General features: G+C 48.1%; 2 protein-coding genes, 1 long non-coding RNA gene and 1 other non-coding gene across 5 annotated transcripts; 3 read left to right on the plus strand and 1 right to left on the minus strand.

Moving 5' to 3' along the window:
* The first annotated feature begins 6,070 nt into the window (after window positions 1-6,070).
* Window positions 6,071-63,614, plus strand: GASK1A (golgi associated kinase 1A). Its single transcript, XM_070360582.1, has 5 exons — window positions 6,071-6,403; window positions 41,277-42,563; window positions 57,567-57,689; window positions 58,799-58,902; window positions 59,467-63,614. Exons 1-5 carry the CDS (start codon window positions 6,401-6,403, stop codon window positions 59,675-59,677), a joined length of 1,728 nt encoding a protein of 575 aa, XP_070216683.1. The 5' UTR covers window positions 6,071-6,400; the 3' UTR covers window positions 59,678-63,614.
* Window positions 63,615-77,851: 14,237 nt separating this feature from the next.
* Window positions 77,852-98,004, plus strand: POMGNT2 (protein O-linked mannose N-acetylglucosaminyltransferase 2 (beta 1,4-)). Of its 2 annotated transcripts, none has more exons than XM_005891082.3 (2): window positions 77,852-78,150; window positions 95,697-98,004. In XM_005891082.3, the coding sequence occupies exon 2, from the start codon at window positions 95,801-95,803 to the stop codon at window positions 97,541-97,543; it is 1,743 nt and encodes a 580-aa protein (XP_005891144.2). In that variant the 5' UTR covers window positions 77,852-78,150; window positions 95,697-95,800; the 3' UTR covers window positions 97,544-98,004. The 2 variants fall into 2 exon arrangements, with proteins under 2 accessions (XP_005891144.2, XP_070215095.1); XM_070358994.1 differs by lacking the exon at window positions 77,852-78,150 and adding an exon at window positions 87,998-94,361.
* On the minus strand, window positions 81,854-81,926 carry TRNAG-CCC (transfer RNA glycine (anticodon CCC)). Its single transcript has one exon. It is a non-coding gene; the product is annotated as a tRNA-Gly (tRNA).
* A 27,442-nt stretch (window positions 98,005-125,446) lies between the features above and the next one.
* On the plus strand, window positions 125,447-136,400 carry LOC138984636 (uncharacterized). Its single transcript, XR_011461878.1, has 3 exons — window positions 125,447-125,789; window positions 131,008-131,151; window positions 132,813-136,400. It is a non-coding gene; the product is annotated as an uncharacterized lncRNA (long non-coding RNA).
* The last annotated feature ends 6,516 nt before the right edge of the window (window positions 136,401-142,916 follow it).

Here is a 142,916-nt window from a genome sequence, read left to right on the forward strand (position 1 = left end):
CCTCCCCCGGCCCCAAGGGAGTGAGCTAGCGGTGTTTCTTGCAGACGTGTCCAGGTGTGGGGCAATAGGAGAGGAGCGGGGAAAGGGGCTGGAGAGCTCTGAGCCATCAAACATCAGTGATGAAGTTGTGTTCTTTATGATAGTATTACTCAGGTCTGTGGTGATGCTGCTGCTGCTGCTAACTCGCTTCAGTTGTGTCCGACTCCGACGGCAGCCCACCAGGCTCCTCTGCCCATGGAATTCTCCAGGCAAGAATACTGTAATAGGTTGCCCTTTCCTTCCCCAACTATGGTGATGAGGAAATAATAAATCTGAAATAGCCAATATTTACGTTGTTGCCTACACCTGGAGAACAGGTAAATAAGTAGGCAAATGAGATGCTGATTATCTTTAACTCCTTGGGCTGGGCCAGGAAATCAGCCTTTACATATGATACGGCCTACTTGGCTGAGCTGTGACTGTTTTACAAGTGAGAACTAGTGATAGAATTTCAGAAAAGAATTCAGTGTTGACACAGTTCTTTTATCCATGGTAGTAAACTAAGTACGGTCCTTGACAACTCAAGTAGTATACACTTAGAGAGTATGTCTTATGTAAATTACTTCTCCTTGGTTCTCATGGAGACCACAGAATAGAGAGGGAAGGCATCTTACAAGTAATGCAACTGTTAAATAGCTTGCCCATAGTTACTGCTTTCTGGAGCAGTAATTTCAGACAACGATTTTGGAATACAGGGTCAGAAACACATTTAAACATTTTAATAATGAGTTAATTCCCTGGTCATATGCCTTGAGTCTAAATTTTCTCTGACCTGCCATTAGAAACGAAGTTGAAGAATGACCACATAAGGGATGCAACTTTGAATAAAACAAAGTCCTAATGTTCCAGAAACTAAAGGAGCCACCTGGAGGGACTGAAGGACCCTGGGACTGGCGGGCCCTAACTCAGCCCTTGATAATTCATTGTCTTTCCCTTAGACTTACCCAATTCTCTCCTCTTTGCCAGTGTGTCTGACCCTTAGTTTACTCAAATATGGTTTCGCTCCAGCCAAGGCAAGGACAAAAATCCATTTCCCAGCTTTCCTCAAGTCCATGAGTGGTGGAGCCTGGATTTTCAGTCTCAGTTTTTCCATCTGTAAAATGGAGACTGTAACTGCTCCTTGTGGGACTATTGTAAATGTTTTTTTAAAAATTGGATGCACATGAAAAGACCTTGGACTATATACCTCATCATGTGGGTGCTCAGTAAGTGTAGCTGATTACTAGCTGAACTCATCCATTCTGGAAGTTGACATACCTGGTACAGACTCTGAGCTTCCTTTAGGCGAAAGGTGACTACCTCCTAGGTTTGCTCAATACTGTCTCAGCTTTAGCACTGGCAGTTTAGCATCCCAGGGAACCCCTCCTCTAGACACAAAAAGTTCCAGTTTTTAGTAATGACTGTAGAAGTTTGGGGGAGAATGTAAGGCTACCTGAAAAATAGGGGCTAAAAGCAACAATGTTTTTAGTGTCAAATGGATCTAGCATAGATTACCTGTCTTCTGTAGTTGCTGTTCATTACTTTTTCCCCCTTACCACTGATGTTGGCAGCCATGATTTACGGTTCACAAAAATGGAGACTTCATTGTGGGTCCACCTTAAGTGAGTTGCAACCTTGAGCAGTAACAGTCTATTTTTCATTTTGCTTGTGGATTAACTATTCGAATTTGTATTGAGATCAGTTCAGTTCAGTTCAGTTGCTCAGTCGTGTCCGACTCTTTGCGACCCCATGAATCGCAGCACGCCAGGCCTCCCTGTCCATCACCAACTCCTGGAGTTCACTCAAACTCACGTCCGTTGAGTCGGTAATGCCATCCAGCCATCTCATCCTCTGTCGTTCCCTTCTCCTCCTGCCCTCAATCCCTCCCAGCATCAGAGTCTTTTCCAATGAGTCAACTCTTCACATGAGGTGGCCAAAGTACTGGAGTTTCAGCTTTAGCATCATTCCTTCCAAAGAAATCCCAGGGCTGATCTCCTTCAGAATGGACTGGTTGGATCTCCTTGCAGTCCAAGGGACTCTCAAAAGTCTTCTCCAACACCACAGTTCCAAAGCATCAGTTCTTCGGCGCTCAGCCTTCTTCACAGTCCAACTCTCACATCCATACATGACCACAGGAAAAACCATAGCCTTGACTAGACAGACCTTTGTTGGCCAAGTAATGTCTCTGCTTTTGAATATGCTATCTAGGTTGGTCATAACTTTCCTTCCAAAGAGTAAGCGTCTTTTAATTTCATGGCTGCAGTCACCATCTGCAGTGATTTTGGAGCCCCCCAAAAATAAAGTCTGACACTATTTCCACTGTTTCCCCATCTGAATTGAGATAGTGCTGGTTTAATTTTTGACATTGTGAATATCATGTTTTCTAAGAGTTCAGATAATAAAAACAAGAATGATTATCCTACCAATGCCGGTATGACTCAGACATCACTGAGAAAGAAGGCTAAAGGATTTTTTTTTTTTTTAATTGAGGTACAGTTGATTTGCAATGTTGTACCAATCTGTGGTGAACAGCAAAGTGATCAGTTACAGCCGTATACACATTGTTTTTCCATTATGGTTTATCCGGGGAGACTGGATGTAGTTCCCTGTGCTGAACAGCAGGACCTTGCTGTGCATCCACTCTACATGTAACGGTTCGCACCTACCAAGTCCAAACTCCCGGCACGCCGCCCCCGGCCCTGCCTTAACTGCAAGTTTGATCTCCGTGTCTGTGAGTCCGTTTCTGCTTCGTCGCTAGGTTCATTTGTGCCATATTTTAGATTTTAGATTCTGTGTATATGTGATATCGTATGGTGTTTGTCTCTTTCTGACTTACTTTTTTAGTATGATCATCTCTAGTTGCATCCTCATTGCTGCAAATGGCATTATTTCATTCTTTTTTATGGCTGAGTAGCATTCCATTGTATATATGTGCTGAATCTTCTTTATCCATTCATGTGTTGATGGACACTTAGATTTCTTCCATGTCTTGGCTATTGTGAACAGTGCTGCTATGATCATAGGGATGCGTGTATCTTTTTAAATTATAGTTTGTCCGGGTATATTAAATTTGTCCGGGTATATGCCCAGGAGAGGGCTTGCTGGATCATATGGTAATTCTGTTTTGAGTTTTCTGAGGAACCTCCATCCTGCTTCCCATAGTGGCTGCACTGAGTTACATCCACACCAAACATGTAGGAAGGTTCCCTTGTCTCCACACTCTCTCCAGCATTTGTGATTTGTAGACTTTTTAATGATGGCCGTTCCGATCAGTGTGAGCCTCTAAAATTCCTTTTCTATATTATAGATATAATAATATATATATTATTGGAAGAAACACAAGGTGGAATCAAGATTGCCAGGAGAAATATCAATAACCTCAGATATGCAGATGACACCACCCTTATGGCAGAAAGTGAAGAGGAACTCAAAAGCCTCTTGATGAAAGTGAAAGTGGAGAGTGAAAAAATTGGCTTAAAGCTCAACATTCAGAAAACAAAGATCATGGCATCTGGTCCCATCACTTCATGGGAAATAGATGGGGAAACAGTGGAAGCAGTGTCAGACTTTATTTTTCTGGGCTCCAAAATCACTGCAGATGGTGACTGCAGCCATGAAATTAAAAGACACTTACTCCTTGGAAGGAAAGTTATGACCAACCTAGATAGCATATTCAAAAGCAGAGACATTATTTTGCCAACAAAGGTTCGTCTAGTCAAGGCTATGGTTTTTCCTGTGGTCATGTATGGATGTGAGAGTTGGACTGTGAAAAAAGCTGAGCACTGAAGAATTGATGCTTTTGAACTGTGGTGTTGGGGAAGACTCTTGAGAGTCCCTTGGACTGCAAGGAGATCCAACCAGTCCATTCTGAAGGAGATCAGCTCTGGGATTTCTTTGGAAGGAATGATGCTAAAGCTGAAACTCCAGTACTTTGGCCACCTCATGTGAAGAGTTGACTCATTGGAAAAGACTCTGATGCTGGAGGGATTGGGGGCAGGAGGAGAAGGGGACGACAGGGGATGAGATGGCTGAATGGCATCACTGACTCAATGGACGTGAGTCTGAGTGAACTCCAGGAGTTGGTGATGGACAGAGAGGCCTGGCGTGCTGCGATTCATGGGGTCGCAAAGAGTCGGACACGACTGAGTGACTGATCTGATCTGATGTTATAGATACACTCTGTAAAAGAACCACCAAACTCTTTGACAGCATTAAAGAAGTGTCTGTTCTACTCCCAAGTACAGTGCTTTTCAAACTGTACTCATTAGTGGACATTGGGGGTATATAGTGATCACTGTGTGTGTTTGTATGGTCAGTTGTGTCCAAGTCTTTGCGACCCCCATGGACTATAGCCCACCAGGCTCCTCTGTTCATGAGATTTTCCCAGCAAGAATTCTGAAGTGGGTTGCCACTTCCTCCTCCAGGGGATCTTCCTGACCCAGGCTTCGAACCTGTGTCTTGTACACTGGCAGGTGGATTCTTCGCCACGGAGGTACCTGGGAAACCGTTTAGTGATGAGAGACCACCATTAAAAATAATTAAGGTGGAATAGAATAGAAAATATTGGCGTGCACCACATGTAATAATGATTTATACAATTTTGTTTTAGTTACATTTGTTTAGTTACATTTAGTTACATATATGTTTGTGTAAAAAGTCAGGACAAAGAATGTACATCTCACATGGGTTACACTTAGGAAAGGAGACTCAAAAGACCACATCATCCCCTCAAACATCTGGACAAAACACAAGAAAATTTATACTGTCTGCCCCACTCCCTCTTCCCCCACATTCCTCAGCCAGCACTCAGATTGTCAGTTCTCCCCATCCTCCCTAGACACAGACTGTGGTTTTCAGCCCCGCATCCAGCATCCTTACTGGCTTATCCATTTCTTCATCTTTCTCGAGAGCTCTCGCAAATAGGCTTTGGTTTGCTAAACTGCTAACTGACTGTCTGGCCTCAGGAAAGTGACTTCAACTGCTTAATCCTCAGTTTCCTTATTTCAAAAAAGGTGGTAATAAATTCTCTCTGTTAGGATTGCTTGTGATGGTGAAATAAAATAACCTCTGGAAAACATCTGGAACATAAGGACTGAAAGAAATACATTCCTTTCCATCTGTCGTATCCCCACCACACACCCCCAATTTAAGGAGACCCTCTTAAGAAGCAGTGTCGTCAGTGACAACCTCAAAGCGTTGTGTAGCGGGGAACTCCTGGGGAGACCCCAGTTTCTGTCAATCTAATGATGACTCTTACCAGCTTGTCTTGGAGAGTAATATTTTAGCCTGGTTCCCAGATTCTCTGAGTCCTACTGCTGACTCCTTCCCCACCTTCCACCTTCGTGCCTGCAGGCTGCGAAGAATCCTGAGATACAAGCGTTGGGTTGCTTAGGAACACTGGACTCAAAGAGGTCCAGACACAGGTAGAAGGTCACTCAGCCGTGAACAGAGGGGCCAGCCCCCAACTCCAGGGCTGAGGGTTCCAGGCCCAGTCTCCTCAGTAGGGAGCACTGGGCTGCGCCGCAGCCGGCCATGGATGGTTCAAGGGACACAAGGCACGGTGTACACCTCTCGCGGAGAGGTGGGTGTCAGTGGCTTGCTGCAGCGACTTAAGCAATGGTTAGTTCTGGAGGAGAAAAACTGTTCCTTAATGACCTGAGGTACTCAAGGAATGCTCCTTCAGCGTTTCCTTCCAAATCAGCCATGGGGACCGGGCCCAAACATGGCTAAGAGATGCCAGTTAAAGTTGTCTTTCTGAGGCTTTGCTGGGGCTATAGTTTGGGCGACCCTGCGCAGGAACCCCCCCAGCCCCCCACCAGGTTGCCTTGGGCTCACTGGGCACCGCACCCCTTGGAGGCGAGATCGAGGCGATGCCCTGAGCCTGGCCTGGCGCAGGGCCCCTCGCCCCTCTCCCATCACCGGCGGCCGGCCGCGGCCGGGTCCTTTCTAGCACCTGGGCTCCCGCTCCAGGCGGCAGCGGCGGCCCGAGCCCCAGGCAGGGCTTTTATTGTGAAAGGCGCCCCGCCTCCCGCGCTTTCGGGGAAGTGGGGAGGCTGGGCCGGACAGCGAGGCACGGACTTCGCAAACTCTGCGGACGTCCGTAGCCGATCCGGGAGGGCTCGAGGCTGCAGGAAGGGTCCCGCAGAATCGCAGATCCCGCGTGTGCATTGGCCCAGACCTCCTGTACCAAGCCTAACCGCAGAGCATCCCGCCGCGCACGCCCGCCCCAGAGTTGGCCGCTAGCGAGCTGTGGCCCCTCGGTCCCGAACCCGCGTCCAGAGCAGCCCCGAGATCCACGGGGCCAGGGGCGGGCCGGGCCGGTGGGATGAGCTGACGAGCGGGCTGAGTGCGCCCCGGAGCCGCTCCAGCCACCGCGGGGGACATGGTAGGAATCGCGGGCGTGGACGCGCGGCCGGGCGGGTGGGAAGGTGGGCACCCAGACAGGTGGCCGCGGGCATTGCACCCTCTCCTGGCTCACGGAGCCGGCGCGGCTTCCTGGGGCCTGAATTGTTCCCTGAAAGTTGCAGGAGGGCGGGGACTTAGGAAGGGGCGATCGGCTTTTCTGCTTCCCTTGGCGGGGAAGACGGTGATCGGGCGGCTTTCCTTTTGGACCTGCACATCCTGGCTGCACCGTAAGCTTCTGGCAGAGGCGCGCTCTCTCCATCCAGTCCCCAGGGCAGCGCGGGGAGAGGATTCCCTGGGGCACCCGAGGCAGCCTCTGAGGGGTGAGACGCCTTTGAAATCACTTTACTCCTCTGAAAGATGCATGTGAATTTTCTGTTAGCTTCTTACTGTGTGAGTCATGTTTTAAGAAGTAGTGCCTTGCACTTACTATCATACGATTAAATTGGCCCTGGTAGAGTTCTGATGCTTGTCTCCTAGAGCCCCACCCAGCTCCACCTCCCAGGACCATAGAACAGATGTGGGTGCCCTGGAGGGCATCATTCATGAAGTCAAGGACCTCATGAACAGCAGCCCTTCCATTGATAAAGCTCACAGACATTAACAAGACCCTAAAGAATATGATTCAGGCAGCTTAGCTAAAGCACAGGTGCAGCCCCAGAAAAGGGGCTTCCCTCAGCACTGGCTGCTCAGCTCTGCTTCCACGTTAGAAGCTACCTGCAGGTTCTCTTCGGTGGCTCAGCGATAAAGAATCTGCCTGCAATGCAAGAGATGAAGGAGACGTGGGTTCGATCCTTGGCTTGGGAAGATCCCCTGGAGGAAGGCATAGTAACCCTCTCCAGTATTCTTGCCTGGGAAATCCCATGGACAGAGGAACCTGGCAGGCTACAGTCCATGAGGTCGCAAAGAGTGGGACACGACTAAAGAGACTGAACACACACACAGAAGCCACCTGCAGCCCCACCCTACCCCTCCTTCAGTTCGCTGTCCTTCCCTGGGGGTGTCAGCTACGAGGATGAGTTTGAACTCCGAGGGAACCCGGAGGGGCTCTCCTGTCTGCTTCCACGCACAGCTTTCCCACGGTATACTCACAGAGGGCAGTTTGGAGCTCAGTGGAGATACTTCTCAAGGAGCTTAGCTGGGGCCTGGAGTTAGAAGGCCCTTAGAAACTCCTCTTCAGGATGGATGGTCTCTGGGAGAATAGCTCCCCGTGGGCCCCAGTGTCCTGGCAGTGACAGGACCAAGGGTAGAGGGCTGGTCACCATGAGCTGGGAGCTCAGGGAACAGGCCTGGGAGGCGGTGTGTGAGTGTGTCTGTGTATTTCACTTTACCTTGCATAACACCTTCTCCCCAATCCTCAGAGATTTCCACTCCCCCTCAAAACTCTAAAAGAGAAATTAATAATGGTGTCTTAAGGTTGGAAAAGGGGAGTGAGTGATCAGAGGTACAGGATGTGAAAAGTGTGGAGATTTCTTTTTTTTTTTACCACAGAATTCCATGTTCAGGGGCCAGAGTGTTTACAGAAGAGAGCAGGGGCCAAGGCCACCCACTCAGGGCTGGTACTGCTGTGGACAGCAGTCTTCTGTCCATGGCAGAGCCTCTGGGGCTTCCTGCGGTGGAGGCTGTGAGGAGGGAGAAGATACTTGGCTTCTGCTCCGGCAGCCTCTGGGCACCCCGATGGTATGATTGCTCCACAGCCAGGGTAGGCTTCCTGTTCCTGTGAGCCAGCGGGCTCCTGGTTTCTCACCCTCAGTTCTGGGGCATGTTGGGACCAGAACTTGAATTGGGATTTGTCTGTATTGGGGTCCACTTGCCAGAGAGGAGCCTAATGGTCAGCCTGTGGTAACAGAATGGCCTTGGAAATCTGAAGGTTTCCTTTGCTTCTCCCTCCAACTGAAGGGTCCTGTGGTCCAGAGGCCTGGGGGGGCCTTGAGAGCAACCTGGCATTGGCAGGAGTCAGTAAAGGAGGGGGCAGGGCTTGAGTCCTTTGGGGGCTTCAGTTTCCTCCTCTGTAAAGTGAGAGATTGAACTGGATGCCCTTTGAGGTGCCATTTAGCTTCCAAAATGGTTGATGCCTGAATAATTCTGAGGCTGGACCCCAGCCCTGGTGTGGACCTCCTGTTAGCATGGGTGGCTTAAAGGTGTGGGGGAGACGTGGTTCTCAGCCCTGACCTTCATGTACTCCTGACTCAGCCCTAACCCTACAAGACCAAATCCAAGGTGGGGCGCAGACCAAAGGATGTTTTAAAATGAAGCCTCCTATATGTGCATGGATTTATCTCTGGGCTTTCTATTTTGTTCCATTGATCTATATTTCTGTCTTTGTGCCAGTACCATACTGTCTTGATAACTGTGGCTTTGTAGTAGAGCCTGAAGTCAGGTAGGTTGATTCCTCCAGTTCCATTCTTCTTTCTCAGGATCGCTTTGGCTATTCGAGGTATTTTGTATTTCCATACAAATTGTGAAATTATTTGTTCTAGCTCTGTGAAGAATACTGTTGGTAGCTTGATAGGGATTGCATTGAATCTATAAATTGCTTTGGGTAGTATACTCATTTTCACTATATTGATTCTTCCAATCCATGAACATGGTATATTTCTCCATCTATTAGTGTCCTCTTTGATTTCTTTCACCAGTGTTTTATAGTTTTCTATATATAGGTCTTTAGTTTCTTTAGGTAGATATATTCCTAAGTATTTTATTCTTTCCGTTGCAATGGTGAATGGAATTGTTTCCTTAATTTCTCTTTCTGTTTTCTCATTATTAGTGTATAGGAATGCAAGGGATTTCTGTGTGTTGATTTTATATCCTGCAACTTTACTATAGTCATTGATTAGTTCTAGTAATTTTCTGGTGGAGTCTTTAGGGTTTTCTATGTAGAGGATCATGTCATCTGCAAATAGTGAGAGTTTTACTTCTTTTTTTCCAATTTGGATTCCCTTTATTTCTTTTTCTGCTCTGATTGCTGTGGCCAAAACTTCCAAAACTATGTTGAATAGTAATGGTGAAAGTGGGCACCCCTGTCTTGTTCCTGACTTTAGAGGAAATGCTTTCAATTTTTCACCATTGAGGATAATGTTTGCTGTGGGTTTGTCATATATAGCTTTTATTATGTTGAGGTATGTTCCTTCTATTCCTGCTTTCTGAAGAGTTTTTATCATAAATGGGTGTTGAATTTTGTCAAAGGCTTTCTCTGCATCTATTGAGATAATCATATGGTTTTTATTTTTCAATTTGTTAATGTGGTGTATTACATTGATTGATTTGCGGATATTGAAGAATCCTTGCATCCCTGGGATAAGCCCACTTGGTCATGGTGTATGATCTTTTTAATGTGTTGTTGGATTCTGATTGCTAGAATTTTGTTAAGGATTTTTGCATCTATGTTCATTAGTGATATTGGCCTGTAGTTTTCTTTTTTTGTGGGATCTTTGTCAGGTTTTGGTATTAGGGTGATGGTGGCCTCATAGAATGAGTTTGGAAGTTTACCTTCCTCTGCAATTTTCTGGAAGAGTCCACGCACATATGGACACCTTATCTTTGACAAAGGAGGCAAGAATATACAATGGATTAAAGACAATCTCTTTAACAAGTGGTGCTGGGAAATCTGGTCAACCACTTGTAAAAGAATGAAACTAGAATACTTTCTAACACCATACACAAAAATAAACTCAAAATGGATTAAAGATCTAAACGTAAGACCAGAAACTATAAAACTCCTAGAGAAGAACATAGGCAAAACACTCTCTGACATACATCACAGCAGGATCCTCTATGATCCACCTCCCAGAATATTGGAAAGAAAAGCAAAAATAAACAAATGGGACCTAATTAACCTTAAAAGCTTCTGCACATCAAAGGAAACTATTAGCAAGGTGAAAAGACAGCCTTCAGAATGGGAGAAAATAATAGCAAATGAAGCAACTGACAAACAACTAATCTCAAAAATATACAAGCAACTCCTACAGCTCAACTCCAGAAAAATAAATGACCCAATCAAAAAATGGGCCAAAGAACTAAATAGACATTTCTCCAAAGAAGACATACAGATGGATAACAAACACATGAAAAGATGCTCAACATCACTCATTATCAGAGAAATGCAAATCAAAACCACTATGAGGTACCATTTCACACCAGTCAGAATGGCTGCGATACAAAAGTCTACAAATAATAAATGCTGGAGAGGGTGTGGAGAAAAGGGAACCCTCTTACACTGTTGGTGGGAATGCAAACTAGTACAGCCATTATGGAGAACAGTGTGGAGATTCCTTAAAAAACTGGAAATAGAACTGCCTTATGATCCAGCAATCCCACTGCTAGGCATACACACTGAGGAAACCAGAAGGGAAAGAGACACGTGTACCCCAATGTTCATCACAGCACTGTTTATAATAGCCAGGACATGGAAGCAACCTAGATGCCCATCAGCAGATGAATGGATAAGAAAGCTGTGGTACATATACACAATGGAGTATTACTCAGCCATTAAAAAGAATACATTTGAATCAGTTCTAATGAGGTGGATGAAACTGGAGCCTATTATACAGAGTGAAGTAAGCCAGAAGGAAAAACACCAATACAGTATACTAACGCATATATATGGAATTTAGAAAGATAGTAACAATAACCCTGTGAACGAGACAGCAAAAGAGACAGTGATGTATAGAACAGTCTTATGGACTCTGTGGGAGAGGGAGAGGGTGGGAAGATTTGGGAGAATGGCATTGAAACTTGTAAAATATCATGTATGAAACGAGATGCCAGTCCAGGTTCGATGCACGATACTGGACGCTTGGGGCTAGTGCACTGGGACGACCCAGAGGGATGGTATGGGGAGGGAGGAGGGAGGAGGGTTCAGGATGGGGAACACATGTATACCCGTGGTGGATTCATTTTGATACTTGGCAAAACTAATACAAATATGTAAAGTTTAAAAATTAAATAAAATAATAAAAAAAAAAAAATTTTTGGAGGCAGATAACCTGAAAAAAATAAAATAAAATAAAATGAAGCCTCCCTGGATGGTCCCACTGTGCACCCACAACTGAGAACCACAGGGCTGGAGGACTGAAGGGAAGAGGAACTTCGCTTACCTAGATGTTCCTGCATCTGTAGAACTGCTGCTCGTACATGCTAACTCGCTTCAGTCGTGTCCGACTCTTTTGGGACCCCATGGACTATAGCCCTCCAGGCTTCTCTGTCCATGGGATTCTCCAGGCAAGAACACTGGAGTGAGTGGCCATGCCTTCCTCCAGGGGATCTTCCTGACCCAGGAATTGAACCTGGGTTTCCCGCATTACAGGCAGATTCTTTACCACCTGAGCCACCAGGGAAGTGCTACTCCTAGAGACAGTCCTAAAACAGAAGGCTTCAGTGAACTTCAGCTAGAAAACGATATATGTTATATGCCCCTCTTGGAGGATCCTCCCACAGAGAAACTTCTTTTAATTCATTAAAGCTGAAATGTGAATTTCCCCAACTTGTTTGTATATTCAGTAATTTTTGAGCACTATCCTATTACTGATTCCCCAAGGTACATAAAATAGGAAGGCTGTGTTAGAAATATAAACTAAATGTCTGGAATCCTTGAATGTCCTTTTTTCAGAAGTGAACACTGAACTGTGGGGCCTGTGAGGGCGTTTTTGATCATCATGAAGGGGCTATGAGTCTCAGCCAGGGCTCTGTGTGTCTATTTCTAAAGCTAAGAGTGTGATACTCGCCACCTTGGCACTTTCCTTACAGTGATGGTGGCAGACTTGATGTATGCTGAAGACTTTGAGCTTGGATGAAAAATATTGATAGGAGGTAATTACTGCAAACTTAAAATTTTTTTTTCTTTTTGATCCTTGGGGATAAAAAATATATATGATAACAACATATGTGAAATACAATACATTCTGTATAACAGTCACCGCCAACTTCTACAGGTAACTATGGTTCTCATTTTGGTGTATCCTCTATTCTTTTTGAGTATTATTTTAAGACTTGTATACAGAACATGCAGTTCTGCAATCTGTCTTACCCCAGTTTCTATCCAAAAAATGTGTTTTTGCGATGTGTACATCTCTAAAAAGGTCTTCATCACCCTACTTTCAATGCTCAGTGCCGTGGTTATTATTTTTGTAATATTTATTTCTTTATTTGGCTGTGTCAAGTCTTAGTTGCAACATGTGGGATCTTTTGTTGCAGTGAGTGGGCTCCAGGGTGCATGAGCTCAGTAGTTGCGGTGTATGGGCTCAGACGTTAAAGAATCCACCTGCAGTGAGGGAGACTTGAGTTCGATCCCTGTGTCAGGAAGTTCCCCTGGAGAAGGGATACGCTACCCACTCCAGTATTCTTGGGCTTCCCTGGTGGCTCAGATGGTAAAGAATCTGCCTGCAATGCAGGAAACCTGGGTTCAATCCCTAGGTCTGGAAGATCCCCTGGAGGAGGGCACGGCCACCCACTCCAGTATTCTTGCCTGAAGAATCCCCATGGACAGAGGAGCCTGGTGGGTTACAGGCCATGGGGCGCAAAGAGTCGGACATGACTGAGGGACTAAGCACAGCACATGGGCCAAATTGCTCTGTGACACGTGGGATCATAGTTCCTCGACCAGGGATACAACCTGTGCCCTCTGCATTGCAAGGTAGGTTCTTAACCACTAGACCGCCAGGGAATTCTCAATACCATAGTTCTGATAATCATCTCCTTGCTTGCGGACTTCAGGTCATTTCCACTTTGGGGTTGTTTTCGATGGCCTGGGGCTCGCTTCTGATCATCCATGGAAATGGGAATCAAGCAGTCGCACAAGATCAAATTGATTCAGACTCTTCATCAAGGATTTTACTGCAGCCGCCCTTGAGGACCTGGAGTGTGGGTGTGGGAGGACTTTCCTCTTGTCTGTCTTTCCTCTACTATGAGCATATCATCAGGCAGCCATGGGGAGAAGGGCATCCCAGGGGAGCCCACACATGGCTCAGTTCTCCTTGGAAGAACCAAGAGCTCCTGTCCCTAGAGGTTAAGACCTGGAAGGGAATCTGTAGGTGAAGGGGCTAAGGCTGGAGAAGGGGTGTGACCTTCTCCAGGTCTCCAGGTCTCCTCGTTCGTCATATCCTTGGGGCCTCTGGTGCAGCTTGGAGTGGCGGGGTGGGGGTGGGGGTGGGGGTGGGAGGCACGTGGTTTGAAATCAGAATGAGGTTTGTGCCAGAGTAGGCTACTGTGTGGCTTTGAGTAAGTACTCCGATGCTTTGAACCTCCCTCATCTATAAAATGGGCTTATACCTAGGGGCTGCTATGAGGACCAAAGGACTCTCAGAGGTGAAACCCCGTGGTACCCCAAAGGTGCTATAAGAATGGGTATAAGGAGCCCACAGAAATAGATTTTCTTTTTGTCAGGGCCTAAAACAGTAAGGAAGTCATTGATGTATTTTATCTAATGCCAACTATTGGATAGGAGGTGCTCTCGGGACTCTAAGTATGGGACAAGTGGAGACAGAGTCTGACCTGCGACAGTTTTCTTGCTCCTTTTAGATCTCTCTTCTCACCAATACCCAGTCCCTGGGAGATGCCTGCCCTGTCTGTGTGCCCTGGGCCTCCTTGCTGGGTGTTGGCTGGGTGAGCAGGCAGCCCCATTCAGCTGCAGCCCCCGAGGTCTGAGGTCCGGGCGCCCTGGCAGATGACCCTGCAGGAGGTCTGGGTGAAGCCTTCAGGTTCTCAGGCTCAGCTGGAGAAGCAGTTAAACCAGTTTTGGAATCAGAACTGGGAATCAGGACGTCCAGCCCTTGGAGCCTGCGGGGAATTCGATACCCTCTCCTGTGGGCACACAGCTCACAGAGCAGCTTCTGCTACATACAGAAGCCAGGCTCTGCAGGGCTGGCCCGGGAAACAGAGGCTTTAAACAATCCTCTGGCCCCAACCAGACCAAGCAGGAGTTGGTCCAAAAGCAGTGGGTTGGAAGGGATAGCGTAGAGGTGGGGTAGGCCTCATGAGACATGACATCCTTCTTAGTGTCAGGGGGAGGGGGAGAAATGTGCCCCAGTTCCTCCCCAAAGATGCTGACGGTCCCCTAGAAGAGGCCTGGGGGGCTAGCCCTCCCTCCCTCCCAAGGTGCTGATGTCGAAGCAGAGTGCATTCCGTTTCCTTGAGGCCTGGGTGCCTGAGCCACCGGGGCTGTCTTTGCTTGGTTTCGTTTTCTGATATGACTGCTAAAGTGTTTCCACCTGGGGCGCTCGGGGTGCAATCCCTGTGTCGTCTGGATGTGCCTCCTACACGGGCTCGTGTCTGATGGGCCGCCTGGCCCAAGGTGAGGATGGAGCCAGGTCTGTGGGTGACCCCCAGGCTGCCTCCCTGTACGCCCCACACACCATGTGCGCATAGCCTTGGAAGTGGCCTGGGGGCTCCACAAGTGCTTGCTGGGAGGCACCAGAAGGGGCTGTAAGGTGGCAGCTGGTGAACTGTGGGGTGAAGGCAGGTCGGAGTGAGAGGCCAGGAGGGGAGGATGCGGAGGATGGGGAAGCAGCAGGGGCCTCCGCTGGCCTCCAGGCCTTGAGTGGTTCTGAAAGAACTCGGGTCTCCAGGGCCAGGGCCTGACTGTCACTCCCCGTGGCTGTGGGATTCTCGAGGGAGGATTTTGCAGTGATGGAACTGTTGTGTCCTGATTGTGGTGGGTGGTGGTCCTATCCACACACTAAGACTCATAGAACTGGATACAGAAGTTTTAATTTTACTGAAAAAATAATTTTAAAAATAGTTAAAAAGTTAATATAACAACAAGAAAAGGAAAAAGCAGTCTAGCAGAAGGAACAGCATACGCAAAGCCCTAAAGGCAAAAGTGAGAGTCCCTTGGACTGCAGGGAGATCCAACCAGTCCATTCTAAAGGAGATCAGTCCTGGGTGTTCACTGGAAGGACTGAGCTAAAGCTGAAACTCCAATACTTTGGCCACCTCTTGCGAAGAGTTGACTCATTGGAAAAGACCCTGATGCTGGGAGGGATTTGGGGCAAGAGGAGAAGGGGACGACAGAGGATGAGATGGCTGGATGGCATCACTGACTCGAAGGACGTGAGTTTGAGTGAACTCCGGGAGTTGGAGATGGACAGGGAGGCCTGGCGTGCTGCGATTCATGGGGTTGCAAAGAGTCGGACATGACTGAGCGACTGAACTGAACTGAAAGGCAAAAGTGAGCTGTCCAAGCTGGCCGGGAGGATGTTGGGGGGAACCTTCTGGAAATGGGGCTGGAGGCAGAGCCTGGAAAGGGGGCACGAGTGGTCCCCCCAGCCAGAGGTGGGATTTGTGCTATCATCCTGAGAAGAGAGGGGGCAACAGGAAGGCTTTTGAGCTTGGAGAGGTGGGATTGTATTTGCATTTTAGAGAGCACTTTCCCAGGGAGGGGAGGCTGCAGGGGGCGGGTGGAGGGGCAGTGTCTGGGAACAGTCGTGACCCCTGACCCTGGTGGACCAGAGGGAGGCGTGGCTGGAGGGAGCAAGTGTGGGGGATATTTGGGCAGGAGAACCTCCAGCCCTTGGCAACCTGAGGGCAAGTAAAGAGTGACTTCCGTTTCTTGCTTGGGCATCTGCGTACAGAGGCTTCTGTGCCTTGCTCCTCTTTCTTCGTCATAAAGATAAGACCCCTTATCTTATGGGGTCTTTTGGCCACCTGATATGAAGAGCTGACTCATTGGAAAAGACCCTGATGCTGGGAAAGATTGAAGGCAAAAGGAGAGGAGAGGGGGGCGGCAGAGGATGAGATGATGAGGTAGCATCACTGACTCTACGGACGTGAATTTGAGCATACTCTGAGAGAGAGTGGAGGACAGGGAAGCCTGGTGTACTGCAGTCCACGGGGTCACAAAAAGAGCTGGACACGACTTAGCGACTGATTGACAACAATGGGGTCCTGGGACTTCCCTGGTGGTCCGGGGCTAAGACTCCGAGCTCCCAATGCAAGGGGCCTGGGTTTAAGTCCTGGTCAGGGAACTAGGTCCCACATGGCTCTGCAGCCAAGTGAACAGGCACATTAAGACAAAAGAACACTGGGTCCTATAACTTGCCGCCCTTAGGAGCAACATGATATAGAAGTAACTTACTTAAAAATGATTCTAATGGTTTCAGTTCTATAAAATAGATCACTATGGTATATTCTTAGAGTAACGGTGAAGTGTTTGACATTTCTCCCTTAATCCTCTGAATTGGTTTTGCCGTTATAATCATAAAACTAGGAGAGATAATTTCAATAAAAACGAGTACAGTGTTACTCATGCCACGCCAGCCACCTTGCCTGCAACGCCCTGGCACCCTCTTGGCTAGTACAGCCACCGGGGTCCCCTTCCTTGTGGCCCCCAGGTCCTGCTGGGGGGTGGGCAGGGCGGTGGCTACTCCATCGCTCTTGGCCCAGCTGCCCCGCCTGCCACGGGCTCGGGCTCGGGCTTGGGTTTCTGCTAAGTGGCCGCAGGAAGGGGCTGAGTCCCATGCTGTTTACTTGCGGGCAGTTTTTGTTTGGCTTTCAAGGGCGTTTGCTTGCAGTGAGCAAACAACCTCTTCCAGAACCATGTGGAAAAATCACATCCTTCCATCTTGGCTTGGGCAGCAGGTTCATGGTTCCATGTTCAGGAGCCAATGGAGGGATTTTTCCAGAAATGCCATCAGTCAAAGAACTGGCCAAAGACAGCTAAGAGGTTAGGACAAAAGGAGAGAAAAAAAGATCAGCGTTAAGAGCCGTTAAGGAGGTTTATGGATGCCACATGAGGAGAGTGGGGTTCAAAGACAAAAGGGACGGCCCCAGGGAGGCTCTTTCACCCCTGCGGACCCGCAGGAGCCCACAGATGCCCCTCCAAGTCTGAGCATGCCAGCCGGGGGACACGGGGCCGGGCTGTGCTGGGCACGGGGCTCCAAGCTGGGTTTCAGCAGCGTGCTGCCCTGCGGCAGAGCGGTGACGCTTCCCCCTGGCCTGGCAGCCGAGGGCTGACGCCGCCGCCTCTCTGCGCTTCCCGTGTCCCACGTCTGCCCGGTGCTCCTGCCGGGGGAACTTTATCAGCAGAACAAGCTTGGCTTGTCCAGCAGCTGCCTTGCTTCTGTCCAGACTGGTTTTGTAGCAGTGCTTTTAGGGGCCTTCCAGTGTACTAGCAGAATTCTCAAGACACTCCGTCTCTTCTGTCTCAGTCTCCATGTGTCCTGAAAGGAGAGGATGCATACGCGTGCACTCCTCCATGCCAAGGTTCCTTCATGTACACATGCCGGCGACTTACACCTCCCGCAGGAACATCTGTTAATACAGCCCAGCTAGTTACTTAGTGGGGAACGTTGTCTGTGGTCATGTTCCCGCCTGGACTGTAGACTAAAGGCAGAGGCCATGCCTTCCTTCTTTGTTCTGGCCATGGTTTAAAACACAGCTTGAGAACCTTTAGATGCTTGGGGCCTCTTATCTAAAGTGGAAAAGGAAGACCCACCTGCAGTCAAACCTGTAACCCTAGAGGGTCAAAATTTCAAAAGTTACAGGACTCACAACCCCCTTCATGCTTTCCTCCAAAGAAAATGGAGGGACCTCAGCCCTGGGGGCCACGTGATGATGGGTTTCCAGCCAGGTGGAAAGGAGGTGGGTGGGAGGGAGTGATGGACTCGCGCTGTCCGAGGTGGGCTGAGCGCCGTGCGTCGCACTTCCCGGGATGTCTGGGCCCCATGGAGGTGGAGGCTGCAGCCCGTTTGAGGGCGGGAGGCTGGGATGGCCCGTGAATGGGCCATTCGGATGTCCATCCCCGTGCAGGGAGGAGGGTGGGCGGGACACACAGGCCTCTTTCTCCAGGACAGAGCGGCTCTGTTGTCTGTTCACACAGAAGCTCAGTGTGTACCTGCGGGGGGACCCGGATCCCGGCTCGGGGGCTGGCCGCCGGCAGTGGTGGCCTCCTGGGCAGCACACCCGGCCACAGTCTGCAGGCCCCGCACAAGCCAGCTCGTCCAGCTCTGTCTCACCCCCGCCCCCTGCTCTCCCCACGGTCCCTGCTGCCCCAGAGATCTTCCTGCAGCTACAAAGATGTTATTGTATTCCTTCCTTTCAGAACAGTCTCCTGAAACTCTAGTTAAAATCCCCTCATTTCCCTTTGGGGAGGGGGTAGGGACGTCCGGGCAATGCCACCCTGTTCCGTCGCTTCTCTGGGTGTCAGGAAAGGCTCCTGCTCACACTCACGCATTCCTTGTTCACACTCATCCATCCCCTGGGCTTAGACTGTCATTGTCACAGGGCCTGTACCAGTGCCTGGTACGAAAGCATGAAGGGTTCAGAGGGGAGTTCTAACTGGAACAACTGAATTCAAAGCCTGCTTACCACCTGGGGCAAGTCAGTGATCCTTTAACCTCTCAGCCTCAGTTTCCCCTAAGAGAACACCATCTCCTTGTGGGATTGTGTGTTAATGCTATCATGAGCATACATCACCTCATACAATAGTCATCAGCACAGAGTAAGTGCTCAGTTAGTGGGAGCTGTGAGTATTACCTTGTCCCTGGACAACAGATAGGGCTGGAGATGCTTGAAGGCCTGGGCCACTAGGACTGTTAGCAGGAGCCTTCAGTGCATCCAGGGAGCGGGTGTTGGGGGGTATCCCTGTTCCCTAGTTCCCACCAGGGAACAGGTACTATAAAGGGCCTGCCTTTGTATCAGCCACGTGGGTCTCTCCCTGTGATGGTGAACTGGAGAAAGGCAGAATCCAGTGGTACCAGTTCAAGGAGTCTTGACGTGTCCATGCCTAGAATTCAAAAGAGCTCTAAACTCGGATAATGAAAAGTTCCGTCTTTATTTTCACTGGTCTCTAACTGAAATTCAGCATTTCTTCAAGAATGAATGTAGGCGCTAACCACCGTAGCATTAACAAGACCTGTGACTTAGTCACCAAGAGGAATCACAGAGATTTTACATCATGAGTTGGAAGCAGATTCTCTGAAATATAGTCTTCACTCTTCACTACTTTGAAACTGCATTTGTTATTAGATGAGTTGATAGATCTCATCATTTAATGCGTTAATGAAGAAGCACATGTATTATTATATCACAGATTTGTTTTTGGGAATATTTTGATGACTATATTTCGTATAATTGATTGCCTTTGTAACTCTCTGCTTTTTATTTGTACGTTAAAGAAAAGCATCCTGAGAAAGCCATGGCTTCACCACATGGCTTAAGTAGCACTAATCTTTGGTGCTAAAAGGATTTGGAAACTCTGCTTCTGTATAGATGGTTGTCTGTGTGATCTGATCTTCAAATATGCCAAGAAGCCCCTTTGTCTAAAAAATGTCTTTCCTCAGCTTCTACTCCAAGGTCATTAAAAAATAACTTCAGCAACTTCTAGTGAGTGCTGGGCTCTGTGCTGGCTGTGAGATCATTTGCCTTAGAACTGATAACAGCAAATGTTTGTCTTGGGCTTTGTAGCTCTCTTATCCATTATCGTGTTGAATCTTCAATCCTTCAAGTGTTAAGGCTGGTCTCATTGGATCCAGTTTAGAGAGTAGTAAATAGAGTAACTTCAGAGAAGGCAATGGCACCCCACTTCAGTGTTCTTGCCTGGAGAATCCCAGGGACGGGGGAGCCTGGTGGGCTGTCGTCTATGGGGTCGCACAGAGTTGAACACGACTGAAGCGACTTAGCAGTAGCAGCAAATAGAGTAACTTAGAGATCAGCAATGCTCTAATTGCCAAGACATACAGTTCAAATGTATGAAGGACTTTAAGGTGGGTCCTACAATGGACTTTAAGTTTGAGCAAACTCTGGGAGATACTGAAGGACAGGGAAGCCTGGCGTGCTGCAGTCCATGGGGTTGCAAAGAGTCAGACATGACTTAGCAACTGAGCAACAACTACAACCACAAATCTGAGTCTCTTTCCATTCGATCAACCTGAAAATTCTCACACTTGGTACGTAGCTGTTTTATTTTGGTAGCATCTGTGGAAATTTTCTGTTATAAGTAAATATTCTTGGAAATGAGTTTCTTGTGTAGCGTGTCACCCGAGGGTGTGGGTCCCAGGAGTGTCTTGTTTAGACTCAGGTGGGGTGGGGAGGGTGAGAGCCCTGGACATGGGCGAGAATGGATTCCGGGAGAGGGTGAAGATGGCTGTGAGGCGATGGGAACAGGACATACAGGCGGCAGGCTGTGTCGGAGCTGGGGCTGGGGGTGGGGAAGGCCAGTGCTGGGGGGAGAAGTCCTGCCAGGGAGCGCCAGCTTGGAGGCCCATCTTGACTCTGTGCTTTGCTTGGGACACCTCCAGAGCTTGCAGCAGACATCAGAGCAGCATCTCCATGAGGGGCTGAAGGAGTCCCCCTTTCTGGAAGCTTCTGAGGAGACTGCCTAGGACTAGAAACATGAGGGCTAGCAGAGCGTTCTCTTTTATCATGAAAACAGACCTGCTCCTCTTCTCTAGCTCTGAGAGGGTCCCCGTGACACTGAGGGGTGCTTCCCCTCATCTCTTGTCCCAGGTGATGGCTTTCTCCCTGTTTCGGTAGTGAAGCTCTGCAAGGCGGCAGCTCCCCAGAGCGCCCAGGGCGGCCCAGGCATAGAACTCAGCAAGTGTCCCCAGAGCCGAGTCCAATAGGACTTTCTGAGAAGATGGACATGTCCTACTCTGCGCCGTCCACCTCGGTGGCCACCACTCCCAGGCGACTGCTGAGTACTTGAAATGGGGTGAGTGCAACCCAGGAATGGAAATGTTAAATTTGAATGAGTTTAAATGTAAATAGCCACCGGTGGTTCATGGCTCTCACATTGGACAGTGCCGATCTGGCCCAGGAAGTATAAACGGAAGTGCCGATGGCGCCCAGCTGGTGGCTTAAGTGAAAGAAGTGGGCTGGGCGTAACGAAGACAGTGCCCATCTATGTTTTGTTTTCTCTGGTTGTACTCAGGAAGGTGTTTGTATTCTTGGAAAAACAGCAAAGCAAGTGAGACTCCAAAGGCAACTGTTTTCCTTCTCGTGGGAGACACGTCAGGGCATGGTGGAGCCTGCGGTGGACGGCAGAGAGCGTGTCACTGAGAGAGGGAGCCATCCTCCGCTCCAGCCGTATGAGAACGTGGGCCCAGGTTGTGGCTCAAACTTCTCCCTTTTCGTAGGAGGCTGGAAATCTAGATTTTTATAGGAAATATCCTGGTTTTTTAAACATTGGCTCAAATTTATTTAAAACCTCTTAGGCCAAACTAAACACATCTGCAGGCCAGATTCAGCCCAAGGATCCCGGTTTACGAACTCTCCTTCAGGCCTGATTCTGGAGAAGTCCATACGACCTGCTGTGACTGGGATGGATTTAAGGCAGAGTCAGGTTGATTTTCCCCTCAGTGGCCCTAGTTGGCTCAGGCCCCCTGTTGCCACGAGCTTGGTTGGAATTGGGGGGAAGTGTGTATGTAGGACACAGGCCTGCCCCCCTCTCCCTCTCTTCTCTGGGGCCGTGTCCCTGGCCTCTGAGCAGCCAGAGAGCAGAAATCTCTGGAAGGCTGGAACAGAATGGCCCAGGGAGAAACTTGCTTTCGTTTTTTCAGCCTCAATTCCCACTGCCAGGCCTGAGAGCAAAACTGTATGGCCGTTAATACCAAGGCAGCCAGAGAAAATTTCCGACAAATGATAGGGTCTCGAAAATTCCATCTGGTCTGCGGTGTTTCCACACTAGTGCTCTTGTGAGCTGGAACAAAATGGTAATTCAGTCATGGGTGTGGAGAAGGCTCCTGGGGCGGCCGGTGGGGCTGGAAAAGCCCCAACATACAATCAACGTAGAGATTGGAGCAGAGCAACCAGCAGCAGGGAGGGAGGGATAAAGGACATGTCGTTTAGCCCCTTGGGAGCAGGTCAGGCAGGCATGTGTTCTCAACGCAGGTGCTAAGAACCCTGCCGTGGAGGTAACCCCGTGGGTCCCGCTGGAAAGCATCATCAGTTATGCGTGTGTGCCAGTGCTCCAGTCGTGTCTGACTCTTTGCGACCCCATGGACAGAGAAGCCTGTCAGGATCCGTGGGATTCTCCAGGCAAGAATGCTGGAGTGAATTGCCATGCCCTTGTCCAGGGGATCTTCCCGACCCAGGGATCGAAACCACGTCTCTTATGTCTCCTGCATTAGCAGGCAGGTTCTTTACCACCAGGGCCACCTGAGAAGCCCCATGATCAGTTATGAGTAAACGTAATTATATTTCAGCTTCTATTTTGCATGTTTTCCCACAATAGCTCATACAACTCTCACAGTACTTAGGAGTACTTAGGAGTGATGTTATTTTTTTAAATAAGTCACTTTCTTTTCCCACCAGAACGTCACCATTGCTCTTCATGTTTCACTCCTGCCTGGAGCAGGGCTTGGCTCAGGAATATCTGCCCAATGCCGTAATGAATGGTCCACCCTCTGAGAGGGGTGCCATTCATAGCCATGGGACAGATGTGGAAGTGGAGGCCTGAGTTCACACAGCCAGGATGCAGTGGAGCTGGGATCAACATCCTTGCAGCCTGGCTCTGAAGCTGTGTGTCACCCAGGGGCTGGTGGTGGGTGAGCCTGGTGAGCTGCTGCCTTGCTCTGGGCCCAGAGACAGTAGCCTCATCTACAAGTTCCTGTATTTCCATTCTGTTTCACGTGTCAGAAGTTGGAAGGTTTAACTTTTTGCATCCTTTTGTGACATTTTTTGGTAACATTCTTCTGTATCATTCTCAGATAGAGGAATAAGAGTACAGTTCAGGGTCTTGCAGTGGGGAGCGGGAGGGACGGGGAGAGAGCGGAATGCAAGCAAGAATTAATACTTTGTAAACACTATGCAGAGTACATCAAGAGAAACGCTGGGCTGGAAGAAGCACAAGCTGGAATCAAGATTGCCCGGAGAAATATCAATAACCTCAGATATGCAGATGACACCACCCTTAAGGCAGAAAGTGAAGAGGAACTAAAAAGCCTCTTGATGAAGGTGAAAGAGGAGAGTGAAAAGGTTGGCTTAAAACTCAACATTCAGAAAACGAAGATCATGGCATCTGGTCCCATCACTTCATGGGAAATAGATGGGGAAACAGTGGAAACAGTGTCAGACTTTATTTTTGGGGCTCCAAAATCACTGTAGATGGTGACTGCAGCCATGAAATTAAAAGACGCTTGCTCCTTGGAAGGAAAGTTATGACCAACCTAGACAGCATATTCAAAAGCAGAGACATTACTTGGCCAACAAAGGTTCATGTAGTCAAGGCTATGGTTTTTCCTGTGGTCATGTATGGATGTGAGAGTTGGACTGTGAAGAAAGCTGAGCGCCAAAGAATTAATGCTTTTGAACTGTGGTGTTGGAGAAGACTCTTGAGAGTCCCTTGGACTGCAAGGAGATCCAACCAGTCCATTCTGAAGGAGATCAGCCCTGGGTGTTCTTTGGAAGGAATGATGCTAAAGCTGAAACTCCAGTACTTTGGCCGCCTCATGCAAAGAGTTGATTCATTGGAAAAGACTCTGATGCTGGGAGGGATTGGGTGCAGGAGGAGAAGGGGACGACAGAGGATGAGATGGCTGGATGGCATCACTGACTCGATGGACGTGGGTCTGAGTGAACTCCGGGAGTTGGTGATGGACAGGGAGGCCTGGCGTGCTGTGATTCATGGGGTCGCAAAGAGTCGGACACGACTGAGCAACTGAACTGAACTGAACTGAAGCACTATCCTTCCTACATTCCTTATTTGAGAGTGCTGGTTCCAAGAGATGAACTGTATAACCATCCAACAAATGGCTGAGGTTACAGACAATCTCATTTTAGATGTATCGGAGGTAGAATGGGGGCATAAGTCCGTCGAAGACTAATTCCTCCTCCTTGCTAGTTTTGCCTTTTAAAGTCTTGCCCTGGACATAGCTCCCTAACTAAAATTTATGCCTCCTTGCACACGGGGGAAATCACATTCTTTCAGACCCCGAGGTGCCATCATACATTGGTGAGAGACCCAGCGGACGCCTGTCCCGTGAGAGAGATGGAGTTGATCCACACTTCCCTGCCTAGGAACGCCCTCTCCTTGGCTCCTCTTCCCATTCCCCATTCCCCACCCCTGCCCCTCGCCCGGTATGTCCATCAGATACACTTCCCAGGTGCCCCAGTGTTGGGAACACCCAGCACCACATCTTTGCCGCAGCAGAACTCTAACAGGGCTCTGGCACTGGGGGCTCGCCCAGAAAGCCTGCCTGCCTGGCGCAGGCACCGTCTGAAGTTCCACGTCAGGATGCAGAGAGGCACGTAGCCCTTCTGGCTGCTTCTCTTGGTGGAACCTGGTGATCTGTGGTCCAGAATAAGGGACCATTTTGGGTGGCGCTCAATGCAAACAGCATGTGGTCACATCCAGCCTGAAAAGGGCTTGGCCAGTCAGAGCCGAGGAAGAGGAGACGGATGTTAGGAAACAGGAGTCTGTGCTGAGCAGCTCACACAGCTGTTAGCAAGTGTGCGGAAGGGGCTGCGGTGTTTGCTTCTTTGTTCATGAACACGAAGCTGCAGATGGGGGAGGCACCAGTTGACTTAATCCCTTCCAAAGAGGAGAGCTGGGATTCAATGTGGGGTCGGGGGCCATGGCTCCTGACTTCCAGAAACACCTGATTTTGCCAGGAGTTTCAGTGAGGAGTTAGGGAGGTGACATAGGTAACCGTAAAGGTGGGGACAGGTGGGGCCCTGGGGTTGTAACGAGAGGGCTGGCACTGGGGGCGTCTGGGGCGATGTTACTCTTTAAAATTTACGTGACCAGTGAGAGGGCAGCCATGCTTGCTTTGGAGACGGAATCTGCGGGCTAGGGAGGCCTCCCGTCAGCTAGACTGTCAGCTCACTTCCTTGTCTTGTCCTGCAGGCTGCCTCCTCTCCTCAGACACCCTTCTCCCACCTGAGGCTATGTCCCCTCAAGGCCCCCAGCTGCCCTTGAGGCAGCTCCCTGACCTTTTTCAAGGTCACACATCACACCCTCCTCTCCTTTTTGGATTCTTCTGATTACCAGAAACTGGGCTTCCCAGGTGGCGCTAGTGGTAAAGAACCCAAATGCCAATGCAGGAGATGTAAGAGACGCAGGTTCAATCCCTAGGTCAGGAAGATCCCCTGGAGGAGGAAATGGCAACCCACTAGCAGTGTTCTTGCCTGGAGAACCCCATGGACAGAGGAGCCTGGCGGGCTGCAGTCCATGAGGTCGCACAGAGTCAGACACGCCTGAGTGCATGGACACACACACAAGGTGGAAACTCTGCTGATTAGAAATCTGGTTAATTATCGCTGCTGCTGCTGCTGCTGCTAAGTCACTTCAGTCATGTGCAACTCTGTGCGACCCCATGGACTACAGCCCACCAGGCTCCTCTGTCCATGGGATTCTCCAGGCAAGAACACTGCAGTGGATTGTCATTTCCTTCTCCAATGCATGAAAGTGAAAAGTGAAAGTGAAGTCACTCAGTCGTGTCCGACTCTTAGCGACCCCCATGGACTGCAGCCCACCAGGCTCCTCCGTCCATGGGGTTTTCCAGGCAAGAGTACTGCAGTGGGGTGCCATTGCCTTCTGCAGGTTAATTATCGCTAGTTCTTCCAAATGCGAATGGAGCTAGGTGGGTCTGTGCTCAGACTGTCTTCTCCTAGAATCCCTTGTGAGATGGTCCAGGTGATTCTCAAGACCAATGGTCTCAGAGGCTGAGTGTGCTATGGGAATTTCCCAACTTTTTGGTTTTATTTGCTGGAGACTAAAGACTCAGCCTCTGTTCTAAGGGTGGAGAAAAATGGATGTGTGTAAATTTCTTTCTTAAGGAATTTTCAAAGGAAATGTTGATGTAGACTTCATTTTTGCCTAATTTGCTCCATCAGAATCTAACTCCCTCGTCAGTCAGACCCCCATTGCACTTCGGTTTTTATGCGTGACTTTGTCTGTGTTGACAGCCACGTTGATCCAAGTGAACAGTTGCTGAGGAGTAAACCATTAAGGAACACTGCATGTCTAAAACTGCTTTTATTTCACCCTCACAATTGATGGATAATGTGACTGTGTGGTTGTTGTTGTTCAGTCGCTCAGTTGTGTCAGACTCTTTGCAACCCCATGGACTGCAGCACTCGAGGCCTTCCTGTCCCTCACGATCTCCGGGAGTTTGCCCAAGTTCCTGTCCACTAAGTTGGTGATGCTATCCAAACATCTTATCCTCTGCCACCCTCTTCTCCTTTGGCTTTCAACTGTTCCCAGCATCAGGATCTTTTCCAATGAGTATGACTGGGTATAAAATTCTAAACCATAATATAAATTTCTAAGCCAGAAACAATTTTCTGTCAGATTTTGAAGGATTTGCTCAATTGTGTTCCAATACTGCAGTACTGAGACCAGAGCCATTCGGATTTGTTGATTACTTTTGATTACTTGTAGAAAACCTGTTTTGGTTTTTTTCCTTTTGCTCTGGGAACTTGTAGGGTATTTCCCCCAGTGTTCTGAAATTTCACAAGGATGTGTCTTGGTTTGTCTTCTCCTGGTTTCCCAGTAGCTGAGCCTGAGGCAGAAGGCTTTTGTGCTGCTGTTTCACTGGGGACGAGTGCCGTCTCAGTGAACACGAAGCAAAGCAGGGAGGAATGTTATGAGGATCCATTACTGATTAAGCTGGCTGCTGCTAGTGAAGTGAAAGTTGCTCAGTTGTGTCCGATTCTTTGCAAGCCCATGGACTGTTACCACCAGGCTCCTCTGTCCAGGGACTTCTCCAAGCCAGAGTACTGGAGTGGGTTGCCATTTCCTTCTCCAGGGGATCTTTCCGACCCAAGGATTCAGCCCAGGTCTCCTGCATTGCAGGCAGACTCTACCGTTTGAGCCACTAGGGAAGCCCAAGTGCTGCTAAGTGCAGCTGATGCAGGATCTTATAGACCTACCAAGATGCTGCACAACTGAATTCAGGATCGCTTGAATTTATGCACTGGATTCAGTCTCCTAGCGATCAAAATTGGCTCCACTCAACCTGAGTTTGCCCTGTATTTCCAGGCTGTGTACTCCTGGGTACCACACACCTGCTAGTCATGGGGCCTGGGGGAGGGGCCCGTGAGCGACAGAGCATCTGAGGTTAGGCTGTCAGGATGTACCTATTGGGCTTAGAGAGCCTCAAGTAACCCTTGCTGTGGAAGCTTCCGCTTTTAATGTCTGCTGCTGCTGCTGCTAAGTCACTTCAGTCGTGCTGGACTCTGTGCGACCCCGTAGACGGCAGCCCACCAGGCTCTCCTGTCCCTGGGATTCTCCAGGCAGGAATACTGGAGTGGGTTGCCATTTCCTTCTCCAGTGCATGAAGGTGAAAAGTGGAAGTGAAGTCGCTCAGTCCTGTCGGACTCTGAGTGACCCCATGGACTGCAGCCCACCAGGCTCCTCCATCCATGGGATTTTCCAGGCAAGAGTACTGGAGTGGGGTGCCCTCGCCTTCTCCGGCTTTTAATGTCTGCAGCCATCCAAATGCAAATGAGTGTCTGTGTCTGGGCGGGGAGGGAATTGCAAGCAATTGAGTTCACCACAGTAGGAGTCCTGCTTTCAGCCACTTCCTTGGCTACTTGGGTAAGGCCTTTGCCACTCACTCACCTGTTTTCTAACTTCCTGAATTTTACCTAATCAGTGCCTCCTGTCCAGTTCTCTTTATCCTTATCAGTTTGTCCCTTGAAGATAAGAGCTTTTTACTGTTGTTTTTTGTGAGGTTTCAGAAGGGTGGAGAGGAATTGGTGTTTCATCCACCAGGTTTAGATGAACAACAGCTTTACTTTTCTAAATTGAATTGTTTGACTCCAAGCCAGCCCCCACCTCAGTTACCCAACATCAGACAGAAAGCCCAGCTTAACCTACCTCTGAAAGCCTTGGCTTTTGAAAGCAGAGGCTTTTTATTCTCTCTTGGGCAGGAAGAGGCCAACTTTCCAGGTTTACTTTCTTGCTTGGAGAATGGTTGTGAAGATGGAAACAACTCTTGTTCTCTGAGGCTTCTATAGTAGCAGGGACAGAAGTCTGGTTCATACACTGATGTGGTCAGCTGGACCCAGGTTTGAATCCCACCTCTGCCACTTAGCTATGAAGCTGTGAGGACGTGACCCGAACTCCCTGGGGCTCAGTTTCCTCGATGCCTGGCATGAACAGTGATGCCTTCCCTACAAGGAGGTTGCTGGGAGTAAACGAGCTGTCATGGTCAACAGCTGGCATGGACCCAGCACAGGAGGTGCTCCATCATGTTGGCTACAGACGACGTCAGGGAGCTTCCTGGAGGGAAGGCCTCTGTGCCTCCAAGACGGTTCCATCCCTGCTGCAGGCTTGGCTGCCCAGCTCCTCCCTCATCCTCTTGAGCCCCAGGCCACCTGCTGGGATGGACTCTCTGCCCCGTGGTCATCGGGAAATGTCCCATGACACCCCCATTCCACCCACCATGGCAAGGTCCCTTTATTTTTTATTCAACCCACAGACTGCCCATCTGATAAACTTGCTAAAGGCAAAATTAAAGATTGAATTTTTCTATTTCAGAGGCCAAGGGTTTATTGTTGTTTAGTTGCTAAGGCATGTATGACTCTTTTATGACCCCATGGAGCTGTAGCCCACGAGGCTCCTCTGTCCATGGGATTTCCCAGGCAAGAATACTGGAGTGGGTTGCCATGCCCTCCTCCAGGGGATCTTCCTGACCCAGAGTCAAACCCGTGTCTCTTGAATTACAAGCAGATTCTTTAGCTGAGAAGCCTGATTCCAAGGGCAGCTTTGTTGTAGGCCTCCCGAGGACTAGTCTTCAAGACATTTTATGGCTGAGCCCTCCTCTCCTCATGGCAAGCATCTCTCCAGTAGTGTTTAACTGTCTCCAGGGCTCCACGGCCGATGTGCAGAAGTCACACTGGGCCCGCAGAACTGGAGCCGGAGACTGCTCTTTGGCCACTTAAGCAAGTGGTGGCTCCAAGGAGGCATCAGTTCCCGAGACCTCGTCACGCTCCTTCCTCTCAACCAGCTGTGAGTTACCAGTCTTCAGAGTGCTATGACCCAACCATTACCGCTGTGCACAGACGGAGCAAGTGAGGTAAAGGATAGTAACCTAAAGAAGGTGCTGGAGACGCAAAGTGCTGCGGGGATTTAATAATCCTGGGGTTAATAATAGTGCTGAGTAATTGCTATCAAAATACATGCAATGCCGTGTTTTTAGCACTTTATTAAAATTCACCACAGCTCTTTGGGGTCAATACCATTGTCATACCCATTTTTCAGGTGAGGAAACTGACTTTATGTAACACACTCATTAGTGGTGGAGCCGGTGTTTGGACCAAGAGAGTCCAGCTCCTCCAGTCCTTCAGGACTCTGCCTTTCTTTGCTAATAGTCACCGAGGGAGTGGAGAAGGCAATGGCACCCCACTCCAGTACTCTTGCCTGGAAAATCCCATGGATGGAGGAACCTGGAAGGCTGCAGTGCACGGGGTTGCTGAGGGTCGGATACGACTGAGCGACTTCACTTTCACTTTTCACTTTCATGCATTGGAGAAGGAAATGGCAACCCACTCCAGTGTTATTGAATGGAGAATCCAAGGGACGGGGGAGCCTGGTGGGCTGCTGTCTATGGGGTCGCACAGAGTCGGACACGACTGAAGTGACTTAGCAGCAGTAGCAGCAGCACTGAGGGAGAAGGAAGCCCATCATCTCCTGTGTCTCACCTGGGATCAGATTCCCAGCTCATATAATGAAGAGACAGATCCAGAAATTCCTCTGGTCTTCTAAAGCCTTTTCCTGGAACTGGCTTCCCCATGTCATCTGGGAGCATCAGGAATGCTTTTGGATAAGCACTGAGGGCCTTAGCTGATCCTTCCGTCCTGTGTTCCCATATTCCCAGGCCTGGCTCCTGTGTGCTGGGAAAGCGCTTGGGATTCCGAAAGGGTTGGAATCCCAACTCTTTTATGAGTTGGTGTGCCATCTGGTGCAAATGACTAAGTCTTTCTGAACCTCAATTTCTTCATCTGTAAAATGGGCATGGTGAGAATTCCTCCTTCCTTTCCAGGGTTGTGAGAATGTCTGGAAACAGCATTCTTCTCGCCATGTAGAGAAAAGCACTAAACAAGTGTGAGATGAGTGATGTGGTGGAGTCCTTGGGGAGTGACAGCCAGCTGCTCATTGGCTTTCCGTACTCTGATGCACCCCTTCAAGCTTAGGGAGATAGATGCCCCAGACTTAGGCAAGGCCAGTTCTGTGGAAGAATTTGGGGTGGCCAAAACTCGTTCAGGGCAAATAATTGTATTATTTGCACAGTGAGACAGTGAGTTGCTTAAGGACAGAGCCAAGCCTTCCTCACGTTCACATCCCTGTTTCCTGGCCCAGTGCCTGGCCTATAGGGGTGGTCAGAGTAAAAGGCTAAGGTTGTGATGCAGCAGATTTTGTCTAGGGAGCAGCACTTTTCCATACCTCAGCCCTACACAGTGCCTTTGGAGGAGGTTGCCTGCCTCGTGCCCTAGGTGCCTTGACGCCCAACACTGGCGCCCTGAGGGTCTCAGAAGAGCCCGACAGCACCTGGCTCTCCCTGCATCCTCTGCTTCACGGTGCTCTAATATCGTGTTGGTTTCCAGGCAGGCAGCTGTAGGTAACTGGCCATTCTGATCAGTGTGAGGTGAACCTCATTACAGTTTTGATTTGCATTTCTCTAATACTAATAAGCAGTGTTGAGCATCTTTTCATGTAATTTTTAGCCATCTGTATATCTTCTTTCCTGGAGGAGAGCACAGCAACCCACTCCAGTATTCTTGCCTGGAGGATTCCATGGACACAGGAGCCTGGAAGGCTACAGTCCATAGCATCACTTAGAGTCGGACACAACTGAAGCGGCTTAGCACAGCACATGACTTCTTTGGAGAAATGTCTGTTTAGATGTTGTGCTCATTTTTTTTTTTTTTTTTGATATTGAGCTGTAGGAGATCTTTGTATATTTTGAAGATTAATCCCTTATCAGTTGTGTCATATGTGAATTTTTTTCTCCCATTCTGTAGGTTATCTTTTCATTTTATTTATGGTTTCCTTTGCTATGCAAAGCTTTTAAGCTTAATTAGGTCCCATTTCTTTATTTTTGTTTTTGTTTCCATTAGTCTAGGAGATGGACTCAAAAAAGATATTGCTACAATTTGTGTCAAAGAGTGTCTGGTCTGTGTTTTCCTCTAAGAGTTTTATAGTGTCTGGTCTTACGTTTAGGTCTTTAATCGATTTTGAGTTCATTTTTGTGTATGGTGTTAGAGAATGTTCTAATTTCATCCTTTTACATGTAACTGTCCCATTTTCCCAGCACCACTTATTGAAGAAACTGTCTTTTCTCCATTACATATTCTTGCCTCCTTTGTCATAGATTAATTGACCACAGATGTGTGGGTTTATTTCTGGGATTTTTATCCGGTTCCATAGATCTGTATTTCTGTTTTTGTGCTGGTATCATACGGTTTTGATTACTGTAGCTTTGTAGTATAGTCTGAAGTCAGGAAGTCTGTAAATCTTAATTTCTGTAGTTTCAAATTCATCCTGTTAGTACATACTTTGTGAGATTCTGAGTGTGCCTGGTATGTGGTCTATGCTTGGTAAGTGGCTGTTGTTTATTCACTTCTCAAGTCAGATATGTTCAATTTCTGGCTACAGTCTTCAGAATGCTTGAGCTAAAAGGCACTCTGGCACCATCTTCTTTTGGAAGGAGCAGGGGAACCACCTGTGTGGCTCTGAGATCAAGCCCTAGACCTAATCTGAGGATAACAGATTATTAGAAACCTGCTTCTGATATTACCTCTCAAATACGCCCAGATTGGAGTGGGTCAAATGCTGGCATTTTCTAACTGATATTCTTCTGTTTATTAAAGTAGCACATGAGACACAACAAAGTTATTTTCATTTTGAAAGAAAAATAAATATAGCAGTTTATTTTCCCTCAATTTAACCAGTGCAAAAAGGCTGCCACCTAGCATTGACCTCACTCAGGCCTCGTTTTACACTTGAGCTGACCAGTCCCAAAGAGCTAAGCCTTTGAGAGCAGGGCCTGCCCCTGGGGCCCTGTGCGGTCCTCTGGAATCAGGGCTGGGGCAGGGGCTGTGGATGGCAGCTCCCTTCCAGGGTGAGCCGGCTACTAGGTCACTGGCTCTGGAGCCAGTCAGTTTGGGTTCACCTCATGGTGCTGCTGTCTGTGAGCGCTGGGTCCCCTCAATTCTCTGTGCCTTGTTTTCCTCACTGTAAAATGGGATAGTAATCCTCATACCTACCTCATAAGACTGGCATACAGATTAAATGAGTTAATAGAAGTCAAGTTCTCCAAATAGTCCCAGGCTCATAGTGAACACTGAATAAATGTTAGTTATCATTCCTTTGGGTTTTCCCCCTCCTGGAGACTGGCCGGGCCAGAAATTACAGGGGCAGAAGTCCTTTCTTATCTTGAAGTTGCTGATGTGGAGGAAAATCACAGCTTGCAAAGGAGCTGAGCCAGGGCCCTGGCAGGGTGGTGGCTTAGGAGCTAGGCAGCCTGGGGTTCTGCCCACAGTGGAACAAATGCTTCCAGCCTCCACGGCCCAGGGATCCCCTGGGAGAGGGGCGCTGTGTGCCTGGAGGGTCCAGTGAGCCCTGCCTGTCGCCTTTGCCCCCAGAGTCTTGTGCCCGCCCAGCTCTCCCTTCCTGGGGTTAGATTCTGAGTTCAGCCAAGGGAAGCAGAATTTGAGCAGGTCCAGCCCGCAGTGATACTCACAGCATCAACATGTGGTTTTAATCCAGTCCTCTGAAAATATGCTTATGTATTCCCTCTCACCCTGGCCATGGTTTTGTTATGAAAATCATTTGGCTGATCTTTAAAAAAATGAAACAGAAATTCCACATTGCAAAATCTCTGCCAGTCTCAGCCAGAGTCTGAGTCGTGGTGAACCAGCGATCAGCCAGGGGGGTTGTGTCGGAGAGGGGAGAAGTCGGCGGACACGACAGAGGGGGCTGTCACTCCTTTGGTGGAGACTAAACCAGAGCCAACTTTGATTTTTATCCGTCCCCTCCCCACATACACGTACATCATGTGGCTTCTCTCCACCCCTTCTCCCACCAGGACACCTCCACCGAGAAGCACTGTACAAGTGCTTTGCGATTCTGTCTGCTGTGAGGGGGAGAGGACCACGCGGTCTCTATATTCTCTCCACTGCCTCTGCCCTGCATGTTATGCCATCCGCCACGGCTGTTCAGCGTAGGTCGGGTTTTTGTCATCTTCTTTTTTTTTTTTTACTTTACAATGTTGTATTGGTTTTGCCATACATCAACATGAATCTGCCACAGGTGTACACGTGTTCCCCATCCTGAACCCCCTCCCACTTCCCTCCCCATACCATCTCTCTGGGTCATCCCAGTGCACCAGCCCCAAGCATCCTGTATCCTGCATCGAACCTGGACTGGCGATTCGTTTCTTATATGGTATTATACGTTTCAATGTCATTCTCCCAAATCATCCCCCTCCTCCCTCTCCCACAGAGTCCAAAAGACTGTCTATACATTTGTGTCTCTTTTGCTGTCTCGCATACAGGGTTGTCATTACCATCTTTCTAAATTCCATATATATACGTTAGTATACTGTATTGGTGTTTTTCTTTCCTGCTTACTTCACTCTGTATAATCGGCTCCAGTTTCATCCACCTCATTAGAACTGATTCAAATGTATTCTTTTTAATGGCTGAGTAATACTCCATTGTGTATATGTACCACAGCTTTCTTATCCATTCATCTGCTGATAGGCCTCTAGGTTGCTTCCATGTCCTGGCTATTATAAACAGTGCTGCGATGAACACTGGGGTACACGTGTCTCTTTCCCTTCTGGTTTCCTCAGTGTGTATGCCCAGCAGTGGGATTGCTGGATCATAAGGCAGTTCTATTTCCAGTTTTTTAAGGAATCTCCACACTGTTCTCCATAATGGCTGTACTAGTTTGCATTCCCACCAACAGTGTAAGAGGGTTCCCTTTTCTCCACACCCTCTCCAGCATTTATTGCTTGTAGACGTTTGAATCGCAGCCATTCTGACTGGTGTGAAATGGTACCTCATTGTGGTTTTGATTTGCATTTCTCTGATAATGAGTGATGTTGAGCATCTTTTCATGTGTTTGTTAGCCATCTGTATGTCGTTTCTTTGGAGAAATGTCTATTTAGTTCTTTGGCCCATTTTTTGATTCAGTCTTTTATTTTTCTGGAACTGAGCTGCAGGAGTTGCTTGTGTATTTTTGAGATTAGTTGTTTGTCAGTTGCTTCATTTGCTATTATTTTCTCCCATTCTGAAGGCTGTCTTTTCACCTTGCTTATAGTTTCTTTTGTTGTGCAGAAGCTTTTAATTTTAATTAGATCCCATTTGTTTATTTTTGCTTTTATTTCCAATATTCTGGGAGGAGGGTCATAGAGGATCCTGCTGTGATTTATGTCGGAGAGTGTCATCTTTTTTTGACCTCTGGGAGTTGAGAAAAGATGGCTCTGCCTCCATCCCTGCCAGCCAGTTCCCAGCCCTGGGCTGTCAGGGTTCACAGCAGGACATTCTGGGAGGTGGTCTGGGAACGGGATAAGTAGGGCCCCAAAGTGAGGCCAAGTCCTGATGAGTTTTCCCAAAGTAGAAGGGCATTTCTTTCCCTGTGGCTCTTTAGAAATGAGAAAGAGTCTCCCGCTGGTGGTTTCAGTACAAACTGTAATCGAGTCCTTTTCCCCAAATGTTTCTGGTTTCTCACACTGTGTCTGTGCAAAGGCTACCAGCATATGTTGGAATTTTCCCCAAAAGTTCTTCCCAAAAGGCCTCTCCTGTTTTCATTTGACTGAAGGGGTCCTCCAGGCCATGTCATGGGGGGAGACTGGTCATGGGACGTGTCTGTGACCAGGCTGCACCGTCAAGTCGTCAGAGCCAGCCATGCCTCTGTAGTGACACCGCTGTGCCCTTACTAGTCAAGGGGAGGGCGCCGTGCTTGGTTACTAAACCACTTTGCTGCTTTCTGACCAAGGGCACACACTGAGCCCCAAAGAAGTCACCCAAGGATCTGAATGAGTTAGGGTTTGCTGTGATCATGCTGCATAGCAAACAGCCCACAGTCGCGATGGTTCCCAACAGCGTACAGCCTTATCTTGGTTCCAGGGCTGTGGGTTCACTGGGCCCGGTGAATGTGGCTGGGCAGGGGCCAGGCCGGGCACTGGGTTCAGGTCTACTCGGTGCCTCGCCTGGGACACGTTCCTGTCACAGTGGCGCACGAGTCTGCAAGGTGGCTAGTGCCACACAAGCACAGGTAAAGCCACCGGTAGGACGCGGCCTGTGTTTTGTCCACTTGCATTCCTTTGGCAGAAGCAAGTCACACGACCAGGGTCAGACAGTGGGGAGGCATGTCCTACCTTCAGAGAAGCCGTGGCAGGATGAGGAGCCCCCTTACAGTTGTAAGGGAACCCCAAATCTCTGTTGTTTGCTTTTAGCCTTCATGCATGTGTCCTTCCTAGCTCCCACCCTTTCTCTCCTCAGCTCCCCACACGCTTTAAAGCCAAGTGATTCCTTCCTGTCCCACCCTGGGTTATCTCCGGATGGAGCCTCTGCAGGGCGAGACCTTTCTTACTGCCCAGGTGGCCTTCTCCTAGCTTACACTTGTGGCTTTATGATGAAAGAGTTTCTCTTTCTGTCTCTACCTTGAGCTGTGCCCCCAAATGTCCCCATTACAATATGCCAAACTCCAGGAAGGAGTGGTGCTGGGTATTTTTCAGATCCCTGAAAAACAGAGGGAGTTCAGAAAGCGGGGACAGAAACCCTGATCCCACCATGTAAATGTACCAAACCATGTATTGGGTCCTTTCTATATTTTGACTCATTTATTTTCCTCACGTCAGTCTTTGTAAGGAGGGATTATCTCATTCTCCCCCATTTTATAACGGAGGAAATAGGGCAGAGCGGTTGTGTATCTTACCCATTGTAACACAGCCCAGAAGGGCCACAAGCTGATCTAGAACTCGCGTGTGTCTTCCCCAAAGCTTTTCTGGCTCCCCTCTTTCTCCACCCCTCTTACTCTGCAACTGTGAGTGGGTGGGGCTGCTGGGGAAGAGGGCATCTTCTCTGAGGAATCAAGGGGGAGTCTTGGTGAAAGGGTGGGAGGTGGGATTTGAGCAGGGAGGAGACGCAGAGCAACTGTAGAACCATCTTCTTTCCCTCCTGCCGCCAGCATCGTGAGCGCGTCTCCCATCATGTATTAGATGGTGGGGGGGCAGGTTCCACTGGCACGCGTGCAGCAGTGGGGGTGGTTAGGATCCAGCAGCTAACTTTCTAGGACATGAGGCATCATTCCCTTTACTCCTTTCTCTGATGTGCTCTTATTCAGCTGAATATTTCTCCTCAGAGGATGTTTTTACAGTTTGATCAAAGCAGGTATTTTTTTTTCCCCAAAGCTTTACTTGGGTGGCCCTTCAGGGACATCTGCTCATGGTCATTTTGAACCTTTCTCTCTGCACAACTGCACAATTGCCAGCTTTCCCCAGGTTGTCCAAGGCCAAGTGAGGCCGAGAGAAGGATCAAAACAGCCTGTCTTCTTGAAACATTTTTAAAAGACGTTTCCCTAGTGGCATCCAGAACTTTGAGAATCTAGGCTATGAATCCAACTTGAAAACCTATTTTTTTCTTTTCAGAAGGGAGAAAAAGAAACCCAAACAGACTTCTTTGTCCATGGCCACCTCTACTTTTAATTAAAAATGCTGTTGTTCTGGCCGGCCTGTGATTCTGGGCAAGTGAGCACTCTGGACTTTCCAGTTTTCTCCTTCGTAAAATAGGAACTGAGTCATTCCCATTTCCCTATGTTGTTTTAAGGATTAGAGGAGAGAATAACTCATATTCAACTGAAAAGTTAACATCAGTAATGGTACCTGCAGTTGGTTGAATCTGGGGGTGTGGAGCCCATGGTTACGGAGGACCAGCTGCATTATTTGAGTTTTTCACAGTGCTTCTCTATGCATGTATTACATGTGTGTGTTCAGTCGCTTCAGTCGTGTCCAAATCTTTTGCGACCCCCAGGCTCTGCTGTCCATGGAAATTTCCAGGCCAGAATACTGGAGTTGGGTTGCCATTTCCTCCTCCAGGGAATCTTCCCAACCCAGGGATCTAACCCACCTCTCCTGCAGCTCCTGCATTGGCAGGTGGATTCTTTACCACTGGGCCACCTGGGAAGTGTGTCACACATACGTGTGTTAAGTAGTAATAAAAGCCATATTAAAACATATATAATAAATAAGGACAACAGTTTAGACTCTCACTTCAAAAGGATCATCCGCTAAAGAAAGGCATCTTGGAGGGAGACAAGGACCATCTGTTTTATAGAATAGAGGCTCAGTCCCTCGGGGCATATCCTGTGGCAACGTACAGAATGCCACTCACAATTGTCCCTCTGGAGGATGGAGGCTGGGCGTTTATCCACTGACTTTTTTTTATAGCATTAAAAACTCTATTTATCTTTGGCCGTGCTGGCTCTTTGTTGCTGCACGGGCTTTCTCTAGCTGCGGTGCGTGGGCTTCTCGTTGTGGTGGCTTCTCTCGTTGAGGAGCACAGGCTCTAGGGTGCACGGGCTTCAGTAATTGTGGTTCCCTGGCTCTAGAGCCCAGGCTTAATAGCTGTGGTACGTGGGCTTAGCTGCTCCACGGCATGTGGGATGTTCCTGGACCAGGGACTGAACCAGTCTCCTGCAGTGGCAGGTGGATTCTTTATCACTGAGCCACCAGGGAAGCCCTACCCCCTGACTTTTGTCTCCTGTTGGTTGAGGGTTGTCCCTAAAGGTGTTAATTTCTTCTGTGCCTCCCTGATAGTGGGCAAGAAAGCAGGGAATGATTCTGGGGCTTGAGGTGGGAAGCTGGCAATGTGCAGGGGGACTGTCCACTGTGAGGGCAGCTGGCGTCAGCCAGGGGTCCAGGGGAACATAACATAGGGCACAAAAGCATCTTCCACAGAGAGGAGGCCCCTGGAGCCCCAAATAGGGGAGATCTCCAGAATTGGAGGAGGCCTACTGAGGATATATCTGAAGGAAAAGAAATCATGTCTGGAAGAGACACCAGCACCGCCGTGTTCACTGCAGCATTATTCACAATCGCCAAGACGTGGAAATAACATTCGTATCTCTCTCTTAGTGGGTGAATGGATCCAGAAAACGCACACGTGCATACGACGCAATATTATTCAGCCACTAAAGAAAGAAGGAAATCCTGCCATTTGCAACAAACATGGATAAACCTGGAGGACATTAAGCTAAGTGAGATAGTCCAGACAGAGAAAGACAAATCCTGTGTAGTATCACTTGTATGTAGAATCTTAAAAAAAAAAAAAAAAAAGACTTTCAGCTGTAAAATAAGTTCTGAGGATCTAATGTACAGCATGGTGACTGTACTTAGTAATATGGTATCGTTTACTTGAAATTTGCAAAAACAGTAGATCTTAAGCGTTCTTACTACACACAGGAAAAGGTCTGTGTGAAGGAATGGATGTGTTAACTAACAACTATGGTGAACATGTCACAGGCTATGCATGTATCAAATCGTCATGGTCAATAATTTAAATATAAAAACAGTTGTTGTGGTTTTGTCAGTTATACCTCGGTAAAGATGGGGAAACAATGGGGGGAAAAGGAAGAACAAGAAAGAATTCTTAGGGCTCCTAGGCAGGGAGCCAGTCTAATCTGAGGTTTCTCCACAGCATCATCTGAAGTTAGAAAACTGTAGAGCAGGACCTATAAGCTATTCCAAGAAGGTAATTGTGAGCAGTATTTTATATCTCGCCAAACTTTCTTTCAGGTACGAATACGATAGAAAAATAGTTTTGAACATGCAAGAACCCAGAAATTGTTGTTCCCATGAGTACTTCTTGAGAAAATTATGGAGTTTTTAAACTTCAATCAACCAAGAAATAATGAAAAACTAGGGCAAAGGGGACAGGAGTAAGCAAAGAATATACCTAACTGAAGAACTAAGACCAAACAAATATGAATATTGGAGTAATAGAGTAGAAGGGGCATGATTTATATCCTAACAATACAGAAATGACACAAATATAAAACTTTGGAAGGTGAATGAAGGAAAAGGTGGGAGAAAGAATAAACATGCTATTCATGAGTAATAACTGGGGGCCAAAGACTGTCATTTAAAGCTGACAAAATATAGTAGAAATGTAAGCATTTTTAATTATACAAATGTAAACATTTAAAAAGATAATACCAATGATTAAGGGGTTTCCCTGGTGGCTCAGACAGTAAAAAATCTGCCTGCAATGCTGGAGACCTGGGTTCAATCCCTGCGTTGGGAAGATCCCCTGGAGGAGGGCATGGTAATGCACTCCAGTATTCTTGCCTGGAGAATCCCATGCACAGAGGAGCCTGGCGGGCTACAGTCCATGGGGTCGCAAAGAATCAGGCATGACTGAGTGACTGAGCACACAGCACAATGATTAAAATTGAATAACGATCGAATGGTAGGGGATGGGGAAGAGGAAATATGCTAATTTTATGATTGTTCTTACTAGGATTTAAGAGCTGGTGTTTAAAGAACTGGACATTTAAGGGTATATAGTCATGAAGGGTCCAATTATTAGAATTCAAATAAAAATTTCCTAAATGTGATAAGAAATATGCACCATGAAAAAAGTAAAGGTAACTGAAAGCATAGTGAAAGACTTCAAAAATTATAAATACAGAAAACATACCATGAAATACCATGGCAGAACAAAGACTAAACATGTACGGCATCTCAAGTACTGGAACTGGGCTAAATCCACCCAGTGAGAGAAGAACACAGAGCTGGGCCAGGCTTGGAACCGGAACCAGAAACTTCTGGTCACTGGGCAGGGGCTCCCTCCCATCTGGTGTCTGGTTTGGGGCTGTTTGTTCTCTCTCCCCGCAGACTCGTTCTCAGTAGACTATGGTCACTGCTGTCATCGGTAGCTGGTCTGCCATGTGCCCCTGACGTCAAGTTCATGAGCAGAAAAAAGCCAACCTCGCTGACCTGTCACAGGCTCTGGTTCCCGGGGGAAGGGTAGGGGCCGAGGGGCTATTTGGCCTCGTGTAGGTCAGGGTCCTGGGTGGCCCCACCAGCTCTGGTCCAGGGTCAGGGTGCCTGGACTGCTGGAATGTGTGTGGATGGAGGTGGTGCTCCAGGCTCACAGTTGCAGGGGCCCCAAAGCACAGTGGCTTGAACAACCCTTGCCAGTTCTGCGCCCATGGGCTCATGCAAGCTCCCAAGCTCCTTCCTTCTTGTGGCCCCTTGGTGCCCACGAATCGGAATCACCTGGAAAACAAGTTTCCAGGTGGTACTGACGCTGCTGGTCCCGAGACCACGTGTTGAAAAACTACTGCCCCAGGATATGTCCTTTGCCAACCGTCCGGAGCTGACTCGGCCACACGTGGGCCCAGAGAGGCGAGCTGAGGCAGCCAACCTCCTTTTGAACAGATGGGGCTAATAAAAGTGACTGCTTCAGGCCCTGGGCAAGGACTTAGTCCCAGGGTCACACTTGGCTGCCAGGGAGGCCAGGCAAGGCCATCTGTGGCCGGGTGGCTGTGTGCCCCGGAAAGGGAAGGGCATGTTTGTGGGAGACACTGCAGGTCCACAGAGGGGGATAATGGGGAGACGAGAAGAAGGGGCCAGCACTCAGCGTGGGGAACAGATGGCGAAAGGCTCTTAGCATGTTTGGAGATCTGAGTCATAACAGCAGTTTACTCAGAGGGGAGAAGCCTGGTGTCCCTGCAGGCCTGTCCTGGGCGACAGCAGGCTGAGTGCTGAAGCAGGAGCATGGCTGCCGGCTCCTCTCTTGAGGAGCCGCTGGGTGTCATGCCCACCCCCCACCCCCCCACCCAGGCTTCATTCTTTTCCCTCCTTGTTCACCCAAGATGTTCATTCATTCACTGTCCCGTTATTTTGTGGGTCAGGGCTGATGTTTTCAAGGTTCTAAGCTTTTTTTTTCCTACCCCCATCCCCCAGGCATCTTGGCTGTGGAGAAAGCTGCGTGGCAAGAGGCGGTTGGCAATGGCATTCTGCCTTTTAACGACTCTGTCTGTGGTGACTGTCACTCGCTTGCCCACACAGCACCCAGCTGCTGGCCCAGACCCTGGCCCCATGGAGCCCCAGGGGGTTGCTGATGTCCCTGTCCCCCAGAGTCGGCAGGCTCTGAGCTCCAGCTGGAGGCAGCGGGCAAGAAGGTTGAGGAGAAGCTGGACCTTGCCCAGGAGCTCCATCCTGGTGTGTGCTGAGGAGCAAGGCCACAGAGGGCACATGGACAGCGGCAGACGGTCCCCAGGGAAGGAGAGCAGCCATGCAGGGAGGATCGGGAACGACATTACTTTGGCACCTCCAGAAGACCTGAGACTCAGTACCCGGCGTCTTGTGCTCCTGCAGGGGGAGGCGATCAGGGGTCCAGGAGCCAAAGACCTGGACCCACCCTGGCACCGTGGTGCCCTCCCGGAGGCACTCAGTGAGACAAGCACCCCAGGTGGCCCCCTCGCAGGGCATGACATGTCAGCCTTACAGACTCGGAGAGCTACTGCTGGACTGACCCTCCAGCCTCCTCCAGAAGGCGGGGGTCTGCCAGGAGTGGGGAACAGAGCCTGGACTGGTGGCCAACAAGTGGGGGGTCCTGCCCCAACCAAAGGGGCTCACTGGTGGCCTGGTTCTGTTAGGGAGCTGCAAGGGTCTGTCTGGTGTGACACTGAGACCCCTGGGCTGTCGAGTGGCTTCAGGACCAGCGAGCAGGTCCCCCCATGGCTCACAGAGCAGGATGTGCAGGCCCTCCAGCTTCTGGCCCAGGGGGAGGTGGCAGGCAAAGCCCGGGTACCCGGCCACGGGCAGGTGCTGCTAGTCGGTTTCTCCAGCGAGGGGGCCCTTCAAGATGCAGCTCCTGGGCTCAGTCAGCTCTGCTCCCAGGGCCTCTGTGGCTTGATCAAGAGGCCCGGGGACCTGTCCGAGGTCCTGTCCTTCCACGTAGACCGCGTGCTGGGGCTGCGCCGGAGCCTGCCCGCGGTGGCCAGGCGCTTCCACAGTCCGCTGCTGCCCTACCGCTACACGGACGGCGGCGCCCGGCCCGTCATCTGGTGGGCACCCGACGTGCAGCACCTGGGTGACCCGGAGGACGACCAGAACTCTCTGGCTTTGGGCTGGCTGCAGTACCAGGCCCTGCTGGCACGTGGCTGTGGCCGACCCAGCCATGCCCCATGCCTGGGCATCCACCACGCCGAGTGGGCACGCCTGGCCCTCTTTGACTTCCTGCTGCAGGTAGGCGGGGCCTGGAGGGGCGGGGCGGGGCGGGGCGCCGCGGAGGCGAGGACTCTAGGTGAACTGAGACATTGGAATGGCCTGCTTGAGGCTGGATGGTGACTCCCCCTAACCCTTGTCTTTTGCTTTCGTTTGTTTGTTTGCTTTTTTACCATTCTTTTTTTTAACAATTAACTTTTTATTTTAGTCCTTGTCTTTTGATCACCCAGCACCCTTTTTTTGTTATTTTTCTGCCTTGTGTTCATTCATCCATTGGTGTGCTGAAAACCAGTTCGTTTGGGCTCATTCTTGAATTTCAGGAATTTTATGAGCCAGTTGTGAAACACAGGCATTATTAAAATTGAAATTATGTAAACTAACCATATAATAAGTTATATTAGAAACAAAGGTAATCAATACTCTGATCTCATTACTTCACAATTATTTTACATTTTACTGTTATCTGAGGTCTTGAGGTTTTTTGCATCTACCTAGTAAATAGTGTATAGTTCTGAGCTACTGCATGCATGTCATGTCTCTTGCTGACTGCACATTCGTGCCTGTTGCTAGCTTGAAACAGGCCAGGGTAGGAATATTTATGGGGCTTCCCAGGGGGTGCTGTTGGTAAAGAACCTACTTGCCCATGCAGGAGTCATAAGAGACAAAAGGTCAGTCCCTGAGCTGGGAAGATCCCTGGAGGAAGGCCGGCAACCCATTCCACTATTCTCTCCTGGAGAATCCCATGGACAGAGGAGCCTGGTGGGCTGTAGTCCATAGGGTCTCATAGAGTCAGACACGACTGAAGCGACATAGCACGCATGCAGGCAGGAGTATTTATACCTTGGGAATCAGGGAATTCTTCAAATCAGGACTCCTCCTTATTCCCGGAGAGCTGGTAGTTAAACATTTATCCTTGAATCAAGAAGGCTTCAAGTTGGTTGCATAATTCAAAAAAGAGAGTTGAGGTGGAGGAGAGAGAGAATGAGAGAGGGGAGAAATAAAGGGATGATGCTGGTCCCACTTGGACCCTGGAGAGAGAAGGAAACCACAGGGCCAGCTGAGGTCCCTGCTGTGCCAGAAATTAACCCTGGAGTTTTTGGGTATCCTAGGGAAGGGGTTCGGAGAAGGCAATGGCACCCCACTCCAGTACTCTTGCCTGGAAAATCCCATGGACGGAGGAGCCTGGTAGGCTGTCGCGAAGAGTCGTACACGACTGCGTGACTTCACTTTCACTTTTCACTTTCATGCATTGGAGAAGGAAATGGCAATCCACTCCAGTGTTCTTGCCTAGAGAATCCCAGGGATGGGGGAGCCTGGTGGGCTGCTGTCTATGGGGTCGCACAGAGTCGGACACGACTGAAGCGACTTAGTAGCAGCAGCAGGGAAGGGGTTGGGCAGTTAGGGTACAGGGCTTACCAGGGGGACTGCAGACATCAGATATTTACTAAGTGGCCTGTTAACAACTGATGTGGCTGCTCCAGGACCTATGAGCTGGATGTCAACTGTGGAGACACAAGTGGGGGAATGCGGCCAGAAAGAAAGAAAAAAAAAACAATTCAAGCACACAGTGGGTGGAAATGTATGCATACAAAGGCAGCCCCATCCCTGTAGGGACCTCTGTTGAGGGAAGGGATCAATACTAGCCCTTAATTTACCTGCTGGGGTGACTGGATGAGCCATGGGTCAAGTTCAACGTCATAACTGGTAGCCAGGGACTGATGCTCCCTGTGTTGTTCATACAAGTTTGGTTGGAAATGTATTTTAGAAGATTCTCAGACCACATTTAATACTTTGAGATTTCTCATGAAAATCCCACTTCCTTTGAAACACTGAATGGTTTAATAACATGGGGCCTCTGTTTCCATGCAGCAGAAATGAGCCTGAGCTGAGTAGCTGCTGCCCCTTTAAAGGTTGCCATGCTCCCCTTTCTGCCAAAGACCACACCTCCTGTTGTCTGATGTGATTGTGTGCATTCTCAGTCACTAAGTCGTGTCTGACTTTTTGAGCCCACGGTCTGTTGTAGACTGCCAGACTCTGTCCATGGGATTTCCCAGGCAAGAATACTGGAGTGGGTTGTCATTTCCTCCTCCAGGGCATCTTCCAGACCCAGGGATTGAACCCATGTTCTAGAACCCAGGTTTCTATGCTGTGTCTCCTGCATTGCAGGCAGATTCTTTACCACTGAGCCACACCCAACCCCAAAGCCTTGGATGTTACCTGTCTGCTTATGGGTATTTGTCTCCTGTCACGGGACCAGCTGGCCTCCAGCAATACTTCCAGCTCCTCGAGTCTGTGTCTCGTGGCTGCTTTGTGGAGGGAGGAGCATGGGGCCTGGTGGTTGGCACGGGCTTTGGCACCAGACAGATCTGGTTTTGAATCCCCTGCCCACTGGCCATGTCCCACTGTGTGACCCTGAGCAGACTAGCCGGCGTCTTTGAACTTCACTTCTCTCTAAATGGGACCGGATGTCCCTGCCTTCTGCCCTTGAGCGCATGGTAGCTCTTAATCACCAGCTCCTGTATGCAGGCTTGCTCTGGGCCCCGAGCCTGCTCTGCCTGTGTGTGACAGGCTGAGGGCTAGGGATTAGTGCTCTCCAGACAGCGTGACCTGTCCTCTAGCCTGGGAGGGAGGCATTTCCCAGACCACAGACTACAGTCTTGGGCAAACTGGAAGAGCCGGCCACTCTCCCTCCAGGAACAGCCGTCCTATGACTGATGGGAGGCAGTCTGTAAAAGCCCTGGTTCCCTGGCCGGGGTGGCTCTGTGGGGCATGTTCCACGTGTCTCTCAGAGTCCCCTACCAGGATTGAGCCACGGTTACCCACAGAGTTCGTTGCCGGCCCTCCCTGTCTGCCTTCCCTGATCCTTGCTTGTGTTTTTGAATTAGCTCACGGATCAACTGCTTTCGCTCTGAGTTCTTGGCTGAGGTCTGTCTCTGGGGGAGCCTGGCCTCCATCAGATGACACCACTGACCCTGTGTGGTTTCTGCATGCAGGATCATTCACGTAATATACTTAAGACAGTGCCTGGCGATGGCCCAAGCTCAGTAATACAGAAGCACTGCCCCCAACACTTTATAGGAATTAACTCCTCCAGTCCTCATGGTAGCCTTGCTAGAGAGATACTGGGCTTCTCCCTGTTTTGAAGTTGGACAGTTGAGGTCTCAAGAGGTTAAGCAACTTGGCTAAGTTCATGGCCGGTGGAGCTGAGACACAGCCTGGATGGTCTAGCTCCAGAGCTCACCCTCCTTCTCACATAGTCCTCTTCAGCTGGCCATGGGTGAGGGCAGGAAAAGGGGGTGCTTGTCGGGACATCTGGGACTTTGAGCCCTGAGGCCCCTCCTTGTGACCCCCACCCAGCTGATGTGCACGCAGCCACTTTCTGCCCACACAGAGCCCCTCTGTCTGTCTTTGGAGGTTGTGGTGTGAAGCCCTTCCTCAGCTGCCAAGCCCAGCCATGGCGGTGGACAGTTCAGCCGCCAGAGCACACACAGGTGGGCGTGTGGTCAGACGCCACTCAGCTGGCCTCGTGCCACCTCTTCCTGGGTTTGCCGAACACCAGGCAAGTCAAACACCCCTGGCTGGCGGGTGCTGCCTTCCTAGAAACCATGGGCAGGCTGGAGTGAGGAGGGGCTGTGGGTTTCCCAGCCCAGGAACCCAGGTCCCTACTGAGCAGAAGCCAGGAACAACCTGAGGGCAGTCGTGCCTGGACTCAAGAGGGCCATCTGCCCAGAGGCCAGAGGGTGGGAAGGACGTGTGTTGGGGGGGTGGGGACAGGAATGCGCACATCTGTATCTTTTCCTTCTAGAGAGGCTTCTTTTTTCTCACACCCTGTTTCATCTTGGAGGGCATGTGCTTGGCTGCACGGGGTGAGCAGCTGTAGAGAACTCAAGACAGTGAGAGGGTGGTGTTTGCTCGTGGAAGTCATCCTGCTGCTTCCGCTGATGCGGGGCCTTCACGTGCCGGAAAATTCAGACCCCAGAAAGCCTCAGGTGCCGCCATCCTGGTGCGGGCCACCATCTTTTCTTACCTGGACTCTTCTTCCCTAACGTCTCCCTAATGTCTCCACTTTTGTCCCCTCCAACCAGGTCTCCTTACAGAAGCTGGAATGATGTCTTGGTTTCCGTTCCCCCAGGCAGACCCTGAGACCAGGGTCCAGTGCAGTAGTTCCTCTGGGAGGGGACCCCAGGAAACACTCGTAGGGAAGATGAAAGTGAGACGGCTAGGAGGCGGCCAGCAGAGGGCATGTCCTCAAACAGGTCACTGCCATGGGTGACTGGGGCTTGAGCCACAGGAAAACTCTGAGCAATGGTAGCCCACCAAGAGGTGAGGGACACGAGGTATTGATAGCCACATCTCCCCTTGGTCTTTGGTTGAGGGCTGCTCCTGGAGGTGTTAATTCCATGGCATTTGGAGAAAGCCCCCGGGCAGAGCCTATAGCAACTGGAAGTTAGAGGGAGACCTCAGAAGTTCACATGCAACTGCTCAGGCAGAGAGCACAATAAGTCAGACTGTGTCCCTTCTCCATTACAATAAGGCAAAGCATCTCAATGCCCTCGATATCAGGAGCTTCAGGGACCCACAGATCCATCCGTGTCTGCTGTCTTCAGCCCCGCCTCTTGGCATGTGGTCTTGGTTAGTTTCTTCAGGCGCAGGGCCTCAGACAAGCCTCTCATCCTCCTCCCTAGGCCTCCACTCTCCCGACCTCCACATTCTGTTGTTATCCTCTTTCTATTTCATGCTATCCTGTCTATATTCTTTCTGACTCCCCAACACAGTAAGTTCTATTTTATTTGTTCACTTCTGTCTCTCTGTTTTGTTCACATCCGCAGCGCCTAGCACAGGGCCAAGCTCTTGGTTAGATCCTGGAGAAGCACCTTTTGAACGAGTGGGTGAAAGGATGAGCAAATGAATGAAGGAATCCAGGCTCTCTGTATGAGTTCCTATTTAGGTGCTGCTGTGTTCTGCTTGCTCAAATACCACTCCTTCCTCTAGACTGAAAAGAATCCCAAAGGCTTCTCCTTTTCTTTTCAGGTCCCAGAGATATAGAGGTGGAAAACTATGTGACAATCGTTCGTCCAGCCCGTGAACGGGCACGTGATTAACTCGTTCTTCCAGAACAGATGATGGCATATAGCGTCGCCTGTCATCCTCCGCATCAGGCACTGTGCCAGCACTTCACATGTGTTGATGTGTGACAGCCCTGGGAGTGGACAGTATTTTTTAACTCCATTCCACAGATGAGGAAACTGAGGTTTAGAAGGGCTTAGGAACTTGCCCACAGTAACCTGTGGCCTTAAGCGTTGGAGCTGGGATCAGATCCGCCGCAGTTTGGCCACAGAGGGCATGCTTTTGCCCTCTTTGCTGACTCAGCTGACTCTGGAAAAGACATTTCTTCCGGGTCTCTTCTGGATGAGGCTGGCCCATTTCCTTCCCGGGGGGCCGGGTTCAGTCATTTGTGATCCTGTGTTTGTTCCTTGTTTTGAGTGCAAATCTATAGTTCACGTCATTCTTCTGTGGCTTGGCCTTCCTGAACATCGGGTGTTGTTAGAGAGGAGCCCAGATCCATGACCACTGTCGACCTCTCAAGCTTCCAGCCGGAGACCTGAAATATAATCGTGGCACCTTTATGGGGTGCCTGTACATGAGCTCCTTCAAGTCCCACAGCAGACCCAAGAGACGGGTGCAGAGCTCCTTCCTCTTGCACAGATGGTGCGGCCAGCCACGGAGGGTGAAGCAGCCCACCCGGACAGGGGTGTTTAAGGGTGACATGAAGCATCGTTACATATACTTAAGAGCAGGGCCTCGATTAGGACGAGTATGATCGGCAGAATTCAGAGATGGTCCACAAGATACCCACCCCCTTAGTGTGAATGCCTGCCCTTGAGAATGAATGAGACCTGTAAATATGATGGAATCTTATTTCAGTGATTAAGTTACCAATCAGTTATCTTTGGGTATTTTTGTTTATTTGTTTTTTGATTGAAATATCCCCTGGAGTAGGAGATGGCAACCCACTCCAGTATTCTTGCTTGAAAATCCCGTGGACAGAGCAGCCTGGCAGGCTCCAGTCCACGTGGTCAAAAAGAGTTAGACACAACTGAGCATGCGTGCAAGCAAGCATGATCAACCTACAGTGCTCTGTTAGTTCCAGGCGCACAACCTAATGACTCGGTATTTCTATATGTTATGAAATGATCACCAAGATAAGTCTAGTTTCAGTCTGTCACCATACAAAGTTATTACAATATCATTGAGGTACTCATCAGTTAATCTGGAGTTAATCAGAAGGAAGACTCTCCCTTTGGCCTGAACCAGCCAGGAGAGTCTTTCAAAGATGAAGTATCAGAGGATTTTCTTGCTGGCCTCGAGGAGTAAACAGCCAGGCTGTGAGCTGCTGTGGGTCAGGGAGGCCTCTGGAAGGACCCTGAGATCTCCTTAAAACCACAAGGAATGGTTTCTGCCAGCAGCCTGACTGAGTACAGGAGAGGAGCCTGAGTGACGAAAGAGATGGAGCACCTTGAGTTCAGCCTGAGACCCTGGGTAGAGTACCTGGTAAAAAGGGATGGACTCCTGACCCACAGGAACTGTGAGTTAATAAGTGTGTTATGTTAAGCCACTAAGTTGGTGGTCATTTGTTATGCGGCCATAGAAGATGAGTTCATGTGGCAAGGGAGGGGCCTCCAGTGCAAACGCCTTCAGGAGTGCACAATCGCAGGTGAGCCTGCTCTGCACATCCTGACAGCCGACAGCACTTTTCTGCCTCGCCCTTGTCCTGCCTCTGCTTTTTTGTTGTTCAGTCGCTCACTTGTGTCCGACTCTTTGTGACCCCATGGACTGCAGCACGCCAGGCTTCCCTGTCCTTCACCATCTCCCGGAGCTTGCTCAAACTCACGTCCATTGAGTCAGTGATGCCATCCAACCATTTCGTCCTCTTCGGTCCCCTTCTCCTCCTGCCTTAGCCTCTGCTTAGATTTTTTAAAAATCTGTTTTTTTTTAACTGTTCATATTCTTTGCCCCATTTTCTGTTGGATTGTTGGTCTTTTTCTTAAGGACTTTAAGAGCTTTTTTATAGATTAAGAAAATCAGTCTTTTGTTTTCATTGTGTTCTGGTATTTCTCTCAGGCTCAAATGTCATTCAAACTTTGTTTCTAGTCTTTCTGCTGTGCAGAAATTTTAAAAAAATTGTTCTATGCTGTTAAACTTATCAAGCTATTTTTCATGACTTCTAGGATAGTGTATTATGTTTTTAAGGACCATCCTCATTTCAGGGTTATTTTAAAAAATCCTCCCATGTGTTTTTATATATTTTTGATCCATCTGGAAGTTATTTTGGAGTAAGAGATCAGGTGCAAAATAATGATTTTTTTTTTCAGATGGCAACCCAAATGTCCCAGCACCATTTGTTGAATAATCCTTCTTTCCCCCAATTTGAAATGCTGTCTTTTCCATATAGCCAATTTCCATATGTACGCAAGTCTATTTGTGGACTCTTCTGTTCCAGTAAAGGGTCTGTCTATTTATGTGCCAGAATCACACTGTTTTAATTATCACACTTTATATTTTATGTTAATAACTGGGAGTGCTTGGTCTCCTTGCTCTTTTTAAAGATTTTTCCCAATACTCCTGAATACTCTTCTCAGTCAGCTTGTTACTTCCTTTGCCTTCCCAAGTCCTCTCGGGACTTCATTGGAATCAAATGAAATCTGTGTGGACTAATATAGAGAGAATTTACATCCTAAGATATAGGGTCATTCTAGGCCAAGAACAGGCTGTGTCTTTCCTTTTATTTCTGTTCCTCAGAAGCATCTTTATGTTTTCCTGAGCTGGATCTTCACGTTCAGGTTGGGATGATACTGATATTTCATCTTGTGACCATTGAAAAGGGCCTCTTTTCCTTCTATTATATTGTTACTAACCAAGGTTTCTGGACTCTTTGATCAACAGAAATTGATAAGAAGTCGGCTGAGAAGTTCAGGCACGGCTTTACTGGGGCTCGAGCTGTAGCACACAGGAGTGAAAACAAGAAATTGTTGCCCTGGCTCTCTTCCCAAGGCAGGGCGAGCCGGTCCCTTAAAGGGAGTGAGGGTGAAGATGTAGCTTATCTGCCCTGCCCATCCCCTCCATGGTGCTGTGAGCAGGGATCACAGCAGTAACCCTGCTTTTGCTCCCAGCTCCCCAGAAGTGGCCATTGGTTTGTGACCTTTTTGTGTCTCGTTGTTCATAATCTGCCCCATTGGGCCTGTGAGCAGTTAGTTTTAATGCTTTGTAGTTCCTTAAAAAAAAATTATTTATTTGGCTGAGGCGGGTCTTAGTTGCGGCATGTGGAATCTAGTTCCCTGACGAGGGATTGAAACTGGACCCCCTGCATTGGGAGCATGGAGTCTTAGCCCCTGGGTCACCTGGGACTCCCTGAGTCCCTTATAGTTTCTTTGGATTCCATTCTTTGGGGAGGCATTTGTCCAGGTGCAAGCGCAAGCTCTCTGGAAAAGGGTCCCAGGTCTCAGCCTGTCTCAACACATTCTGGCCCGTAGCTCCTGGTCTGTGTGAAGGATATTGTTTTCGTATCATATTTTGATTACTGGTTACTCATTCACTTCATAATGCTTCTCACAGTTGCCCTGGGTTTTCCAAGTATATGGTCATTTCTTCTGTAACGAATGCATTTTGTGTTCTCATTGCCTTGTTTTTCATTTTTCTTAACCTCACTACAACCATGGTGCCTCCAGAGCAATGGTAAATAGTAATAGGACACTGGACATGACTTGTCTCTACGGATTTGGGACAGTTTCTAGTGTTTCACCATTAAATATCATGCTGAGTTTTGGCTGAAGAACTATTTGCGATTCTTGCCTTTTTAAGAGTTTTTCTTGTCAGGAATGGATGTAAAAATTACATCAGATGCCTTTTGAGTATCAGTGGAGGAGGTCACAGATTACACACATCCTCTGTCTAATGTATTGATGTGGGGACTGATTTCTGAGAAAGGTATTCCCATGGTGACTCATTGTAGCTTTCTTGGTTGGAACTGTACTTTGCTGTGGTGGATACATCATTTCCCAGATGCTGGATTTTGTGTTGATGTTTAAAATTTAGAGTGATTTAGTCCTTTTAGCGGGGCTTCCCAGGTGGCACTCGTGGTAAAGAACCCCCCTGTCAATGCAAGTAGATGTAAGAGAGGTGGGTTCGATCCCTCAGTCGGGAAGATCCCCTGGAGGAGGGAATGGCTACCCACTCCAGTATTCTCACCTGGAGCATCCCATGGACGGAGGAACCTGGTGGGCTGCAGTCAATAGGGGTCACAAAGAGTCGGGCACGACTGAAGCAACTTAGCACTCACGCCTGTCTTTTTAAATAATAATTCTCAGACCATCTCCTCAAAGCTCACCAGCTGGTATATTCACCCACATCCAGAGCCGCTGCTGTGACCTCTGGCCTCCGGCTTGGGGCAGATGAGGCATCCAGAGGTCCCCCTGCCCAGGGCCTCCGGGGAGGTTACCCTCTGTCAGGACACAAGGGAAGCACTGCAGAGAGAGTCATCAGAGGATGGTAAGAGTCAGTGTGAAGTAACCCACTCCTCTTCACACCCTCACCTCCCCAAAGCCTCACGAATTCTCTAACAGACAACTGTTCAGTGCGGGGCCAGCCTGCTGCCCTCTTTGGACAGAGATGCTGCCACCTTGGGGCTGTCTGGCAGCAAGCTGACCCAGCCAAGAGCCACCCTTTCAATCCAGAAGACCCTGGGCTCGTGACTGTCCCCAGGTGGGGGAGGGTCCTGCACAGGGGGCCCGGGCCAGCAGGGGCAGCAGGCGGTTCTTCTGGAATCCACCAGACTCAGATCTGGCACTGGCTGAAGTCTTGGCCCAGGAGCCTGGTGGGTGGGTGAGAGGACTTGGGTCACCCCTTGTGCCCTGTGCTGGGTGCCTCCCAGACGTCCTCACCTCACAGCTCAGCCTGGTGTCCCTCTTGGCAGACTGCAGTGTCTTGTCCCACTAGATGTTCTGTTTGGGGGCCCCAGAGGCGGGCCTCCCCCTGTCAGGCTCACGTGAGGGGCAGGCTTTCAGTGGTCAGTCCTCGTGTGAAGGTCTCCCCACCATCCTTCCGGGTGTCAGCCAGCCATACGCTTCATTCATTCATTCTTGTACTCCGAAAACCTCAACCGAGTCCTGTTGTACTGAAAAGTGCTAGGAGCTGGGGATCCGGTTGGACCACATCTTCTTGGTATCAAGGCACTTGTGACCTCTAGTGTCACGATGTATGTGCCTGCCACCAACTCAGTGGTCAGAGCCAGACTACCCGGGTCTGAGTCTAGGCATCGCCGCTTTCGCTCTGTGGGACCCTAGGCATGTTTTCCAGCCTCTGTCACTCAGTTACCTCGTCTTTGAAATGGAGATATGGACTGTACCTGCCTCCTGGCTGCTGGGAGGGTTAAATGAGCTATGATAGGCAAAGCACTCAGAGCCTGATTCAGCACAGAGTAAGGGCTTCACAACTGTTAAATTAAATTAAACACAAACTTCTTGAGCACACACACTGCTAGAAGGCCCAAACTGCAAAAGATTATTGTTTTTTTCTTGGTAACTGCTCATTTTGTCAAAAAGGGGGAAGAAGAAATCCTGATGCCTTAGGATGTGGGAATGAAACCTAAGCCCGGTCCTGTTTGGCTGCTGCTGTTTCAACTGTTTGAACTGAATTGCTCTTCAGTGGAAAAAAGTTCCCAGACAGCATGGCAGATTACTCACACTGGCACCTGGGCCCGGCCAGCCCCTCCCTGTTCAACATTCAAATGGGTGTACATCTGGGGGCACCAGCGCCGCCCCTGTCACATGGCCCGACAGTCCTTGTAGCTTCTTCTGGAAACAAGCACCGCATCCGGTTAAAATCCGCATAGAATGGCCTGCCAACAGGGTCAGGGAGCATTTGGCCTGAGGAAGGGGGTTTGGCTGGCTGTGCCATCAGACATGACGTGAGATTGGAGCAGTCGCTGGATTTCAGTCCTGCTAGAACCATCCTGGCATTTACTCTCCCAACCAGAGATGACTCAGCAGGTGGTATCCGTCTCACAGATCTGTCTGGGCTCCAGAAACCAGGCCTTGCCCACACGTAGAGGAGAGGGGCTAGACCGTCATGACACGGCTTTATTTTAGACTGCTTCACAGGGCTATGGCCAGGGCTTTCAGAGGGAGGAATCCCTGAGATTCCTCCAGGCCTTTAGGCCTGTGCCTTCCAGGTCTCTCCATGACAACCACCCCCCTCACCTCGTGTGGTCCCCAGAGAGGCCCTGAGGGACTATCAGGTTAAATAACTTCCTCGGGTCATAGAGTTAGGACATAGTGGAGCCACGATTCACCCCTAGATCCTTTGGGCTCCAAACCAGGGTCACAGACATGGCCCAGATTGCAGGCCAAATTCCCCTCTCTCTTTTTTTTTCTGTACAGTCCATGAGCTAAGAATGGTTTTAGCATTTTCAAATGGTTGAAAAGATCAAAAGATATTTCATTACATCTAAAAATTCTATGAAATTCAGATTTCAGTGTATGTTAATACAGTTTTTTTTGGGGGGGGGAACATGGCCATGGCCATTTGTTTTCATATTATCTAGAATATGTACAATATGCACAACACAGGCAGAGTCGGGTAGTTGTGACAGAGACCGTATGGGCTGCAAAGCCTAAAGTAGTTACTATCTGGCCCTTTGTGGGAATAGCTTGCTGATCTCTGCTCTAAACCTCTGTGCGGGCAGCCTTGGAGGGCTCCTGCCGAGGACAGGCCTGCATAGGAACGTGTGAGGACCCCACCCTTGCCAAGTGCGAGGACAACATGGAGAAATATAGGGGCGTGTTACTATCTTCGGGTGGACATAAAAACTGGGGGAAGGTCGGGAGGTCTCTGGGGGCGTGCCACAGGGTTCTGTCCTCAGCCCCGTCCTGCCAACGCTTGTAGGAGCTAGTGAAGACACGGGGGCTCTGGGGGACCCAGTGGAGCGCTCTTGTTTCTTCTGCACAGGGCCCTGGTGTGATTCCCTTTCTCCCCATTCCTGGGCTCAGAGGTCAAGACATCAGCATCTTCCCGTGGTGGCCTCTGGACAAGGGATGAGCCTGTGTCCAGATTTGGTCCAATCAGACTGAAAGGAAGGACTGCTATTCCATGGTTGTTGGGGGAGGGCTTCTCTCTCCCCCCTCCCCTCATTCCTGTCTCTCTTTCTCTCTCTGTCTCCTTCATTATGGACATGAACAGGGAAAAACATGGGGACTTCCCGGGTGGCGCTAGTGGTAAAGTACCTGCCTGCCAGTGCAGGAGGCATAAGAGACACGGGTTCAATCCCTGGGCCGGGACGATCCCCCGGAGGGGGCATGGCAACCCACTCCAGTATTCTCGCCTGGAGAATCCCATGGACAGAGAAGCCTGGTGGACTACTACAGTCCATGGGGCTGCAAAGAGTCGGACACAACTGAAGCGACTTATCACATTCACAAGGAAAAACATACCCACAGGTTTTCTGAGACAACACAGGGATGTCCTTAACATTGTGGGGTAAACTGAAGAGCAGAAAGAAACCTGAGTCCTTATCATGACAATAGGAGCTGCTTAAAGGTGCCCCCCAAGCCTGTCCTATTGCAAGGCTCTTGAGGCTTCCTGCTGCAGATCTTAATTTCCCCTGTGGTTAAAGTCACTTCCAACCAGAATTTTCTGTTACTTGTGGCTGTTGTTATTCAAAGTCCAGGAGGCTAAAGCAGTGACTGTCCACCTCAGGGGCTTGTTTAACGGGCTCGTTGCACGGACAGGGCTCTGGCTGTTTGTATCATGGCCAGGCCAGGCCGGTCCTCCAGGCTAAACATGCCTTTTCAGCGGTGTCAGTGATGTGCTTGGTACACTGCCCCTGGGAACACTCCATAATGCAGCCTTACAGAAAGGCCCTCAGCCTGTCGGGGCAATGGTCTAGGCCCGTGGTGGGTCTTCTCCACACTGAATTGTTGTGAAACAGGGAAAATAATGTTTGGGGACAGTAGCTGGGACTGTTCAACACTGTCTCATTTCTGGACGTCTGGTTTCATGAGGTTGATTGGTGAATAGAGCTATAGTTATTTTCTGGCTTGTATAGAAGGAAATCAATTTTGTATTTTTTCAGAACACACAAGAGTTACCTCCACAGGGATATGGAAATGGAGTGAGACCTTTCATTGGCTGGCGCTGAGCTAAGTGGACTGCGAGGTGGCTGGCCTGGCTTTGATGCATGCTGCATCCTGGGGGCTGTCGTCTGTGTGTTCCCTGCCCCCGCCCCTCTGCCACATGTGGAGAGAGGTTGGCAGAGGGAGACAGGACGGTGGTACCGGCTGAAGCTGGACCAGGGCTGCGGCTTGGGTTGGCTGAGAGGCAACTGCAGATGAATAAGGACCATCCAAACAGCTCCGGTGCCTGCCTGCTGCCCCCTCAGGAGGACTGTGGGCTCTGAGACTTCCGGTTCCTTTTTTTCTTCCTTCACTGTTTTGAAAACTCCTCTCCAGCCTCAATGAGTGTAATGATGGGGACCTCACTTGACCTCTAAGTGGCTCCCTCTCCCTGACCTTCAGGGAGGCAGTGGAGGACATCAGAGAGCGCTGGGCTCCAGCCAGGCAGACCTGGGTTCAAACCCCAGCTGGACTACTTCCTCGTGTATGACCTTGGGGAGGTCTGGGGTCCATGTCCCCATGTGTTATTGGGGCAATAATGTCTCCCTTGCAAGGCTGCAGTGAGAATTGGATGAGACAGAGATGCAGTGATGTTGCTGGTCCTCTGAGTGATGCCTTCTGAGCCCACCAACTCTCCAACCCCAACTGGGTGACTCTATCCCCCTGGAGTCAATGTCAGATTCCACAAGCTAAGGGCTCAGCTCCACAGGACTCCTGATTCAGATGCCAGTCACGAGTCCTGAGCCCCCCATACTTCTGGCCAACTGGCTAAAAATCTGGGGTTCTCATGACTGTCCCATCCCCCGGGTTCAATAATTTGCTACAATGGCTCACAGGACTCAGGAAAACACTGCTTCAGTGGCCTGGTTTATTATAAAGGATGTCAGTCAACAGCCAGGAGAAGAGGTATGTGCGGTGAAGTCTGAAAAGGTCCCAAGTCCATGACCCTGTATGTGGAGTTGGGGTGCATCACCCTCCTGATGTGTGGATGTGTTCTCCCTAGAATATAGTTCAAAAGTTTCTATAACCCAGTTTCCAGCTCCCCTCCTCTTCCCTGAGGTTGGAGGGTCAGGTGGAAAGCTCCCACTCTCTATATTCTTTGTCCATCTAACAATCAGCCTGAAGTTATCTCAGGGCCCCATGAATCATCTTATTAAACTCTGATGTGGTTGGAGGGTTTATTATGAATATCAAAACGTACTCATATCACAGAGCCAACTGCAGGGGTTTTATGAGCTCTGTGCCAAGAACCAGGGACAGAGACCATCTCTCACGACCATCTCTGAGGGAAAGGCTCTGTGTCATTGTTCCCACTTTAGGCATCCAGTGTAAGATGAGTCAGGAAAAGGAATGCTCTCCTTCCTGACTCTGATCCAGGCCTCCTGCAGGGTGGAAATGCTGTTTGAGAGTCAGGAGCTGCCTGGACGGTCATTAAAATCTTTTTATCCCCTAAAAAGGAGGAATCCCTACGGTAGCATTTGCTGCTTCAAGAAAAAGTGGTCATGTGTGAGTCTCCCCAGGTAGACAGATAGTCTGCACTGGGAGGCCCCAGGCTGGAACTCAGGGCCAGTAGTATAGGTTAAACAGCAGCAGGACTTCCATTCCAGGGGGCCTGGGTTCGATCCCTAGTCAGGGAACTAAGATCCCATCTGCCACATGTTGGGTGGAAATCCATGCAGTGTGAGTAAGCCATCCCGGTGCAGGGTGAGCTGGCCAGAGGAGCAAGCAGAAGCCCATCACAGCTGGGGGCCAGCAGCTGAGTTAACCAGGGCCGAGATCCCTGAGGGTGGCCCCAGGGCTCAAGAGGCCCGAGTGCTGGACATGGTAGACTCCCCCTCAGAGGATGGTGCCCCCACAGGTGCATGACCGCCTGGATCGCTACTGCTGCGGCTTCGAGCCCGAGCCCTCGGACCCCTGTGTGGAAGAGAGACTCCGAGAGAAATGCCGGAACCCCGGGGAGCTGCGGCTGGTCCACATTCTGGTAAGTCCCTGGGTCACCCCAGACTCGGGTCTTCCTGTCTGTCCATCAGCAGACGCTGGTGGCGAGGGTCAGAGGTCACATGACTCTGGGTGTCACAATCCCGTTCTTTTCGGCAGCAGAACCCTTTGAATGTTTCCAGGAAGCCTTAATATATAGAAGGGACAAAAATGAAGCTTGGCGTATGTAGTTGAGGAGGGGATGGGCTGGAGCCAGTGTCACCAACCCCTCTGTCTCCTAAAGACTCCAGGGACGCCCTCGGGTCCTGGCAGCTGAGTGTGGTATGTGTGTATCTAGTAGGGCATCCTCATTGTGCCAATAAACGTGGAAATTGTGACCTGGAGCGGGGGAGGAGCCTTCCAAGGCTGCATGTCTGGTTGGTAGCAGTCACAGGGATCTGTCGTGGACCCTATTGGCTCACAGGCTGGGGCTGTTGGGAAACAATGCTTCCAGTGAAAACTAGAACCCAGGGTGGGAAGCCGTGTGCTGAGACCATCAGCGAGGGGCTGGTGGGGCAGAAGAGCCACTGCTACTGCAGGAGGGGCAAAGTACCACCCTTTGGTACTTCCCCTTTGGGGAAGGGCTGCTCTGTCTCCCCCAGTGAGGCTGGTGTCCTCGCCACCTCCCCTTGGCCATGGAGCATAGCCATCCCAGGAGATGGTGCCCGGGACCGAGCATCAGGCCGCCCGGCCTCAGGCTCCTCACCCCTTCAGTCGCCAGAACAGGAATCAATGCCTCCACTTTGTGGTTTCACCGATGGTGCTGCCACCTGGGGCTACGCGTCCAGGTTTGAGTCAACCAGCTATTTACCAGCTGTGTGACCTTGTGCAAATTACCTAACTTTTTTTGCCTCTGTTTCTGTAAAATGGGGCTGGTATCGGTGGCTGTTTGCCCCAGGGTTGCTGGGCGGGTTCACCAGAGATGGTGCCCGGCCGCCCTCAAACAGCACCAGGTGGAAAGAGCTCACTGCTCTGTGTGGTGGGGGAACAGACTGGGTGAGGAGCAGGGTGCATTGTGTGACTGACAGCTTAGGGGCCCCTGAGCCGCTGCACCCTGACAGAGCCCTGGGGCACCATGTCCATCTTCTGTCCCTGTCCATCTTCTTCCCCGAGGTCCGGAGCAGTGACCCCACTCGTCTGGTCTACATCGATAATGCTGGCCACCTTCAGCATCCGGAGCACAAGCTGAACTTCCGGCTCCTCGAGGGCATCGATGGGTGAGCATCGAAGGGCCTGGGCAGAGGTTCAGGGATGAGCTGAGGGGCCCTGTCATAGACCCGGCGGCCTTGAACCATGGCTCCCAAGAAGTCCACTGTCCAACAGATGGAAGCTGTTTGATGAGCCTCAGGAGGATGTGGGGACTCCTGGGAAAGCTAACAGTCAGTGGGCCCCTGAAGTCCCGGATGGGCTGCCCGCTCCCCGGTATCCAGAGCACAGCACAAGTTGCCCTGCTGGGGAGTGGGTAGGCTCCCTTGCCTGGCAGGGAGCTGGCCGGGTAGCCACCTTCCCTGCTCAGTCCTGCCGCACCTCGGCCTTCCCAGGGCTTCTCCTCACTTTGCTCAGGCCAGCAGAGTGGATTCGCCCTCTTGGGGGGCTGGGACCCATCGAAAGCTTCATCCCGTGTCTGCTGTCACAGCAGAGTGGGTGGAAGGGTCCCCGGACAACTAGTCAGCAGGTGGTCCCCGGGACTTTGTGGGTCCTCAGCTGTGCAAGTTCATGGAAACTCTCTAAGCTGGCTTTTGCCCTTCTTTTCTTTCCGGGGCTGGGGGACCTTCCTCCAGGTTTCCTGAGCCAGTCATGAAGGTTCTGGAATCAGGGTGTCTACAGAATATGCTGCTCAAGTCGCTACAGATGGACCCAGTATTCTGGGAGAGCCAAGGTGGGCGACAGGGCCTGCAGCAAGTCCTCCAGACCCTGGAGCAGCGAGCACAGGTCCTGCTGCACCACATCCGGACGCACAACCTGACAGTCTTCCCGGATGAAGGCCCCTAAGCCCCGCCCATCCAACCCGCGGCCTTTCGGGCCCCACCCCACGTCCTGGAGGGACTCGTAAGCCCCGCCCACCCCCCCCCCCCCTGGCGGGACTCTCGCCTCACTGCAGGCGAGTCACTCACTACACGACCTGAGGGGATAAGCGCCCATCCTCAAGGCCACAATTTCTTGTGTTGAAAATGTCTCGAAGACAAAAGGGAAAAGTCAGAAACCAGGAAGGCACCATGGACGCCGTGGGATGTGTCGCATGCTTGGGCTGGTGGAGGAGGTCGTGGGTGTTGGGTTTTCAATCTCATCACGTTCCTTGCTGCCAGCTCAGCTGGCTGCTTATTCTCTTGCACCAATAAATACACAAGAATGTTCTATTGAACTGCTCCAGATACTGTGAAGTCATGCACTGCACGTGCACACGCAGAGCTGGACAACTCTGTGTGTGTGTGTGTGTGTGTGTGTGTGGGTAGGTGTGTGGGTATGTATGCCTGGTATGTGGACCTGCCCAGAACCGCTCTGGCTGAAGGTGAACTCAGCTCCTAGAAATGGAACCCTGAGCCTTTTGTCTCTATAGCCTTATAGCTGTTCAATTTTTGTTCATTTATGTTTTAAGAATTGCAAAAGTAATACATGCTCACTAAAAATAAATTCATAAATAATAGAAGCGTACAAGATAAAAAGTGGGAGCGTCCGGAGGGACGTTACTTTGGCACTTCCTTAACGAACTTGCAGCGGAACACTATGTTCTGCACTTGCGGTCTAGTTGACCCGGTTCGTTCTTATGACCTCAAGGAACTCCCATGCAGGGGCATGTTATATTTCATTTAGCTGTTCTCATCATGGCGAACATTTAGATGGCTCTAACTTTTCACCAATTCTGGACAATGCTGCCACGAACATCTTTGCATGATGTGCAGGTATTTCTGCCGTCTATATTTCCTGAGTGGTTAGCAGAAATGGGCTAATGGGCATTCTTTATTTTCAGAGAAACTGCCAAATTCCTTTCAAAATGGTGGTGACAGTCTACATTCCTAACCAGAGGGTAGGGGACTAATTGTTTCATTACACCTCATCATCACTTGATATTCTCAGACTTATTGTTTTTATTCATCTGATAGGGAAAGCTATTTTTAATTTTTATTTTTTACTGAAGGGTAGTTGATTTACTACCCTTCAATATTGTGTTGATTTCAGGTATACAACAAAGTCATTCAGTTATATGTATTTTTTTCTTCAGCTTCTTTCCCATTATAGGTTATTATAAGATACTGAATATTATTCCCTGTGTTATACAGTAAATCCTTGTTGTTTACATGTTTTATGTATAAAGGTTTGTATCTGTTAATCCCAAGTTTATCCCTCCCCATCTCCTTTCCCCTTTGGTAACCGTAAGTTTGTTTACTATATCTGTAAGTTTATTTACTGTGTCTGCTATGTTTACGATATCTGTTTCTGTTTTGTATGTAGATTCTTTTGTGTATTATTTTTTAGATTCCACATATAAGGGAAATAATATTTATCTTTCCTTCTCTGGCTTACTTCACTAAGTATAATATTGTCTAGGTCCATTTGTAGCTGCAAATGGAAATATTTCATTCTTTTTTTATGTCTGAATAATATTCCATTGCATTTATTTATCACATCTTCTTAAACCAATCACCTAATGATAGGCACTTAGATTTTTTCCATCTCTTGCCTATTGTAATCATGCTTCTATGAACACTAGGGTGCATGTATCTTTTGAGATTATAGTTTTATCTGAATCCCTGGAGTGGGATTGCTGGATCATATGGCAACTCTTTTTAGTTTTTGAAGCCCCATGCTGTTTTCCATAGTGGCTGTTCCAATTTACATTCCCACCAACAAGTGTAGGAGGTTTACCGTTTCTCCCCACCCTCTCCAGCATGTTATTTGTAGACTTTTTAATGATGGCTGTTCTGACTGGTGTGGGTGATATATCACTGTAGATTTATTTGATTTGCATTTCTTTCTTTAATAATTAGTAATGTTGAGCATCTTTTAATTTGCCTCTTGGCCATCTATATGTTTTCTTTGGAGAAAAGTTCTTTAAGGTCTTCTGCCATTTCTTGATTGGGTTATTTTTGTTATTGTTGAGGTATATTAGCTATTGGTATATATTTGGAAACTAAGCCATTGTCAGTTGCATCATTTGCAAATATTTTCTCCCGGTTCATAGGTTTTTCATTTTTTTTATGGTTTTCTTTGGTGTACAAAAACTTATAAGTTTGATTAGGTTGCATTTGTTTATTTTTATTTCTATTGGCCTGGGAGACTGACTTAAGAAAACATTGGTATGATTTATGTCAGAGAATATTTTGCCAATGGTCTTTTTAGGAGTTTTATGGTATCATGTTTTATGTTTAAAAAGGCTTCCCAGGTAGCACAGCGGTAAAGAATCCTCTTGCCAATGCAGGAGATGGAGATGTGCGTTCAATCCCTGGGTTGGGAACATCCCCTGGAGGAGGAAATGCCCATCTACTCCAGTATTCTTGCCTGGAGAATCCCATGGACAGAGAAGCCTGAGGAACTTCAGTCCATGGGGTCACAAAGAGTTGGACATGACTAAGCAACTGAGCATGCATACATATATTCTAAATACAAGTCCATTGTCAAATGTATGTTTTCAAATATTTTCTCTCAATCTGTGGCTTGCTTTTTCATGTTCTTAACAGTGACTTTTGAAGAGTAAAAGTTTTTTTGTTTTGATTAGGTCCAATTATTAATATTTCTCTCATATTTTATAGGGTTTTCCAAGTTGTTCTTCTAGAATTTTGATACTTTTTTATCTTTCAAGTTTTTATGGTTTTTAACTTATTGACATTAAGTTATTCATAACTCTCCCTTATTTTAAGACTATATTTATTTGGTTGTGCCCGGTCTTAGCTCACTGTGGCAAGCGAGAAATTTTCAGCTGTGCCACGTGGGATCGTTAGTTGTGGCATGTGGGGTCTAATTCCCTGACCGGAGATTGCACCCAGGCCTCCTGTGCTGGGGGTGTGGAGTCTTAGCCGCTGCACTGCCAGGAAGTCCCAACTTTTGCTTATCAGTCTTTTAATATTTGTGAAATCTGTATGATGTCACCTCTCTCATAGTATTGGTAATCTTTTCATTTTTGTTTTTATACTGCTCAGTTTTGCTAAAGGCTTATCAATTTTATTCATATTTTCACTGGTTTTTCTCTCTTGTTTTTCTGTTTTCTATTCCTATTTCTACTGCTCTTCTGATCTATAATTTCCTTCTAATCTGCTTACTCTTGGTTTAATTTGTACTTTTTTTTTTTCTTTAAGTTTTTCAAGGTAGACACTGAAGTCATCAATCTGAAAACTTTTTTTAAAACGCCTAGGCCTTTAGTGCTATAAATTGCTCTTTACTGTTAGTGGCATCTCAGAAATTTAGAATGTTGGGTTATTGTTTTCATTCATTCACATTTTCTAATTTACTTTTTGATCCATGAATTAATTATAAATGTGTTATTTAGTTTTCAAAAATTGGGGAATTTTCCCAGTATGTTTCCGTCATTGGTTTCCAATTTAATTTCACTTTGGTGAGAGAACCTACTTTTAACGTGAATCCTTTTAAGTTTATTAACTTATTTTATGCACCAAAATATTGTCTGACTTGATAAATGGTCTGTGTGCATTTGAAAAAATGAATATTCTACTATTTGGGGGTATTATTTACATATCAGTTAGATCAAATTGGTTGTCTTCTACATCTTTACTGATTAATCTTCTACATTTTTACTTACACATTCAAGTCTTTTACTTGTCAGTGATTGTATCTTCTCTTGTTGTACTAATTATTCGGAGGGAGGTTTGAAATCTTTCAGCCCCATGAGAGCTCTGGGCACTCTTCCCTCCAATCCCTTTAGGTGGTTCTTTCTTTGGCCTTTGGGAGTTTCCTCATATACATACACTGATCAATATTCAACCAAAAATTTAGGGGGGGGGAACCCTCTCCTGAGCTCTGGAACTTTCTTTTTTTTCCCCTTTATTTTATTATTATTATTATTTTAATTTTTATTTGTGATTTTTAAAAATTTAAATTTATTTAATTGGACGCTAATTAATTTACAATATTGTATTGGTTTTGCCATACATCAACATGAATCCGCCATGGGTGTACATGTGTTCCCCATCCTGAACCCGCCTACCACCTCCCTCCCTGGACCATCCCTCTGGGTCATCCCAGTGCTCCAGCCCCAAGCATCCTGTATCCTGCATCAAACCTGGACTGGTGATTCGTTTCATGTATGATACTATACATATGATACTATACATGTTTCAATGCCATTCTCCCAAATCATCCCACCCTCTCCCTTTCCCACAGAGTCCAAAAGACTGTTCTATACATCTGTGTCTCTTTTGCTGTCTCGCATACAGGGTTATCATTACCATCTTTCTAAATTCCATATACATGCATTAGTGTACTGTCGCAGCACTGTTTATAATAGCCAGGACATGGAAGCAACCTAGATGTCCATCAGCAGATGAATGAATAAGAAAGCTGTGGTACATATACACAATGGAGTATTACTCAGCCATTAAAAAGAATACATTTGAATCAGTTCTAATGAGGTGGATGAAACTGGAGCTGATTATACAGAGTGAAGTAAGCCAGAAAGAAAAACACCAATACGGTATATTTTATTATTTTTTAGAAGGGGACGACAGAGGATGAGATGGCTGCATGGCATCACTGACTTGATGGACGTGAGTCTGAGTGAACTCCGGGAGTTGGTGATGGACAAGGAGGCCTGGCGTGCTGCAATTCATGGGGTCGCAAAGAGTCGGACACGACTGAGCGACTGATCTGATCTGATAATTGATTTACAGTGATTCAGGAATATAGCAAAGTGATATATGCATATATATTTTTTCATTTTCAGATAGTTCCTTTACAGGTTTTTACAAGATATTGAATGCCTATACAGATGATCCTTGTTTATTTTACATAGTGGACTGCTGTCTATGGGGTCGCACAGAGTTGGACACGACTGAAGCGCCTTAGCAGCAGCAGCAGCAGCAGTGTGTATCCATTAATCCCCAATTCCCAGTTTATCCCTCTCCCCCATTCCCCTTTGGTAAGCAGGAGTTTGCTTTCTCTGTGAAGCTATTCCTGTTTTGTCAATAAGTTCATTTGTGTCTTTTTCTTTTTTAGGTTCCACATATAAGTGATGGACTTGTCTTTGTCTGACTTCACTTAGCATGGGCATCTCTAGGTCCATCTGTGATGTTGCACGTGGCATCATTATGGCTGGAACTTTGTTTGAGATCTCTGTTCTCCAGTACTCTGCCCTTTGAACTCCGGCTACTCTGACTACCAAGACTTTCAGCTCTTTCAACTCAGAACTCAGCCTCGTTTTCTTTTCTTTGGCCCTGTGGGCTAGAAACTCTCCTTGCAGTAAGATGGGGAAATTGTAAACTCTGCTTATTTTATTCTCACTGTGCATCATTAAGCATGCCTGATGTTTTCAAAACCACTGTTTCATATGCTTTGTCCAATTTTATAACTATTTCAGGCTAGAGGATAAATCCAGTCCCTGTTACTCTGGACTGGAGCAGAAATCCTAACATCAGCTCTTGACTTCATGACTTCTCCCACTCTTCTCACTCTGACACACTCTCTGCCCAACAGCTATCTTTTCTTTTTTTAAAAAAAAAAACTCTCTCTTAAATTTTAAAGTCTGATTACGTCACTTCCTAGCTTAACAATCTTCAGTGGCTCCCACTGCTCCAGAATAGAGCACAGCTCTGGCTTGAGCACAGCTGACACAGCACTGCATGGTATGTTTCATGCTCCCCTCTTCAGCTTTAGGTACCTCCAACTCCTCCTGTTGCTCTTTGACCTCTAGCTTTATTACTATGGTCTCTGGTGCCTCAGGGCCTTTGCATATGCTATTTCTTCTGCCTGAAATTCTTTTCCCATATCTCTGCCATCTCTAGTTAGATAACTCTCACATCCTCCTCAAAGAAGTCCTCCATGACATCTCCAACCAGAATATGTTTTCCTGCCGTCCTTTCCCAGAGCTCTCAGTTCTTTTATTCTACCTTCCTTTTCACTGATTTTTTTTTACATCTTTGCATGCTTATTTAATCAGCATTGGACTTCTCCGCTGGACTTTAAGCTCCAGGGGATGGCAGATAGTGTCTGCCTTGTTCTCCACTGCAGCTCCAGGATCTGGCACAGGGCTCCATACAGGGTGATGAGCGAATGAATAACGAAGGAAAAGCACAGTGGAGGCTGTCCACAGCCCCTCACCCCTCCACCCCAGCCCTGGTACAGTGAAAGCTTCTTGAGAAAAGTGCCTGGGATTCTCCATCTGAGATCCTTCTCCACAGATGTGGTGCAGAAGGAGGTTCTGAGACTCCTAGAAGCAGTTCCTGCAAAACGGACAGGAGATGAAGAGTAAAAGCCTCCATTCGCACCCCTCTCACACAAGATGACTGGGAGGCAGATTCTCCTCAGTCTCCAGAGCTTGCCAGTGGGACCCAACCACTGATTCCCACAGCGGTGGTGTGATTAATAATTCCCCCATATTATCTTTGTTACCTCCCTGTATCACTTCCCCAGCCCTTGGCTAGAGCTTCCTAGTATTGTCTCTCAAACTGCTTTCCCTCAAATTCTTATTTTGGAGGAACCCGACTTAAGAGAATGATACAGCAAATGAAGGTCATAGGGGAGTGACAGATTCCTGTAGGTGGGGATGATCCAAATCATCTATGCAGCATCCAGTGTGTTCCCTGGGCTTCAGAAGTCTGACGTTGGAGAAGGAATAAAGGAGGGAGCTCTCTGTGCAAACCCTACAGGCAGGAGTGGGAAACGAGCAGGCTGTATTGGATTTCCTTCCCTGCCCCAGGAATGGAATGGCTTTTCTGCTCCAACAAGCTGTCTTTGATTTGTTTCAAGAATTCTCCTCCCTCATCTTCAGGAACGATCTCCCTTCTCTGAGCGTGATGACCCTTCACATGCCAGTGAGACAGATCACCTGCCCTTCAGGTCATGTTGCTGACATCAGCCTTGGTACTCTTCCTGCTCTTGCAAAATGTTTCTTTCACAAGCCAGGATCAAGTTCTTGACAGAAGAACAAAGTACGGAACACAGTAAGTTCAAGGGTCTGGCCTCCACTCTCCCACCTCAAATCAGGCCCAGGACTGGCAGTTTCTCCTGTGAACTAGAGAGTGGGTGATAGCGGTCTGATGAGAGCAGGACAGACAGACATTTTCCTCCAGAATTCTTTAGAATGTCTTTCAGATGATTGTCCCCTTCCCGCTTGGCTATGAATCAGGTAGATTTAGTCAGGCTAGAAGGGTTTTTCCAAAATTAAAGGAAGCAAAGCCAGCAAGCCTTCAGCCTTGTCTTTGATGAATGGAACTTGGCCCAGATGCCTTCTCTGAGGTTATATAGTCTGAAAACACACACTGAAGATCCACCCTGAACGCTGATACATACCCCAAATGACGTATTGCACAGAGTATTTGCTGAAGGAAGGGAACTGTTGAAGTCTGATCTTCCCCCTGTAGAAGCAGAGACCCAGAGCTCCCCTGAGCTTCAGTGGGAGACTCCCATCTGTGAGCAGGGCTGTTCCACGTAGCGTCTGGGTGAAACTCAACTTGCCTGTAGCTGGACCTCTGCCAATCAAGTACTGTCCTCGTCAGCAGATATTCTCTGGCTAGAATTTGTATGTGGTATGCCATGGATTGTTTAGGTAGTCTGAAAAGAAAAAAAATAGTCTCATTGGGTAACTAAGCAAGTGAGCTCACCCGGGGCATCCTTGCAAGGCAGAGCCGTTATCCGTCTTGCTGAATTTCTGAGGCTTCACCTGTATGTAATGCATTCTTCAGTCATACTGCCTCTGGACAGTGGATCAAAAATTGGTGAAGCAGATGGAGGTACACAGCAGAAACCAAGTCAAGGACGACAGACAACTCTGGAGTCCCATGAAGGGCTGGCTCATCCAGAGGTTGCCCTAGATAGAGTCAGTGGTAAGTGAAGTTAGTCATTTTCACAGAAAGACACTCCAGGAGAAGTGAAATGGACCACAGGAAGAAAAATGAAAGAGGAACACTTCCAATTAAAAAAATATATATATTTATTTTATTTAGTTTTGGCTGTGCTGGGTGGGTCTTCATTGCCGTGCGCAGAATTTCTCTAGTTGCGGAATCAGGGGTTACTCTTGAGTTGGGGTGCACAGGCTTCTCATTGCAGTGGCTTCTCTTGTTGCAGAGCATGGGCTCTAGGCACTTGGGTTTCAGTAACTGCAGCACCTGGGCTCAGTGGTTGTGGCTCATGGGCTTAGTTGCTCTGCAGCATATAAAATCTTCCCAGATCAGGAATCGAACCCATGTACTTTGCACTGGAAGGCAGATTCCTATCCACTTCACTGCTTTGGCTAAGATATGGACACCACCACCACCACCACCCCCGCCCTGACCTACTCTCCTGCTCCCTGTCTCTACCCACCTCCTCCTTGGAAAGAGAACTTGCTAAACTTATGGGTCAGAGCCTGACGTTCACTGAGACATTAAACTTAGTGAAAATGCATGTCCCTGAATTCTTTCCTGCTGGAAGAAACAACTTGTGGTGTGTAAGCAGTTGCACATATATGAGAACACATCTACAGTATAAATTTCTAGCAGGGGGATTTGTGAGTCAAGGTAAGTGTATTTAAATTTTTAAATTTTGATAGCTGTTTGTGAATTGTCCTCCAAAAAGGCTGCATCTCATGGCAGGGACTGCAAATAATCTACCCAATATCCATTCACTCTAACTCCCTTAATAATAAAAACATTACATTTGGGGGTCTTCCATGCTGATGGAGTGGCCAATGAGATGTAAGTGGAAGTTTTGAATGAGACTTCCAGGAAAGTCTTTTTTTGCTTCCTGTTCTTTTTCCTCTTCCTATATGGATCTCTGTTGTGATGGTAGGAGCTGCAGCAGCCTTCTTATGACCTTGAGGATAGGCAACATGTACTAAGGATGGGGAATCAAGAAGGCCAAATGAGTCTGGGTCCTTGAAAGCCCTGTTAGAGCTTTCAAACAGCTCTGGGCTGTTTCTCAGACTTCAGCAAACAAAGTCTTAATTGTTTTAAACTACACCAGCCTTCCCTTGTAGCTCAGTCAGTAAAGAGGTAAAGAATCTGCCTGCAATGCAGGAGACCTGGGTTCAATCCCTGGATCAGGAAGATCCCCTGGAGAAGGAAATGGCAACCCACTCCAGTATTCTTGCCTGGAGAATCCCATGGACAGAGGAGCCTGGTGGGATACAGTTCATGGGGCCGCAAGAGTCGGACCCAACTTAGCGACTGTGTGTATGTATAGGCTGCCCTCTGCTGCTAATAGCCCAATGTAGTCCCTAACTTATTCACATTGATTTATATTCTCATCTGTAGTGTACGATAGTACCTCTTCCCTCATACCACAGATGGTAAGTCATCTACTAGATATTACATCCTACCCTATTTTTGGCATTTAACTAATTTTTTATTGAAGCATAATTGACATACAAAGTTATATTAGTTTCATGTGTACAGCATAATGATTCAGTATTTGTATATATTGTGAAATGACCACAATAAGTCTAGTTAATATGCCTCACTATGCATAGTTACAGAATTTTTTTCTTTTGATGAGAACTTTTAAGATCTACTGTCTTAGCAAATTTCAAATATGCAGTACAGTATTATTAACTGTAGTCACCATGCTGCACATTACAGCCTCATGACTTATTTTATAACTGGAGGTTTGTATCTTTTGACTCCATTCACCCATTTCACCCACCTTCCATGCCCCAGGCTCTGGCAGCCATCAGTCTGTTCTCTGTGTCTAGGAACTTACTGTTTTTGTTTTTTTTTGGGGGGGGAGGGGAGGGAGTCCTGGATTTTACATATAAGTGAGGTTATATAGTATTTGTCTTTCTATGTCTGATTTATTTCACTTTGCCACTGGTCCCTATTTTTAACTCTGTAGTTTCCAGCAAAATTATCCTTCAAGTAATTCAGGGCATCAGGCAGGAAAAAGTGAAGTAAATCACTGGGTTGGAGATCTCAGGAGCAGCCATATTCAAGGTGTGTGTGTGTGTGTGTGCACAGGCCCGCTCAGTCGTGTCTGACTTTTTGTGGCCCCGTGCACTGTAGCACGCCAGGCTCCTCTGTCCATGGAATTCTCCAGGCAAGAATACTGGAGCGGGTTGCCATTTCTGACTCCAGGGGATCTTCCAGACCCAGGGATCAAAACCATGCCTCTCGTGTCTCCTACATTGGCAGTGTCATTACCACTGTGCTACCTGGGAAAACCACCCTATACGTTGTAGCCCATAGGCTCCTCTGTCCATGGGATTCTCCAGGTAAGAATACTGGAATGGGTTGCTATGCCCTCCTCCAGGGGATCTTCCCAACCCAAGGATCGAACCTGCATCTCTTGTCTCCTGCATTGCCAGGCGGGTTCTTTACCACTAGCACTGGGGTGACTGCAGCTATTTGAGTAAATGAGACACCAGAGAAAGACAAGCAGGTGACCTAGGATGATTGTATAGGGTGTGGGGAGACTAGTTTGCTCAGTTAGGCATTTCCCAGGTATGTGTACTGAAAGCACTGTTTTTTCTATGCACAGGCATTTGCTGTGCCTTGCTTCTCTCTCACATTCAGAGTAAAATCTTCTGGAAGCCTGGATGGGCAGGATAATTTAGGTAACAGTCACTGGCAGGAGCAAAAGGAAAAGGGCAGTGTTGGGGGAGAGAAGATGAAAGAATGGGATGATGCTGAATTTGGCAAATTTTACATCTTCTTCCAAAACTGAAAGTTTATTAAAGGCAATCATTTGAGCTTCAGTTTCAGGAAGGTACTAGAATACACAGAAGAACTATACAAAAAAGATCTTCATGACCTACATAAGCACAATGGTGGGATCACTCACCTAGAGCTAGATATCTTGGAATGTGAAGTCAAGTGGGCCTTAGGAAGCATCACTACGAATAAAGCTAGTCGAGGTGATGGAATTCCAGCTGAGCTATTTCAAATCCTGAAAGATGATGCTGTGAAAGTATGCACTCAATATGCCAACAAATTTTGAAAACTCAGCAGTGGCCACAGGACTGGAAAAGGTCAGTTTTCATTCCAATCCCTAAGAAAGGCAATGCCAAAGAATGTTCAAACTACCGCACAATTGCACTCATCTCACACGCTAGCAAAGCAATGCTCAAAATTCTCCAAGCCAGGCTTCAACAGTATGTGAACCGTGAACTTCCAGATGTTCAAGCTGGATTTAGAAAAGGCAGAGGAACCAGAGATCAAATTGCTAGTATCCGCTGGGTCATCAAAAAAGCAAGAACTCCAGAAAAAACATCTACTTTTGCCTTATTGACTATGCCAAAGCCTTTGACCGTGTAGATCACAATAAACTGTGGAAAATTCTTCAAGAGATAGGAATACCAGACCACCTGACCTGCCTCCTGAGAAATCTGTATGCTGGTCAAGAAGCAACAGTTAGAACCAGACATGGAACAACAGACTGGTTCCAAACATGAAAAGGAGTGCGTCAAGGCTGTATATTGTCACCCTGCTTATTTAACTTATATGCAGACTAAATCATGCGAAATGCTGGGCTGGATGAAGTACAAGCTGGAGTCAAGATTGCTGGAAGAAATATCAATAACCTCAGATATGCAGATGACACCACCCTTATGGCAGAAAGTGAAGAAGAACCAAAGAGCCTCTTGATGAAAGTGAAAGAGGAGAGTGAAAAAGTTGGCTTAAAACTTAACATTCAGAAAACAAAGATCATGGCATCCAGTCCCATCACTTCATGGCAAATAGATGGGGAAACAATGGAAACAGTAAGAGACTATTTTTTGGGCTCCAAAATCACTGCAGGTGGTGACTGCAGCCATGAAATTAAAAGACGCTTGCTCCTGGAAGAAAAGCTATGACCAGCCTAGTGAAGTGAAGTGAAATTGCTCAGTCGTGTCCGACTCTTTGAGACCCCATGGACTGTAGCCTGCAGGCTTCTCCGTCCGTGGGATTTTCCAGGCAAGAGTACTGGAGTGGATTGCCATTTCCTTTTCCAACCTAGACAGCATATTAAAAAGCAGAAACATTACTTTGTCAACAAGGGTCCATCTAGTCAAGGCTATTGTTTTTCCAGTAGTCATGTATGGATGTGAGAGCTGGAATATAAGAAAGCTGAATGCCATAGAATTGATGCTTTTGAACTGTGGTGTTGGAGGAAGACTCTTGAGAGTCCCCTGGACTGCAATGAGATCCAACCAGTCCATCCTAAAGGAAATCATTCCTGAATATTCCTTGGAAGGACTGATGTTGAAGCTGATACTCCAATACTTTGGCCACCTGATGCGAAGAACCGACTCATTAGAAAAGACCCTGATGCTGGGAAAGATTGAAGGTAGGAGGAGAAGGGGGTGACAGAATGAGATGGTTGAATGGCATCATTGACTCAATGGACATGAGTTTGAGTAGGCTCCAGGAATTGGTGAGGGACAGGGAAGCCTGGCATGCTGCAGTCCACGGGGTCACAAAGAGTCAGACACGACTGAGCGACTGAACTCAACTGAACTGTGTTTTTTATAGTTATCTTTTTCCCTCGGGAGCATTTAATTATCTCTACAAGTCAGTATACAGCAGGGGAGACTCACAAAAGCCCTGATTATTTGTTGTTGTTCAGTCGCCAAGTCGTGTCCGACGCTTCACAACCCCATGGACTGCAGCATGCCAGGCTTCCCTGTCCCTCACCATCTCCCAGAGTTTGCCCAAGTTCATGTCCATTGATTATACCCCCTGCTTATCTGCGGGGAGTGCTCTCTGTGGGAGGAGAAGTGGAATGTCCCCTCAGCAAACAGGCTTGGTGAGCCCAAATATTAACAAAACGATGTAACATGTCATCAGTGAACTGGGCAGATATAACCTTGAATTAAAAACATACACCGGAGAAGGTTTACAACAATTCTGTTTTCTGAAAAGTAATGATTAAATTTCTAAAAGCATATTTTTCAAGCCCTCAAAAACCTTACTCTATGGCCTTAGCCAGAGAAATCAGCCCGGGACTAACGACTGAGTAGAAGGGCTCTCATTCTCCGCCTCTCCTCTTAATCCAGCTCTCCCGGGCCTGCCCTGGTCTCGTTTTCTGATCTGGGCACAGATTCCATTGAGATTATTTGGCTTCCTGTTTCACCATTTGGTCTGAGCCTGCAGATTCTTTTTAAAGATTGTAATACCGCAGATGCATGGGTTTAAAACTGAGTACAGTAGAAGGACATGGCAACACATTCCAGTATTCTTGCCTGGAGAATCCCATGGACAGAGGAGCCCGATGGGCTACAGTTTAAGATCTCGAAGAGTCTGATACAACTAAAGTGACTGAGCACGCATGCACAGTAGAAGTATAGAGGTTGCTAGAGTTTCTCTCTTAATTTAACAAACGCATTAGAGAAAACAAACTTTTATTTTAGGGGATCATCCTGAATTAGGACAGTAGATGGAAAGTTGCAAGGGAATGAGGGGGAGGATAAACATGGCAGGAATTTACATGACTTGGCGGTGAGGAGGGAGATGGGGAAAGTGTTGTCGAGGTTTCCAGGCCCGAGAGGGCGTGGAGAGGCCTGAATGGAGTCATACTAACTGGCTTCATCCCCTGTCTCCAGCTGGCCCTGGGTGGAGCATGGCCCTAGGCAAAGTGTTTAATGACTCTCAGCCTTTCCCATCTATAAATTGGGGACATACATAATCTACTGCATAGGGTTGTGGTGAGGATTAAATGAGATCATTTCCATCTAAAGCCAAGCACAGACTAGGTACTGAACAGATGGTACCTCTTGTTATATAGTAGCCAGTCTCCAGGAAGGTCTTAAAGCAACCTTGTTGCTCAGTATCCACAACCCTCCCTGGTCTCTTTCCACGTTGAATCAGCATCAACCTGCGTGACCAATACACGCAGATGGGACAGCACGTTGAGGGCTCTGAGACCAGGTCATGAGAGGCGTTCTCTGTCTCGGTCTCTTCTCAGCCTCTGCCTCAGTCTCTTATACTAGTTGCTCTGGAGAACCGCCTCGCCACAGGGTCACTCAAGAGGCTCGTGCAGAAGAAAAACTTTCCAGCCATATGAACCAGCCCTTTTGGAAGCAGATCCTCCAGTCTCACACAGCTTTCAGCTGACTGCAGTCTCAGCCAACATCCGATTGCAACTTTATGAGAGACCCTGAGGCAGAACCAATCAGCAAAGTCACTTCTAGATTCTAGACTCAAAAAACTATGAGATACAATAAATGATTATTGTTGCTTTAAGCCAGTGCATTTTGGGGAGATTTTTTATGCAGTATTAGACAACTAAAATAGGAGGATATTGACTCAGTGGTTAAGAATCCGCCTGCCAATACAGGAGATGTGCGTTCAATCCCTGGGTTGGGAAGATCCCCTGGAGAAGGAAATAGCAACCCACTCCAGTATTCTTGCTGGAAAATCCCATGAACAGGGAAGCCTGGCAGGCTACAGTCCATGGTGTCACAAAGAGTCGGACATGACTTAATGACTAAACAACAACAAACAACCAGTAAACAAAGCACTTTTTTTTTTGGTGCTCCACACCAGACTAGTTTTAAAAACATGGCTGGCTCGTAAAATGAAACATCATCCTTGTCTGCAAACTTGGTCCTAGGAGACCCACAGGCCATGTCCTTTGTGATCTTATCCAGAAAACTCTGCCTTGGACAGAACCCAGTCCCTCTCCATCTTCAGTAATGGGCTGCTTGCCCGGGCTGCTTGGTGCCTCCTTCCATCAGCAGACCATCCCTGGCTTTCTTGTTGAGAACCATAAATTCAACCTATGAGCTTTTTAAAAACTAAAAACAATGTAAACTTTAAACTACATGTTCATTCCAGGAGTGTGTGTGTGTGTGTGTGTGTGTGTATATATATATATAATGAACAAGATGAAAATAAAAATTACCTTTAGTCTCACCACACAGGTCATGGGCTGATATCCTTCTGGACTGTTTTGCACAATATACTCTTTTTAAAAAGAGGTCACTTTGACTGTTTTGGTACTTTTAAAAATTAAATACAATATAATAGTTTTCATTCCGATCCCTAAGAAAGGCATTGCCAAAGAATGCTCAAACTACGGCACAATTGTACTCATCTCACACGCTAGCAAAGTAATGCTCAAAATTCTCCAAGCCAGGCTTCAGCAATACGTGAACCGTGAACTTCCAGATGTTCAAGCTGGTTTTAGAATAGGCAGAGGAACCAGAGATCAAATTGCCAACATCCGCTGGATCATGGAAAAAGCAAGAGAGTTCCAGAAAAACATCTATTTCTGCTTTATTGACTATGCCAAAGCCTTTGACTGTGTGGATCACAATAAACTGTGGAATATTCTGAAAGAGATGGGAATACCAGACCACATGACCTGCCTCTTGAGAAACCTGTATGCAGGTCAAGAAGCAACAGTTAGAACTAGACATGGAACAACAGACTGGTTCCAAATAGGAAAAGGAGTACATCAAGGCTGTATGTTGTCACCCTGCTTATTTAACTTGTATCCAGAGTACATCATGAGAAATGCTGGGCTGGAGGACCCACAAGCTGGAATCAAGACTGCTGGGAGAAATATCAATAACCTCAGATATGCAGATGACACCACCCTTATGGCAGAAAGTGAAGAAGAACTTCATCAAGGTCTCTTGATGAAAGTGAAAGAGGAAAAAAAAAAAGTTGGCTTAAAGCTCAACGTTCAGAAAACTAAGATCATGGCATCCGGTCCCATCACTTCATGGCAAACAGATGGGGAAACAGTGGAAACAGTGAGAGACTTTATTTTGGGGAGCTCCAAAATCACTGCAGATGGTGACTGCAGCCATGAAATTAAAAGATGCTTACTTCTTGGAAGGAAAGTTATGACCAACCTAGACAGCATATTAAAAGGCAGAGACATTACTTTGTCAACAAAGGTCCGTCTAGTCAAGGCTATGGTTTTTCCAGTAGTCATGTATGGATGTAAGAGCTGGACTATAAAGAAAGCTGAGCGCTGAAGAATTGATGCTTTTAAACTGTGGTGTTGGGGAAGACGAGAGTCCCTTGGACTGCAAGGAGGTCCAACCAGTCCATCCTAAAGGTGATCAGTCCTGTGTGTTCATTGGAAGGACTGATGTTGAAGCTGAAACTCAATACTTTGGCCCCCTGATGTGATGAGCTGACTCATTTGAAAAGACCCTGATGCTGGGAAAGATTGAGGGTGGGAGGAGAAGGGGACGACAGAGGATGAGATGGTTGGATGGCATTACTGACTCAATGGACATGAGTTTGGGTAGGCTTTGGGAGTTGGTGATGGACAGGGAGGCCTGGCGTGCTGCAGTTCATGGGGTTGCAAAGAGTCGGACACGACTGAGGGACTGAACTGAATATGAAATATCTTCCAAGCATTAAGTGAATATTATTTTGAAACTGTCTTTTAATGATTTCTTAAATGGTCCATGATGTTTTTTAATCTGTCCTGCACAGCTGAGGACCTAAGTAATGTCCGTGGTTTGTTTTTTGTTTCTTTTTAAAAAACTTTTTTTGCTGCAGCCAGCACTTCAGGTAGGGATTGAAACTGGTTGATGCAGTTTGAGAAAAAGAAACTAGAGACAGAATTAAAGTTTTAAAGATGGGACCGGGGAACTCAAGACCTCTTGGGTCAAGAGCCCTGTTCCTCAGAGCCACATCACTTTTATTTAGTGTCTTGGCAAGCAGAAAGTGTCTATTGTGTTATGATGAAGTCGGCCTCCTGTGTCCCCAGTCGTGTCTCCCATTTTATTGGTTACTGTAAACTATCTTTGTTATTTTCTTGTACAAGGGCTATCACCTAGCTGAAGGTCATAGACCCGCATGTGCCTTGGGAAAACATCTTAGTGTGTGCACAAGCAGTGTTCTGAACTTGCGCTGACCCGGTGTTCCAAGATACACACTATATTTTTCCTTAGCTTAGCAGGGCATGACAACCCCAACTGATCAACCCGATGTACTTTTATTTGGGTTATGCTGTATTGCTATATTTTGCTTTTATTCTTTTCCCATGGTGATTTTCTCATGGCTTAGCCAGAGCAACAGGTGGCTGACTATTAACCCTTGCACTGTTCAATTTTGAAATATTTACAGATTCATCCCCCCAATGGCTACATTTTACATAATTATAGTACACTATCCAAACCAGGTTTTGACATTGGTATAAAGTTGTGTATAGTTTATGTCATTTTATCACATGTGAAGGTTTGTTTAATCACTACCTCAGCCAGTCATCGGTAAACGTCATATGCAGCAGCCATCAAAGTGGGGAATGGTTGTCCTTAAGGAGCAGGTCTGTGGGATGGGAGAGAGTAGGGGTGGGGGATTGGAGCAGAGGAATGGTGCTTTTTTAAGACCCCTGCAGTGTGTGTGCATGCTGTGTCCAAATCTTTGCGACTCCATGGACTATAGGCCGCCAGGCTCCTCTGTCCATGGGATTCTCCAGGCAAGAACACTGAAATGGGTTGCCATGCCCTTCTCCAGGGGATTTTCCTGACCCAGGGATCGAATCTACGTCTCTTATGTCTCCTGAATTGGCAGGCGGGTTCTTTAACTAATGCTGGGAAAGACTGAAGACAGGAGGAGAAGGGGAGAACAGAGGATGAGATGGTTGGCTGGCATCACCGACTGGATGGACATGAGTTTGAGCAGGCTCCGGGAGTTGGTGATGGACAGGGAAGTCCGTGGGGTCACAAAGAGTCGGACACGACTGTGCGACTGAACTGAACTGAACACCTGAGAACCGCGCCCCACCCCCACCCCCAGTATTATATATTTTTTAAAGGCATGTGAAAGTAGTATTTTGATTTGATAAATGACAATTGCTTGTAGGTTTAAACTTGCATTTAAGTTTATTATCGGGCCTCCCATAATTGTATAAACTTAACACCAAGCGACCTGGAGAAGGAAATGGCAGCCCACTCTGGTATTCTTGCCTGGAGAACCTCATGGACAGAGGAGCATGGACGGTCCATGGGGTCACAAACAGTCGGGCACGACTTACCACCGAAAAACACGAAGCGCAACGTCACTTCTTCAGGGGCAAACTACAACTCCCAGGATCCCCGGGTCGAAGGAGCCGGCAACCATCGGACGCAAACTGCAATTCCCAGAATTCCGCGAGCTTAGGAAGAGGTCTGGCCACCGGCTGAGGCGGTGGAACCGGCGAGCCTGCGCACGTGCACAGCTGACGCGAGGGGCTCGCCAGCTGGGCAGGCGCACGTAGGGCACCTGCGAGGCGAGCGGCTGTGACGGACCAGACTGCGCGGAGGAGCCTGCGCTCCCTTCCTGGGCCTCCACAGCTCCGAGCAGGCGGCTGGGGCAGCGGCGGCACGGGTTCGGCCAAAGCCATCTCCGCGGAGGGCCGGCCTGGAAGCTTCAGCCCCGTGGAGCGCGGGCTGTAGGGTGCAGGTGAAGTGCGCGCGCTCGCGGAGGGCAAGAGTTCCGCGACACGGCTGGGTTTGGAATTGAAGGAGCGGTCCTGCGACCTCCCCGCTGGAGAGGAGCGGAGGGGGATTTGCAGCTGGGAGGAGTGATGTGTGTTGGGGCCGAAGGAGGCGCGGGAGATGGCGAGGGTGAGGGGAGGTGGACCCTCGAAGTCCAGGTACCGCGGGCCCCGGCGTGTCAGCTACAGACCTTAGCTCCAGGCTGGCACCAGCAGCCGGTTCCCACGCCCTTCTGCTTGGGAGATGGTGCGCATGAGGCACGGCTGGCGGGGAGCCAGGCGAGAAGCACGGAGGGGGCCTGGCCCTCCCAAGCTCCCTGTGAAGGCAGTACCGGAACAGCCCGTAAGTGACCCCTGGGCTCCTTGGGGGCTCAGTACGGTGCCCACTGTGTGTCTGGTGATGACAGCCTGGCATCGCCTGCTTGACAATGCTGGGATAGCCTCAGAAGTAGGGACACAGTGGGCTTCTGTCCCCAACATGTGTGTAGGAGCCTGTCTCCTGATGAATATCCTCTGCTAAGGTCAAGGACCCTCAGGCCAGAGTCCTGCCAGGTGGTGGGCAGCTAGGGTTGGCTTTCTTTATGCCAACCAAGTCTCAGAACCTACTTCTGGGGGAATCGAGAATGGCATGGGAATGGTTATCGGGTGAACTATCTCATAGGATTTGGTGGCTCAGAGCACAGATAGAATAGGGTTCCTTTACCAAATATGTTCTGCTACATGTACAGGGCATTCAAGTCTTGGCTCTCACTGACTAAGTGTGAGCCCTTGAGCAAGTCACTTATCCTCTCTGAACCTCTTATTTCTGTGCAAGACGGGGTTGCTGTGAGGATTAAATAAAATAATGCTGTACAAGTTGGAAGCCCAGTGTCTGGTGCCCAGTGACCGTGCAGCAAATATTAGCATTTGTGGTCGCTAACAAACAGAAAATGTAAGAGGTGAGATTGGAACCGAGGTCTGTATCACTGGAATTAGCTGCCCACTCTGACTCTCATGGGTCTTGGAGATCTTTTCTCCAACTCATCCTTGCACATTACAATGAGAAATCTGAGTCCCACTTGCCAGCGGAGCCAGGAAGGAGCACAGGGGAGTCCTCTCTTCCCCAGAGATGGGCAGAGCATCAGATCCTGAGTCTTGGGCCCTGGGAGGGTGAGGAGAAGCAGAATGGGGATCCTCAGCAAAGGAGGTTGGGGTGCTGGCGACTGCAAGTGCAGTTCCCCCGCACTGCAGCTGTGTGTGTGTCCTGGTGGCCTCCATGTGGCAGGTGTCAGAGCATTTTTCAAACTGACCTTCTGGTTGGCAAGTTCTTGCTCTGAGCCTTGCTTTAGAAAATACTTAGCAATAACATAGGCTTCTAGTGAATACTGAGCTAACCAGAAAATTAAATTATCAAATGTTCCAGTCCCCGAATATCCTTGTTATTCTCAATGGGTTGTCAGTGGATATGCTTCCCCAGGCCCATCTATCACCTAGTAGATTTTTTAATTGGATAAAATCACGAACATGAAAGGCAGAGCCCAAAAATGTCATCTTAGGCTTTGAAACCAAACTTGGGTTTGAATCCCAGTCTCACCACTTGATAGCTGTGGGACACTGGACAGTTCCCTGAATAATTCTGAGCATACATCCTCAAATGTGGAATGAGATTGGTTAACACCTGTTACAGATTTGTAATAGGGAACAAATGAGATAATTCTTGTCAGGCACTTAGCGGTGTTCCTGGCCTGGAGTCAGTGCCAGTGAATGGAAGTTATGGCATTATTATGGTTAATAATAATTATATAAAAATAATTGTTAGGCACTGTGCTTTGCCTGAGTTCTCTTTGGATTCACAAAACCACCCTGTGAATTCAGTATAATTGTTTGTTAGAAAGTGGAGGCTTGCAGGGTTTAAGAATTGGCCCAGGCAGACACAGAAGGACAAATAGCTACATGATACCACTTAAAGGATGAATGTAGAATAGTCAGACGCATAGAAGCAGAGTGTGGAATGGTGGTTGCCAGGGATTGTAGGGAGGGAAAATGAGATGGTATCAGTGAAAGGGTGTAAAGTTTCAGATAGACAAGATGGCCGAGTTCTGAGAGCCCTGCTGCCCAGCATACAGCTGTAAGCCTACAGTTCACAATACTCTACTATATGTTTCAGATTTTGCTTTGAGGGCAGAGCTTACGTTAAGTGTTCTTATCACAAAAATGAGTAAATAAAGGGACAGAGGAAACTTTCGGAGGTGATGCATAGGTTATGGCATAAATTATGGTGATGATTTCCTGGGTATCTACTTATCACCACCCTTAGCGTGTTGTGTATGTTAATTATGTACACCTTTTCATGTGGTGAAAAAATTTAAAAGAAGAATTGGTGTACGATGATGCAGCTGCTGAGTGTCAGGAGCAGAGCTCACATCCTGGCATCTCACTCCAGAACTGGAGCCCTTTACTTCCCCTCCCCTGCTGGTTGGGGTCTTCACGCTTCTGGAAGCCTGCCTGTGACCTGGGGCAGCCTCCAGTGTTACAGCAGGTAGCCTCGGCTGCTTGGAGAAGAGGCAGGAGCCTGCAGCCTGGCTGAGGGTGCTTCCTCTCCGTGTCTGAGGTTGACCAAGGCTGGAGGGTGAAGCGTTAGCAAGAGGCAGCCGAAGGCCCTGTGGGCCCTAGAGGCTCTCATCATGGGCCACAGGGCCAGGGAAGGGCGTAATCTGGATGAGCCCTGGAGGCCTGGTTTGGAGAAGAAGTGATCTTGTCTGGAAGCTGCGAAGAGTCCTGGAGGCATGTGCTTCTTCTGGGCCTGACCTCTGCTCTGGGGAGGGGGTTCGCCTGCGAGCTGTGGGTTTGAGGCATGCCAGCCCCCTCCTTTCTCTCAGCCGCCTGTGAGAGCTCCCACTGCCCCCAAGACCTTTTATAATATAAAGAGTTGGAGCAAATAATTTCTAAGGCCTCTTATAGCTCTAAAAAATGTTGGTTTTGTCATTCTAAACATGTGGGTTAACCCTGTCAGCACAGCACCAGTGTGGGTGGGGTAATTGTCACCCCACTGTGCGCCCCACACCTCCCTCTGGGTGAGAGAATGAGCACAGCTCCCTGAGCTGCTTGCCTGGAAGGGTGGGGAATGGTTACACACAAGAAGCCTTGGGTTGCTAAGTTACAGTTGAGGGCCTATGGGTCTTTGTTTCCAGAGCTGTCCACAGCTGCTCTGCCCTTCCTTGCATGAGGAGAACTCACAGCTCTGAGGTCTTTCCTGCTTTTCCATCACCGACTGTGCCTGTGAGTCTGAATTACTGCGAACCCCGGAGTCAGGCACAGGCTTGAATTCTGGTGCTTCTGCTTGAGCTGCAGGACCTAGAGGAAAGTACTTAACCCCACTAAGCTCTAGTTTTTCATATTAAAAGAAAACAGAGATAACACGAGTACTTGCATTAGAGGGCTTGTGCATTGAGGCTTAAGTGGAAGTGGGCAGAGAACGGGCTTAGGACAGTGACTGGCACATAGTAGGTGCAATGAGGTAAGATGGTGGCAGCATTAACCTCTCCCCCCTGTCCAGAGGCCAGTATCCTCTTCCTGACATGTCGAACAGCTGTCAGTCCTTCCATGTTTTATTTATTTATTTGGCTGTAGCAGGTCTTCTTTGCAGTGTGCAAACTCCTTAGTTTTAGGAGTTAGGCTTGTGGGATCTAGTTCCCTGACCAGGGATTGAACTTGGGCCCTCTGCATTGGGAGTGCAGAGCCTTAGCCACTGGACCAGCAGGGAAGTCCCAGTCTTTCCATGTTGTTTGGCTTCCCAGGTCCTTACCTGCATACTCAGGACCCAGGGTCTGTCAGGAAGCCACACCTTTCACTCTGCCATTGGTGACTACCATCAGTAGTCTTTTTTTTTTTTTAATTTTTAAAAAATTAATTAATTTTATTTTTGTCTGCACTAGGACTTCATTGCTCTGTGCAGGCTTCCTCTGATTGTGGCGAGCAGGGGCTACTCTTCGTTGTGGCTTCTAATCGTGATGTCTTCTCTTGTCATGAGGCTTCAGTAGCTGCGGCACGTGGGCTCAGTACTTGCAGTTCAAAGGCCCTAGAGCACAGCCTCAGTTGTTGAGGTGCATGGGCGTAGTTGCTCCGTGGCATGTGGGATCTTCCTGGACCAGGGATCAAACCCCTGACCCTTGCATTGGCAGGCAGATGGGAAGTCTCATCAGTACAGTCTTAATGCTAAGAGTTGTCTCTTTTCTCCACTTTGAAAAGCAGAACAGAGGGCCCTTTCCTGGCTGGGCAGTGGGTACTCAGCCCTGGGCTAGGCTTCAGGGAGGGGTTGGGGACCAGGTCTGCTGTACTGCCACCATCACTGTTGTTCCCAGTACAGACCTTTGGGTGCGGTTGTTTTAGACACACCCAGTGACAAGGAACACCCTGGGCACCTTCAGTAGTGGGGGTTTGTGGCAGGATCAAGGCACATCCTGGGGGCCTTCAGGAGTTATCAGGGTTAGGCTGGGTCGCAGAGCTTCCAAGAGGAGGGACAGTGGCCACTGTTAGGAGCCAGAGAAGCAGTCCGGCCTTGCTCCCTTCAGGAGTCCATTTCTCAGGAGACCGACCGACCTCCCTGCAGGCCTGCAGGTGTGGGCATCTGATACCAGCACCACCCGCTGATCTGACTTCTCGGGCATCTCCACCGGTGGCTGCCTTAGGCCCAGTCTCCACTCTCTCATCCATTTAGCTGTGGCCTAGAGAACTGGGCTGGTTTTGTTTTGTTTTGCCACTCAGCATTATAAGGGATGTGGCTTGTGTGGGAAGGTGTGAGCTGGGGAAACTTTTCTCAAAGTGGAATACGGCTGCTTAGAATATGGCAGCCTTTCAGGCTGCCCCAGGAACATAGGCTGCCCCAGGAACATCATTTTCGCAGAGGCTGGGGAGAGGATTTACTAGCCTTTGTGACGGGGAGGGCTGTCCTTGGTGGTTTACCCTGGGCTGGACAGAAATGCCCTGCTGGGTATTTAGAAGCGGGGAACTGCAGAATTGTGGAGTGTTACGGAGATCTTAGAGGACTTCCTGAAATTGAGTTCACACTAGAGTCACCTGAAAGCTTTATTAAAAACACGGGTTCCTGGGTTCCCTCAGGGATGCTGGTTTAGCAGGTCTGGAGGGGCCCCAGATTCTGCATTTCTCACATCCCAGGTGCTGCTAAAACTGCTGTGGGGGACCCTGTGTCCACCTCACAGGTTGACCTTGATTTTCCAGGCCACTTCCTGGCAGGGCAGGGGCTCACTACAGTCGCTGATTCCTCCGTGTTAGAACAGCTCTAAGCCTTAGAGAAGTCCTCTTCCTGTCTCCCACACTGAAATCCCCCCATGACTTCCTTCTGCAGGCCTTGCTTCAGGGCCCTGCTGGCCCTCGCAGCCATGCTAGGGGCAGAGTGGCAGCCGGGAACTCCGTGTCCATTCTTCAGCCCGGGGCCTGGGCTGCATGTGTCAGCAGCGTGCGTGTGCCCACTCTGTTAGAGAGGGGTGCAGCCCCCCCCGGGAGCAGCCTCACTCTTGCTGCTCTGCCCCTCAGTGTTTGAAGAATGCCCAAGGTCCAGGGGCTTCCTTTCCCCGAGGAAGAGGGCCCTACTCCTTGCATCCTACACAGAGTGGGGTTTCTGGATCTTTCCTGATCTTGGCTGCCCCACTGGGAGATTCCCAGAAGTACTTGTATAGAGCAGTTTCATATGAACAATTAGGCACATAGACTCTGATTCCTGCTAGAGGTGCATATTTAGAGTCTAATCATGAAGAAACACCAAACAAGCCCAAATTGAGGAATACACCAGAAAATATCTGACTCTGTTAAAAACTGCTGAGGCCTTGAAAGTCTGAGAGGCTGCCCAGATTAGGGGAGACGAGTGAGACATGCTGCCTGGCCGCCAGGCTTCACCTTGGCTTGGATTCTGGGCCACAGAGTGGAGACCACAAATTACTAATGGTATTATATCAATATTAATTCCCAATTTTGTGTGATACGAGAGAATGTTTTCATTCTTAGGAGACAGATGATGAAGTGGTAGGGACTAAAGGGGCAAGATGTCTCTGGCTTATTTTTAAAAGGTTCGGAAAAAGAGAAAATGGTACAATGAATGTGTCAGATTAGCAGTTGGTCGTAAGGCTAAGGATGTAGGAGAGTTCTTTGTACTATACACACAGTTTTGTTTTGTTTTTTCCTAAGTCTGGGATTATTTCCAGATAAAAAGAAGGAAAACAGGTAACAGAGATGACATTGTAGCCAGCCCACCTTCATTAGTCTCATTGCTGTTTCCTGCGTGACCTTGGGCAGGTCTCAGTGGGCTTCGGTCCTACCATCTGTAAAATGAAGATCATCACGTGAAGTGGAGAACCCAGCACCTCATGATTGGCCAGTAGATGTCGGCTCTGATATGATGGTGGTGGTGGTGGTGGTAATGATGGGAGGAAGGAGATGAGGGTGACATCTTGGTGATGAGGCCAAAGGAAAACCCTCGCTGAGGCCTCTCGCCTCCTTGTCACTCACTCATGCTGGGCTCTAGGCTCCCCGAGCGTTTGGCAGGGACTGCTATGACCTTGGCACTGCCTGGCTCCCCCACTGCAGGGGCCTCACAGGTGATCACTTGAGCCCAGGGGGCTCCACTGGTGAAACGCACGTCTCCTGACGCTGCCCACTCTGTGCCTGTCTGTAATGCACTGCCCTTTCAGCTGCATGTGGCTTTGGGCCTGCATGTCACAGCCCTGGGATGGGAGAGGAGCCCATAGCTGGGTGACCTCATGGCTTGCTTGGTGGGCAGATGTGAGACCTGGGCACAGCGGTGTCTGCTGTGGACGGAGGTTTGCCATAGTCATTGCCAGCAGGGACGTGTGGACACCTAACGGGCAGTCATCTTAACCCCCATGACCACAAAAACACCTCCAAAACCTTGCTCAAACCATCCCCCCGCCACACCACCACACTTACAGGTCGCTTCCGTGGATAGCCTCGGGTGGAACTGGGACCATTTCCTGTCACGCACACTTCTCCCTTCTTCTGGGCGAGTGTTTTATGCTTCTTGTCGTGAGTGGCCTTCTGACCCTCTTGATGCAATCAGTCGTGCAGGCGTGTTCTGAGCATCACAGCAGCCACTCACTCGATTCTCTCTTCCTGTTTCATCCCTGTTTGTGACCACACTGGTGCCTAGGAGTGCTTTTCTGTTACGCCAGAAAGGGCCAACACAGGGGGCTCTAACTTGCAAGTGACCCATGGGTGTGAAGCAAAAGCCAGATGGTGTCACAGCAAGTTGTGCGAGCAAGGGTTTCTGTGTTGGTGGTAGGCGGGACTCAGCTCCACCTGTTCAGCTGTCCCGCCTATGCTGAGTGCCTTGGAGTCTTGGCTGTCCTCAGCAAAGCTTGCCTTTGCCCATCGTGCCAGAGTAACACAGACTGGAATTCTCTTGCTCCACCCACAGCCCCACCGGTCCATCCTGGGAGTCCCATCCGGTTTTGTTAAAAAGAAAGAAGGGTCACTGTGTTTACCTGTTGATAGAGGACGAACGTCTGCATCTTCGCCTTTCTTTGCTCTTTGTACTAAACTGAGGAGTTATTATCCATGTTAAGTTTTTGGTCTAAGCATGTGAACTTGTAACTAAATGTTAAAGATGCCTGATCACTTAAATATTAGGTTTTACAAGGAGTACTCAGAGGCTGCCAACATTTGGCCAAAATGGAAACGCTTCTGGGGGAAACCCTGAGGCCATCAGTGTTTGTTCAGGCTTGTCAGGAGCACTGATGGAGATCTAAGTTTGGGCCCCACGTAAACATGACGTGAGGAGTAGCAGTTCCATGTTCTGCTTCTGGTAACCATAACCAGGAGGGGGAAGGAGCAGGGAGAGATCATTCTGAGGGCGTTTGAGTTATTGGAGCTTGTGTGCTGTTCGCTAACTGGCGACGCGTGAGACGCATTGGTGCAGGACAGGAAGCTTCCATCATTCAGCACCAGTGATTCAGGCTGCGTTTAGGGTAAAAGCATATTTTTCAATAATTAACAAGAACTCTGATTTTTCAGTTGGGGGTATGAACAACCTGTTCAAGTAAAATTGTTGTACTATTAATAGAAAACCTTCTTTAGACACTATCGCCAGCCCTTGTCTTGGCCTGGCCCTGCCAGTCTTCTGAGCCTGGGTCTGGTGGGTGCTGGCAGTCCTAGCCTCCCAGCCCTGCTACTGGGGGCATGACCAGTGACCAGCTGGTCCTGGCAGTTGGGAACCCGGTAGAGCTGGCCAGGTCGGCAGCAGAGGGCTTCATTTAAGACCAGAGCTCACATCCTTGGGCCATTACACCAGCAACAAGGCCAGCAGCCGCAGTCCTTGGGCCTGCCTGTCATCTTCACTCAAGTGGAATAGTGGCCAGAAGTTACAGACTAAGACATTTCCCATTTTAAATGGATTTCTGGCTTCTCTGGAAAACCAGAAAAGTAGTATTACAGACTGAATTGTGTCCTTGGAAATTCATAATCAAAGCCCTGGCCCCCAGTATGACTGTATTTAGAGATAGGACCTTTAAGGAGGTAATTAAGGTTAACTTCATGGGAAATAGATGGGGAACAGTGTTAGACTTTATTTTTTTGGGCTCCAAAATCACTGCAGATGGTGACTGCAGCCATGAAATTAAAAGACGCTTACTCCTTGGAAGGAAAGTTATGACCACTTAGCATATTGAAAAGCAGAGACATTACTTTGCCAACAAAGGTCTGTCTAGTCAAGGCTATGGTTTTTCCAGTGGTCATGTACAGATGTGAGAGTTGGACTGTGAAGAAAGCTGAGCACCGAAGAATTGATGCTTTTGAACTGTGGTGTTGGAGAAGACTCTTGAGAGTCCCTTGGACTGCAAGGAGATCCAACCAGTCCATTCTAAAGGAGATCAGCCCTGGGTGTTCTTTGGAAGGAATGATGCTAAAGCTGAAACCCCAGTACTTTGGCCACCTCATGCGAAGAGTTGACTCATTGGAAAAGATTCTGATGCTGGGAGGGATTGGGGGCAGGAGGAGAAGGGGACGACAGAGGATGAGATGGCTGGATGGCATCACTGACTCGATGGACGTGAGTTTGAATGAACTCCAGGAGTTGGTGATGGACAGGGAGGCCTGGCATGCTGCGATTCATGGGGTCTCAAAGAGTCGGACACGACTGAGTGACTGAACTGAGCTGAACTGAAGGTCATAAGGGCTTCCCTGGTAGGTTAGATGGTAAAGAATCCGCCTGCAACGTGTGTGACCCAGGTTTGATCCTTGGGTCGGGAAGATCCCCTGGAGAAGGAAATGGGAACCCATTCCAGTGTTCTTGCCTGAAGGATTCCGTGGGCAGAGGAGCCTGGTCATAAGGCTGGGGCCCTAATCTAATAGGACTGGTGTCCCAGTAACAAGGAGAGAGACCAGAGACCTCTCTCCCCTCGGTGCACACAAGGAGGTCACCTGAGGACACAGTGAGAAGGTAGCCATCTACAAGCCCCAGAGAGAGGCCTTAGGAGAAACCAGACATGTGGACACCTTGTTCTGGGACTTCCAGCCTCCAGAACTGTGTGAAAAGAAATGTCTGCAGTACTTGGTTATGGCAGCCAGAGCAGACTAATACCAATAGGTGCCGCCAGGGCACTGTACTGCCAGGCCCTCGTCAACTTGAACTTTCTTTTGGGTGTTTGGTCTCTGGGGCACACTGCCCAGAGACCATTGGTTCTTGGCCTCAGTAAGCATGTGAATTTGCACCCTCTGCTCGAGGCCTGGAATTCCTGGGGCTCTTACTCCAGATGCTGGGGCTCTTATCAGATGCTAGGGCCCTTGTGAACGGCTTTTCTGTGCCTGTGTCTGGAGCCTGGCAGGGCCCCCGGGAGTGGAGTCGGCTCTCAGAGCTGGGTGGGCAGCCTCGGCTGGGTGCCCCCGTAGTCAGGACCCCCCAGGTCTTACTGTGTTTGCAGGTGTGGTGGCAGCATCAGCACCTTCCTCCGGTGCTTCCTGGAATAGGTGGGATCCCACTGTCTGTAAGAATCTGATAATCCATTTCTGGTCCAGGAGCTGAGGGAAGCAGTTTGGGGGTTGGGGGGTGAATTGGTGGTTTCTTCTGTCTGCTTCAGTTTCTAGAGGGCTATTTTAAGCATGTTTTAAATCTCATTTCTTTTTTACTCCCTTGCTTTTGAAAAGTATTTTTTTCTTTTTTTTTAGTTTGAATCCATTCTTCAATGGCAAGCCACTCCAGTACTCTTGCCTAGAAAATCCCATGGATGGAGGAGCCTGGTAGGCTGCAGTCCATGTGGTCACTACGAGTCGGACGCGACTGAGCGACTTCACTTTCACTTTTCACTTTCACACAATGGAGAAGGCAATGGCAACCCACTCCAGTGTTCTTGCCTGGAGAATCCCAGGGACGGCAGAGCCTGGTGGGCTGCCGTCTATGGGGTCGCACAGAGTCGGACACGACTGAAGCGACTTAGCAGCAGCATTGATTGACTAGTCAGCAAAATTAAAAAAATTAGATAAACATCTTACATCTACCAAACCTGATATATTTTTGGTGAAAATATTCTAACACTAAAAATATACCATTGAAAACATTCTTACTCCATATCAGTCTTCGTCCTGGCTGAGCCACTAAGCTCTTTGTGCCGCATACCTGCTGGGTCCTAAATGCATTCCCAAGGGAGAGGAGGCCCCCCACCAGCGCTGCCTGCGGAGAGGAGCGCAGCGGCCAATGTCCAGCCTGCTCGGACTGTGCCATACAGGTAGTTACGTCCCCACATCTAACTGAGCCTGTCATCAGGTGAATGAAGGAAGGAGTCTAAGGACCTATGTGATGAATGATTCAAGGGCACAGCTTTCCACCACGGCCCTGCCTCCAGGCCTCAGGAGGGGTTTCCTCTGGGGATCTTCTCAGCACTTGCGTCCTTGCTGGAAGATGAGTGCTCTGGGCAAGGGCCCTGTAAGCCTTGAGGCCTTGTTCTGTCTTCGCTGTCCTCCCCTGCCTTCTCCCCTTGCCCCTCACCTCTTCTCAGAGAGGGTCCGGTGCTCCAGGCTTTTTGTGGGACAGAGTGACTTGACAGGTAACTTGAGACAAGAGTGGTCTGCTCATAAGTGACAGGCTCTTTCCCTCCTGGACCCCCAGCCTAGACAGGTATGCTGAAGACATCACCATCCAAGCTGTGGATTTGTTGTGTTGTTCAGTCGCTAAGTCATGCAACTCTTTGCAACCCCATGGACTGCAGCACTTCAAGCCTCCCTGTTCCTCACTGTCTTCTGGAGTTTGCCCAAGTTCATGTCCATTGACTCAGTGATGCTATGCAGCTATCTCATGCTCTGCCACTCTCTTCTCCTTTTGCCTTCAGTTTTTCCCGGCATGAGGTCTTTTCCAGTAAGTAGGCTGTTCACATCAGGTGGCCAAAGTATTGCAGCTGCAGCTTGAGCCCTTCAAATGCCAGTGAGTATTCAGGGTTGATTTCCATTAGGATTGACTGGTTTGATCTCCTTGCAGTCCAGGGGACTCTCAAGAGTCTTCTTCAGCACACCTTAAAAGTCCAAGAAAGACTGTCTCTTCCATGCAAGTTTATTTCCAAACAACTCAGCTCTGTAGTCAGCCCTCTCCCCCACAGTCAGAGAAGGTGTCTCGGAGGCCAACTCAGGCCTCTTTTATTTGCCTCTGTAACAGGACTCCATGGGGGAGGCCACAGGGACCCCGCCCTCCTCTTCCAGCAGCCTGTACAATCTGGAAAAGCTGTATCTCCTCAGCCAGAAGACAGGACTGGGGAGAACCGTGGCTTCTTTAGAATCAGGGATCTGGTTAATGTCCCCTTTGCCTCCATCTGTTATCTTTTGAAAACATTTCTGAGGGTTTTGCCTGATCCTTCTGTTCTGGCATTTGCAGGCTGCTGCTGTGCAGCTGAGAGTGGACAGACACAGGGGAGCCTGGGGAACAGACTGGGAGGACTTTATAATGAGCAGTGACTGCCCTAGTTCTTGTTGGCATTCTCACTACCACGCTTCGGCTATTTCACAGCAGGGAAAAATGCAAGGGCGGCCCTCCATCTGTCTCCACGGGGGCAAAATGCAATAGTATTCTTTGTTAATTAACATTCCCCAGAAGCAGATCCTGAGACATGGATTCAAGTGCAAGTAGATCATTTGCACTTGATCGCAGCATACATGAACAGGGAAGGGGAGAAGAGAGACAGGGCAGGGAAGAAGGCCAGTTCCCACTGCGGGCAACTCTGTAATCCACTTCATCTGTTAGGGAACTCCGGGAGCCTGTGGAGAGTATGGCTCAGGGCCGTCTCATCTGGGCAGGACGGGACTGGGGGCTTTACGCGACTGGCCCCATCAGGTGTTGGTGCAAGCCCCCTGGCCTGTGATTGGAAAAATGGTAAAACTTAGGCAGTCTGACCCTCAGGGCTCCATGCTTTATCCACCGCACTACTTATCAGAAAATGTCCTGTCCATTCCCAGCAAACCTTCCCTCCTGTTTTCCCTCTTGAAAGGGTCTCCCACGGAGAGCCTGACGTGTCCGCGAGAGGTCCACATAGGCCAGTCTGTATGTGTCCTGCCTTCGGTCAGTACCATTGTGGGCAGGGCCTGAGGGTGGGTGGAGGACGTAGCATCTGATGAGAAACAGTCCTTCCCACTCCCCAAGCTCCAGGGTGGTCTCTGCCTGGCTGCCTTTTAGCCCCACAAGGCCCCATGTTTGCTGGTTCCCAGAAGCTTTGTCCCAAGGCCCCCAGCCTCAATGACTTGACTGGGATTGGCTGCGGCACACATAGCCCCCTGGTCCTCCTTCCTGCCCGTGGCCCCTTCCCCACATCCCCACCTGCTGCCAAGCCTGCCTTTCACCACAGGGGAGGGCCAGGTAGCAGAATGCTCACAAGAGACGCTGTGAGTACTTGGGGGCCAAGCTGCCTGCTCAGCTTGGAGGTGCTCTTACTTTCCTCATTTCCTGGGAGTCTTGCTCTCTGATATTCCCTGGGCGTGTCTGTTTTGGCTTAGGTGCTGCTGGAAGCCGTCCTTGTCTGCGATCAGAGCAAAACACGCATCAGCTTCTGCTACACCCATCTGCCTCCCGTCTCACCAGACAGCTTTATTTTTTGAGTATTAATTTATTACTCATCCACTTTCCAGTATTCTGTCATTTTGTAATAGTGATTTTATTTTATTCTTTATGGTTTCGTTTTAAACTTTTTCTATGCAAAATGTCAGACAAACTCAAAAGAGAATCAAAAAGAGACCCCATCATCATCTTTAACTATCAGTATCTGTGTCTCACCTGTCTCCATGCCTTTTTTGCTGGAGTATTTTAGAACAAACCACATACTTGTTGTTTTACATATAAATATTTATGCTGTCTTATTTGTGGGCTATGCTGATAGCTCCATTGGTAAAGAATCCACCTGCAACGCAGGAGACCCCAGTTTGATTCCTGGATTGGGAAGATCTGCTGGAGAAGGGATAGGCTAACCCCTCTAGTATTCTTGGGCTTCCCTTGTGGCTCAACTGATAAAGAATCAGCCTGCAATGCGGGAGACTTGGTTCAGTCCCTGGGTTGGGAAGACCCCCCAGAAGAAGGGAAAGGCTACCCACTCCAGTATTCTGGCCTGGAGAATCCCATGGACTGTATAGTCCACAGGGTCACAAAGAGTTGGACACAACTGAGTGACTTTCAGCTCACTTCTCTTGTTTCTTATCTAATTTTTAATAGCTTTTTATTTTGAAATAGTTTGAAAAAAAAAAAAAAAAATAGTTTGAGACTTACAGAAAAGTTACAAAAGAACACCTCACTCAGCTTCCCCTGATGTTAACATCTTACACAGCCACTGTGTAATTATCAAAACTAGGAAATGAACACAGCTCTGATACTAACCCATGAACCTTACTCAAATTCTGCCAGTTGTCCTATTAATGTCCTTTTTCTGGCCCAGGATCCCACATGGCATTTAGCTGTTGTGTCTCCTTACTCTCGTCCGATCTGGGACCTCCTCAGTCTTCCCCTCTCTTTTGTGATTTTTAACTCTTGCAGAGGTCCTGATCAAGTATTTTGTAGAATATCTTTCAATTTGGGTTTTATGTTTTCTTTGTTAACTAATCTTAACAGTTAACTAATATTAACTAATCTTAACTAAAATTAAAAGTTAACTAAAATTAACTTAATATTGATTAAAATTAACAGACCATCTTCAGAGCCAGAACTGGAACTAGAGCCAAGTTTTTCCCATTTAGAAATATAAGTCGAAGTTATGTTATTTTGGGCAGGAAGGCTCCAGAAATGAGGTACCCTCCTCAGCACATTATATTAAGGGGTACATGGTGTCAGTATTGTTATTATTGGTGACATTAATGGTGATTATTGGTTCAAACGATGTCTGCCAAGCTTCTCTGCTGTAAAATTTCTATTTTTACTTTTGTAATTAATATGTATCTCATAGGGAGATACTTAGAGACTGTGCAGATTTCCTGTTTCTCACCATACTTTCACCCACTAATTTTAGCAGCCATCAGTGAATCTTGCCTGAAACAGTTATCGCTATGATGTTTGCCAGCTGGTGATGTTCTGTTTCCATTATTGTTTCTACATTTATTAATTGGCATTCTACTGTAAGATTTGGGTCTTCTCCCCTATTTATTCAATTATCTATTCATATCAGTGTTGACTCATGGGTATTTATCTTATTCTATGGGTTATATAATCCATTACTATTGCTTTTTAACTTTGTTACTCAAATTGTCCCAGATTCAGACATTGGGAGCTCCTTCAGTTTGGATCCTGTGTCTTTTGGATATGTTCCCATCATTTTTTTGAGAACTTCCTTACATTCTGGCACTATAAGATATTCTAAGCTCATCTTGTAATTTTCCTTTCCCGGCCCTGGAAGCAGTTATTTCTCCAGGAGCCCTGGTTCCTTGTAGTGAAGGATGCTGTTTAGAAATCAAAATCCGAGTGCTGAGTGTGCTCATTGCTGCTGCGGTGTCATTGCGCTCAGCCGCCCTCCCCCCTGGCCAGAGCCAGGAGTCCCATGTGTATGGAAAGGTGCGTGCGTCCCAGCTGTCCTTCCTGCTGGAGTTGCCACCTGTCAGTCAGTCATGACTCTCTTTTCAGTTCTCTGGCCCAGGTCTGAGCTGAGGTTCTCAGGGGGGTCTCACCAACCCCCAGTGAGATACCTTGCCTTCCCTGCCTTTGCATTATCTTCTTAAACTCTTCTTGTCCTTGCCTTTACTTCCTCAGTCCTTTTCCTCTCCCCATCCCAAGGATGAGTTGTCTGTCTGTCCTCTTAGCTTCTTTCTGACTCCTGGTTTCTCCTCTTACCTCCTAGAGAGATGTCAGAACTCCAGCTGCAGTCATGTTACACTGGATACATAGGTTTTCTCTCTCGAGAAGCCTTGGTAGTAAAATCTCTCCCTCTCTCTCTCTGTTTCTCCCTCTCTCTCTCTCTCTCTATATATATATATATATATATCCTTACCACAGTGGTGGTAAGGATAGTGGCAGGGCCATGGGACACTGGTCAGAAATTGTCAAGAATCAGCAACTTAACATAGTTCAACCTAATAGCAAAGTAGTCCTTAGCTGGTGAGGCTGGGTGGGGGATTTCTAGATGGGGACACATATATTTGGAAAAGTATATGCAACATTATTATTTTACATATCCAGATACAGATATAAAATACTAATTTCAGAAAAAGAAGTTGAACTTCCCTGGCAATCCAGAAGGTAACGATTCCACACTTCTACTGCAGAAGGCACAGGTTAGATAGAGCTGCATGCTGCATGACATGGCCAAAAAAAAAAAAAAAAAAAAAAATTAAAGAAGGTAGAAGTTGATGAAACCTGTTGTCTTGGGGAGCAGATATTATAGAAGAGTCTTGTGTGTGAGAGATTCTTGGTGGAAGGGCTTGCTGCACTTTACGGATCCATTTGAGGCATGAAAGAGGTTTTCTTTATTATTAGTGGGTACATGGCTTTGAAAAGCCTGAGAAACACTGATGCTGAAGCAGATTTCTCAGCTGCAGGGTTTCTGGGCTCTTAGAGGCCCTGCCCTGGCGATAAACAGGGCTGACTGAAGACGCGGTCGGAAGCCAGCTAAGCAGGTGCCCTGTTCTCACCCATGGCTGGTGTCACGTGTCACCCATCCTGTTTCCATGAGGACTGAACAGTCCCATTCTTTGGCTGTCTGAACAGTCCTGGGCCTCAGAGCAGGTATGATACCCTTCCCAGTAGCGGGGGAAAATGGGAGCAAATGCCCATGGCCCAGCCAGGCCTCCCTGTAGGCAAGAGTATGTGGGACAGGAAGTTTAACCCTTTGGAGATGTTGCCTCCGCATACAGAACCCTTGTCAGTGGTGAGACTCCGACACAGTTCTCTTACTGGACCAGTGAGGGGACAAGTTTCTACCCATCTTTTCATAAAAATCAGCAGGCGTGATTTCCAAATAGGAAATCCCTGTGCATGTGTCCCAGATGGGGCATAACGGGGGTCCTGGTGTGCAGCCTGGGACCCGCAGTCACAGACCTCCCATCCCATTTGTGCCCATGGTGAGGTGAAGTCCTTCCCTGGCAGTACCAGGGAGGTTGGGCCCCTAATGGGGATTTTCCTTGAGGCTTCTCACAACACAGCAGTTAGCTTTCTTTGCAGCAGTGTTTCATTACAAACAGCTCCAGAATTTCAGTGACATATGATAAGAAGCATCTGTTCAGCTCAGATGTCTCTGTTGCCTGGGCTTGGGTGGGTTTGCCCGGTGGTTCTGACAGTCTTCGCTCACTTTCACATCTGGGGGTCAGCCGAGCCACACCCGGCATGGCTGCGACAGCTGTGCTCCCCACATAGCTCTCTCTTCCAGGACCAGCAAGTTTGGCTGATCACATTCTTCTCACAGTAACATCCTAGGTATACAGAAGGCAAAGACAGTCACACAAGCACCTTTCAAGCCCCTGAATATGGTGTCTGTTGACACCTCATTGGCCAAAGCAAGTTATGTGGCCAAGCCCAAAGGCCAGGCACGGGGATCTGTACTCCCCCATGGAGGCAGCAGGGGAGGGAAGTGGTTGAACATTTTAGAAGGGTCTAGCCTACCAGGCAGATTCCTGTATCCACCTGCAATGCAGGAGACCCTAGTTCAATTCCTGAGTTTGGAAGATTCCCTGGAGAAGGGATAGGCTACCCACTCCCAATATTCTTGGGCTGCCCTGGTGGCTCAGATGGTAATGAATCCACCTGCAATGTGGGAGACCTGGGTTCCATCCCTGGGGTGGGAAGATTCCCTGGAGGAGCATGGCAACCCACTCCAGTATTCTTGCCTGCAGAATCCCCATGGACAAAGGAGCCTAGCAGGCTGTAGTTGATGGGGTCACGAAGAGTCAGACATGACTGAGTGACTAAGCACATTTGGCCTACCAGATCTTCAAGTGTGCAAAAGGGTGCAAGCATCCAGTGCCTCAGCGGAGGCCACACAGCGCCTGGCACTGGGCGCGTGCTTGGGGTGACTGGAGACACACCATGTAGACACCTTTTCCTTTTCCTTCTCTCCTTCCGCAGGCCTCTGCCGGTCCTCCGGGAGCCCGCAGGGATGGGTAAAGCCGGCCAGGCTCAAGCTGCTTCCCCGGGGCCGTCGTCTCTCTAGGGCCCCAGGCGGCGCTAGGATGCACCTGTCCGCCGTGCTCAACGCCCTGCTGGTGTCCGTGCTGGCAGCCGTGCTCTGGAAACACGTGCGGCTGCGTGAGCATGCGGCCTCCCTGGAGGAGGAGCTGGCCGTCGGCCGCCGGGCCGCCGACCCCGCCCCCGCCCTGCGGATCGACTACCCGAAGGCGCTGCAGATCCTGACCGAGGGCGGCACGCACATGGTGTGCACCGGACGCACGCACACCGACCGCCTCTGCCGCTTCAAGTGGCTCTGCTACTCCAGCGAGGCGGAGGAGTTCATCTTCTTCCATGGCAACGCCTCCGTGATGCTGCCCAGCCTGGGCTCGAGGCGCTTCCAGCCGGCCCTGCTCGACCTGTCCACCGTGGAGGACCACAACACCCAGTACTTCAACTTCGTGGAGCTGCCGGCCGCTGCCCTGCGCTTCATGCCCAAGCCCGTGTTTGTGCCCGACGTGGCCCTCATCGCCAACCGCTTCAACCCCGACAACCTCATGCATGTCTTCCACGACGACCTGCTGCCTCTCTTCTACACCCTTCGGCAGTTCCCCGGCCTGGCCCGCGAGGCCCGGCTCTTCTTCATGGAGGGCTGGGGAGAGGGTGCCCACTTCGACCTCTACAAGCTGCTCAGCCCCAAGCAGCCCCTCCTGAGGGCGCAGCTGAAGGCCCTGGGCCGGCTGCTCTGCTTCTCCCATGCTTTCGTGGGCCTCTCCAAGGTCACCACCTGGTACCAGTACGGCTTCGTCCAGCCCCAGGGCCCAAAGGCCAACATCCTGGTCTCCGGCAATGAGATCCGACAGTTCGCGCATTTCCTGATGGAAAAGCTGAACGTGAGCCAGGCCGGGGGCCCCCTGGGCGAGGAGTACATCCTGGTGTTCAGCCGCACCCAGAACAGACTCATCCTGAATGAGGCAGAGCTGCTGCTGGCCCTGGCCCAGGAGTTCCAGATGAAGACCGTGACGGTGTCCCTGGAAGACCACGCCTTTGCAGATGTGGTGCGGCTGGTCAGCAACGCCTCCATGCTGGTCAGCATGCATGGGGCCCAGCTGGTCACGGCCCTGTTCCTGCCCCGCGGGGCGGCCGTGGTGGAGCTCTTCCCCTATGCTGTCAACCCTGACCACTACACCCCTTATAAGACTCTGGCCACGCTGCCTGGCATGGACCTCCAGTACATAGCCTGGCAGAACACGATGCCAGAGAACACGGTCACACATCCCGAACGGCCCTGGGACCAGGGGGGCATCGCCCACCTAGACCGGGCCGAGCAGGCCCGGATCCTGCAAAGCCGGGAGGTCCCCCGGCACCTCTGTTGCCGGAACCCGGAGTGGCTCTTCCGAATCTACCAGGACACCAAGGTGGACATCCCATCGCTCATCCAAACTATACGGCGTGTGGTGAAGGGCCATCTGGGGCCGAGGAAGCAGAAGTGGACGGTCAGCCTGTATCCCGGCAAGGTGCGGGAGGCGCGGTGCCAGGCGTCGGTGCAGGGCGCCTCCGAGGCCCGCCTCTCCGTCTCCTGGCAGATCCCATGGAACCTCAAGTACCTGAAGGTGAGGGAGGTGAAGTACGAGGTGTGGCTCCAGGAGCAGGGGGAGAACACCTACGTGCCTTACATGCTGGCCCTGCAGAACCACACCTTCACGGAGAATATCAAACCCTTCACTACCTATCTGGTGTGGATCCGCTGCATTTTCAACAAGACGCTGCTGGGACCCTTTGCAGACGTGCTGGTGTGCAGCACGTAGCGAGCGGCCTGGCCAGGCCTCCTGGGGTGGGGACTCCTCTGCCTCGGAGACTCTGGGCCCACCAGCCCCCCAGGGTGGCTTCTGGGAATTATTTATTTATTGACCAGACCTGTCTCTGGGTCATCTCACTGCATCTGAGGTGTGGGGTTCTCAGAGCGCCTCTTTGCACAAGTGCACTGGGGCCTCGCCACCCTCTTCTCCCATGCTGAACATCCATACCCTGGAGAAGGCCAGAGGGGGGAGGAGAAAGAGGAGAGTAAGGATCCCAAAGAACCTCTTTGGCTGAGTGATCATCCTGTTCCCCACAACGTCTTTCTGGTTGGTATCGGGTTTGTGGAAACTGCTGCCAATTCTGTGGCTGCTTGGGTGGGTGTGGATGTACATCAGCTTCCACTGTCATGAAACTCACCTGTAGCCCCAGGAAGGGTATGTTTGGAACACTCATTAAATGATTATAAATATCTTGGTCAAGTGTTTTACTGGTGGTTGGGAAGAAGGTCCAGCAGCCAGTACCCAGATGCCCTCTCATCCTGATTGTCAGCTGAGGAGCCATGGCAGAGGGGCGGCATCGAGGCCCGGGAAGCCAGGCCGTCTGGCTGCATTCCATCCTGATGCGGAATGGGTGCCCCACTTCCGTCTGTTGCGGGTGAGAGCCTGGAAGTAGGTGAGGAGAGGGCTGTGAGGAGGAAAAGCAGCGTCTGTCAGGGTCTGGTTAGGTTTCACTAGACATTCAGACACAGCAGACCATGCACCCTCCCAGGTGTGGGAGTCACTTAGGATGCTCAGCAGGCTGGCACGGCCGCACCACATGACTTCTTCCACAGGAGGAGTCCGCACATCGGCTCAGGGGCCGTTCTCTTCCCCAAGTTACTGCTCAGGGGCGAGGAGGTGACACCCCCATCGGTAGTTGTGGGGGCTGCTTTGGCTTAGGAACCCCATAGGAACCGTTATCTTTTTTTATATATGTATATTTTCTGGAGGGATGTATTTCTCATATTTTTTTATTTGGCTGCTCTGGGTCTTAGTTGTGGCATGTGAGATCTAGTTCCCTGACCAGAGATGGAACCCAGGCCCCCTGCTTTGGGAGGTGGAGTCTTAGCCACTGAGCCACCAGGGACGTGCCCATTATCTTCTAAACAGCAAATAGGCAAGTTCCCAGCTTCCCTCAAGGAACATGCCTGGTCATAGGAGCCATCGCACTCAGGGAGGCCTCGCTGTGGTGTCCGAACAGTTTGTTAGTTCATCCAGGGTTCTTCCAGTCCAGATCAGAGGTTTTTACCCATCCACAGTTTTGCTGAGTGTCACCGCTGACATTGAGCCTTTATCTAGCTTTCAGGGAAAGAGAGCTGGAAAATTAACTCCAGGTCAAATTTGTCCTTAGGAAAGGAGAAGGAGTTTTAGCTTTTTCTTCACAGGGAGACAGCGGTGCAGACCTGACTCCTGTGGGGGAAAGAAGGAAAAGGGGCCTGGGGAGGTGGGGCCTCGGGCTGTAGCTTGGTTTCAAGAGTTGTGCAGGCTGACCAGGAGTCGCTGAGGCAACGCTGTGGGTTAGGTGAGTATGCCAGTCACTGGCTGAAGAGTTCTTAGTCTGTAGGGTGAGGATCATACGCTGGGGTGGTTGTAAGGCATTCAGGAAATTATCTATGTAAACCTTTAGCATCACACTGGATGTCTGATATATTATTACAGGTCCAGAGTCCCATTCCCAAACCCTGAAGAGCAGATGTGATTCCAAATCTGAATTTTTAAAAAATATTTATTTGGCTGTGCTGGGTCTTAGCTGTGGCATATGGGATCTTTAGTTGTGGCATGTGGCATGCAAACTCGTAGTCGCGGTGTGTGGAATCTAGTTCCCGACAGGGACAGAGCCTGGGTCCCTGCACTGGGAGTGTGCAGGCTGTGCCACTGGACTACCAGGGAAGTCCCTCCAAATTCTCTTCCAGTAACCAGACACACTGGCATGTCTGCACTGAAATGGATGTATATTCACGCGGAGTGGGACATGGGTTTTGGCACCAAAACTGAAAAGGCTTTTGGTTTTCAGAGCTTGGGGATTGTTGGGATTCTCTCTGGAAGGTTGTGAATCATCCTCCTCTCCTGCTTGGAAACACCATCATTTTCCTTGGACTAGCCTTGAAGGAGTGGCGTGCTGAGGAATGGAATCAGGTCTGCGGTTCCGCCAGTGATGGTCTCTACAGAGCCCCCTCAGCCAGCTTCTTCCTTAAGGCTGATTCACCCGCAGCTAAGCAGACCCCTGCAATCCCCATATTCCAGACCCATCTCAGCTCCTGGCCTGGCAGCCTCTCCAAGGCTGATGGGAACATCCTGATTCACCATCCCCTGCTGGTTGCTTCCCTTGGGATGTCGTTCTCATACCAGAGGTGAAGGCTGCGGAAGCCTGGGGCAAGGAGCCCCAGCAAGCACTGAGGCTGAGAGTGTTTTCTGAAAAGGATAAAACGTAGATGAAGTTTCAGGTTTTGCAGAAAAGACACAGGTCACACACTGAGCAGACTTTAACAAGCAAAGAGCAGCAGGCAGGGAGCCAAACGCATGTGACTGTGCTTGGCCAGAGTCAGTTTGCTGCTCACACTCCAGGAACTGGCCCTGCCTCGTCATCAGCTCTGAACCCAAAGGGACCAGAGGAAGAGGAGCTGTCAGAGTGGCAGGGAGGGCAGTGGGAGTGCCTTTGAGTGATAGTCCTGGATTTAAGACTTGATAACACAGTTCCCACCTGGGCTTCAGTTCTGGCCCTTCCACTTACCAGCTGGGTGACCTTGGGCAAGTCACCTAACCCCTCTGTGCCTCGTGTGTGGAATGGAGAGTCATCACACTTACCATTGATGGTGGTGAAGTCAAATGCTTTGATCCATGTAAACGTGTTCACAATACCTAGCACGTAGTCCTCTCTCGGTAAATGCCCATGGTTATTATGTGTATCTGTATTAGTTGCTCATGTCCACCACTTTGCAACCCTATAGACTATAGCTTGTCAGACTGCTCTTTCCATGGGATTTTCCATGTGAGAATACTGGAGTGGGTTGCCATTCCCTTCTCCAGGAGATCTTCCCAACTCAGGGATGGAACCCGGTCCTCCTGCATTGCAGGCAGATTTTTATCATCTGAGCCACCAGGGAAGCCCTGGTTATTGTAGCTGGTACTTAGAACCATTTGTCAGGTGCTAACCATTATGTGGTCAAGCCCAGACTGAACCCCAAACTGCTGCTTTCAAGTTCAGTCCCCTGGGAAAAAAAAAAAAAATTGAAAAAATTTAAGGATATGTAAGAAAAAAAGATTTTCAGAGGCATAAGGTCCAGCACATAGAGAGGACTGTACCCCAAATTGAAGCTGTTCTCAGCTGAGGGCAGCCAAGGTGGGGCTGGGGCTCCACTGAGTTCCGTGGACTTGGGCAGAGCTGGGCTTGGAGCCACATACACACCCACACCCCCTTACCACCACCCCCCAACACCACACACACCCACACCCCAGGGAAAAAGAGGCCAGCGTTGAAGGGAGGCCTGAGGCAGTGTCTCCGCTGGGTGGGCTAGGAGGGAGAGCTGGACCCTGTCCCATGGTGGAGGTGCACTGGGCAGGCTGGGAGGGGCCACACGGTACCTGCCATGTGTCCCCCTATCTGTGCTGAATGGACCTGTCCACGTAAGGACTGAAAAGTGCTTGCTGGAAACTTGGGGCCCTGCTCATGGAGAGAAAGATTCTGGCTTGGTGTCCATAGAAGCTCTTCATACACACACACCAGCCAGCCCATGCACCCACCCGCTGAGCAGATTTCCCCTCTTTTCTGAGGCAGCCACCCAGACCTGTTTTAATATAAGGGAAAGCTGCTCTGGGGCCTAGGTTAGTTACCTCTTGCAGAGCACTGGCCAGCTCCCTTCACCTAGATCACCCTCAAACTTTGTTGAGGCCTCATAGGCAAGCAGTGTGAAAATAAGACCACCCAAATGAGATCACCCAAATAGAGGCTGTTTATTCAGAGAGCCTGCTCTAACAAGGAACTCAGTAGTATTATTTGCATTCAGCAGACACTCCAAGGCAGACTGAGAAAGCTTTCTAGTGGGAACAAGGGGAGGCTTAAGGGATGCCCTATTGGAGGCTGTGGGCTGGGGGAATTGGAGGTGGGCTAACTAGAAAAGGGGCATCCCATGTAATTGATTAGGGGAGCGTGTTTGATTTTCTCTAGTTGAACCGGTTGAAAATGGGGACAAAAAATGGTGAAGCTGGCAGTTATAGTCAAGTCCTGACTGTTCTGGGCTGATTGCCACAGGTGTTGTCATCTGAGTTCCTGAGCTGATGGCAGCTGAGGTTGTGGGTTAGAGTTCTGTTGTCATAGATGTCTGGCCACTGTCTGTCTGTATTAATACATTGTCTCTCAGCAGTGAGACAGTATTAGTTCTTTTCTCTCCTTCCGTCTTTCCTTATTTGGCTGCACTGTGTCTTGTTTGAGGCATGCAGGATCTTCTAGATACAGCTTGTGAACTTGGTTGCAGCATGTGGGACCTCGTTCCCTGACCAGGAACTGAACTCAGACACCCTGCATTGGGAGCGTAGAGTCTTACCCCCTGGGCCACCAGGAAGTCCCCTTAACTCTCTTTCTTGAAAAGGGCAGGTTGAGTCACAAAGGCAGAATAAGTCTTAACCCAACATGGGAGCCCTTAGTCTGCCCTGGCAATGAACTGTTCTCCATATTCCTCTGTCCATAACATTTTCTAGATTGACAGTTGTCTCAGGCTGATCTCTGACTGAGTGTAGGTCCATCAGGTAGGAGGGAGTGAAGGGACACTTCAGGCAGAAGGCCGAACAGGGGCTGTTAAAGTGGAAAATGTTTGAGTCCAGGAAGGACACCATCATTTGATAGGGTATCTAAAGAGCCTCTTGATGACAGTGAAAGAGGAGAATGAAAAAGTTGGCTTAAAGCTCAACATTAAGAAAACTAAGATCGTGGCATCCGGTCCCATCACTTCATGGCAGATAGATGGGGAAACAGTGGAAACAGTGGCTGACTTTATTTTTCTAGGCTCCAAAATCACTGCAGATGGTGACTGCAGCCATGAAATTAAAAGACACTTACTCCTTGGAAGGAAAATTATGACCAACCTAGACAGCATATTAAAAAGCAGAGACATTACTTTGCCAACGAAGGTCTGTCTACTCAAGGCTATGGTTTTTCCAGTGGTCATGTATGGATGTGAGAGTTGGACTATAAAGAAAGCTGAGTGCCGAAGAATTGGTGCTTTTGAACTGTGGTGTTGGAGAAGACTTTTGAGAGTCCCTTGGACTGCAAGGAGATCCAACCAGTCCATCCTAAAGGAGATCAGTCCTGGGTGTTCATTGGAAGGACTGATGTTGAGGCTGAAACTCCAAAACTTTGGCCACCTGATGCGAAGAGCTGACTCATTGGAAAAGACCCTGATGCTGGGAGGGATTGGGGAAAGGAGGAGAAGGGGACAGCAGAGGGTGAGATGGTTGGATGGCATCATCGACTCGTTGGACATGGGTTTGGGTGGACTCCAGAAGTTGGTGATGGACAGGGAGACCTGGCGTGCTACAGTTCATGGGGTCGCAAAGAGTCAGACATGACTGAGCGACTGAACTGAACTGAACTTTGGAAAGAACAGAGAAAAAGGAGGAAATTCAAGAAGTCAAAGGAAGACAAAGAGATTAGTGATCTTAAGAAAAATATTTGAACCATCTGAAGCCACACTTCCTCTTGTAATGGCCTAAATCTTGCCCAGGATCCTTCTGTGTTCTCATGCCTGCTGAACATGCCAGGCATGAAAGTTGATTATGGGCCCCCCAACTGCCCCTCTCCCACAGTAGGCTGCTGCTAAGTCGCTTCAGTCATGTCTGACTCTGTGCGACCCCATAGACGGCAGCCCACCAGGCTCCCCCGTCCCTGGGATTTTCCAGGCAAGAACACTGGAGTGGGTTGCCATTTCCTTCTCCAGTGCATGAAAGTGAAAAGTGAAAGTGAAGTCGCTCAGTCACGTCTGACTCTTAGCGACCCCATGGACTGCAGCCCACCAGGCTCCTCCATCCATGGGACTTTCTAGTCAAGAGTACTGGAGTGGGTTGCCATTGCCTTCTCCACCACAGTAGGTTAGAAGCACCTTAAAAAGGTCATAAAAGATTTAGAGAAAGGCAAAGTCCCAGATGGTTTTATGGGAGAGTGCTCTCAGACCTTTGAGAAGTACATGATTCCTGTGTAGATTGTTCCAGAACATTAAAAGATGGGGACAAAATTTATTTAATTACTCATTTTTGGCTATGTTGGAGCTTCACTGCTGTGTGGACTTTCTCTAGTCGAGTGCGAGGACTTCTCGTTGCGGGGACTTCTCTTGTTGTGGAGCACAGGCTCTAGGCCGCACGGGCTTCAGTAGTTGCGGCTCCCAGGCTCTAGAGCACAGGCGTGATTGCTGTGGTGCACGGGCTTAGTTGCTCCTCGACATGTGAGACCTTCCTGGATCAGGGGTGGAACTCATGTCTCCTGCATTGGCAGGTGGACTGTTTACCACTGAGCCACCAGGGAAGCCCAAAAAGATGAAAAAAAAATTATTTCATGATGCCTGCTTAACTTTAATAACAAGACAACCATGAAACTCACACAAAAAAGAAACCTTAGATCATATACAAATATATATGCAAAGATTCTAAACAAAATATTAGCAAATTAAATCCTGTCATTTCCTAATATACTTCAGCCACATAGATTTATTCTCAAATGTAAAGCTGATTCAGCATTAGAAAATAGATGAGAAAAACTATGTTCTATAGACCTTAAAAAGGCATTTAATAAAATTCAATCCCCTTTCCTGATTTTTGAAAAATTCAGTAGGCTAAAAATAAAAAAGAAACTAACTTAACGAAAGACATATTTCAGAAACCATTTCTTTAACCCTGACAATAGTCAGTGGTGAAACTCCAGAGATGCTCTCATTAAAGCTAGGAAAAAGATGGAGATGCTTGCTGTTGTTTCTCTTATTCAGCTCTTCTCTAGAGATCCTGAGCAAAATGGTAAAATGACAAAAATAATTGAAGATAATATAACATATACACATTTGAGGAATAAAAGAATAAAATTGGTATTATTTGAAGATGTTATTTTCTACTTAAAAACTCCAATATATGCATCTAGAAATCTATCTAGAAAACGGTTAAAAGAACTCATTCTCAGTAGCAGTAAAAATGACAAATTATCTTTATTTATTTTTTTTTTGCACTGGAATATTTATTTATTTTTACTTGGCAAAAAGTCAAGTGCTACATTTTGAAAAACAAAACCTCAAACAACCAAATGCATTACCCATCACAGAAGAGGGTCTGGCAACAGTACAAAACATTCTAAAATTATTTTTTTATATAAGTAGGTTTAAAATGAGTTCTGTGAGAACTAAGAAATCTACAGCTTGTAGTTTAATAATAGAAAAAATTAAGACAATTAAAAGATCTGTAGCATCCAGCATTTTGCTTAATTCCCTGTTTATAGCACCTATGTCTCTAGGTTAGAACATGAGAATTCTAGAACCTATGGTGTATGCCTTGCAACACTGTCCAGGGTGGACTTGCTGTCTCCCCTCCCTATCAGTGCCCATCACCAAAAAGAAGACAAATTATCTTTAAAATGAGCTTGTTTGTTGAGGAAAACTTTCAAATGTTACTGGAAGTTATAAAACAAGTGTATTGATAAACCATATCCCTGAAAGAGAGCACATAATACTGCAAATGAATCAAAACCATAAGTAGTCTATAAACTCATTACAGTCCCAGTCAAAACACCAGTGGACTCTTGGGGACTGTTGCAGGGGGGCGGGAGTCATGCTTTATAGATTGACACTATTATGTTAAAGGAACGCACAAAAATAGCGAAGAAGGGAATTAAAGTAGAATAAAAAGATGAAGGTATTTTACTCTACCAAATAGCAAAATAAAATCAGTGGAAGAGAAGAGAGTTTGCAAATAAACCTCTGTACATGTGGAAATTAATATATAGTAAGAGTATGCTTTCAGATCAGGTGAGAAAGAATAGGGGAGAATAAAACTTGAGGGGGGAGAATGAAACTTAAGTTAGATCCCTCACCTCACCCCATTCTTAAATATAAACTTTATATGGATTTAGAGTAAATGTAAATGAAATGCTGTATAAATACTAGAAGAAAACATAGATTATTTTAATAATCTTGAAATAGTGATGGCCGTTTTAAGAAGGCATACAACTCAGAAGATTTAAAGGGAAAGAGGAACAGATTTGACTACATGGAAATTAAAATTCACCACTTGGCAAGAAATTCCATAAACAAAGTCAAGAGACAAATGACAGGCTGGAAGAAAATATTTACAACAGAACTAACAACAGAAGATTGATTACACTAATTAGATTCAAAGATCCTTAACAAATTAACAAGGGAAGAACAGATATCTCAAGAGAAAAAGACCACTCACAGAAAGTAAAATAGAAATGAATAGTAAAATAATTGGAACGATAACTTCATTAGTGACTAAGTGAAATGCAGTTTTAAAAAATAGGCTTCCCTAAACCTTCCTACACTGTTGGTGGGAATATGAGTGGGGGACTGTTATGCAGCCACTATGGAAAATGCCATGGAGATGCCTCAAAAAGCTAGAAATAGATTGTCATATGATCCAGCACCTTGTCTGCCTCCTGCAAAACCTGTATGCAGGTAAAGAAGCAACAATTTGAACCAGACATGGAACAACAGACTGGTTCCAAATTGGGAAAGGAGTACATCACGGCTGGATATTGTCACCCTGCTTATTCAACTTATATGCAGAATACATCATGCTAAATGCCAGCCTAGATGAAGCACAAGCTGGAATCAAGATTGCCGGGAGAAATATCAATGACCTCAGATACGCAGATGACACCACCCTCATGGCAGAAAGTGAAGAGGAACCTCTTGATGAAGGTGAAAGAGAAGAGTGAAAAAGATGGCTTAAAACTCAACATTCAGAAAACGAAGATCATGGCATCTGGTCCCATCACTTCATGGCAAATAGATAGGGAAACCATGGAAATGGTGACAGACTTTATTTTCTTGGGCTCCAAAATCACTGCAGACGGTGGCTGCAGCCATGAAATTAAAAGTTTCTTGCTCCTAGGAAGAAAAGCTATGACCAACCTATCAGTTCAGTTCAGTTGCTCAGTTGTGTTCAACTCTTTGCGACCCCATGAGCTGCAGCACACCAGGCCTCCCTGTCCAACACCAACTCCCAGAGCCCACCCAAACTCATGTCCATTGAGTCAGTGATGCCATCCACGAATCTCATTCTCTGTCATTCCCTTCTCCTCCTGCCCTCAATCTTTCCCAGAATCAGAGTCTTTTCCAATGAGTCAGCTCTTCGCATCAGGTGGCCAAAGTATTGGAGTTTCAGCTTCAACACCAGTCATTCCAATGAACACCCAGGACTGATCTCCTTTAGGATGGACTGGTTGGATCTCCTTGCAGTCCAAGGGACTCTCAAGAGTCTTCCCCAACACCACAGTTCAAAAGCATCAACTCTTCGGCGCTCAGCTTTCTTCATAGTCCAACTTTCACATCCGTACATGACCACTGGAAAAACCATAGCCTTGACTAGACGGACCTTTGTTGACAAAGTAATGTCTCTGCTTTTTAATATGCTGTCAGGTTGGTCATAACTTTCCTTCCAAGGAATAAGCAACTTTTAATTTCATTGCTGCAATCACCATCTGCAGTGATTTTGGAGCCCAGAAAAATAAATTCTCTCACTGTTTCCACTGTTTCTCCATCTATTTGCCATGAAGTGATGGGACCAGATGCCATGATCTTAGTTTTCTGAATGTTGAGCTTTAAGCCAACTTTTTCACTCTCCTCTTTCACTTTCATCAAGAGGATCTTTAGTTCCTCTTTACTTTCTGCCATAAGGGTGGTGTCATCTGCATATCTGAGGTTATTGATATTTCTCCCGGCAATCTTGATTCCAGCTTGTGTTTCCTCCAGCCCAGCGTTTCTCATGATGTACTCTACATATAAGTTAAATAAGCAGGGTGACAATATACAGCCTTGACATATTCCTTTTCCTATTTGGAACCAGCCTGTTATTCCATGTCCACTTCTAACTGTTGCTTCCTGACCTGCATACAGGTTTTTCAAGAGGCAGGTCAGTTTGTCTGGCATTCCCATCTCTTTCAGAATTTTCTACAGTTTATTATGATCCACACAGTCAAAGGCTTTGGCATAGTCAATAAAGCAGAAATAGATGTTTTCTGGAACTCTTTTGCTTTTTTGATGATCCAACGGATATTGGCAATTTGATCTCTGATTCCTCTGCCTTTTCTAAAACCATCTTGAACATCAGGAAGTTCACAGTTCACATATTGCTGAAGCCTGGCTTGGAGAATTTTGAGCATTACTTTACTAGCGTGTGAGATGAGTGCAATTGTGCGGTAGTTTGAGCATTCTTTGGCCTTGCCTTTCTTTGGGATTGGGATGAAAACTGACCTTTTCCAGTCTTGTGGCCACTGCTGAGTTTTCCAAATTTGCTGACATATTGAGTGCAGCACTTTCACAGCATCATCTTTCAGGATTTGAAATAGCTCAGTTAGAATTCCATCACCTTCACTAGCTTTGTTTGTAGTGATGCTTCCTAAGGCCCACTTGACTTCACATTCCAGGATGTCTGGCTCTAGGTGAGTGATCACACCATTGTGATTAACTGGATTGTGAAGATCTTTTTTTGTACTGTTCTTCTGTGTAACCTATACTACATTAAAAAACAGAGATATTACTTTGCTGACAAAGGTCCATCTAGTCAAAGCTATAGTTTTTCCAGTGTTCATGTATGAATGTGAGAGCTGGACCATAAAGAAAGCTGAGTGCTGAAGAATTGATGCTTCTGAAGTGTGGTGTTGGAGAAGACTCTTGAGAGTTCCTTGGACTGCAAGGAGATCCAACCAGTCCATCCTAAAGGAAATCAGTCCTGAATATTCATTGGAAGGGCTGATGCTGAAGCTGAAGCTCCAGTACTTTGGCCATCTGATGTGAAGAGCTGACTCATTAAAAAAGACCCTGATGCTGGGAAAGATTGAAGGCAGGAGCAGAAGGGGATGACAGAGGACAGGATTGTTGGATGGCATCACCGACTCAACGGACATGAGTTTGGGCAAGCTCTGGGAAATGGTGAAGGACAGGGAAAGCTGGCGTGCTGCAATCCATGAGGTCACAAAGAGTCAGACACGACTGAGTAGCTGAAACCTACTATCCAGCAGTCCCATTCTTGGGCATATATCCAGATAAAACTATAATTCAAAAAGATACATGGACCCCTATGTTCATAGCATCACTACTCACAGTAGCCAAGACATGGAAACCTAAATGTCCATCAACAGATGAATGGGTAATGAAGATGCTGTACATGTGTAATGGAATACTACTCAGCCATGAAAAAGAATGAAATAATGCCCTTTGTAGCAACATGGATGGACCCAGAGATTATCATGCTAAGTGAAGCAAGTTAAAAAAGAGAAAGATAAATACTATATGATATCACTTGCAAGTAGAATCTAACATACAATGAACTTATTTATGAAACAAAAACAGGCTTACAGACAGACACAGAGGACAGACTTGTAGTTGCCACAGTGGTGGAGGGGTTGGGCAGGAATAGAGTGGGAGTTTGGGACTAGCAGACGCAAACTATTATATAGAGAATTGATCAAGAACAAGGTCCCACTGTATAGCACAGGGAACTGTATTCAATCTCCTGTGATAAACCATAATGGAAAATTATACAAAAAAGAATATATATGTGTGTATAACTGAATCACTTTGTTGTACAGCAGAAATTAATATAAAATTGCAGATCAACTCTTCTTCAATAAAATTAATGATAAAATAGATCCAGAGGTGATTCAGATGTTGTTATCAAACATGGTCTTTAAAATTCCTGTGAATACTGTGTTTAAGAAAATAGATGAGAAAATGAATTTTATCAATTAAATGTATTTTTAAAAGAGTCCAGTGGAGATTCTAGTACTAAAAAAACATAATAAAGGAAAATAAGAGCTCAATGGGTAAGTTTAATAGCATATTAGAGACATCTGAAGAGAGAAGTAATAATAGTAAGTTAGTAGAGAAGACCCAGAAGAAATATGATGAAAGGAAATAGAAGAAAAATACGGAAAGAATTTAAGAGACATATGGGATTTAGCAAAAGGTTCTATATATATATATAAAATTGGAAATTTGGAAGAAAAGACATAATAGCACAGAAGCAATATTTGGAGAGAAAGCATCCAAGTATTTTCCAAAACTGATTAAAGGTATCAACTCAGATAAAAAGTATCAAGAAGCTCTATGAAGCCCAAGTAAGGCAACCTGAAATAAAACCGTGCATAGGTAAATCATAGTAAAACTGCTGTAAAGCAGAAATAATGAGAAGATCTTGAAAGCTGACAAAGGGGAAAAAAACACATTCCCTTTAATGAAGTAATATTAAGAATGATAGTTGACTTCTCAAAATAATTAATGGAAGTAAAAAGATATCTTTAAACATTTAAAAATAAAAAATTTTTAAATGAAATAAAAAAATTTGAGTTAAATGTTAATTTAAAATTACATATATATATATATATATATATGCTGCTAAGTCTCTTCAGTCGTGTCGACTCTGTGCGACCCCACAGACGGCAGCCCACCAGGCTACCCCGTCCCTGGGATTCTCCAGGCAAGAACACTGCAGTGAGTTGCCATTTCCTTCTCCAATGTAGGAAAGTGAAAAGTGAAAGTGAAGTCGCTCAGTCGTGTTGGACTCTTAGCGACCCCATGGACTGCAGCCCACCAGGCTCCTCTGTCCATGGGATTTTCCAGGCGAGAGTACTGGAGTGGGTGCCATTGCCTTCTCCGATATGGCCTTCCCTGGTGCCTCTGATGGTAAAGAATCTGCCTGCAATGCAGGAGACCTGGCTTTGATCCCTGGGCAGGATATATAAACGTTAACTACAAATTGGCGCTTGCCAGGGGCATTTGCCTCTGCCTCTGCAGTTTCTGCAGCTGTTGACCTTCAGCACACCCTGAGGGGAGTTCAGGGTGGAGAGTGAGGCACTTTGTGCTCCAGGGAAACCAGTGAAACAGGTCCTTAGATAGTTAGGTATTTTTTCAGGAACTGATTTCATGATCCCAATCCTTGCATCTCCTCATGTCTAGAAAAGCACTAAATCCCTTCAGGATGACAGCTTCTCATGACTAGCAGAAAACCTTTTGTAAAATACGTGCTTGATTGCACTGAATTCCCCCTTCACCGAAATCATATATATTGGCCTTCCCCTACTACCTCTTTGGAGCAGTTTCTCAAAGCTGTCTGAGGCGCTGTCTCCCAGGCTGCAGTCCTCAGGCTGCCCCCATAAAGCTTAATCCCACCTCTCGCATGGTGCATCTTTTTTCCGTCGACATATATGTATATATGAATGTACTATATTCCCCTTTAAAAGACAAAGATGATCAGACTGGATTAAGGAAAATAAAGTTTCATTATATGCTGCTCAGAAGAAAGTAAAAAGAGGGAAAAAGATATACCATTGCAAAAAGTTATACCACTTTCTTTTTTATATTCTCCAAGGTCTTACATTTACCTTATAGTGCATCTTGCTTTAGTTATGGAAAGAAGTGTTTTAAAAAGATTTATGGATTCCATAATAATTAAAGACTGGAAAAGCTCTCTCATTTAATCAAAGTTTCTACATGTGCTGAAGCTTGAAAACATGCAGAAATCATCCATTGTTTTTCTGGGGGGGGGGGGGTGTGAAGGGAATCATTGAAGACAGACACTGAGGATGGGGGGAGTGGGCAGGCAATAATGACTTGGACAAATGCCCCCTGGGAATGCAACTTGCTTCTGTTGAGGACCCTTGGAGTTCTCTTGATGACGACCCCTGGGGCACAGTCTTCTTTCCACAAAGCTTATACTACTCAGGAAGTACCAGTTTGGATATAAAAGGCTTTTTGGAAAACCTTTTGAATTTCCTTTATTGAAGCAGTCATGATGTCTTCATTGTGGGCAAAAGTAAAAGCCAGTATAAGCTAAAACAATTTAAAATTACCCTTAGTTTCACCATCTGAAGAGCACCACAGTTAGTCTTTTGCCGTATCATCTTCCAGACTGTTTTCCCTGTGTGGGTACATCAGCATGCAGAGTGAGGTCATACTGTGCACCTTGTTTTGGAACTTGGTTTTTTGTCACTTGCTAAAGGTCACGACTGTCCTGGTAATAAGAAGTGTTTTCGGGAAATGACAGCAGTTCTCGAGAGAATCACAAGTAGGTTGAAGTGAGATTGCTGATTCATCTGCCTTGGCCAAAGCCACTTTCCTTTAAGTGCCTTCGAGATGAACGCTGACACTTTTAAATGGTAATTTTCTATTTTTAATAAGCCCATGGTTTTCTTTGTTGCCATGGGTGCATGTTTTTACTTTGTTAAAGATTAATATATTTTATTCCATCAGGGTTAGTCTAATTATACCATTAATGTGAGCTAATTGCTCATTCTTTCAGATCATAGGGAAATTGTATTAAGGATGTTAAAGAGACTTTAGCAATGCTTTTAGTTCAGTCCCTTTATTTTATGGGTCATAAAACTGAGGTCCATGATAGACAGAACTGGACTTGGGTCATAAAGCTTTGGTAAATGACATATTAAGACCCCAGAAATGGATTGCACGTTTTCTAAGTGCTTTTGTCTCCCGAGAATAGTGTAACCAGAAAGGTATGGGAATGTCATAACACCGTGACAAGATAGGATGTGACCAGCCAATTAAAGGCCATTCCCATCTGAAACCTCCTTCCCATTGTGGGATCTGTGCAACCACAGTAGCAACTCCAGTCATGTGGGCTGATAACAGAATAGTATCCCTGAGTTGGGCTGGGGTCCAGTGAGGTCAGGGAAAACGGAAGACAAAGAAGAGTGAGTATAAAACCATGTCCAGGATGGATTAAACTGGGGAAGTCATATTACAATCAGATGCAGGGAGAAGCCAGGAATCAGGAGCGTGTAACCACAAAAACAGAGGGGGAGGTGAGGGGCAAGGCGAGGCCAGAGGGGAAAGGTCCCGGACAGTGGAAGTGTCTTTCTGAGTGTGGTTCTCAATGAGTTGTCCTCAAGCAGCAGCATTAGCAGTGCTGGGAACTTGGGCCCCATTCCAGAGCTACTGAATCAGAGGCTCTGCTAAACATTCATCTTTTTTTTTTTTTTTTTGACAAATCTGTTGGGTGATTCTGATGCACATTTAAGTTTGAGAACCACTGGTCCAACATTTTAAAATACCTGTACCTGGATCCTATCCTCAAACATTCTGATTTGACCACTCTGGGCTGGGATCACTGATACCATTTCCCTCTCCCAAGGTTTCCAGATGTTTCCAGTGTGCTGCCAGGGATGAGACGCTCGTTATCTGGGCAAATGAAACAGAGATGGATGGGCCCCTGCCGGGTTTCCACTCTGGTTTCTCTGGGGTTTCTTTCAGCTGGTATCACCAGTGACAGATGGTTGATGAACAAAGAAATGGCTTGTCCAGAGGCTTTTTCCTGAGGTCCATGGCCTTTCCTATGCCTTCTTTCTTTTAGCCTGCTCTCTGCAGAGCAGCACAGGCCTGTTAAAGGAGATGATGATTTTTTTTTTAATAACCAAGAAAATAGTGCAGCAGTTACAAGGTGGCTTATTGTCCTCCTGTGTTTTCATCAATTTCCTCCTGACTCCCTATCTCTCACTTCCTTCCAGGCAGATTGATTTTCCTCTGACTTAAGTGTTTGGGACTTTGTGCAAGACTGGGAGAGGGAAGGAGCTGTGCAGAGTGGGGCAACTTCCTAGAAGACAAACACAACTCTGATTGCAGGAAGGTGGGGTAAAATCGATATGAAATCGATTATGCAAATTATGACTGGTAAGTTACCATGTGATTTGATCTGCAGCAACATAAAAATCACACGAGATCCAATCAAGGTAGAAAATCTGCGCTGAAGAAAATATGGACGTCTTTTGCTATGGCTCGGCGTCAAGAACGATGAGTCACCCGTCTCCCGCCAGCTGGTGCTTTGCTGCCTGTACAGGATTGTTTGTGCTTATCGATGTGCACACAGCATTTACGGATCAGGGTACACAAATATCTTGCTCTCCTTCAGCATTTCAACTTTCAGTAGTGACTGCTTGCAGTCTGTGTTTCTTAATTATTTGAAAGTTCTGTGAAAATAGAAGTCCATCCCCCCGCCCACCCACCAGCAATCTCAGTGGATCTGCGTCTTCAGCAGCATCTGTACGAATCTCTCTCGTTTTCTCTAGTTTTTGATCTCCCCAGATATCTTTCACTCTCCCTGTCTTCATTCCATGTGGCTCAGAATCTCTGGAGAGATTCAGGAGGAGGTTCCAGTGTTGCAGGGTTAGGAAAAGGAATGGGACCCCAGGAAGCAGGTATTCAGAACAAAGGACAGCAGCGCACAGCTTCAGCTCCACAACCTTCTTCCCCTCAATCTGATCACACTAAGCACCCAGACCTTGCATCTCCCCCTTTTCTTCCTAGTGCTTCTTGCTTCCACACCAGGCCTAGGCTATATCCTCTCTCACTTCTGGGGACCCATGGAAAGAGACTCCCTTTTCTCTCTGAACCGCAGAGGACAGTTTCAACTGCCTTTCTAACAACTACACCCGTGAACTCCTATCTCCTAAGCCCCACCCCAGAGACATTTTGAACTTGTGTCTCCTTGCTTGTGGCTTTCATTACTGTCCTGGGGGCCAGTGACTCCAGCCCGCCCTCTGTCATCCAGTCCTTCTTAGTTTCTTAGTCTCTTTTTCCTAGTTTTCAATAATACTCAACCAATATTTATTGACTGTTTTCTATTTGCCAGGCCCTGTCCCTGCTTCAGGGCATTCGGTGCAGTGGTGAGCTGGACAGACATGGTCCCTGCTGTGGTGGAGGTCACTGTCTACTGGGGTCTATTTACAGACACTTGAATAAGCAAATACAACACAGGGTGTGGTGGGCACCACGATGGCCCTCACCCAGCCCTGGAGCTCAGGGACGGGCTCAGCCGACTCTTTTAGGAAGTGATATTTAAGCTGAGTGTTGACGAATGAGTAGGAATTGGACTGATGAAGGCAGCTGGGGGTGGGGTGGTGGTGTATCGGGCAGAAGGAACAGAGAATGTAGAAACCTGCCAATGAGTCAGAGCAAAGTGGTTGTTAGGAAATGGGAAAGCTTGTTAAGGCTGGAGCACAGGATAAAAGTTGGGGGTAATGGGGCTGGAGAAGTAGACAGGGGCCCTCATATTGCCTGCTGTATTCATTATCTGCATATCAAGGTACCCTGAATTTAACAGCTCCAAACAACAACCATTCATTGTCTCACTGTTTCATTGGGTCAGGAATCTGGATACAGCTTAGCTGGCTGCTTCTGACTCAGGGTGTCTTACAAGACTGTAATCAAGGTGTTGGACCAGTGTCTACTGTTTCCTCTAAAGACTTGATGGGTGGTAAGGCTTGGTGGGGTAGGGCTTGCTGGGGGGTAGAGCTTGAGGGATGGGGAGATAAGAGTAGAAAGGGAGGCAGGGGTCTTGAAAACCAAATCAAGAGTTTTGAATTTATCCCTTTAACAGAGCTTCCCAAACTAATGTGCTTTGAGACTGATCTGGGGGTTGTGGGAGAGTGCAGGTTCTGCATCACTGCCTCTGCAGCAGATCCCAGACACATTTCTAATAACCTCCCTGGAGACACTGATGCTGCTGGCCTCAGGACCACGCTGAGTCACCATCTTGAATCCCTGCTGTCCCATGTGGTAGCGCCAGCCACGTGTGGCTGCCGAGCACTTTCAAGGTGGCAAGACTTCAGATTTTCTTTCATTTTAGTTCATTTAAACTTAAGATTTATGGAGAAGGAAAGAGCGACTCACTCCAGTATTCTTGCCTGGAAAAGTCCATGGACCGAGGATCCTGGAAGGCTGCTGTCCACAGTGTTACATGACTGAGCACGCATGCATGAGGAGGGTGGAGGGAGATGGGTTGGTAGCAATAAACTGGTAGAACTGAAGAAAAAAAAAAAGCTTAAGATTTAAAATATAATTTGTCTTTTAAAAAATTATTGTATTGGAGTGTAGTTGGTTTACTATGCTGTGTTAGTTTCTGCTGTACAGCAAAGCGCTTCACTTGTACATGTAGGTACATTCTTTTTCATATTCTTTTCCATCATGGTTTATCACAGGATTCTGAATATAGTCGCCTGTTCTCCTCAGCAGGACCTTGTTGCTTGTCCAGTCAAGATACTGTGTTGGCCAAAATGTTGGTTTGCAGGGTTTTCCGTATCATCTTATGGAAAGTCTCAAATGAACTTTGGGCTAACCTGATATACCAGTTTGCATCTGAAAATCCCAGATTCTCAATCCATCCTCCCCCTACCCCCTTCCCCCTCAGCAGCCACAAGTCTGTTCTCTGTGTTTGTGAGCCTGTTAACTGTTTCGTAGGTAAGGTCGTTTGTGTCATATTTTAGGTTCCACGTGTAAGTGACATCACGTGGCATTTGTCTCTGTCTTTCTGACTGACTTCACTTAGTCTGATAATCTCTAGGTCCATCCATGGTTGCTGCAAATGGCATATTTCCTTCTTTTTTTATGACTGAGTAGTAATCTGTTGTATATACGTACCACGTCATCTTTATCCATTCACCTGGACGTTTACATCGCTTCCATTTCTTGGCTATTGTGAACAGTGCTGCTATGAACACTGAGTTGCATGTGTCTTTGAATTATAGTTTTGTCTAGGTATATGCCCAGGAGTGGGATTGCTGGATCATATGGCATTTCTATTCTTAGTTTTTTGAGGGACCTCCGCACTGTTCTCCATAGTGATGTTACCAGTTTACATCCCCAGGAACAGTATAGGAGGGCTCCCTTTTCTCCATGCCTTCTCTAGCATTTGTTTTGCAGATTTTTTAATGACTGATGTGAGGTGGTACCTCACTGTAGTAAAACATACTCAATTTTTTATTGAAAAATTTAAGTATGCTTGGGTTAACAAGTATGTGACTTGACCATTTCAACTGTAAATTTTATGAAATCTCAGTGTAGATCAAGTATTTTCAATCAGAATTTAGCATCTGAATTGAGAAATACACACCAGAATTCAAGGGTTTAGTATGAAAAAACAGTATAAAATATCGCATTAATTTCTATATTAGTTACATGTTGAAATGGTATTTTTGGATACAGTGGGTTAAGTTTAAATTATTGAAATTAAGTTTACCTGTTTCTTGTAACATTTTAAAAACGTGACTCCGAGAAAATGTGAACTGATGTGTGTGGACCACACTAGTGGCTCGCGTTATCTTTCTGTTAGATAGCACTGCCAAAGATGAAGGGAGAGATGCTCCTTACCTTTCATCTAAGGGAAATTCCCGGGAGTGGCTCATGACTTCTCCATCAGAGAGCTGCTCACGCAATGATTCTCCTGTTCCCGGTGCGTGAGCAGATGAAGGTGTGGGGAATTGGTGTGAGGTGTCCTGGGACCCCACTCAGGCTGCTGGAGGAGAATGTTTATTTGCAGAACCTGTGGTTCCACCTTTCCCTGGCCCACATCAGTCTGCAGGCTAGGCCTTGCCGAGAAATGGCACACGTTCTCATTACTTTTCTAGCCTGGACCAGAAGGCAAATGGATGTCTCTTTAAGACACGGGGCTCCAAGTGCCCAGAGCCCGGGCTCACTGTCACAGCTCACTTTCAGGTTCACCTGTAACCATGACAACGCCATTGATGCAAGTTGCCATGGAACATAATTTAACCTGGATCAGATTTTAAAAAAAGAATGGAAAAACACTCAGCTTTGTCTCAGGGGACTATCAGAAATGGGATCTCTGGTGATTCCTTAACTACCCTTCTCATTTAATTACTTTTGCTTTTCATGTCCCTGGGGAAGTGTTTCTGCCAGGAGTGATTTCCTGGGCAGGCTGGGAGTATTTGCAGGGAATGGTTGGCATTATGGAGTCCAGTGGCTCGATGACCTTAAGCTGGTCCTGGGTAGGGAGATTTTCACCACATCCCCTCAAGTCCATCATATTTCTGCATGTTAGCTTTAGTGGGGGAAATATCAGACTTGTCGTTACATTTCAGAGCTAGAAGGTGCCTGGATGGGAACATAAGATGAGGGAAGTAAGGGATCGATCTGAACCCACTTGAGATGGGGTGTTAAGTTGGTTCAACCCAAATCAGGGAGACCTAAAAAGCAGAGTGTGGGGAACAGGAAAGAGATGCACCCAAAGAAATAATGGAGAAGCATTGTGATCTTAAATTTAAATAGAAAATATCAGGAGCTCATTATTTCTTTTGTTTCTTTTGAAGAAAAGGCATGTGTTTCCCTAGCTTTGTTTCCTGTTAAGGTTGATGTGTGTGCTCAGTCCTGTCTGACTCTTTGCGACCCCATGGGCTGTATCCCACCAGGCTCCTCTTGTCCATGGGCCTTCATGCCTGAACTGTTGTTTCCAGATACTATTTCTCACTTTAAGGATTCCGGGCTCCTTGAGAAATGGTTGATTCCACACCTGAGGCAGAAACTGTCCCAGATGTCCTGGGGCATGTGGTTATGCTGGAAAAGGAAGAAGCCATCAGGTACCAATGGAATTACATCAAAGGCATCCAGGGGTCAACTCGAAGGTCTCCCACTGGCTAAAAATGGAACACTCTTAAATAAGAAATCAATGCAATAGGCTGAAGTTACAGTGGACTGGATTAAAATCCATCAATTTATAATGATACATAAAAGAAAAAAACTTCACTGGTCAGTCTTTGAATGTTGCTAACATTCAAATGTTGGATCCCAACAAAGAAAGGGGAAGAATCAAAGCATTTGTCCTGTCTCACCTGCATGGACTGTTCCTCAGGGTAACTAAATAGTGCTGATGAAAGTTCTTTTTAGAGAATTCCAGCTAATGGATGCAGGTGGAAGGATGCGCTTAGTTAAAGTGATGTACTTAGGTACCAATCATTAACAGATGCTGAAACCATTGGGTGAAACGTTGGCAAGGAACTTTCTAAGATACAGATTGTGTTGCTAACACCTGAATCCACTGATTTTAGTGTTACTAAAAATGGAACAACCAGACATATGAGCCAGAAAGCAATCTTTGTCCCTGCAGGCTGGAGAAACCCTTCCCTGACCAGAGGCAGCAGGTGGCTGAGCCCGAGATAGCTCCTCTAGTCCCTCAGACAGCATCAGTGGGCACCCCCGCCCCCTGCCCGCCCCTGCCAATGTCACCAGATATACGGAGCTGGCCAAACTGTACCACAGAGGGGTCTGAATATTAAATGGTCATTGGACCCACAGCCCACAAAAGTAGGCCAAAGTCTAGTGTTATTATAAGAGAACAGAGAGAGAGAGAGATTTAGATACACAGACTTGGAGGGGAGAAGTCTAAGTGAAGATAGAGGCAGAGACTGAAGTGATGCGTCCACAAGCCAAGGATTGCCAGCAACCGCCAGAAGCTGGGAGGGAGGCACAGACTCACTCTCAGAGCCTTCAGAAGGGATTAACCCTACTGATACTTTGAATTTGGAATTCTAGCTTCCAGAACTTTGAATTTCTGTTGTTTTAAGCCACCCAGTTTGAGGCACATTTTTACGGTAAGCCTAAGAAACAAGATAAAAGATGAATGGTCCAGTAACCATGCCTGCCTAAGCCTGTTGTCTTACTTCTCATGCCAACTTGCCTATAGAAGTGATGAGAGGAGGCTGAACTGATCATTGATACAGAAGGAGACTCCACAAATCCCCAAGGGACAGAGTGATGGCTGGTAGCAAAGACTGAAAAAGCAGGATATGCCACTGGGCCCAGGTATACAGGAGAATTCCAGGAGCTGTGCTGAGTCTGAGAAGGGGCCTCTCAGCCTTGGAAAGTGACAGGGATGTAGTGGGATTCTGTGGACCACATGTTCTCAAGGCAGTGCCTGCCCGCTCACCCATTCATCCTCAAACCACATGCCAGGCACAGGCAGAGGCACTGATGCTGAAAAGATGGGCAGGACAGCCTCCCTGCTCTTAGGACACTCACAGTCCAGTGGAGGAGAGAGCCAAGACCCAGTGTGTTACAGGGAACAGAAGGCAGGGAGCCCGGAGCAGAAAGGGCAGCATGTGCAGCGGATTGTAGATAAGCGGGACCCTGGCCCTGTTAGGAAGTGCAGGCAAGGGATACGGGCAAAGATTTTAATATTTATAACACTGACCCCAGGGTCTGTTTGTCGAAACCTCAGAGCACAAGGTGTGGGAGGAGCACAGAGCTCTGAGGGTTTATCTGTGAAGTCCCTTCCAGCTTCCAGAAACGAGACACAGAGTCGGCGGCTGAGGACAAGCCCCGAGGCGCCCTCCTTGAAGCTAGGGGGCCCACTGCCTTCCGAGACTGACACAGGCAAGAAGAGCCCTGGAATCCAGGTGACCATACAGACGGCAAGGACCTCGGACCCCATAGGGATAGGGCACCATCTGGTGCCAGAATACAGCAGTTTGGGAGGCGCGCCAGCTCACATAGTGGCATGAAGCAGTCAGAGCTGTGGTGGCCACAGCCCTACCCCTTTTTCCTCTGGAAATCTTTGTCTGTGTCACGGTTCTTCTTCACCTGAATTCCGGCAGCACCGTCATTTACTGCCTGCTGCCCTCTCCTGGCATCCCGCGGAACTACAACCACTGCAACTCGAGGCTTATTCTTCGGACTGCAAGGAGGTCAAACCAGTCAATCCTAAAGTCAATCAACCCTGAATATTCCTTGGAAGGACTGATGCTGAAGCTGAAGCTGAAGCTCCTATACTTTGGCCACCTGATGCGAAGAGCTGACTCACTGGAAAAGACCATGATGCTGGGAAAGATTGAAGGCAGGAAGAGGAGATGACAGAGGATGAGATGGTTGGATGGCATCACTGACTCAGTGGACATGAGTTTGAGCAAACTCTGGGAGATGTCTCCATCTCTGGGAGATGTCCCTCCCAGAGGACAGGGAAGCCTGGAGTGCTACTGTCCATGGGGTCACAAAGAGTCAGACACAACTGAGCAAATGAACAACAAAAGGACTTATTCTTCAGAGGATGAGTTGTCTGGGACAGGCTTCTAGTGGGAGAGTATCAGAGCCTGAAGGGCTAATTTTGTTCAGATAAAGAAACTGAGGCCCACGGGGATGGGGTAAGACTTAGGCCATGTTAGTGGACTTGAGCTTCCTCGTCTACAGTCACAGATGATCTCCATGGCCCATCCTCACTTGCACATCTGGGAAACGGGCTGCTCCTGAGAAGGCACACTTAGGGTCTAACTACAGAGACTTGTCCACAGTCAGCCATGTGATTTTGGCTATCACTATTGTAGCTGTTTACCATCCCCAATTCGCTGGATTCTAAGGAATCTAGGCCCCAGAAGAAGGCTGGGAGCACAACTAGAGACCTGGTTTCTTACCTCTCAGGACGAGAGTCTAGCCTCAGATGCTTCTAGAGTCAAGAGATACAGGGAGAATGAATGGGACAGAAGCTCCTGAAGGGTATGTCACTGCTCAGCTCCACATCTTTTAGGAAACCAAGCTGACATCCTAAAGGGTGAGATTGCAAGGTCCTTCTCCTTCTCTGAGTGGCCACAGGTCTCCTCCACTCTCAGTCATCAACCCTGCCTTTCTCCTTTGAAATCTGGCCTCACGGGCAAGTCTCTGACCCTCAGGCTGTGCCTGGCTTGTCTTGGAGGTAAAATGAAATCTTCATAGTCTATGGAATGCTGAGGGTGAAATGCAATCTCTGGCCACCTTCCCTCTGACACCAAAGAGTTAGAGCTGCATCAGGCCAGTTAAGGCTATACTTCCTTCTGAAGTGGCAGTTCTAAATTGTGGGCAACAGCAGCCCCAAGGTGGCAGGATTTGGCGGGAGTAAAAGGGAAAAAAGAAGAGCTTTCTGTGTTTAAATGCTAATGTGGGGGTCTTGGGTATCATCCACCCAAGATGGGTAGTGAGCACTCACACAAGAAGCTTTAAAACGGTGACTATACATTGTTGACTCCATAAGAGATTGGCTGTAGTTAGGTGTGTCTCCCAGGCCGAGACAAAGCAGGGATCCAGGAACAGGTCCACAAACAGAACGTGGGTGATGTGAAGGGGGAGGTTAGTGATGCCCGCAGAGCCTGAGTGCAGCCTGGCCCTACCTGGCCTCCTGATGCTCACATACACATGCATCCAGTTGAGATAGCAGGTAAACATTCGATCAACAGGCTTTACAGAGCATTGATCTCTGCCAGGCGGTATTCGGGGTGCCAGGGAATCAAGAGGAGCAAGACGATTCACATGTCCACCTCTCTTGAAGAAAAGAGGAGGAGAGTATAACCCCAGGGAGTGGTACACACCAGGAAGAAAAAGAAACAGGGGTTTGAGAGTGACAGGGGTTAGGGAGGACCCATGGAGAGGTGACATAAGAGCATGCAGCAGATGAAGGCATTTCCTCCCCTGAGCACATGTTCTCTAGTCCCGTCTCCTGGGACAGAAGAATGCTATGCTTCAGGCTCAGCTGTAGACCCAGCATGGCACCTGGTTGGCACTCAGTGAGCATTGGGTGGTGGATGGCTGTCGCTGGGGGACGGTGCCTGGCGCACTCCCTCCGGGCCAGCAGCCTGTGCAGTGTGGCTGCAGAGCCTAGAGGACTGGCTGGCTCTTGCTTTGAGAGTGCAAAGGAGGCAGGCAGTAAGCTGGGGGGCTGTGGCTTCTGAGTGTGCACACGGAACTTGTACCCCCAGAACAGCCTTCCAGCCACTGAAAGATAAGAGTCAGAATTGTCCTCAGCCTTCCAGACAAACCATTCTTTTAAAAAGGAGATCTGAAACTTCCCTGGTGGTCCAGTGGTTAAGACTGCACACTCATTGCAGGGAGTGAGGGTTCGATCCCTGGTCCAGGAACTAAGATCATGCATGTTGCAGGGCGCTGCCTAGAAATAAAAAAAAGAAAAAGAAATAAAAAGGAGATCTGGAGTTAGACACTAGGTGTCTCCCCATGGCATCAGATAGCACCTAGCCTTCTGTGTCAAACTTAGAGCAGGGATTTTTTTCTTCCCAATGGTAACCATCTGAAAACATGTTGGGAGCTCAGTTTAGGCTTGTGAGATTGGCAGTCAGGCAGACATTGGCTCAAGCCCTGTGCTGTGTGCTCTTGGGTTCCTCACAGACCCTCTCTGAGCTCAGATCTGAAGGATGAGTATCCCAGGCTGAGGGAACAGCCAGTGCAAAGCTCTAGGGTAGAAATGAGCTCACATGTTCAGGGAGCATTTGTGAAAAGGGGTAATAAAGGCACTTCTCTCCCAGGGCTGCTCTGCAGGTCAGTGCAACCAGCTAGGTCTCTGCTTCATCCTGCATCACTCATAAACATGACTCATTGCATCTGAAGGAAAAGGACCCGATGCCACCTGGAGCAAGCCTGCCACTTCTCAGGTGAGAGAGACGCACGGGGCCCCCCACCCCAAGAAATTGCCCCTCCTAGGTGCCAGACTTAGCATCTCCACTCTGCTTTAATCCTCACTGAAAGTGGCTTGTGTGTGCAAGGAGGATACTTTTTTAAAAAAAATATTTATGTATTTATTTATTTTTGGCTTTGCTGGGTCTTCTTTGCTGTGTAGATTTTTCTCTACTTGCAGTGAGCCAGGGCTCCTCTTCTTTGAAGTGTGCGGGCTTCTCACTTCCGTGGCTTCTCTTGTTGCGGAGCACAGGCTCTAGAGCACAGGGGCTCTGTAGTTGTGGTTCCCGGGCTCTAGAGCACAGGCTCAATAGTTGTGGCACAGGGACTCAGTTGCTCTGCGGCATGTGGGATCTTCCTGGACCAGGGATGGAACCTGTGTCTCCTGCATTGACAGGCAGATTCTTTACCACTGGCCACCAGGCAAGCCTGGGAGGGTATTTTTAAAAATACTTTAACTTATGCTTTTACAACAGCAAAGAAAGTAAAAGTCACCTTGGAGTCCGTATTCCAGAAATAAACTTTCTAATTCTGGGGTGTATTTTATGAAGGTCTTTATTATCATAAATATTTTTACATAGCTGAGAAATCACTGTATAGCATTTTTTCCCTTTTCCTCCCAATTTGTTGATTTTCTTAGCCTGCCATTCCCTATGAAAGGTGCAACATATGGTAAAGGAATTTTCCTCCACTGGAGGTTTTGGAACTCGTTCAGAATGATTCTGTGGCCGTTGTTTTGGCTGAAATATGTGCCTTTTTTTTTTTTTTTTTTAATGAAACCTGCTACTTAGAATCAGGAGTCATGGAACTGAATGTAGTCCAGGAAATGCAGACTGACTCTTGCTACAACAAAACCCCTTTTCCACAAAGGAACACCACCGGAGGAGAACCCTGAAGTCCACAGTGATTATGCCTCAGTGCCTCCCTTCTCCTTTTTGCTCATTTGCATATTTCAAGTTTTTTTTTTTACAATGAACATGTACTGCTTGTATAACAAAAACATTGAAAAAATTCAGTAAGATAAAGGAAAAAAAGACGCATAAAGGCATTTTATGTGTAGCACAACCTAAAGTGCCAGAGAATGGCAATAGACATTCCACCAAGAAGAGGTCTAGTGATGAAGTAACTTGGAAAACGTCGAGTTAAACAAAGCTAATTGGATTTCTTGCCTGTAATACTTCTCAGAGTCTTTAAGACGCTGGTGGGTAGTTTGATCCTGAAGAGAGGGCTGTTCCCAGCAGTGTAACCAACAGTGTTGGATCTCTGAACCCCTCTCGTGAGGAGTATCCCTGCCCACTGACTGTCTGTGGGACGCATTCTGGAAAACGCGTTTCCAAAGCACTGGCTGCCTGCAGCATGGGGAGACGCCCCATTCCCTCTAGGCCACGTTCTCGCGAGATCTCGCGAATTCCAAGGGCATAAAATATCCCTGCAAATGGGGCAGTCCAAAGGACAATCAAAGGAGCAGAGGGGAGCGGGCGCAGCAGTCAGATCGGAGGCTGCCCGTATCCACTGGGGCCTCACCATAGCTGCGGCTGCCCTCCAGCTGCCAGGAACTGCATCTCTCCCTGCAGAGGCCAGAAGTACTTAAGAATTGATGGACAGCAGCCCGCAGCCCATGAGGAGCTCGCCTGCGTCTCCAGGGGGATAACTGAGGTGCCCAGTCTACGTTGGCTCCCAGAAGCCCCCAGTAGGCTGACTCTCCAGTTGCTCACAGTGGCCTCTGGTTTGATAACAAACGCTGTATTAGCTGCCTTCCCTCCCCTGCCTCACTCTACCTAGGAAACAACGTTAAGTCCTGCAGAAATTTCTTTGCTGGTTAAGATGACTAGTGCGAAGTCCTGCTCCTCTGAATTTCCATTAATTCTCCAAGCCAAGACTTGCTGCACTATAGTGAGCGAAGAACAGTTCCATCTCGTTTCTGACAGAGGGCAGCATTTCGTTTTCTACCACAGAGAGGTGTATTCCTGGAGCTTGCAAATGACGCCAGCTCAAAATAAAGAAAAACAAATTGAAATGAGGATTTTAATCACTGTGAAGGGAATGAAAGGCTGTGTCAGCGTTTCCATGGTAAGTGCCGTCTTTCAGGGATTTATCATCCCAGCTGTAAAAACATGCTTTATGCTAGGATTTGGCAAGAGCCAGGCTTCAGTCACTGAAAATCTATACATTATTAAAGATTTCACTTTCAATCAAGTTGGAAATGTGACTCCGTGAAAATGGCACAGAATGCCCCTTTGCCCCTTGGGGCTGCCAGCCATGCCAACTGCATCTCCTGCCAAGTCTGTTCGGCCCCAGCTTAGAGGAGTGGTGGGGCCACAGCCCCTGGCCCTCTCCAGATTCCGCTTTGCCTCCTGGAGACGGCTACACTGAGGAAGACGCCTGTTTTTTTGTGGAGGCAAAGTGGTGGTCCTTGTGGGGCCCTGTCTATGGGGCCGTAGGTGGCTCTCCTTTGACCACTGGTCCTCTTGCCCCCCTGTTCCACTTCCCTGGTCCCAGGGCCATTGATGGGAAAGAGGGGCGTCAGCACCACCTCACAGCATGCTCGGTCTCTCGGCCCCTAATGGCATCGTAAGTGGGAGAATCACAGACTGAGTTTACTGGAAACCTTAGACTTGTTCTGATTGTAGCTCGCAGCTTGAGCTCCAGGGATGCGAGGGGAATGAAGATCACAAATGTCAGCCAAAGAGGAGGCACTCTGGGTGAAACAAGATGCAGTCTGAACCTTGGTCACATCACATCCAAGTCACCTCTGCTTGTTTGGCTTCAAACAGTATCAGGTTTGTTTTTGTGTGTGTGTGCGTCTTTTTAAAAATATATATCTTGATTGGAGGATGATTACTTTACAATACTGTGATTGCTTTTAGCATACATTGGTATGAGTTGGCCATAGGCATACGTGTGTCCCTTCCCTCCGGAACCCCCTTTCCACCTCTCTCCCCACCCATCCCTCTAGGTTGTCACACAGCACCGGCTTTGAGTGCCCTGCATCATACATCAAACTCCCACTGGCTATGTATTTTACATATGGTAATGTATATGTTTCAATGCTGTCCTCTCAAATCATCCCACCCTCTCCTCCCACTGAGTCTAAAAGTCCGTTCTTTATGTCTGTATCTCCTTTGCTGCTGTACACATAGGCCCGTCGGTACTATCTTTGTAGATTCCATATATATGCATTAATATACTCTTTCTCTTTCTGACTTACTTCACTCTGTATGATAGGCTCTAGGTTCATCCACCTGATTAAAACTGACTCAAATGCATTCCTTTTTATAGCTGAGTAATATTCCATCGTGTATATGTACCACAGCTTCCTTATCCATTCATCTCCCGATGGACAGCTAGGTTTCTCCCATGTCCTAGGTATTGTAAATAGTGCTGCAGTGAACACTGGGGTATGTGTCTTTTTCAATTACACTTTTCTCAGGGTATATGCCCAGTAGTGGGATTTCTGGGTCACATGATAGTTTTAGTCCTAGTTTTTAAAGGAAGCTCCATATTCTTCTCCATAGTGGTTGTATCAGTCTACATTCCCACCAATGATCAGGACCAGATTTAATGACACTGTGGTGTGCCCTTTATTTGAAACAGGCTGATGTGGTGGAGAGAAAGCTTTTGCAGTAGAGGAGAAAAGGTACCAGCAGGAGGACAACTTTTTATGATCTGAAATGAATCCTCAGTACATGTGCCAGTCTGTTTATCAGGTCTCAGGGATTGGCAGCTGAATCTTCCCCTGACACAGGGGAAGGTACTGTTATTCCCATTTAAAAGATGAACAGATCGACATTCAGAGGTTGAGAAACTCGTTTTCATGGAGGTGTCATGTAGAGCAGGTGGCAGAGTGAGGCCTCGGAGCCAGATCTTCCTTACGCCAGTCAGATCTCTCCCTCAACACGGTTCAGGGGCAGCACTTTCAGATTCTACTGGCCCATCTCCTCGTTCTGCCCTGGGTGGTGGGCAGCCTGGCACAGAGCGAGGCATGGATGGCAGCCCAGCAGAGTCCTGCTGCTGGGAGAGATGACAGCTGCAGAGGGCAGGCTTGGGAGCGCTGGCTGAACTCAAAAGGGGTGGACTTGTTTTTTTAAGGTGTATTTATTTATGAGTGTGCTGGGTCTTCATTGCTGCACGTGGGCTTCCTCCAGTTGTGATAAACGGGGGCTACCTGCTAGTTGCGGTGCACGAGCTTCTCACTGAGGTGACTTCTCTTGTGAAGCATGGGCTCCAGGCACATGGGCTTTAGTAGTTGCTGCTCATGGGCTCAGTTGCTCTGCGGCATGTGGGATCGTCTCAGAACAGGGATCAAGCCTGTGTCTCCTGCATCGGCAGGTGGATTCTCAACCACTGTACCATCAGGGAAGCCCCAGACTTGTTCTTAGTGCAGACATTGTTTGAGGGCTTACTCTCTTCCAGGGACAGTTGGAAGGGCTGGCTGTGTGTTATATGTTTCATCTCATCTACAGCCACTCCAGCAGCTGCCTGAGCTATGTACTAGTATTATCTCTGTTCTACAAATGAGGAAACCAGGAACAGAGAGACTGAGTAGTTTGCCCAAGGTTACATGGAAGGAGAAGAAGGAGATGAAGATGGGATTTCAGCCCAGGCAGCTTGACTCTCAAGACCAAACCAGGGAACGCTTGCCTGGGGAAGGTGAGTTGCCCCAGGCTCAGAGCGCTCTCTGGCAGCCTAGTCAGAAATGTCTGGGACAGGACTTCAGGCCAACAGGCTCTCCCCTCATCATCCTGTTGACCAGGCAGATTCTGCAACAGGCGAGATGGCTGCAGCAGGGCGTCCTCTCTTCCTCCAGGGGCAGAGCCAGCTGAAGGTGCAGCATCTTGGTTGCACCAAGACGTTTTGGTTTTGCATTTCTGAGCTGGTCTAAGATAGTTTTCCACTGGCACTTAGCTATACTGGTTTATAAGGCAATCGATGGACCTTCTGAGCAGTCGAGGCCTACAGCAGGGGTAGGGAGAGAGGGATGGCCAGGGACTATAGTAGGAACAAAGGAAGAGCAAGTCAGGAATCAGAGTGTGACTTCACTATCGACCTCACAAAACAGAAGGGTTTTTAAGGGACTGATGTGAATAATCATATGCCATCAAGTTAGATGGCAAAGATGAAGTGAGTAAATTCTTAGACACAAACCATAAAGACGTACTCAGGAAGAAATGGACGTTATGAACAGACTTACAAGTAGAGGGATTGAATTAGTGATTTTAAAACTTCGCTCGAAGAAAAATTCAGGCCCATATGGATTCACTGGTAAATTATACCAATCTCTTAACCAAGCATTTTAGACGTGAGTTTTTAGACATGGTTTCTTAGACATGACTCAAAAAGCATAGTTCATAAAAGTGAAGGTAGATCAGTTAGACTTTGTTAATATAAAAACTTTTTTTTTTGCTTCAAGTGATACTACTAAAATGGAGGACAATCCACAGAATGGGAAAAAATAGTTTCTGATCATATATCTGATAAGGGACTTGTATCCTGAATATAATCAAAGATATGGTCTTTCTAGTAGTCATGTATGGATATGAGAGTTGGACCATAAAGAAGGCTGAGTGCTGAAAAATTGATGCTTTTGAATTGTGTTGTTGGATAAGACTTTTGAGTCTCTTGGAAAGCAAGGAGCTCAAACCTGTCAATCTTAAAGGAAATCAACCCTGAATACTCGTTGGAAGGACTGGTGCTGAAGCTGAAGCTCCAATACTTTGGCCACGTGATGCAAAGAGCCAACTCATTGAAAAAGACCCTGATGCTGGGAAAAATTGAGGGCAGGAGGAGTAGAGCTCGACAGAGGATGAGATGATTGGATGGCATCACCGATTCAATGGGCATGAACTTGGGCAAACTCCAGGAGAGAGTGAGGGACAGGGAAGTCTGGTGTGCTGCAGTCCATGGGGTCATGAAGAGTCGGACATGATTTGATGATGAACAACAACAACAATCCCGAATATATAAGAACTCTTACAACACAGTCATCAGAGGACAATCTAATTTTAAACTGAGTAAAGGATCTGAGTAGACGTTTCTCCAGAGAAGATATACAAATGACCATCAAGCACATGAAAAGATGCTTAGCATCTTAGTGGTCATGAGTCATTAGAGAAAAATCAATCATAATAGCATAGCACTTCACATCCACTAGGAATGGCTATAACCAAAGCCACAGAAAATAGCAAGAGTTGGTGAAGACATGGAGAAATTGAAATGCACATATCTTGCAGGTGAGAATGCAAAGTGGAAGGTTCCCTTTGGACAGCAGCTTGGCAATTCTTCAGAAAGTGAAATGTGCTGTCTTTTTTGGCCAGTCATTCCCCTTCTAGGAGAACTGAAAACGATTTCACATGAAAACTTGCACATGAGTGCTCATAGCCATATTACTCGTAAGACCTGAAAAGAGGGGGGAAAAAAACAAATATCCATCAACTGATGAATGGACAAACAAAATGTGAAATATCCATACAATGGAGTATTATTCATCAACAAAAAACTAAAATACTGATTGATATTGCAACAGGGATGTGACTTGAAAAACAGTTTAGTAAGTAAAAGAAGCCAGACACAAAAGGCCATCTGTTGCATTGATATGGTCCCATTTATGAGAAATGTCTAGAACAGGCAAATCCATGTAGGGAGCTAGTAGATGAATGGTTGCCTAGAGTTCAGAGAAGAGGAAGGATGGACATGGGCTTTCTTTTGGGGGTTATGAAAATGTTCTGATATTAGATTGTAGTGATGCTTGCCCAATTCTGTGGCTATATACTAAAACCCACTGAATGATACAGTTAAAGTGGACGAATTTTAGAGTATGTGAAAGTCAATAAAACTGTTAAAAATTACAGGGAACTAGTTAAAAACATGGTAAAAGTATATAAAGAATAACTCTACAGCTACTTAAATTAACAGTGTGCTTTATATACTCCAGTACAGAAGGTTATCCACACTATAGTAAGTGAGGGGTAAAGCAGATTATAATTCATTATCAGTTCAGTTCAGTTACTCAGTTGTGTACGACTCTGTGACCCCATGGACTGCATACAGCATGCCAGGCCTCCCTGTCCATCACCAACTCCCGGAGCTTGCTCAAACTCATGTCCATTGAGTCGGTGATGCCATCCAACCATCTCGTCCTCTGTCATCCCCTTCTCCTCCCGCCTTCAATCTTTCCCAGCATCAGGGTCTTTTCCAATAAGTCAGCTGTTCGCATCAGGTGGCCAAAGTACTGGAGCTTCAGCTTCAGCATCAGTCCTTCCAATGAATATTCAGGACTGATTTCAAGATTGACTGGTTTGATCTCCTTGCAATCCAAGGGACTCTTTAAGAGTCTTCTCCAACACCACAGTTCAAAAGCATCAGTTCTTTGGCACTCTGCTTTCTTTATGGTCCAACTCTCACATCCATATGTGATTACTGGAAAAACCATAGCTGTGACTAGATGAACCTTTGTCGGCAAAATAATGTCTCTGCTTTTTAATATGCTGTCTAGATTGGTCATAGCTTTTCTTCCAAAGAACAAGCATAATCTCAGTATTATAGAAATAAATGAAGTATGTGTGTGTGTGTGTGTGTGTACAGAAAATAAAATTTGGAAAGATATATTTTGAGAGAGTAATTTTCACTGAGTACTGCATAATAAGCTATTCTTTCTCAAATTTGCATTTAATCTTTGAAAAAGTGATACAATCACATGACATAAAAATCAAAAGCTCTTAAGGACTAGTGAAAAATCTCCTCCAAGCCACCCAGTTCCCCTCCTAGAGAGCAACTCGTGTTGGCTGAGCATCCCTTGGGAGAATTTGACACGCATGGAGGGTGCTCTCATTGTGTCCAGCACCTTAATTTTCTCGTGTAACTATGAATCTTGTCCATACTGAGATGTAACAAAAATCCCCCATCTTTTTTTAATGGCTAAACAGCTCTTCATTCTCTAGATGTATCATTTGAAAGACTTTTTTGTTCATGCTCTTCCTCATTTATTTTTGCATTTAGCAGATATTTCACTTGTAATCAGAAAGAGATCAAGCTATTTCTCCAAAAGAAGTACCTGCGGTGAGGATTCAGATCTAAGAAGAGTGAGCCCCCAGGAGGGTGGACAGGCTGCATGAGGAGCCCCGGAAACCCTGGACGTGACAGCAGGTCAGTGAGAAAGAGGGGCGCCCCTGCATCATCGGGCAGGGACCTGGGAGAGATGCTCTAACCTAGAAGGCAGTCCAGGCAGCATTTAAGAATAAAATACCTCATCCTTTTTTCCCTCTTAATCTCTCCAACCCAGACTTCTCAGGTACCGCGTGTGGGAAAGAATCTGTGTGCCCATGCAGGAGACATAAGAAATGTGGGTTTGGTCCCTGGGTGGGGAAGATCCCCTGGAGGAGGGCAAAGCAACCCACTCCAGTATTCTTGCCTGGGAAATCCCATGGACAGAGGAGCCCGGCGGCTGTAGTCCATGGGGCTGCAGAAAGTTGGACATGACTGAACGACTGAGCAACAGTCTCCCCAGATATGAGGAGAATTTGAGATTTACTGGGGAGGTGGAGCCCAAATTCATTTCCCAAGGGCTGCTCCCGACTTCATACTCACTCATAATCTTTCCTGCTCTCCAGTCCAGCAGGGACTAAAGAGGACTTGCTGCCCTGGCCGCAGCGCTGGGTGCCCTGGGAGCCTTCTGGGAACCTCCCTGTTTAGTCCTTCTGGAGCCTCTCGGGGCATCTAACCTACACTCTGCAGAAGTTCTGGAAGCCGCTTGGTTTTGCTTTTCACTCCCCAGCCCACTGCTGCCCCTGACCTTGCTGTCTGACCTTGAACACGCTACTCCAGCCCTTCTGTGCCTTCCCTGCTTTGCTGTCTCACCAGCAGGAAGTCAAGGGCCACATGTAGCCATCATCATTGGCATCCTAGTACTGAGGCAGGGCAGCCTGTGTTGGCTGCACACCGCCCTTTGGGGAGCAGAGGGAAGGGCCAGTTGTGTGGGAGCAGGGGATGGGGCAGGAAGGGCCCCTTTGGTGAGTGAACCCTTCTCCTTGAGGGACTCTCCCATACCCTAGGTCCTTCTTGCCCTCTATTTATTTGACCTTCCTGCTGGCTCTACCTGCCTCCACCCAGGCCCTTTCCAGCTTGGTGGCCACCAGCCCTTCTGTGCGTGGGGCCAGGAAAGAGGGAGAAAGGAAGAGATTCTTACAGTGATGACTCTTAGTGTAGAGATCAGCTCCCAGTCAAGTCTGGGACAATCATACCCTGTGCCTTGTTAGTTTGCGGCTTACTGAGTCAAAAAAAAAAAAAGCCCAGCAGGCTTCATGGTTGCCCTACAACTTTCCTGTTATTTCTTCACATGAACTCTCCCCTGCCCTGCCCCTCCATTGGCCTCAATTCCAATCTGCCAGACTCCTGCCTCCATGACCTCTCAGGGTGCTGACCCTGGCTGACCTCTGCCCTGGGGCTGCCCTGGTTCTACAGGTTCACACTTCTTTCTTTGCCACTGAACTGGTTTCTTCCTGACACCCCACAACCCCGACCCGGGCCATTGCCCCCTGGGCCAGTGACTCCAGAGGTTTCTCGCAAGAGCCGCCTCCAGCCCTCCATCTGGACTGGGCGCAAACACTTGGTTCCTGGAATCCTGACCTGGACTGGCGTGTGGCCAAGGTTGGGGCTCAGCCTGCCTCCCTGGAGCAAGTTTGCTGGGGATTTCTGATTAATAAGTTGTCAAATAGAAAAGGAGTCATAGGACCCAGCGTCCCAGCTGAGGAAGAAATTACATTTCTGGAAGTTGGCCCAGAATAAGGACCAGATATTTTCTTTTGCAGGAGCTTACACTTGACCACGCTCAGAGGAGGAATTGTCTCATAGAGATTTCAGTCTGGAGCTTGAGGCAAGGACTTGGGACCCATCCTGACAATGAAAGCAACCCCACAGATGCACTGGGATTTTCACTGGAGCGTCTGTAGGGGCTTTATAAACAGCAGTGAATCTTCACAGACCCCTTCACAGGGAGCCAGGTAGGAAGGAGGCTTCTCTCTTTGGAGATGGAGGTACCAAGCTGGGAGGTGATTTATCTGAGAGCGTGAAATGCCAGTGACCAACAAGGAAATGCGTTTTTAAGCATCCAGTTGAACCCACAGTTCTTTGATGCTGACAGACTACTTATTTGTTTTGTTTTTTTTTTTTTAACAGACTACTTATTTGAAACAATGGTGACTAACAGCATTTATCAAGCACCTTTTATAGGCTGGACTCTGGTGAAGATGTTTTTTGTAATTCATCCTCACAGTATTCTTAAATGCCAGTACCATGATCATGCCCATTTTACAGATGAGGAAACTGAGGTTCAGAGAAGTTCCCTGTCTCACTCAGGTTACATATCTGGCAAGTGAAAGAACTGTGATTGTAACCTAGCTCTCTCTCTGCTAAAGGTGGTGCCTTTCTCTCTGTTTTACTTCTCAGTCTAGCAAGCAGTTTTAACTACATATCAACAACCTCAAAAAATGTTCCTACTCTTTGATCCAGCTAACCCACTTCTGACAACCATTCTCATGAAATAATTCTGAGTGCAAAATAAGTGTCTTAAGATTCAATGTGGCTAAGCACACACTGGTGTGTACCCCACTTCTTCCCTAAATCCCACTGAAATGGCGGAAGAGATTCAGAAATAAAGATTGCTTGAGGTTGTGGGCAGTCAGGAGGAGGGGGAATCAATGTCCAGAAGATTAAGGAATTTCCAGGGAACATAAGAGAAATATAAGAACAGATTGGTGAAGAAATGAAAACAAAGCTGTAATGGTTAAATGAATAATTGTTTGCAGAGTGAATGCTCCCAGCAGAATTCTAGAACAGAGGCAATATGACCATGAAAGCATGAGCTAGAGGTGGACTGGAGAGCGGCGAGTGGTTCCTTTCCACTGTCCACTTTCTGCTCCCTGCACACAGTCACCCGAGGCCGGCCCCTGTATCAGCCACTGCTTCTCTGCCAGAGGAATGGGATTCTCACAGGGCTAAGCACGTGCTCCTCCAGCCACCGACAGCATTCAGCCCAGAAGCCCATCTACTTTATTAACAGCTATGTAAGAATTTCCAGATTTTTCAGAAAAGCCAGAGCCTGAGATTGCTGCATAGAGGCGTGGAGGTCCTCCTGGAGAAAGAAGCCAGGGCAATAAGCAATGGCATCTGTTTCTTTTTCTTTAACACGTTTGTGCAGAATCCTTTAGCTCGGTCTTCTAGCTTACTAGTTTAGTTCTTAGTTATCTATTTAGCATATTTTTTGAGTTTTTAAAACTTTGTCAGTCATTGTTTTAATTCTCAAGAACTCTTATTGGATCTTTTTCAGAGAGGTTTTATTTTTTTATTGGAATGTAGTTGCTTTACAATGTTATGTTAGTTTCTGCTGTACAATGAAGTGAATCAGCTACACACATGCCTGTGTGCTTAGTCCCTCAGTCGTGTTCGGCTCTTTGCGATCCCGTGGACTGTAGCCCGCCAGGCTTCTCTGTCCATGGGGATTCTCCAGGCAAGTATACTGGAGTGGGTTGCCATGTCCTCCTCCAGGGGATCTTCCTGACCCAGGGATCAAACCCAGGTCTCCTGCATTGCAGGTGGATTCTTTACCAGCTGAGCCACCAGGGAAGCCCATATGTATGCATATATCCCCTCTTTTCTGGATTTCCTTCCCATATAGGTCATCACAGAGGATTGAGTAGAGTTCCCTGTGCTATTCTCAGTAGGTTCTCCTCAGTTATCTACTTTATACATAGCATCAATAATGTATAAATGTCAATACCAATCTCCCAATTCATCCCACCCCCACCCGTTCCCCCTTTGGTATCCATATATTTGTTCTCTATGGCTGTATCTGTATTTCTGCTTTGCCCAAAGTTTCATCTAGAGGTTTTATTTTTAAGCGGGTGTGATATTTTCTTCTCTCTGGGTTATTCATTTTAATTCCTTAGAGTTTTCGTCTGTTTGGGGTATTCTCTTTTCTTGGAGTCTGTTCTATTTTTGTGCCTCTCTCAGACTCTGGCTTTTCTTTTTCTTTTAATAATGAAATTTTAAAAATAATTGTATTTATTTATTTATGACTGTGCTGGGTCTTCCTTGCCACGTGGTCTTTTCTCCAGTTGCAGACGGCAGGGGCTGCTCTTCACTGCAGTGGACGTCGTGGTGGCTTCTCTGTTATGGGGCACGGGCTCTAGGGCGCTCTGGCTTCAGTGGTTGTGGCACATGGGTTCAGTAGTTGCAGTTCCCAGGCTCTAGAGCACAGGCTCAGTACTTATGGCACACGGGTTTAGTTGCTCCACAGCATGTGGAATCTTCCCAGATCAAGGATTGAACCTGTGTCTCCTGCAATGGCAGGCGGATCCTTTACCACCGAGCCACCAGCGAAGCCCCTGACTTTTCTGGTTATTTGAAATATGGTTGTTTTTTTAAAAGGTTATCATAGGTCTTTCTGTGTTTGAGGACTAGTCTCCCCAGCGTGGTCACCATCAGCCACACGTGTGTAACTGAGTGTGTGCAAAGTGGTTAGTCTGCATTGACAAGCACTGTAAGTATCAAACACACACAGGGTTAAAAATGTCTTGCTGGGATTCCCTGGTGGCTCACTGGTGAGGAGTCCCCCTGCCAGTGCAGGAGATGCGTGTTCAATCCCTGGTCCAGGAGAACCCCACATGCCGTGGAGCAACTAAGCCTGTGTGCACAACTGCTGAGGCCGTGCTCTGCAACGAGAGAGGCCACCGCAGTGAGCAGCCACGCACACAACTGGAGAGAAGCCGCTGCGCGCCACAGCTAGAGACAAAAGTCTGCGCAGCAGCCAAGCCCCAGCACAGCCAAAAACTTATAAATAAATAATGTTTAAAATGCCTTTTTATTTACCTGGATTAAAATAGCTCATTCATAACTTTATATTAAATAAACACTGAACTGATAATATTTTGGATATGTTGGGTTAAATAGAGGATATTGAAATTAATCTCACTTGTTTCTTTTCATTTTTTTTTCTTAAATGTAGCTACCAGAAAATGTAACATTTTATCTAGGGCTCATATTCTATTTCTACTGGATGGCGCTGAGTCAGTAGAGAGAAAACAGCCCTTTGGTTTGAGAGAACAAGGACCCAGATCTGGAGGAGACTTTGAAGCAAACGGGAGCTCTTTTCTGGATTTCCTTTCCATATAGGAAGGAAAATCTGCTTCGTGTTAGAAAGGAGAAGGGAAAGTAACACATTAGGATGAGGACAGGCAAATGTAACCTGGAGCTGGGTCTCAGGGGACAGAGGGAATGGAGAGAGGATGGGAGGGAGGCCCAGGAACAGGCAGGAGCCGGAGACCAGGGAGACAGATGGCCAAGCAGGAACAACCCGAGCCCCTGGGGCAGGGTCGGCAGTAAGTTTTGCCAGCAGTAAAGTGAGGTCGATAAATTTTAAATGGGTATTTTTTATGGCCCAGAGGGATGGTATGGGGAGGGAGGAGGGAGGAGGGTTCGGGATGGGGAACACATGTATACCTGTGGCGGATTCATTTTGATATTTGGCAAAACTAATACAATTATGTAAAGTTTAAAAATAAAATAAAATTAGAAAAAAAAATTAAAAAGAATCTTTATTTTATATTGGAGTATAGTTGATTAACAACCTTGTGTTAATTTCGGCTGTACAGCAACGTGATTCAGTTATACACGTACACATTTCTTTTTCTCAAATTCTTGTCCCATCTAGCTCATTACAGTGTTGAGCAGAGTTCGCTGTGCTATGCAGTAGGTCCTTGTTGGTTATTAAATGGATTCTTGATCTGTGCTGTCTGTCATACCCCTCTGCTGTCCCCGCACCCCAAGGACAGACTGTGGGTGGGGGATGCCTTGTCCCTACTCGGGCAGCAGTGCTGGGTGAGGACAATGAAGTGTGCAAGCAATGGCCTGAAAGCCCGAGGTGAGGAGGGAAGGTGAGGAGCGAGGGTGCCAGCCGAGGGGTCAGGCAAGGGCCAGGACGACGTGACAGGTACCCAGAAATCCTTGGAAGGATCCCCAGGAGCAGGGGTCCCCAACCTCTGGGCTGTGGACTGGTACCTCCTGTCAGATCAGTGGCTGCATTCAATTATTTATTAGAAATAAATTGCACTGGAAATATAATACACTTGAATCATCCCCACACCACCCCTCCCGGTCCATGGAAAACTTGTCTTCCTTGACAATTGGGGAAGGGTTGGGGGCCACCGCCTAGGAGCACTGGACTGCTGGCAGGGAGGTTCACAGCTGAAGATTCTCATTTGGTTTTGAAGGGAAGGACCACCGCAGCCGGCTGGCCAACCTCACTAGCTAGCCACGTGACATGGGGTGTTTGCAATACCCTCCAGGGTGCTGGGCAGCCGGCAGCGGAAAAGTTTGTTAGCAGTGCTGACTGGGAGGGTGAGGAGGTGGGACCGAGCTGTGCCAGATGCCATCTCAGTGAATAGCACAGAAAGATCTCCGGTCTCGGGCTTGACGCCCGCAGGCCCAGGGTCCCCTGGGGTCCCCAGCCCTGGCGAATGGCATGCTCCTATTGCTGCCCCACCCCCAGAAGACTACAGCTTTCTCATCTTTGTCACCAACCCTTCCTCAGCTCTCCAGCTTGACTTTGCCACTTGCTTCCTATGGAGCCCCTGACCGACACCAGGAAGTACCATACATTCACTTCTGTACGCTTAAGGGAGAAAGCAGAGTGGAAATACGCATTTGGATTTACAGAATCCTGGAGAGGTACGTGAGAAGCTACTAAAAGCAGCGAGTGTAGTGGGAGGAATCAGGGAACCGGGATGGTGTGGAGCAAGAGTCCCCATTGTATCCATGTTATTTTGAACCCATGTGGATTATTACCTGTCCGAGAAAATTAAGCTGGAAAGAATCTTCTCTACCCCAGGTTGCATTATTTGGGGGAACTGTGGACAGAAATAAAAACACGCAACATAAGAGCTGTGAGTGTCAGTTGTATTCGGGGACTTGACGAGGACTGTAGCCCAGGACACAGCCTCTCAGGTTGCTCTGAGAAATTCTTCTGGGGGAGTGAGCAGCGGGGACAGCACATATGTGATTTTGGAGAAGGATACCAGCAATGAAACACACATCTCAGTAGAAGGCGACTGCGCCTCACGAGAAACAGACATCTTAGTTAGCGAACTTGGTGCTTTTCCAAGTATGGGAGGACATGAGAACTTGGGTTCATAAAATTTTCTCCTGAAAACATCTGTAACTAACTGAAGGCTTGTTCTGCCAGTTTTCCCAGAGCCCAGAGCGCCTCATTCCTGATCTCTACCCTGAATTCCTCTCAGGGTGTATTGAGGGTCAGTGACGGCAGGGGCGGGTGACTCAATCCCCATACAGCTGGATGGCAAGCCACCTGCTTCGGTTGGTGGCGGAATTGAGTCAATCCCGTCTAGGCCTTTCACCGAGGACGCTCCGGATCCTGAGCGAGAGGAACTACAGCACTGCACCCCCTCTGCCACAGCCAGGTACCACCTGCCTCTCTCCCTCCTGTCCTTCCAGGGCTCTGGCTTCAGCCACCAGTGTCCTTCCACCAGGAGAGATCACAGAACCGAAACACACAAGTGACACACGGGGGGGACCAGCCCCCCAAGCCAGCACCATGGAGAGACAGCTTCCACCCTGCTTGCTCCAACTTTAACAGGTGCTCTTCAGTCTGTGCTTCCTGCCACTGGAAGTTTCCAAAAGGCCCAGCAAGACCCATTCCTCTGGCTCACTTGCCATGTGAAACACCCCAGGCATGTGACCAGAGCCTGGAAAATGTCCCCCCACACCCTTCTCTAAGTCTGACCTCAGGGCCTCACCTCCCAGGTGAGGGTGACAGAGACACGGAGCCCAGAACCACACCCTGGAGGACCTCATCTGCACGTAGAGAGCTTTGACCTTTGCTATTTCCCATCAGCTCTGTGGACTCATCAGAGGAACCAGCTGGGGAACAAAACTGCATTCACCGAGCTTGGCACCGGTTCCCTCATTAATCCTCCGAGTCACAGTTACGGGGCAGGGAGGGGCCGTGTGCTCTCACAGCCTTTCAACCACAACAGTGGGTAATGACCCGCCGGTGTCATGCGTGAGTCATGAGCAGAGTGAGGTCTAAGCCCCGTCTCTGGACCCAGGTGCGCATCTCCTTGTGCTCAGCCGGGCACCCAGGTCTAGAGGATGCCCTTTCCTCCCTTCACGTGGCTCCCGACTTCCTCTGGGGAGGCAGGTGAAATGCACACACAGATCTACCCAGCAGCTACATAAGTGGTGTGACCTCAAGTTCAAAGACGAAGATGTTCCTTCCGCCGCAGGCTTACAACCGCCCAGATGGTTCGCCTTCGTCCCCCTTTAGGGGGTGGGCACATCTCCTGGCAGCTCTGGCAAAAGTGAGCACCTGGTCTGGACGCTTGGGAAATACTGGGCGAGGGCAGCCTGTGTGTCCCTGAAGCAGTGTCCCTGGGCCTTGCTCAGATGTCCCCTCCCTCCATTCAGGTAGCAGCCCAGGATAGTTCATCAGTCAGCTAAGCCCTGGGCAGAGGCTGGTGTGGGTCCGTTTTACTTGGGTAGCAGGGAGTCACAGAGCATCCCTGGAGAGGTCGGGCCTGTCCATCTCAGAGGCAGATCCAAGGGCAGGAGGGATCCTCGGCTGAGGCCAAGCTGTGGAGAGAGCTGGGGGGTGACGGGGGGAGGCCCTCCACAAGGACTGAGGACACACGGGGCCCCAGATTCATGCTGAGCTTCGGGTGAAAGCCTTGTCCCCTTGTTCCATCAGCTACCCCATTTACCTGGTGCTAGACTCGGGGCAAAACCGTCTTCACGTGGACTCACAGTTTCCACATGGACATCTGACACTCAGCGAGGTGAACCGCCCGGAAATGGTTGAGCTGGAATTTGAGCCCTTATCTGCCTGGAGCCTAACTGTCCCCACTTTCCAGAACATTCCTTCACTTTTAGCCACAGATCTGAGCAGGTTTGGGGGAGGGAGGAAGAGAGGAGGAATGAAGGGGGCCAGCTCAGAGGCAGAGAGGAAATGGTGAGGTCCAGGCTTGGCGGGAAATCCTGGTCACATCTACAAATGCCATCAGCACAGAAACGGAACTATTTTAATGTCAAGGCCCCATGCACCCCACACCCCTCCTAATGGCCAGGGTAGAATACATTTTCAGTTGACCTTTAAATTACATGTTCTTTCAGCTGTTGGAGCCTTAGTGAACCTCTGGGTCTTCCTAAATTAAGCCTTTGAAATGAAAATAATGATAATTTCAGGTAACAAAGCCAGTATGCTTCTAGAAGTATATTGTAACTAGAAGTCTCTCTTGATCTCTGAGACCCATACTGTTCTTGCTCACCTGGCCCCTGCTTTTAGTGGACTTGCTGGAAGGAGCTCCAGAGAAGAGGGGTATCCTGATAAATTTTGGGCCAACAAATGCAGAGGAGGGAAGCAGCCTGAGCAGAAGCTGATGGCCATACATCCGGCAGTGCCTGCCAAGTCCTTGGACAGTCGGCCTCATCGGGCTGTTCTGTGTTGCCTGCGGGCTCCCTCTGCCAGGGGGTCACGGAGCGTTCTGGAGCTGTGTCCACTTTGTGGTGTAGGACTCGCCTCCCCGCTCCAAAGTTCCCTAGGGAAGCTTCCCACGCAAAACAAGCCGAAAATGCTTGCCAGTCTCTGGGACAGTCTCTTTCAGCTCTGCCTTGCTGGGTGACCTTGAGCAGGTTACTTAACTTCCCTCCTGTTTTCTTATCTGGGAGAGGAATAGGACACTAGCATAACCTACCCATTAGGATGGAGAGTACGGTGTTGTCAGCAGAGTTTACAGATAAGGACTTGGAAAGGACAAACACCTTTGCCCAAGGTCATGGAGTGTAGCGGCCAGGACTTGAAGGCACCTGGGCCTGCTCCAAGCACTGTTATCTGAGTCAGGCCACACCTCCTCCCAGAAGCCCTGCAGGCCTGAATTTCTATCCCTGACCTCCGCTTAGGTTCTTTGGGATTGAAGCTGGGGCCACACATAGTCATGCTCCCCAACCCCCGATGTGGGTGGGTGGACCTTTGCTGTTGTTCACCAGCAGTTGGTGGGCCTAGCAGGGAGGTTGCCGAAGAAGTTACAACAAGGAAACTGAAACGTGAGAACAAGATTAGAAACGGAGTTGGGATGCTTGGACCCGGGCCGGAAGGGACACATTCCGCCAGAAACACCTGTGTTCTCCCTGGCCTTTGAGTCACCTCCTGGGGGGACAGGCCCCAGGCATGGCGACAGGGGAGGCAGGCCCACAGGGCCAACACGTGGGTGACTGAGCACTGAGCCCGGCCAGTCCTCAGGGATGTGATCTCATTTAATCTCCACAGCAACCCTAGGAGATGATGATCAGTGTGCGTTTTACAGACCAGGAAGCTGAGGTCCATTAAATAAGGTGCGCAAAACTGAGGAAGATTTAACCCCGGTCTGCCAGGCCCAGAGTCTCTGGGTGACAGCTGTCCTCAGGGTAGCAGTGACCTTCACCTGCCCAGCCTGGGTTCCTTCCCGTGGCGAAAGTCTCATAACTCTTTGACCCAGAGGCACAGGGAAACTGAAGCAGAGCTGGGATTCCAGGAGGAGAGGGATTGAAGAGGAAGCAAAGAGGGAGACAGAAAAGTTAAGGAAGAGAAACAGAAAGAAGTGAGAAACAGGGAATTCAAATCCCTCTTTCTGCAGCCCACTGAGGCAACGCATGAGAGGCGGCTGGAAGTGACAGCAGACAACATCGCAACGTGCTACCTGCTCGCAAAACAAGAAGACAGACCCATTCGCCAGCCGCGGGAACGGCTGCTTTCCTTTATCCTTTCTCTACGGCTCAGAGATGGGTGAGCTCAGGAGAGAAACACAAGCAGTGGGGAAGTTTCCCAGATGGTAGGAGACTTGGGCTGGGGGAGAGCAGGCAGCCCAGAGCAGAGCTGGGTCAGATTTATTCAAACCCAGGGGGACCTGCAGATGCTGGCTGATGGGATAAGGCCATGACACATACAGACAGGACATGGGGTTGGGGCCATCCTCCCCAGGCCTCCATCTTGGGTCCTCCTCTCTGCAACCCAAAACTGGGACCCTCGCACCCCATCCCCTCAGGGCCCCGGTACTCCCTGCTGGCTGGCATTCTAGCTTTGACCTTGATTAGACCAATGAAAGACACTGGGATTGCCTTGACCAGCTCCCACATCCCTTTCAGGTGGAGTAGGAAGGTAGACAGGTAGTTTTTTTGCGGTCCTGAGCAAGTTTACTTTTTGTTTCTGTGTGACTTTATATCTCCCCAAAGGGTCTAGAAACCTCACAGGGCTCCCTGGAGGACTGGTCAGGCCTTGGCAGGACCTCACTGCCACCTCATTGTCCCAGATGGAGACCAGGAAGACCTGGCTTGAGAGCGAGGTCAGTGGGGGCTGTGTGGGTTGAAGCGCTGCTCACGTCCATGGGCTGAACTTAGGGGCAGGTCCGCTTTTTGCTGGGCAGGAGTCAGGCTTCTCAAGACGTTCCATGGCTGGGAACTCCTAGGTCAGATCTAGGTGGAGCCTCAGGGCCCGGGGGTTGGGGAGTGGCGGGGGGAGGCTGGCCAATGCTGATGGGCAGAGAAACCCCCATCGACAGGGAGTTTCTCCTAACTCTGCCCAGAACAGAAGGAAAAGCAACTCCAGCAACCAGAGGAGTAAGATAAGAGTGAGCAGTACAACGGGTAGGAAGAACGCTCTGGCTCTATTGCCCCTGGGAAGCCAGGAGAGGGTGTTTAAGGAAACTGCAAATAGATCCTCCCATGCCTTTGTGGACCCCTCCCACCTGCTCTGGCCAGGACCAGGGATAGACCAGGGGAGGGAGGGAGGCGGGGCCTTCAGCCCAGATGCTCTGGGAAGGGACCCTGGGGCCAAAGTGTGGCAAGTCCTCCCTGTGAAATAAGAAGGGTTG

The sequence above is a fragment of the Bos mutus genome, chromosome 22, assembly GCF_027580195.1.
Source record: "Bos mutus isolate GX-2022 chromosome 22, NWIPB_WYAK_1.1, whole genome shotgun sequence".
Taxonomy (NCBI): Eukaryota; Metazoa; Chordata; class Mammalia; order Artiodactyla; family Bovidae; genus Bos; species Bos mutus.

What these genes read in the sequence shown, in the direction of transcription:
- POMGNT2 (XM_005891082.3), top strand. Translation starts at nt 95,801, where the DNA reads ATGCACCTGTCCGCCGTGCTCAACGCCCTGCTGGTGTCCGTGCTGGCA.
- GASK1A (XM_070360582.1), top strand. An exon ending in TGCGGCTGGTCCACATTCTG is followed by an intron (nt 57,690 to 58,798) that starts GTAAGTCCCTGG and finishes TTCTTCCCCGAG; the next exon opens with GTCCGGAGCAGTGACCCCAC. An exon ending in CTCCTCGAGGGCATCGATGG is followed by an intron (nt 58,903 to 59,466) that starts GTGAGCATCGAA and finishes ACCTTCCTCCAG; the next exon opens with GTTTCCTGAGCCAGTCATGA.